Below are 144,179 nucleotides of genomic sequence, written 5' to 3'. Positions count from 1 at the left end.
CTGTCGATGCGGTTTGCAGATTTTTGTTCTCCGGCGTATGTCCGAACGCTCATGCTGTTTTGCATGTGTTGAGTAGATACGTGACCAATGTGGTGCAATTCAAACTCCTAGGTTGTGAGTGTGAAGTAACTAGCAGTGCCTTTGAATGCTAAGATCATTTGACCTCCCTCTCCATCCCGTCACACAGTGGGGTCCTTCTGAAATGCGTCATCGTCTCCATCCATCCAGCCCGAGGGCGCATGCTGCTTTATCTTTATCCAAAATAATTGAGTCTTGGCGTTGCTGCTGTGCCATTAAAGTGCTATTCCAATGCACCGTTCTAAACCCAGTTGATTTATCTCGTCACGTCTTGTGTGTTTCTTCTCCAGAACAACCAGACCCTCCTACTGACCTGGAGCTGACAGACCAGAAGCCCAGGAGTGTCCAGCTCACCTGGATACCCGGAGACGAACACAACAGCCCTATTCACAGTATGTGTGTGCGTGTGTTCGTGTGTGTCTGTTAATGACCTTACTGGCCTACTCTCGGAAGCTCCCAGAAGCTCGAAGCTGACTGTATCTGTAACGGTTCTCTTTAGGTGAAGTAGAGGCGGACCAAAATGCAGCGTGGTGGTTACTCATGTTTTTAATAAAGACAGCTATACATGAATAGACTAAACAAAACAAGAAAAGTGAAAAACCTAAACAGTCCTATCTGGTGCAAACACAGAGACAGGAACAATCACCCACAAACACACAGTGAAACCCAGGCTACCTAAATATGGTTCCCAATCAGAGACAATGACTAACACCTGCCTCTGATTGAGAACCATATCAGGCCAGACATAGAAATAGACAAACAAGACATCCAACATAGAATGCCCACTCAGATCACACCCTGACCAACCAAAACATAGAAACATACAAAGCAAACTATGGTCAGGGTGTGACAGTATCGTTATTATCCTGAGAGTGTACTCTAGCTAGTTGAACTCAGTCTGTGTTTAATGAGGTTAGCACCACTCAGAGCACTTTCTAGTTATGTTTGCACAGCACTACCCCATGTCATATGTTTTCAACATTGGATTTCATGGGTTTTTAAAATGTGCAGGTTTGGGTATAGGGTCTTCCAGGATGTTCTCGTTAATTATCCGGTATATGAATGCGCTCAGAGAGCTTCGGCCTATTTGCATTTGATTGTTAACTCCGAAGACGGGAGTTGGCTGATAAATTCCAAATACAATCTAATGGTTGGAGTGTAAAATCATGGCTTGCATTCTCTGCAATCGCTCACCACTTTTCTACCCCCCCCCCCAGTGTTTGTGATCCAATACTCAGACTCTCTCCACCACCATGGCCACTGGCACAACCTGACTGTGGTTCCGGGCACCAAGACCACGGCCCACCTTAAGCTGTCTCCTTATGTCCACTACACCTTCCGAGTCCTGGCCCTCAATGCCGTGGGCCTCTCCAACCCCTCCTTGCCCTCCCGCGTATACAAGACCAACCCTTCAGGTACAGACTGTAGGATTTACTTGCTTAATGTGGTTGATTGCGCAATGTGTTGACTTACAGTATGTAGATTTGTGCATACTGTTGATTTGGCATTTTGTTTCGTCCCATTAGCTCCAGATGAGAACCCCAGTGGAGTTGATGGCTTTGGAACGGAACACGACAACCTTGTGATCTCGTGGAAGGTAAGCATCATTGTGTATGTAAGGGCGATGGATTCAGTCATCACAATTTGGTTAAACACTTTCTCTCATCCTATCTGCAGCCAATGTCAGGTCACCAGGCCAACGGACCAGGCCTGCAGTATAAGGTGATGTGGAGACAGAAGGACGTGGACAAGGAGTGGACGTCAGTGACCGTGGCTAACGTCTCCAAGTTCATGGTCTCTGGCACGCCCACCTTCACACCCTACGAGGTCCAGGTTCAAGCCATCAACGACTACGGGATTGGACCTGAGCCTGCTGTGGTCACCGGGCACTCCGGGGAGGACTGTGAGGAACACACAACTCAACTTTGCATTTTAGGGAGACACTACGGGCCAGTTTTTTGAACACAGATTAAGCCTAGGATAGTCCTGGACTAAAAGCATGCTCTAAATAGATTTTTTTGTATTGCAAATGATTTTTAGTACATGGCTAGGCTTGATCCTGGTCTTGAAAACCGACCCATACAGTACTTGTTTGCGAGACTTGCCAGACTAAAAGTTGTCGAAAGAGACAACAAGTATCTCTCCCTTTAACCTGTACCGTGACTAGTTACTGTAACTAGACCAGTGGGTTTAATGAAGTTTCTCCATCGGGTCCTGCTCCCTGAAAACTGTGTTCCACTCCCTCTAACCTCTGCTTCCACAGTGCCGATGCAGGCACCAGACAATGTCCAGGTCCTCGTGTTGAACAGCAGTCTGGCTGAGGTGCACTGGGAGCCGGTCCCTCCTAAGACAGTACGGGGACGTCTTAAGGGATACAAGGTACACACACACACGCACGCACACACGCATGCACGCATACACAGCTCTGTATCATTCCCCATTGAAAGTATCTCATTCTGTGTCCTACCAGGTGTACTACTGGCGTGAGCGGAGTCTCCACAAACACAACCCCCACCATGTGGAGCAGCAAGTCCTGACCTTCAGTGGGAACAAGAGCCATGGCATGCTCCCAGGCCTGCAGCCCTACAGCCTCTACCTGTTCAACGTCAGGGTTTTCAACAGCAAGGGGGAGGGCCCCGCCAGCTCCAACCAGCAGTTCGAGACCCCTGAGGGAGGTAGGAGGAGCCAACATTCTATTCGTATAGAGGGTATCATGTCAAGTCCAATTCAGCTAAGGTTGATGGGTCTGTTTTCATGCTTTTATGCCGCATACGAATTGCCATTTGGGGACAATCAGCGTGCGGCTGTTGACTGTGTGCCTGTCATGCTCTACAGTCCCTGGGCGGCCATCTTTCCTGAGGATCACCAACCCTAACCTGGACTCTCTCACTCTGGAGTGGGGCCCTCCCTACGACCGCAACGGACGCCTCACCGGCTACACCCTCAAATATCAGACCGGTGAGCTTACGTAGCAATACTCTTCTACTTGTGTTTTGGCTGTAGGAGGGTTGGGTCAGGGATAACATAGTAGGCATCGAGAGCTAGAGTTTCCGCCAGAGCTTCGACGGAGGGAGCACCTCTACAGCTTAGCAGTGTCTTAGCCAGGGAGTACCTTTTCTACTTGTAGTTTGTGGTCCAGTCTGCTGTTCAGTAGGCCCTCCTTTACATGTCTGGTTAGCACCGTATGTATTTGGTATTATTGCGAGGTGTATGTACCAAGGGGTTGAGCCTGTGATAGCTAGAAACTACATCGTTGAACAGACTGAGAACCACCCCGCAGCGCGATGGATAATCTGATGTCACTTCCATCCACCTCTCCACCCCCCCCACCTTTCGACCCGCATTATCTTGCTACACCTCTGCCCTTGCCCCCTCTTTCACCTTCCCATCCATCCATCCATCCACCTGCCCCTTCTCACTACACCTTTTCCCCCCCTTCCACCCATCTTGCTTACACCCCTGTCACATCCTCTTCCGCTCTTCCAGTCAATATCTCCGACGTCCTGGGTCCGGTGGAGGAGCTGGCCCTGCCAGCCAACGAGACCTCCGTCACGCTCCTTAACCTCAAGTACAGCACACGTTACAAGTTTTATTTCAATGCCAAAACAGGCCAGGGAGCAGGGCCTGTCGTTACAGAGGAAGCCGCAACGATCATGGACGAAGGTACGTGTTAACGCGTTGACGATGGTCACAACCTGAGCTGTAGTCAGTTTCTATCAATGCAAAACCCCATTCCTATGAGGGTTACCTGTCAACCATTTTGAATGCTTCAAGTCAACTCAGGAATGTCATCCCCCAACATCTAGATTGTGTTTTATACTTAAGCAATAAGGCCTGAGGGGGTGTGGTATAATGGCCAATATATCTAAGGGCTGTTCTTATGCACGATACAACGCGGCGTGCCTGGATACAGCCTTTAGCCGTGGTATATTGGCCATATACAGTACCACAAACCCCAAGGTTCCTTACTGCTATTATAAACTGGTTACCAACGTAATTAGGAGAGTGAAAATGTTTTGTCATACATACCGTATACGGCTTTCAGCCAATCAGCATCTGGGGCTTCGAACCGCCCAGTTTATAATTGTTTATAAAGCATGGTACTCTGTTTTGTACTGCAGGTCGTTTTTTTGTGGATGTACAAAATCATTTCACCGGTTAGCATGTGAAAATGTGTACAGAATCGTACCAAAGCATGATATCACCTCAGTGTAGTAGTTGTAATAACAATAGTGGATTGTGTCCCAGTTGCACTTTGTTAAACACAGTTGGCTCCTCCTCTACCCTTGTGCACCTTCTATACTGACATTAAAGCATGCTCAGTTGGACGTCTCAGAGACTCACTCACGGATACATCGAGGGACTTCAGGGGTCAGATCATCGGCCTCTGTGTCCTCTTTCTCCCCTTTTGTGTCCCTTTTCCCCTCTCAAAGTCCTAATGCGTCAGCCCTCTGTCGGTGTGGTTGTCAACGTGCACACCCCTTTACACTGATCTGGGCCTTCATTAACAAAGCATCTCTGAGAAGGAGGAAAATGAACATTCCACATGGGGAGATATTTGGGAAACTCATTGGGGTCACAAAATGTATAGATCGGTAGGTGCCACCGACAAGAGGGTGTTGACTAAAAAGAGGGAAGAGTACAAGATTGTGAATGTATACTTTCTGAATGTGTATGCATACAGCTGACGATCATCCTTGCTAATAAACACTTTAAACTTCCCTTTTGGTATCAATTCCTTATTGCAAAGAGGTTAAAATAGCATTTTTCCCCCCCTTTTTAACAAGACAAAACAACCCCCCTCCAAAAAAAATTTGGTCGCTGTCCCAATACTTTTGGAGCTCACTGTAGCTGGATAAAGACATTCAAATATGATGTGATGCATCTTTGGCTGCTGCAACACCTTTTGCCACACAACAGACTCAAGACTCCTCAGAGTCTGATTTACTAACTGCGTAATGGAGACTTTACCTCTCCCCCTGCAACTGCTGATCTATGTCTATTTCTATGTCCGGCTGGTGCTGCCTGTCCCGTGCATGACGTTGTGCGTGTTTGAACCTTGCTTCAAACTGACCCCCCCCCCCCCCCCCCCCCTCAAACATGCTGATTGTCTGTTTGCACTCCCACTGCATGCCAATGGGCCCGTGTAACCTCACCGCCGATCTTTGCCCGCGTGGTTTGTGTTGCCTCCCTCTGCCGGCGGCGTGCCTGTTGTGTGTCTTTGTCTGTGGTGTTGTGTGATGTTTCTTATTCCTCTCCATGTTGTTCCAGGGAACACCCAACCCTCACCTCCCGTAGCACGGTCTCCTCCGGCACACCTCCCATTCCACAAGGGTACAGCCGCTATAGACCTTGTCACATTCCCAGTCATGCTGTATAGTATATCTTATCATTGCTTCTCTTCTGATCGATGGTTCACAAGGGTCGATGTTATCATCCATATTGTATTATAGAATGTGTATTACAAATGTTTAGGCTTTAGCGTTTTCATTTGATTGAAAGGCTCATAAACAACAGTGCAACTGTAAAGGTTATTGATCGACCCTGAGAGTAATTGAAGTTGGAATGGAAAATCGAAATCTGTCTCGCTTTGTTTTGGATCTACAGACGTATGTTGCGATATGGACGGATGTCAATATTTGAATCACAAGCTATTATTCTGCTATCGGCGAGTGCATCATCTGAAGGTGAATAGACTCCTGATTTTGTTGAAGCTTCATTGCTGTCTTCTTCTCTTGTGCTCAGTGCATCCAGCGGCTCCGGCATTCGGGAACGTTAGCTCTTCAGTGGGAGAGGACGGAACGCTGATCAGTTGGGAATACTGGGGAGTGGAAAAAAACGTTTATGTAGAATATATAGTAGAGAACGATAACAGTAAGACATATCCCTCTATCACGTATACTTCAACGTATAGGTGGCAAGAGACTTCTACTCAATGACTGGCTGTTGCAGGTGTAAAAAAAAAAAAAAAAGATAAAAACTGATTTCTCTGATTGGATAATAAAAATATCCTCCGTGTGATTGGCCGGAATACAGAATATTGCTTTAAACAGTTGGCACAAACCTATTCAAATTGTTCATAGTCAAAAGCGGTATAGACAGTCTCAAATAATATTTAATGCTCAATGTCGATTGGACTCTTAATTAGCTTTAGTTGTTTTTATTGACCAGCAGTGAGGGTTTAAAAAACCCCACAGTGTGTGTAGTATGGCTCTCTCACACCTATACCTTGAAAACAATCAGAAAGTGAATTCGCATGATGTGTCATTCCTATCAAGTCAATCCCGATAATGTAGTTTCAGACGCTTTTCAGTTCCCTATTCAGAGTCACATTGTCACATTTAGTCTAGTAACCCAGTTCACTGAGACACATCCCACAAATGTTTGTAATCACCGTACTTCATTCGTAGAACACCATGAAATAACATAATACAAATGTACAGATGTAGTAATATCTAACATAGATGCCATATGTGATGCTATATACTGTATATTACTTCACCTCTGCCTATAGCATTTCAATAGATACACAAGTAAAAACCATCTCTGCATGAACACCAACAGCCCATTCCAACTTATCAGTGTACGGTGTACATATTAGGACATGAACACTTCTCGGATGGCTGCAATGGATGTCCTAATATGTACACCGTACATCTTTCGTCCTGCAACTCTCTAGGTGAAGAGGAGTGGCAGAAAGAGTATGTAAATGGCTCTCGGGTCTATGTGCTGAAGGGCTTAAAGGAGGGCCTGTCCTATAGGGTGCGAGTGGTCGCCAAGGGCCACAACGGCCAAGCGGTGCTCCACCAATCAGAAGAGCTTTTGGTGATGATTCCAGGTGAGGCAGCACGCGGTTGGCCGGTCGCCGCCCGGCCTCGCTTTGCCTCGCCCTGTGTTGTGTTGTAGAGAAACGTGTGTGTGTGTGTGCGGTAGCTTTGCTATTCTTCACCACCTCAAGAAACCTGTTTCGGTGCCTGTGGAATACAGCGTTGCTGATCAACAGTGTATCTGTTGTCGTAGTTTCTCTTTTGGAAACATACTGTAGGCATGTTCAGTAGAGTTTCCTGACCTGCATGATGTTGTCCTGTACGCATATTTGTGTTGAAGTTAGGAACACCGTCTTGTTTCTGGAGAGACGTGCAGTCAGACCGTCCTCATATCGACGACGGCTACCATTCACATGATATAGAAGATTGATGTGTAGCTGTCTTAATAATCCACCTAATTCTCTCTCCTGCTGTGGTTAACATTTGGTTTTTGTTTGTAATGTGTGTGTACTGTGTGTGTGTGTGTGGGGGAGGGGGGGGGATGCATGAGCAAGACTGAGAGGCAGAAAGAGAGGGAGAAGACGCAAATGTTGTTTGCGCCAGGCACTGTAGAAGTCAAGCTGTTAACCGTCTTCGATACGCTCTGCATTCATGTCCCTGTAACTTCCGCAGACGGGATGTTTAACATAACATCACTAACACACCACTTGTCTTTTGCAGTAGCACTATGTGACAATTTCCAAAACAATAAAATACTTACAACGAGTTCTTTGGAACCTATTTTCATACTATCATGTACTTCTGTCTCCTCCACAATCTCCTTTAGTAGCCTTGATGACAATAGAAGATGTCTGAAACACTTGGGAGTTAACAAAACTTTATTGTACATTAGATTTTCATTGTACTCCAGTGCAGGAACTCAACGTTACTTATATATTTCCTTTCTCAATTAAAGCAACAGGCCAGTCGTTAACAGTTTTCTGATATCCTCTTCCTTCCCTCTGTGCCTGACCAGCTATGGCAGCCCGACAGGTGGATATTGCAACTCAGGGCTGGTTCATTGGCCTGATGTGTGCCATCGCTCTCCTCATCCTCGTTCTCCTCATCATCTGCTTCATACAGAGAAACAAGGGAGGAAAATACCCAGGTGGGTACTTTTGGTTGGCGCATAAAACACGCACGCATACACACATGCAAACAAGCACACGCACGCACGTTGTCGCCTTCATATCCATCACCCATCTTAGGCCGTAGTAAATGACACATTTGATGAATCCCCCCCCCCTCCAGTGAAAGAAAAGGAGGACGCTCACACAGACCCAGAGTTCCAGCCCATGAAAGAGGATGACTGTACTTTCGGGGAATACAGGTGAGAAACATGACTCTCCTGGAGCCTGTTGGGGCCCCAATTCTTCCCTGCCCCAAGCCCCCCCCCGCCCCCCCAAACCACCCCACCAAGCCCTTGCTCCCTCCCCAGACCTGGTTCCTGTCAGCAAGGCAGGCGCTCTGGCCTCCCCATCCTAACAGCTGACCTCTACTTGCCGCGGGACTACCATCATTCTAACAGGGATTCTGGTTTTGCAGACGTTTGGAGCTACACTGTAAAGCACAAGCCTCTTCTTTATGGAAGAGGTTGGGTAAGGGGGACAGGGACAGGGAGGGATTCTTCTCCGCTTAGTGTGTCGGTGGCTTGGTGGCCAGATCAATATTGTAGTGTGTTTGACTGTGTTGCGTCATTCGATAAGCAGGATATACAGTATTATTCAGGTCTACGTTTTAGGGGTTTAGGTTTTTCGGGGACTTTTAAAAGCTTTCCCTAGAACAGTCAGGAATATTTTTGAAGAATAACTTTCAGTATTCCAAGCTGGCATGCATAGATACCTGCCCCACTAATGTCACATTTGTAACCAAATGAATACCTTGTAACAAATACATTGTGCATATAAATATACAGTAGCTTTTGTATTATGGAATATACGGACATACTTAATAAATTAATATTTGCATACATATGCATACTGTACAGGTATTACACTCATCCCAGTTGATATAAGCTCTGACTAACTGCAGTTAATCTAGTTATGCTTGCTATAGCGCCTTCTAACTGCTTTTCAGGCTGATTGCTTTTCCAACCATGCACGCAGATATTAAGAAAAATGAAGCACTTTACTTATTATGTGTAGCGTTTTGGAAACATTATTTTGTACCGGTCCAGCTTTTTTCCAATTTATATGACATTTTTTCTTTTTTTCTTCTTATATTTGATATTATTACTTTTTGTATCATGTGTTTTAAACATAAATGTGTTCTATAATATACATTCTATCTATGCTGTAACACATAAATACACTACACCGCCAAAAGTATGTGGACACCTGGAATGGTCTAGAATGTCATTGTATGCTGTAGTGTTAAGATTTCCCTTCGCTGGAACTAAAGGGGTCTAGCCCGAACCATCAAAAAACTGCCCCAGACCATTATCCCTCCTCCACCAACATTTTATACACCTGTCTACAACGGGTGTGGCTGAAATAGCCTCATCCACTCATTTGAAGGGCTGTCCACATACTTTACACAGTGTATATGGAATTATGGATATATAGTGTTGTGTGATGTGCATGGCGTGATGAAGACCGTATATAAAACTCGCTGTAGGCAATAATGTCTTGAATGAAATCATAGATATGTACAGTATAAGTCATCCAGTATGAAGCTATCGGCGTGTTGGAGTTAAAAGGCCATGTTGGAGTGAAAGATGTTATGTTTCAACAAGGCAAAAAGCTATTCTTGTCCTGTCCACATCAAAACTCTTATCTAGTTTACGATCGTAACACGAGAGACAATAAGCTACTGATGGGCCAAATCTGTCCATTCAAATAGCAAAATAATAGACAATATGACAGAGTGTATATTGTTGAAATAACAAGTATATATCACAAGGCTAAATGTGTAATATAGAGTGCCTTTGTGAAAGGAAATCAAATGTTCCACCCATGGGGCTTTATGTCAATAAATACTCATCTAACTCTACTAAGCTGTTCCGGGTTTGGCTGTAGGCGTGCATAAATCCTGTGCTGTAACTATGATGTAGCTGTTGACCTTGAACGCCAGTGTCTACCCTTACAAGGGAGAAATGTGATGTTGAAGAGAGATACATACTGCTATGCTATGTTTGGATGGATGTGTGGGTGCTGTATGCTTAGACCACAGAAGGGAACAGTGAAACCCACGTGAAAACACTGATGGGTTAGCAACCAGTGCAGGCTTGTCTCATCTGTGCATGCTGGTTGGGGGGGGGGGGGGGGGGGGGGGGGGGGGGGGGGGTTCGTGATTATCTCTCTCTGCCTGATCACTTCCTCTGCACTCTGTTTATGTGGGTCTCAGACAAGGTAATGAAGGGTACTGCAAGACTGGCATGAGAGGAGTGACGAAAGGGCTGCTATACTGTGATATCGTTCTGATAAACAGTACTTACTGCCACTTGGAGAAAAAGGCCTGCTGTAAAACCACCCCAGAGTTACACCACTGTCCTTGTCTGTGCTATAAACTGTCATTAACTGTCATAAAGCCTACATAGTTGTGTCATAACGTATCATCATCATTGGTGTCCAATGCAGTGCTTTCAGTCGTTAATCTGTAGTAAGATTGCATCCTGATGACATTGGATTTCTTGTCGAGTAATGTTTTATTAGCTGACATAACCTGTTATGACTGGCTATAACAGGTGTAATAAAAGTGTGATAGCATTATGAAGGCTTTATTGAAAGAGAGTCCACCTGCTATTCACTCTCATGAATCATCGGCTGACATTGATTTGAATGTTGACTAGACTAATGTTAATCCTCAAAGAAAGCTTTCTTTGCAGTTTCTTCATTTGTTTGCAAAAGTGTGATTATTTGTTATTTATGCTTTTGGGGGACGTTTGGCTGACAATTAATTTGCTTTTCATGTGATTGCTTATTACATCTTTGGATTTTCAGTTTGTCATCGCAACTTTTGTTGGGGAGAAACGTTTCTGTCTGGCAATACAGCAAATATGTATTATTGTCGACCTCGTGTCATGGCTTCAGGGGAAATAAGGGAATGGGTATGATTTTGCTTGTATTCCCCTGTTGCGTGATGAAAACCAACTACTCGCTCACATCATTCTTTTTAGACTTGGGGCTAGATTTGAAAAAAATGATGAAAAATGATACTGTTAACATCCACTGTCCAAATTTCAACCCAATTCAGGATATAAACAAACATTTTCATAAGCTGTGGAATAATACGTTTGAACTTTTTTTTTTCCTGGAATTAGACACATTTGAATACTTGGGTAATGGTAGTAAAATTAATTAGGAAATTACTGCAGTGCTCCATCTAAAAAAAAAAAAAAAGGCCATACACTAAAATCCTTGTTTACATCATTCTGTCATCATTTCACCTGCATGTCGTTTTCTCCTAGTGACACTGAGGACCATAAGCCGTTAAAAGGGAGCCGCACACCGTCTAACGGGACGGTGCACAGGGACAACAGTGACGACAGTTTAGTAGACTACGGCGGCGATGGTGGAGACGGCCAGTTCAACGAGGATGGGTCTTTTATTGGACAGTATAGCGGGAAGAGCTCCGCCAGGGACACTGCTGGGGGCCACGAAAGCTCAGAGGCCCCGTCCCCTGTTAATACCTCCGCTATGAACTCCTTTGTGTAGCCGGCTGGTTGATCAGTAGGTCAGCCAGGTGGAGGGATAGGCAGCCAGGCCAGTAGGCGGTGCTGCAGTAAACTGAACTCCTTTGTAGCCAGCTGGTTAAACAGCCAGGTCCATAGGTTTGTGTAGCCAGACATTTGGACATCCAAACCTGTAGGAGCTCTCCAGTGACTGTTCCCTTCGCCATCTTCACAGGGCTGTTCCTCACGTCACCTTGTGGCTTATTGTCATCCCATGCCCCGCCCATCCGCACACTACTGTCACAAACACATAGGAGACTTCTTAATTAAGAGACACATAACAGACACGTGTGAGACTCTCTACACTGGAGGATTGTACGTTATCATTTGGAAATCACTGAATTTGTGGAGGGATTGCGGAGACTGTTCCAACTCTTTTATTCTCTGTAGCCTGTTGACTTAGTAGCGACCACTGAAATGATGCACAAACACATATTAACACAAATGAGTCGATTATTACATGGAAGCTATTGTCTATTTATCTTTATCTTGCTATAGGGTACACATTTGAATTATTTGGGTTTGCCATATGGTTTTTCCGGTCAAAGCATTATCTTGATATTAGTGTGTGTGTTCGAGGTACTTTGTCCTTCAGGGCAACCGCAAAGAGGCATCAGTGTCTGTCGACATGGTGGTGAAACATGTTACTAAGTACATGAACATCATTCCATGTCTTTTTGCAAGACAGTTGCATCTACCGTGCAGGATGATGTCCAGTGAGCTCCTAAAAGTATTCTCCTGCCTGAATCTGTGATTCCGACTCCAAGCAGGCTCAATCAAGCTTGACTCAAGTTACATCAGTCGCTGCATCCACGCCCTCACCAGGGGATGCTGGTGCCACTTTAAATGGGGGAGGACAGGCTCGCCGTAATGGCTCAAATTAAATTAACGGGACGGTATCAAACACCAGCCTCCACTGGTGCTCACATGTCACCTTTGTTTTGATCACTGCAAATGCTGAAGTGCGGCATGCTGTCATGACATCATCATCATAACCTTTGACCTGCATGTGACCTTACTTCCTGTGGTTGCACATCCCATGACCTGACGGTGACTTTATGGCTCTTTCTGTGCGACCCAAAGTGCATGTACTGACATCCAACTATTTTCTTTCGCTTTTCTTTCAAAATGTTGCGTTTATTTGTGGTGCTGTGTGGCCTTCAGCAGTACGGTGCCTTTTAATACAGAACTCTGATTCAGTTCAGTCTAGATTAATTCACAAAGAGACCGTTTTACCCAGAGTTCAGTGAGTGGAATGCCCATAAAGCAATAGTCATACTCTGAGGATGATGGGTTCAGCTAGGAAGGATGAAAGGATGGAGGACTCCATAAATTAAGGAATAATTCATACAGTCATCTTTTGAAAAGCTTCAAAATGCTTCTCCCTCAGATAAGCGGCTTAGGGTTGCCATATTGGACACGGTCAAGGCTCTGTACATTTTTTCAAGGTTCGGGTCACCTACGAAGTGTTTGATCATATTTCTGCGCTGTGTGTGCGTGCGTGTTGAGGGGATAATATTCATGCGAGTCACTTATACTAACTACATTTGATGGCCTTTGGTGTGATAAGGGAAGGGATCGAGATGTTTATTTTAACTTGCATCAAGTTTTACGTTGTTGTTTTTTTTTGAATGAACATTATCTGTCGCATTTGTAAATATATACTCTAATTGACTGTACAGAAAACCACTGCAAGAGGAGCTTAAAATGGATAGTTCAGCCAAACATTTGATCAACTATCCCTTTTAAGAGCCTGGGAGGCAGAACTGTGCATGAGAAGGTTTTGACTGGCTAAGAGAGCTGTGTTCAATATAGACTACTTCTATAGAATAAATATAATTTTTTTTGTTACTATTTCTTTTTTTCTTTGCTGTGAACATTGTGCATTATTGTAACTAACAGGACAAGACGTTGCTCATGAGTTCACATTTGGATGGTTTCCATTTGTCCGCGATATCGTTGTGTTTTTCCCGAAATGTCCCTATTTTGTACTAAATGAAACCATTACAGTACTCTGGAAGCCTTGAGATGTAATGGACTTTGGAGTGTAAGAGAAGTACCCCTCGATGTACTGTGTCATTCTGGTTTGTGTTGCTTATATGAGCAGCACAAGGTCTGCCAAACTCTTCCACTTTGTGACCGTATTGAAAATGGTTTGGTGTTCTTATTCTAAAACAGTTTCAAGGTTTTTACTAACAATTTATTTGTATTTAAGTTTCTCCACGTAGTGAAATAACGAATTTCCAAGTAACTTGAAATATAATGAATTAATAAAGTATTATTATCTTCTTCGATGTCCATTCTATCCTTATTGTGAAACTTCATTCTGACTGTTCTAATATTCGTAATGTTCTAAATTAAACAGCAATGCAATGGAAGCCAATGGAGCTTTGCAAATTATATGATAAAAACAATCTCATGATAAAGATAAAGTAGGTGCTACACAATGGCTCCATAAATATTCTATTATATTACACTACGATAAAGTGTCAAAACGGCAGTATGTTTTGCTCCACAACAGACCAACTCGTTGGCAATGGGAATAAGCATCGACGAAGAGAACAAGGATTCCACACCTTCACAGAACTGGGAGATAAGGTGTGTGTGTGTGTGTGTGTGTGTGTTGGTGAGGGGTTCATGCTGAATCTCTCGCTCTGGATCTCTCATCACTTATTTTCCCACTGCGCTCTATGTATCGGGGGATGGAGGTGTGTGAGCGCCAAACCAGACTTTGATATGAGACGAATGCTAAACACTTTGGGGGTGCTTATTATACCTGGGATCTTTTTTGAGATGAGGGACTACACGAGGGAACCTGGGTGAAATGAAAGCACAAGTCAGTTTACAAGGCGCGTCAGGGCTAAGACACTCCCCGGCAGGAACAGGAACAGGTAGCAGTAGTCGCTCCAAAAACACACAGATCACAGGGTAGCACAGTGTGAGACAACACCATCCTATGCTGCGAGCCAAAGGATGCAGGCAACTTATGCAACGCAGTGAAAGTATTAAGTCAACCGTAGAGTCTGAAGTATGCTGCTAGCCTCACAGTAAACTGGAGACAGTAAACTGGAGACAGGAAGGGGGAGACCTAGTCAGTTGCACAACTGAATGGACTGAACCGAAATGTGTCTTCTGCGCTTAACCCAACCCCTCCGAATCAGAGAGATGCGGGGGGCTGAGAGAGAAAGAGAGAGACAGGGAGAGGAGAGGAAGGGGAGAGCGAGAGGAGAGGAAGGGGAGAGCAAGAGGGCAAAGAGGAGGAGAGCGAGAGGAGAGGAAGGGGAGAGCAAGAGGGCAAAGAGGAGGAGAGAGAGGGAGGAAGAGGGAGAGAAAGAGTCATACACAGACAGGGAGAGAGATCGTGTGAGGATGGAGACTGAGAGAGTCCTGATGAAACAGAACAGCTCAGCCATATTTGTTGGCGTTCACTTGTTGACCCTTGCGTTTCCACTATGGTCATGCACTGTATGTATGGGTGTAACTGGGAGCGAACACACAGACCATCTGGTGTGCCATCACACACATACACACACACAGTACACTACACTGGTGTCGGGAAGCAAGAACGTCTGGTGGGGGGCTCTTGGACCACTTCTCCGTTTGGCAAGGACACTTGGCCTGTTCACTTTGCCTTCTCTCTCTTTCTACTGCATGGTTAAATTCATTGGGAGTAATTATTTCACGGATGACTTCTCAGTAATTATAGCAGTTGATAGAACAGCTATTCAAATCTTCCTGGATGCACAGAGAGAGAACTAAATGGATGCTCTCAAACGGGAAACTTTCCTCACCAGCAATTGGACCAGCATGTATTATTTTGTGGATATAAATGAACAAAAACAATCATAACTTTAACCCAGAAAGGTGGCTATTGTCCTCTAATCCTTATACAGTATCGTACAGACGGTAATTGCCATTTGTGGACTCATCATTGCCATCTCATCACACAATATGTGGAAGACTGATTTGTATTCTAGCCTTTACTGCCACCTAGTGATTAAAAAGCAATCATACGGATGAGGAGATAACAAACAGGATCATTACCGTCTCAATGTGAAATAAAAGAATGACCCAGTGGAGGCTGCTGAGGGGAGAACAGCTCGTAATAATGTCCGGAACAGAGCAAATGGAATGGCATCAAACTCATGGAAACCATGTTTGTTTGATGTATTTGATAGCATTCCACTGATTCGGCTCCAGTCATTACCACAAGCCCGTCCTCCCCAATTAAAGTGCCACCAACCTCCTGGGACGAGCACGGAAGTGTACATCCAAATGAAACTATTATTTGATTTTGAAACGTTTTCAGATTTTCATAGGATGGATAATGTTATGCAAATAAAATCATGACATACTGAATGACCTTCTGGGAGCATCGAAGGTAAGTGATCTGACACGAACCAATGTCAATATATTTACAATATAACCAAATAATTGGACATTATTCTACCACATGGTCATGCACCACAACACAGTTCCCATATGCTGTTGTTTTCTTTTTGGTCCTCGATTACATGGGCTCCCTGGTAAGAGGCTTAGCTATTCATTTTCATGACAACAGAGTCATATTATCTGTGTGTTTATTGGTGATCATTACCACCGAAACAGCAGCTGCCCTCTTTAAACCTTTACAACCCTTCCCTCCATCCCTCTCCTTTCAGCCATCTCCCTTTCCCAATCCTCCAGCGTCGACTGCATCACCCCAACCTTCCCCCTACAAATCCCCCCCCCCCCTTTTCCCGTCCATCTCTTCCCTATCCTAATCCTTCCTCTCTTCTACCCCAACCCCATCCCTACATCTTCATTCCCTCCCCCATCCCCTGTCCCACCCCTACAACTCCTTCCTATCCCCAACTCCCCCTCTTTTCCTCCCCCCCTATCATCCCAATCCTCTGCGGACTGATCAGAGGTTCTGTGTCGACAGTATGTCTGCCATGACACCCATTAGCCATTCATTCCCGGCTGGTACTGCCTCCTCCCCGTCCATCCACCTGATTTACTGTTCCTGTTCAGATAAAAGCCTGTGGTATGCTCCATGTCAGGCTGTGCATTGCCTGCTTTTAACAGGAAGAAAAAGAGGAAGAATGAAGGGGAAAATATTCGGACAATCTGCCAATCTACGAGGTCAATGATCTACTAAAGGAGATGCTTGGAAAAAATACACGACATCTCTATTGCTATTACTGACTTTATTGTCCCCAAGGGGAAATTTTGTTGCAGTGCCAGGTACTGAATTTAAAGTGGCGTTTAAATACAAAACAAAATGGACAATACAACTTTCATAACAGTTACATACCAATACAAAAAATAATAATAATTATAATAAATAAATAGTGTTGCCTAGCCTCACGGAGTTGAAAGGAACATTAGCCCGAGCTATTTAGGAGGGATATCACACCTGACACAAATGATTGTCTCGTTCTGTTTTTCCTGCTGAGGGGTGCCCTATACCTGCGCCCAGAGGGGAGTAGTTCAAAGTCCAGGTACAGGGGATGGCTTGGGTCTAAAATGATTTTTGTGAGCCTTACAGAGGGCTCCAACCTTAAAGATCTCATCCAGGCCTGTCTGTTTGACTCCAAGTACCTTGCTTGCTGTGGTGATAATCCTTCTCATCATATTTCTCTGGCTGACAGTGGCATTGCAAAACCAACAAACAATACAAAAAGTTAAAATACTCGCAATAAAAGATTTGTAAAACAGAGCCAATATAGTACAGTCTACATTAAACGATCCCAGCTTTTTGAGAAAGTACAGTCTCTGTTGGCTCTTTTTGCCGATCAGGTCTGTACATTTACTCCACTGAAGCTTACTGTCCAAAAGGATACTCAGATATTTGTATTCCTCTATGATTTCTATATTCTGACCAAGTGAAGAATAAATAAACATAAATATGGGTAATATTTACAATGGTGTTTGCTCTTCACTGGTTGCCCTTTTCTTGTGGCAACAGGTCACAAAACTTGCTGCTGTGATGGCACACTGTGGTATTTCACCCAATAGATATGGGAGTTTAACTAAATTAGTTTAATTTTAAAAAATGATTTCACCTTTTTTTTTTCACCTACCAGGTAGGCCAGTTGAGAACAAGTTCTCATTTACAACTGCGACCTGGACAAGATAGAGCAAAGCAGTGCGACACAAACAACAACACAGAGTTACACATGGGATAAACAAACGTACAGTCAATAATACAATAGAAATGTATATGTACAGTGTGTGCAAATGTAGGGAGGTAAGGCAATAAATAGGCCATAGTGGCGAAACAATTACAATTCAGCAATTAAACACTGGAGTGATAGATGTGCAGGAGATGAATGTGCAAGTAGAGATACTGGGGTGCAAAGGAGCAAAAAAAAAATAAGAACATGAGGTAGTTGGGTGGGCTATTTACAGATGGGCTGTGTACAGGTGCAATGATTGGTAAACTGCTCTGACAGCTGATGCTTAAAGTTATTTAGGGAGATATGAGTCTCCAGCTTCAGTGATTTTTGCAATTCGCTCCAGTCATTGGCAGCAAAGAACTGTAAGGAAAGGCAGACAATGCAGGAGTTGGCTTTGGGGATGACCAGTGAAATATACCTGCTGGAGTCCGTGCTACATGTGGGTGCTCCTATGGTGACCAGTGAGCTGAGATAAGGCGGGGCTTTGCCTAGCAAAGACTTATAGATGACCTGGAGCCAGTGGGTTTGGTGATGAATATGAAGCGAGGGCCAGCCAATGAGAGCAAACAGGTCGCAGTGGTGGGTAGTGTATGGGGCTTTGGCAACAAAACGGATGGCACTGTGATAGACTACAGTCGTGGCCAAAAGTTTTGAGAATGACACAAATATACATTTTCTGCTGCCTCGGTGTCTTCAGATATTTTTGTCAGGTGTTACTACAGAATACTGAAGTATAAATACAAGCATTTCATAAATGTCAAAGGCTTTTATTGACAATTACATGAAGTTGATGCAAAGAGTTGATATTTGCAGTGTTGACCCTTCTTTTTCAAGACCTCTGCAATCAGCCCTGGCATGCTGTCAATTAACTTCTGGGCCACATCCTGACTGATGGCAGCTCATTCTTGCATAATCAATGCTGGGAGTTTTGTTTGTCCACCCGCCTCTTGAGGACTGACCACAAATTCTCAATGAGATGAAGGTCTGGGGAGATTCCTGGCCATGGACTCAAAATATCAATGTTTTGTTCCCCGAGCCACTTAGTTATCACTTTTGCCTTATGGCAAGGTGCTCCATCATGCTGGAAAAGGTATTATTCATCACCAAACTGTTCCTGGATGGTTGGGAGAAGTTGCTCTCGGAGGATGTGTTGGTACCATTATTTATTCATGGCTGTGTTTCTAAGGCAAACTTGTGAGTGAGCCCACTCCCTTGGCTGAGAAGCAAACCCACACATGAATGGTCTCAGGATACTGTTGGCATGACACAGGACTGATGGTAGCGCTCACCTTGTCTTCTCCGGACAAGCTTTTTTCCGCATGCCCCAAACAATCGGAAAGGGGATTCATCAGAGAAAATTACATTACCCCAGTCCTAAGCAGCCCAATCCTGTACCTTTTGCAGAATATCAGTCTGTCCCTGATGTTTTTCCTGGAGAGAAGTGGCTTCTTTGCTGCCCTTCTTGACACCAGGCCATCCCCAAAAGTCTTCGCCTCACTGTGCATGCAGATGCACTCACACCTGCCTGCTGCCATTCCTGAGCAAGCTCTGTACTGGTGGTGCCCCGATCCCGCAGCTGAATCAACTTTAGGAGATAGTCCTGGCGCTTGCTGGACTTTCTTGGACGCCCTGCAGCCTTCTTCACAACAATTGAACCGCTCTCCTTGAAGTTCTTGATGATCTGATAAATGGTTGATTTAGGTGCAATCTTACTGGCAGCAATATCCTTGCCTGTGAAGCCCTTTTTGTGCAAAGCAATGATGACGGCACGTGTTTCCTTGCAGGTAACCATGATTGACAGAGGAAGAACAATGATTCCAAACACCACCCTCCCTTTGAAGCTTCCAGTCTGTTATTCAAACTCAATCAGCATGACAGAGTGACCTGCAGCCTTGTCCTCGTCAACACTCACACCAGTGTTTACGAGAGAATCACTGACATGATGTCTTTTGTGGCATGGCTGAAATGCAGTGGAAATGTTTTTTGGGGGATTCAGTTCATTTGCATGGCAAAGAGGGACTTTGCAATTAATTGCAATTCATCTGATCACTCTTAATAACATTCTGGAGTATATGCAAATTGCCATCATACAAACTGAGGCAGCAGACTTTGTGAATAGTAATATTTGTGTCATTCTCAAAACTTTTGGCCACGACTGTACATCCAATTTGCCCAGTAGAGTGTTGGAGGCTATTTTGTAAAGGACATTGCCGAAGTCAAGGATCAGTAGGATAGTCAGTTTTACGAGGGTATGTTTGGCAGCATGAGGGAAGGAGGCTTTGTTGCGAAGTAGGAAGCCGATTCTAGATTTAATTTTGGATTGGAGATGCTTAATGTGAGTCTGGAAGGAGAGTTTACAATCTAACCAGACACCTAGGTATTTGTAGTTGTCCACATATTCTAAGTCAGAACCGTGCAGAGTAGTGATGCTAGACAGGCGGGCGGGTGTGGGCAGAGATCGGTTGAAGAGCATGCATTAAGGCTTGGACCCAGTGACTCCCCTCCTCTTCCTCTGGACATCGAGTGAGGTCCGGCGTACTCGGTCCTGGATTCGAGGCATCGGGCGAGGCGTCTCCTGTCCCTCATCGACTGCGAGGGGTACAGCCCAGAGGAGCGGTGAGGGGTTCCTGCGATGGGCATCCTGGACAATTCGCTGACCAGGGATTTTCACCGCCGGCGCACTGACCGACTCGCACTGCATCCCTGTGGTCGTCTCAGAGGCCGGTGACATCCTGCTCGGGGGAAGGAGAGGGGTACTGTCATGGATCCCTCCGGTACTGCTGCTCATTCTGTTCACCAGCTCCGGAGGTCTACGTCACCGGCCTTCTAGGCGACACTGAATTTGATTCATGACCACCAACCCCGGACTGTCTTGTCTCATTATCCACACCTGGTTCCCATTCCCCGATTAGTATGTGTATATATGTGCCTTCTATTCCGCATTGTCCTTGTTGATTATTTCCCCATGTCCGTTGGTCTTGTGAGTACAGTACCTGTGCTCTGTTGTATCGACTTTCGTGCTACTTGTTTTTGTACACTTACTGGTCTCGTCCCGTGTATTATTTATAGGTTTACACCTCGCTCTTTTGTTTGGGGTACATACCTGTGTTTTGGGACGAAGCCCAAAACAAACACGTGTATATATTATATATATATATATAATATATATTCATATATATATACACGTGTTTGTTTTGGGCTTCGTCCCCGTCGTTTTCATGACATAATTTTTTATGGGTGGAGAAATATAAACCCCTATTACGTATTCCTGCGCCTGTCTCCTATCATTATACAGCGTGACACTAGATCCTCAGCAAACAGTAGACATTTGACTTCAGATTCTAGTAGGGTGAGGCCGGGTGCTGCAGACTGTTCTAGTGCCCTCGCCAATTCGTTGATATATATATATGTTGTTGAGGGTGGATCTTAAAGCTGCATCCCTGTCTCACCCCATGGCCCTGTGGAAAGGTGCGTGTTTTTTTGCCAATTTTAACCGCACACTTTTTGTTCATGTACATGGATTTCCTTTTTTCCCTCAACACCACTTTCAATCAATTTGTATAGCCAAATTGAGTCAAAAGCTTTTTTGAAATCAACAAAGCATGAGAAGACTTTGCCTTTGTTTTGGTTTGTTTGTTTGTCAATTAGGTTGTGCAGGGTGAATACGTGGTCTGTCGTATGGTAATTTGGTAAAAAGACAATTTGACATTTGCTCAGTATATAGTTTTCACTGAGGAAATGTATGAGTTTGCTGTTAATGATAATGCAGAGGATTTTCCAAAGTTTGCTGTTGACGCATATCCCACAGTAGTTACTGGGGTCAAATTTGTCTCCACTTTTGTGGATTGAGGTGATCAGTCCCTGGTTCTAAATATTGGGGAAGATGCCAGAGCTAAGGAGGATGTTAAAGAGTTTAAGTATAGCCAATTGGAATTTATGGTCTGTGTATTTTATCAGTTCATTGAGGACAGCATCAACTCCACAGGCCTTTTTGGGTTGGAGGATTTGTATTTTGTCCTGTAGTTCATTCAATGTAATTGGAGAATCCAGTGTGTTTTGGAAGTCTTTAATAGTTGATTCTAAGGTTTGTATTTAATCATGTACAGTTGAAGTAGGAAGTTTACATACACTTAGGTTGGAGTCATTGAAACTTGTTTTTCAACCACTCCACACATTTCTTGTTAACAAACTATAGTTTTGGCAAGTCGGTTAGGACATCTACTTTGTGCATGACACAAGTACGTTTTCTAACAATTGTTTGCAGACATATTATTTCACTTAATATTCACTATCACAATTCCAGTGGGAAAGAAGTGTACATACTCTAAGTTGACTGTGCCTTTAAACAGCTTGGAAATGTTCAGATTAAGTCATGGCTTTAGAGGCTTCTGATAGGCTAATTGACATCATTTGAGTAAATTGGAGGTGTACCTGTGGATGTATATCAAGGCCTACCTTCAAACTCGATGCCTCTTTGCTTGACATTATGGGAAAATCAACAGAAATCAGCCAAGACCTCAGATAAAAATTGCAGACCTCCACAAGTCTGTTTCATCCTTGGGAGCAATTTCCAAATGCCTGAAGGTACCACGTTCATCTGTACAAACAATAGTACGCAAGTATAAACACCATGGGACCACACAGCCGTCATACCTCAGGAAGGACACACGTTCTGTCTCCTAGAGGTGAACGTACTTTGGTGCGAGAAGTGCAAATCAATCCCAGAACAACAGAAAAGGACCGTGTGAAGATTCTGGAGGAAACAGGTACAAAAGTATCTATATCCACAGTAAAACGAGTCCTATATTGACATAACCTGAAAGGCCGCTCAGCAAGGAAGAAGCCACTGTTCCAAAACTGCCATGAAAAAGCCAGACTACGGTTTGCAATTGCACATGGGGACAAAGATCGTGCTTTTTGGAGAAATGTCCTCTGGTCTGATGAAAAAAAAAAGCTTGTTCGCAAATGGATCTTCCAATTGCACAATGACCCCAAGCATACTTCCAAAGTTGTGGCAAAATGGCTTAACAAAGTCAAGGTATTGGAGTGGCCATCACAAAGCCCTGACCTCAATCCTATAGAATGTTTGTCGGCGGGTGAGATTAGGGAGGCCTACATACCTGACTCAGTTACACCAGCTCTGTCAGGAGGAATGGGACAAAATTTACCAAACTTATTGTGGGAAGCTTGTGGAAGGCTACCCGAAACATTTGACCCAAGTTGAACAATTTGAAGGCAATGCTAGCAAATAATAATTGAGAGTATGTAAACTTCTGACCCACTGGGAATGTGATGAAAGAAATGAATGCTAAAATAAATCATTCTCTCTACTATTATTCTGACATTTTACATTCTTAAAATAAAGTGGTGATCCTAACTGACCTAAAACAGGGAATTTTTACTAAACGTCAGGAATTGTGAAAAACCGAGTTTAAATGTATTTGGCTAAGGTGTACGTAAACTTCCGACTTCAACTGTATATGTTTTTGCTGTTTTTCTTTGTTTTAGAGCCAAAAAGATTGTGAATCTGTTGTGTTTTAACCATACGTCTCAGTTTTGGATAGATAACTGTTCATATTGTTGTTTGTTAAGTGTATTCCAATTTTCCCAGAAGTGGTTAGTCTATGGATTCTTCAATTACATTGTGCTGATTACTGACGTACTGTTCCTTCTTTTTCCGTTGTGTATTTCTGTATTGTTTTAGGCTCAAGTTCTCTGGGTCGCTATGTCTTAGGTTTTTGCATTCTTCATCAAACCATTTGTAATTGATGATCATTTTCAGGTTTTCTGTTTGACATTTTTAGATTTGATAGAGAAGCTGAGAGGTCAAATATACTGTTTAGGTTTTCTACTGCCAAGTTTACACCTTCACTATTACAGTGAAACGTTTTGTCCAGGAAGTTGTCCAAAAGGGATTGAATTTGTTGTTTTTTGGTAGGTTTCCACACTATTTTCCTTCCAACTGTCACGAACTTCGCCGAATGTGGTGCCTCTTCCTGTTCGGGTGGTGCTCGGCGGTCGTCGTCGCCGGCGATTCCCTTTCCGTTTGTTTCTGTTTATTGGGTAATTGGGTACACCTGTTTTGTGTTAGAGTTTGTTTGTAGGCTATTTAAGGGCACTAGGCCCGCTGGGTATTTGTGCGGGCTTGTTTTTTGTTACTCTGTTGGATGGTGTCTTTTTTCGTGTATGTATTCTCCGGACTATTTTGGTCCTGTTGTTTGGGCTGGTAAATTGTATGCGCCCTGTGTGTTGGCGTGACCGTTTTGATGCGCCGGAGAATAGATTTGACAATCTACTGAACCCTGCTCTCTGCGCCTGATTCCACCCACCACTCCTAGTTAATCGTAACACCATCTGTAGATTAATATTATTCAGTTCCTTTGGCTTTGATGCCTCATGATATACTGTAGTTTTGCTCTGTTCAAGAAGACTGGGAATTTGCTGGGATCTGATAGGGGTGTCAGTGGGCTGACTGTGAACGCTCTGAGAGACTCTGGGTTGAGGTCAGTGATAAAGTAGTCTACAGTACTACTGCCAAGAGATGAGCTATAGGTGTGCCTCTCTCTCCTTCTGTAGTGTGATCAAAGGTTGAGAGAGTGTCTGCTCCTGATGTGAAGAGTCTGGCCCTTTGTGTTCATATGTAAATGTGGCCTTTTCCACCACAGGCCTGAGAGACCGAGATGATAATTTTTTATGATTCCTCTGTGACATTTCCATATGGCTGACGAATGGTGAGCCAAGACACGCACATCTGTTAAGAGGCCAACCGTCTGACCCCTCAGAGTGTGTCCCCTTCTGCTGATCAACGATAGCATACCCAGAGTTTATTAAACTGAAATGGCACTACATGAAGGGGTAATTTCACTATTTTTTGTTGTTGTTGATATCCACCATTAATCAGCCTATTTTGCAAATACACCTTATAGTTATCCCACTGGCAAGCCTGTGTTTACTTCCTGGCAAAGTCTCAGGATCATGCAAAATGCTTTGAAATGCCCCTTTAATGTGATGGTTTCCCCCTGCATCGCTCTCTAATCGAAGGAGCTAATTCCTTGGGGGAGCTAGCTGATACAGTCAACAGAGGCTCTCACAACCCTAGGTCAGTGTACCACCAGTGTGTGTGTGTGTGTGTGTGTGTGTGTGTGTGTGTGCGCACCACTGGGTGGGTGTATACATGAAGTGAGAGTGCTTTTGTTCTAATAATCTGACACTAATGCCCTCTGTCTCCTCCCCTCCACCTGATATCCTTATGGCACCGTGGGGGATTGTATCCCCGTCCTCACCTCCCACCAACCTGAACACACACACGAGCGCACACACGTCCCATTTGGATTTCAGGGATGGAGATACCTTGGGTTGAGTCCCAAAGGGGATCAGTAGAGGGTTAAATCATGACATCCCCCTCTCCTCTTCAGACTCTTCACTCTTTTTCTCTCATACTTCTCCCTCCCCCTCTCTCTCTCTCTCACTGTCTCTCTCACTCTCTGTCTCTCTTTCTCGCACTCTCTCTGTCTCTCACTCTCTCTTTCTCTCTCTGTCTCTGCCTCTCCACTTTCTCTACCACATATGTGACAATTACCTATTCTCAGTTGGGTGGAAGCTGTTTATGAGTCACCCTGGAGATTGATAGAAGACAATGCCATTCATATCCTACTGTATGTACACTGCCATGTTTCTCAGATGAATGACAGTTATTCGAAAGATTGACATACAAATCTTGGATTACTGGTAGAAAAATATCCTTGAGGACATTATATTTTATACAATGTACACCGTACCTAGACATTTTTTGAGCATGTCATCATTGCTGATTTAAATGTTTTCGCTGTAGGCCTAAGCATAAGCATTGGTGCCAAAATATAATTGAGGGCCTTAAGTATATTGTATACATTCACAGCAATGCAATGCTTGTAGACATGTTTTGAGGATGTCATGTGGATTGGGATTGAACTTTTTTTTAATTACTAGTGACCTACTCTCTGTGAGCCTTGTTTGTCTCCGCTAATCTTGATAATAGCCCACATCTCTCTCATATCTCCAATCACTTAGACTGCTTCAGGCAACGTCGTTCTCACATTTGAAAATATATAATGATGCCTACACACTGGGCACATCCAGGTTGAATCAACGTCATTTCAATGAAATTGGAATAGACGTTGGAATAGACGTGGAATAAACGTTGAATTGATGTCTGTGCCCAGTGGTATGCTATTCCATATTAAAATAGGCTACAGACTTTTCCCATTGAAGTACTGACATCATCCAGGTAGAGTTCATGTTTAGGCAAAATGAAAACGATACCATCACACTGCAGAATATGTCATATAACACTTAGCTATGATCGATCCTCCTTTATGTTGTCAGATCTCTTCTGTTATGAACACATATTTTGGACTGGGTGGCTGCGCCTGTCGCCCAATGAAAGTTCCGTATAGCGCCCCCTATAGACATCCGTCCAATCGAAGAGGACAAGGGCAGAGACGCAGCTGCCTGTCAGTTTCTTCCCTGCTCCTAGTTCCTGAGCACCCGGCGATGATCCAGGCGTGAGTCGTGAATGTACACCGACGGACGGATCGTTCGCTATTGCAGGTAAGAAGATGACAACTTCAGCGATTCTATATACCCCCCCCCTAGAAAAGCTGTGTCTTTGCAGCACGGGGCAAAGCAAGGGGAATCCGTGTTGTTTACAATGATTGAGATGGGGACGAAGTGATGGAGCCTACCGCAATGCAGAATCGTGTACAATTTAGACAAGTTTGTGCATCTTGCATCCTCGCTCTGTTATTCCCGACTGCAAAACTGAGACTATACAGATGATCTTGAATGGATGCTGTTTGCACATTGACATGAAACGTTATTCTGGGTGACTTTGGTAGCATGCATTTTCCGTGCACGGACAGACAAGACAGTGCGCTTGCTCCATGGTCTTGAAGGGAGGAATAGTGGGATTGCATTTTTATCCACATTACGGATGATTAGCTACACACCTGTGTACGTTGTTAATGAATGACATTCATAAAACCTTAAACATATAAAATAGCCTAGCGGTGCTGCTTATCTATCCCTATTCGTTAGGATATTGTTATTATAGGCTAGGCAGCAGGATATTTAATGCTTCTCCTATTCTTTCCTAGTAATTGATTTAGAAACAGTCGGCGATTCACTGTAAACAGACCAATCCCTGCAAGATGAACATTGTATTTATTATGAATTATACGTAGCAGAAAATATAGGTCGCTGGGTTCACTGTAGCCGACTAGTTGGAGCCCCAACAGACGGCGATAGCATATCCCACCATCATCAGGAAATCACCTCAACCACTAGAATGTCAGCCAGGTTGTCAGCCAAGGTACCATGTCATGGGCGCGTCCTGCCTGGGTGTTCGCAGTATTTTTGCAACTGAAGACTACACTGACGGCCTAGTCTGTACTATAATAGATGAGGTATAAACGATTCAACATGACAGATGCAATGGACATGCTGGACTGTTGGCCAAGAGCCAATTCAACCCAATGTATTCAGTTTCATAAATCTGACATGAACTGTCAGAAGGATTTCATGGGAATGCTTGTCATTTTGATAGGAATCCTATAAACTGGACTGCTAATGTAATGCATCTTCTGTTGTCCCGTGCCCTGCAAAGTCTGACCAAATTCCGACTTGGTGTATGAGGAATGATAAGGCTCCTCCGGGCTCTTGCTGCTGTATACCATAACAGACCTGAGTTGAAGTAGTATTTATTGTCTCTCGATACTTCAGCTACTTGATTGAGCTTGCCTGGCACAATGGAACCAGTGTAATAGTTCCCGAAAGTAAGTTACTATGATGTCAGTAAATGTTTCCCTCGTTGCTTTGGAACAGTTTCAGCACAGTCAAAGCAGCCAGAGAAGCTATATGAGAAACACATTACATAACAGTCACTGTCCCTCCAAGACATGTCTGGCTCTGCCCAGGACCATCATGTGTCCTATCATGCATTTCAAATTTGCAGCCTCAGTGGAGTTGGAGCTGTCCTTGGGTTTGGGGAGTCCTCTGTCAGTGTTTTTGTGACACAACTGAACCCAGAGATAGGTCCAGAGAGGGCATCCTTTGAAAAATGCTCGCCAGCAGAAATGCCAGTAGCAAGGAAAAACACATTTTAAAATTTTTAACATTTGATTCTATCTGTGGCTTTATCATGGTGTCGGTAAACCTCTTGAGTAGAGGAGACCAAATGCATTGGCTACACCAGTGGTTCCCGTAACTTTTTATAGTCCCGTACCCCTTCAACCATTCATCCTCCAGCTGCGTACCCCCTCTAGCACCAGAGTCAGCGCACTCTCAGATGTATACAATACGTTTGTTAAACAAGAATGAGTGTCAGTTTTTGTCACAATTCCGCTCGTGGGAAGTGACAAGGAGCTCTTATAGGACCAGGGCACAAATAATAATATAATAATAATCAATACTTTTGCTCTTTATTTAACCATCTTACATATAAAACCTTATTTGTTCATGGAAAATTGTGAATAACTCATCACAGGTTAATGAGAAGGGTGTGCTTGAAAGGATACACACAACTCTGCAATGTTGGGTTGTATTGGAGAGAGCCTCAGTCTTAAATCATTTTCCACACACAGTCTGTGCCTGTATTTAGTTTTCATGCTAGTGAGGGTCGAGAATCCACTCTCACATTGGTACGTGGTTGCAAAGGGCATCAGTGTCTTAACAGCACGATCTGCCAAGGCAGGATACTCTGAGTGCAGCCCAATCCAGAAATCTGGCAGTGGCTCCTGATTAAATTACATTTTCACAGAACCACTTGTTGCAATTTCGATAATGCTCTCTTGTTCATATATCGGTAAGTGGACTGGAGGCAGGGCATGAAGGGATAACGAATCCAGTTGTTTGTGTCATCCGTTTCGGCAATGTACCTGCGTAATTGCACACCCAACTGACTCAGGTGCTTCGCTATATCACATTTGACATTGTCCGTACGCTTGAGTTAATTTGCACAGAAAAAAAATCATACAATGATGGAAAGAGCTGTGTGTTCTCCTTGTTAATTCAGACAGAGAAGAGCTCCAACTTCTTAATCATAGCCTCAATTTTATCCCGCACATTGAATATAGTTGCGGGGAGTCCCTGTAATTCTATATTCAGATCATTCAGGCGAGAAAAAACAGCACCCAGATAGGCCAGTTGTGTGAAAATTAAGGTCAGTAAAGAAACCGTTAAGTTCGTCTCTCAATAAAAAAAAAAGTGTCAATACTTTGCCCCTTGATAACCAGCGCACTTCTGTATGTTGTAAAGGCGTTACATTGTCACTGCCCATATCATTAGATAGTGCAGATAGTGCAGAAAATAAGTTCAGGGGCCTTCCTTTAACACGGTTAACCATTTTCACTCTAGTGTCCAAAACGTCTTTCAAGCTGTCAGGCATTCCCTTGGCAGCAAGTGCCTCTCGGTGGATGCTGCAGTGTACCCAAGTGGCGTCGGGAGCAACTGTTTGCACGCGCATTACCACTCCACTATGTCTCCCTGTCATACTTTTGCGCCGTCAGTACAGATAGCAACATGAGCAGCAGCTGCGTTTGGTTAGTGGAATTCCCGCGAGAGAGTAATGGTTAATGTGATTGGATGTTAATTATTTGACTGTGATACCTGTATTTGACATTGTGTCGTTATTTCGCTGAAGACTAGATGGTTGAATTTTATCTTTGGCAGTGAAATGAGGCTACTCAGACGAGTAAAAACTTCACTCAAATGTATAGCCCCGTTGGAAAATATCAATATCTGTTTGAAAATGTGAAAAAAAAGTACAATAAATGAAAATGACAAATAAAAAAAAAATATATATATATATATATATATAATTTTTTAAAATGTGAATGACATTTTTATTTGGTGTACCCCCGACGGCATGGAGCATACCCCTGGGGATACACATACCCCAGTTTGGGAATACCTGGGCTACACAATTGAGGTTGGGCCTGCTACATGGTCTTGTCTATTAATCTGTCTTCTTGCCTATTAGGCATTATGCCAACCTCACAATTGCAACATCATCAAAACATGAACCATATGTTTATTTTCAGACTGAGATACTTTGAGTGTTGCTCTTTTTTTGTTGGAGTACTTCAGGTCAGAAAGGTGGTCCTTTTTGTGTGATATTACTGAATTGGTACAGCTCCATAACAAATGGACTAACCCTCTTAGCCTTAAATAAGTGATTTAGAAAGCAGGGAAGTTGAAGTCATGGATGGCTGCCATTTGAGATTAAAGTCATTCAAAGGACTTTTTGTGAGATTTGATTTGTCCCAAGATATCCCTCCCCAAATCCAAGCTTTCCAAAGACCCTAGGGAGTCAAAGGATTAGCTGGTCAGAGAAAACTAATATAGTCGTTTTTTGAGATTTGGGTTTGATAATGAAGGTACTCTGGGTCTGGGACTCAGGTGCCGCTGTTTTCAAACCCCACTGATACTCTGTAATCTGAAGGTTAGCAATGTTAACAAGTACATGTAAAATCCCATAGAGAATGCTAACCAAATGCTAACGAGCGCATTGCATTTTGTACAGTTTTTGACCTAAACTGTATAAGTATACAAATAAACAACACCTTAATTGGGGCGAGTGGGCTTGTGGTAATGGCTGGAGCAGAATAAGTGAAATGGTATCAAATATGGTTTCCATATTTTTATGTAGCTATGCAAGTCAGTTATTAAGAACAAATTCTTATTTACAATGACGGCCTAGGAATAGTGGGTTAACTGCCTTGTTCAGGGGGAGAACGACCGATTTTTACCTTGTCAGCTTGGGGATTCGATCTAGCAACCTTCCGGTTACTGGCCATACGCCCTAAACCCTAGGATACCTGCCGCCATGTTTGATACCATTCCATTTGCTCCATTGCAGCCATTATTATGAACCATCTTCCCCTCAGCAGCCTCCACTGCTACTCCCAGTTTGCTGCATGCAAAACAATTATATTAGCCAGCAAGGTTCTTGATCCAAGAGGGGATTCTCTTCTAACCACTTAGCTAGATAGCTAACTAGCTACTAAATTAGCAAACCAAATGCACAACTGTGGAGCATTTAGCACATTTTAGACAGTTAACTTAATAGTTGTAAGATATCTAGCTGGCAAATATTTAGTTGTGAAGTCCATACTGTAACTAGATCACCTGGTGCATTCTGCACAACAGTGAGTGACTCACAAGGCTCTTGGTCTCTTGTCGCTCTGTGCTTGTAAACAAACACCACGTGACACTTGACTGGGGACTATCATAAGCTTCATAATAATGTGACAGGTGAAAGGAAGAACGCAATGTTCTTTATCTCCTAACGTAATGCACAAGATGATTGCTGGTATTTACTTAAAAAGTAGCTACAAATATTAAAATGAAATATTGTATTAACGGTATTGAAAAACCATCCCGTGTCTTTTTCCAAATACCCCAGCGTACGGTATATACTGTATACCGCCCAAGCCTAACACACACACACACACACACACACACAGACTCCCCCCCTCCCCCCGCACACGCACACACAGCTCTAAGCCTAAGTGCTGTAACGATGGGGCAAAAACCCTTTCCCCTTTCCTTATCCCGCTGGCAAACATGTGACACTCTTGTCTTGATGGTCTCTTCAGATTGCTCAGAAATTTCACCAAACCTCCATCAATAAAGAGAGGATCACTAATGGTACCGCTAGCTGGCTGGCTTTGTGAGAGAGACATGACGTCTTCTTCTCCCTCTTCTTCTGTTTGCTCGGAGACAGACCCCCCCCCCCCCCTCTGTTCAATCCAGAGGGGGGGAAAGGCCCTCAGTCCGTCCCTACTGCCTTCTCTGTGCTCTCTATCGTCTTTGTATGTGTTTAGTCCCCACTGCCATCTCTGTCTGTGCCGCAGGCCTGTCATTCTCTACGTCTGTGGGTTGTCCTTCTCGCTCATGTATCAGAAGGGTTGGTCCATTTAGTTCTTTGTTCGAACCCAGAGAGAGAGAGAGAAATAAAGGTTGTCAGTTAGTCCCCACTGCTATCTCTGTATGCGTATTGTCCCCACTGCCGATCTGTACTGTATGTTAGTGATGTGCGGGTTGACTCATGACCCGTAGTCCCCGTGGCTGTATCCGCAGGGCAGGGGGGTTAAGTATCATTAAATATTGTGTGGATGAAGGGGCAGATTGAATTAAGAGAAAACAAGACCTTAAAAAAGTCCATGAATGTATAATTCTTGTGCAATTTATATTTGTAGGATTCATGGAGGTTCATCTTTCATTATTTCAGGCTATCTGGCATTAGTGCGTAAGCCTATGGCCTAACTATATGCGTGCCAAATAGCCTACAGGCCAGTCTCCAAATGCTTTTTGGGAACGGGCAGAAAAGTTAATGGAGATCCTCAGAGGCAAAAATGACAATATCTGCCGTTTAAAGAGGATGACAGCAGTGTTATGTGTGATGATTGTGAGGCGCTATACAAATTCGACAGCCACGAGACGGGGACTTAAAATAGGCCTATGGCACGTCAAGGGGAATGTAGCCTAGTGTTCAGATGAGTTAAATGGACACTGAAATCTGGACACTGGACTGTAGGTTTAGAACCCCTCACATACTGTAGCTTTAGTATGAACTCCTGCAGAATTAAGCATTTTACGCAGTAAAATAATAAACCGAATGTAGGCTACATTTCGACTCAGGAACAGGAGTGGATAAATAGGATTTATTTCTTTCATTATCTTGAGAGAATGTAAATGTCTGTAGAGGTGCTGTCTTTATCAGCATCATAAAGCTGACAGTATTTTAATCGTATATATATTATGCATCCAAGTCGAACTGAAATCGAGTCAGTAACATGTTGGGCTTTCTGTTTTTCATTTTTTACAACCGGTCAACCTGATGCCATTTGAACATTTTGCACAGATAATGTTGCATCTTATCCCCGGTCCCTAAACGTCTTTGCTCAGTGAAAGAAGCAGAGGTGACAGAGAGAACTTGATCAACGTCAGAATGATTGTTTCAATCTAGTTGTCACTCTATCACATTACTATGTTGAGCAAGGGTTTGTTTAGTCTTCTATGGCAACATATAGGCTAATGACAGAAGAGAATCTGCATGTAGCCTATTTAATTATAGACAAGTTGACTAACAAATATTGTTCTATATTTGCAGGTTAGGGTGGGGGGCGGGCCTCATATCGTCACTTTATCACACACAGTCATGCGGGTTGCTGATGGGTTATTAGCAATTGCGGGTGGGTGCGGGTGAACAAACCGCTGACCCACACACCACTACTGTATGTGCTACAGGCTTGTCATTCTCTCTCTGTATGGGTCCTCCTCAACCCTGCTTTTCCTGTCGCCGCCCCCACAGGGAGGCCAAATGATGGTTTGCGGCTTTGAATCCAGATAACGTTTTCGGTGGCACTTCTGTGGGTGCCTACCTAGTGCCTACCTGTGTCCAATGATTTCAGCTGCTTTAGTTTGTTGCTAGGGCTTAGAAGGGCTAGTTATTATCTTTAAGGAATCACTTATTTTCAAGGCACTGAACTTGAAGAGGTGCATTTAGTGTGTGTTTTAGTGTTTGTGTGGATGCGTGACTTCCAGCCCTGCAGCCCATAATGTGTCCACACCATCTCTATTTTTAGTATGATAGGTAACGTAGCCATGCCGAGGAGTGGGACAATGATAGGTAACGTAGCTCTGCCGAGGAGTGGGACTATGATAGGTAATGTAACCCTGCAGAGGAGTGGGACTATGATAGGTAACGTAGCTCTGCCGAGGAGTGGGACTATGATAGGTAATGTAACCCTGCAGAGGAGTGGGACTATGATAGGTAATGTAACCCTGCATAGGAGTGGGACTATGATAGGTAATGTAACCCTGCAGAGGAGTGGGACTATGATAGGTAACGTAGCCCTGCAGAGTGGGACTATGATAGGTAATGTAGCCCTGCAGAGGAGTGGGAGTATGATAGGTAACGTAGCCCTGCAGAGTGGGACTATGATAGGTAACGTAGCCCTGCAGAGGAGTGAGAGTATGATAGGTAATGTAGCCCTGCAGAGGAGTGGGACTATGATAGGTAATGTAGCCCTGCAGAGGAGTGGGACTATGATAGGTAACGTAGCCCTGCAGAGGAGTGGGACTATGATAGGTAACATAGCCCTGCCGAGGAGTGGGACTATGATGGGTAACGTAGCCCTGCAGAGGAGTGGGACTATGATAGGTAATGTAACCCTGCAGAGGAGTGGGACTATGATAGGTAACGTAGCCCTGCAGAGGAGTGGAACTATGATAGGTAATGTAGCCCTGCAGATGAGTGGGACTATGATAGGTAACGTAACCCTGCAGAGGAGTGGAACTATGATAGGTAATGTAGCCCTGCAGAGGAGTGGGACTATGATAGATAATGTAGTCCTGCAGAGGAGTGGGACTATGATAGGTAACATATTCCCGCAGAGTGGGACTATGATAGGTAGTGTAGCCCTGCAGAGGAGTGGGACTATGATAGGTAACATAGCCCTGCAGAGTGGGACTATGATAGGTAACGTAGCCCTGCAGAGTGGGACTATGATAGGTAACATAGCCCTTCAGAGTGGGACTATGATAGGTATCATAGCCCTGCAGAGTGGGACTATGATAGGTAATGTAACCCTGCAGAGGAGTGGGACTATGATAGGTAATGTAGTTCTGCAGAGGAGTGGGACTATGATAGGTAATTTAACCCTGCTGAGGAGTGGGACTATGATAGGTAACATAGCCCTGCAGAATGGGACTATGATAGGTAACGTAGCCCTGCAGAGTGGGACTATGATAGGTAACGTAGCCCTGCAGAGAAGTGGAACAATGATAGGTAACATAGCCCTGCAGAGTGGGACTATGATAGGTAACGTAGCCCTGCAAAGGAGTGGGACTATGATATGTAACGCAGCCCTGCAGAGGAGTCGGACTATGATATGTAACGTAACCCAGCAGAGGAGTCGGACTATGATATGTAACGCAGCCCTGCAGAGGAGTCGGACAATGATATGTAACGTAGCCCTGCAAAGGAGTGGAACTATGATAGGTAACGTAGCCCTGCCGAAAAGTGGGACTATGATATGTAACGTAGCCCTGCAGAGGAGTTGGACTATGATATGTAACATAGCCCTGCAGAGTGGGACTATGATAGGTAATGTAACCCTGCAGAGGAGTGGGACTATGATAGGTAACGTAGCCCTGCAGAGTGGGACTATGATAGGTAATGTAACCCTGCAGAGGAGTGGGACTATGATAGGTAATGTAGTTCTGCAGAGGAGTGGGACTATGATAGGTAATGTAACCCTGCAGAGGAGTGGGACTATGATAGGTAATGTAACCCTGCAGAGGAGTGGGACTATGATAGGTAATTTAACCCTGCAGAGGAGTGGGACTATGATAGGTAACATAGCCTTGCAGAGTGGGACTATGATAGGTAACGTAGCCCTGCAGAGTGGGACTATGATAGGTAACGTAGCCCTGCAGAGAAGTGGAACAATGATAGGTAACATAGCCCTGCAGAGTGGGACTATGATAGGTAACGTAGCCCTGCAAAGGAGTGGGACTATGATAGGTAACGTAGCCCTGCAGAGGAGTGGGACTATGATAGGCAACATAGCCCTGCAGAGGAGTCGGACTATGATATGTAACGTAGCCCTGCAGAGGAGTCGGACTATGATATGTAACGTAGCCCTGCAAAGGAGTGGGACTATGATAGGTAACTTAGCCCTGCAGAGGAGTGGGACTATGATAGGTAACATAGCCCTGCAGAGGAGTCGGACTATGATATGTAACGTAGCCCTGCAGAGGAGTCGGACTATGATATGTAACGCAGCCCTGCAAAGGAGTGGGACTATGATAAGTAACGTAGCCCTGCAGAGGAGTAGGACTATGATAGGTAACATAGCCCTGCAGAGGAGTCGGACTATGATATGTAACGCAGCCCTGCAGAGGAGTCGGACTATGATATGTAAAGTTGTCCTGCAAAGGAGTGGGACTATGATAGGTAACGTAGCCCTGCAGAGTGGGACTATGATAGGTAATGTAACCCTGCAGAGTGGGACTGTGATAGGTAACATAGCCCTGCAGAGGAGTGGGACTATGATAGGTAATGTAACCCTGCAGAGTGGGACTGTGATAGGTAACATAGCCCTGCAGAGGAGTGGGACTATGATAGGTAATGTAACCCTGCAGAGGAGTGGGACTATGATAGGTAACATAGCCCTGCAGAGTGGGACTATGATAGGTAACATAGCCCTGCAGAGGAGTGGGACTATGATAGGTAACATAGACCTGCAGAGTGGGACTATGATAGGTAACATAGCCCTTCAGACTGGGACTATGATAGGTAACGTAACCCTGCAGAGGAGTGGGACTATGATAGGTAACGTAACCCTGCAGAGGAGTGGGACTATGATAGGTAACATAGCCCTGAGTGGGACATACAATTCTTCAGTCAGGAAAGTCGATCAGCTGTTTTTACGATATCAAAGTCCCATTGCAATTTATATTCTTCATTCTCAATATCACAAGGCGGTTTGAAAGTGATATTTGTCATTTACTTGTTAAAGACTGATGACTTCAGGGATAACAGTTTTTGGGTGAAAAGGCTTTATAATGGAATAATGCATCACAATCAGAATGCCTGAGGATGATTTGTTACAATGTCATGTGTCTTTTTGGCATTGAAGCTTGTAAAATGTGTGTGCGTGTGTGTGTGTGTGTGTGTGTGTGTGTGTGTGTGTGTGTGTGTGTGTGTGTGTGTGTGTGTGTGTGTGTGTGTGTGTGTGTGTGTGTGTGTGCGCGCGCGTGTTCCCCAGTCCTCATCAGTGTGATTCTGTTTGCTGATAAAGCGCTGAGACTTCCTCAGTCATATAGAGTTAGTCCCTTCAAGTTGTCTGTCTGCCAACAAGACGTCTCATTCTAAATCAGATTGCCGCCTTTCATTAAGATAATGTTCCATTAGACAAAGAGGACCTTTGGGAAATTGACTCCATATCTGCCTCCATTGTCGCTTCCGTAGGGTAATAAGATGACATTGGTAAATGTCAGATACGTCTGGTGCTGTATTTGCTGAATGTATTGGTACACTTAAAAAAATAAAAAAAAAGGGTTCCAAAAGGGTTCTTCGGCTGTCCTCATAGGATAACCATTTTTGGTTCCATGTAGAACCCGTTTTGGTTCCGGGTAAAACTATTTTGGGTTCCGTGTAGAACACTTTGTGCAAAGGGTTTTTACATGGAACCCAAAAGGGTTATATGTGGAACCAAAAGGGTTCTACCTGGAAACAAAAAGGCTTCTTCAAAGGGTACCCCTCTTTTAGGTTCTAGTTAGTACCTTTTTTTCTGAGAGGGTAGAGGTGTTGACTGTAACTGAGAAATGTGTTTGTCTAGTAGGCTTATATCACTCATAGTGATAGTGTACTTTATATATGGGTTTTGTAACTGGGTTAAATTTGACAGAGGATTGAACCTCTCTGATTCGTCTCTTGACTTCCTATGGAGGTATTTTTAGCTTTTACAATACAAAGTACATCTTTGGGGAGAAGTAGATCACACAGGGTCGCTGTCTCTCTGTGCGTGTCTCTCTCGCTGCGTCTCTCTCCCTCTCTGCGTGTCTCTCTCTTTGCATGTCTCTCTCTCTGCATGTCTCTCTCTCTCTGCATGTCTCTCTCTCTCTGCGTGTCTCTCTCTCTACGTGTCTCTCTCTGCGTCTCTCTGCGTCTCTCTCTCTGCGTGTCTCTCTCTCTCTCTCTGCGTGTCTCTCTCTGTGTCTCTGTCTCTCTCTCTGCGTGTCTCTCTCTGTGTCTCTGTCTCTCTCTCTGCGTGTCTCTCTCTGTGTCTCTGTCTCTCTCTCTGCGTGTCTCTCTCTGCGTCTCTCCCTGTGTCTCTGTCTCTCTCTCTACGTGTCTCTCTCTGCGTCTCTCTGCGTCTCTCTCTCTGCGTGTCTCTCTCTCTCTCTCTCTGCGTGTCTCTCTCTGTGTCTCTGTCTCTCTCTCTGCGTGTCTCTCTCTGTGTCTCTGTCTCTCTCTCTGCGTGTCTCTCTCTCTGCGTCTCTCTCTCTGCGTGTCTCTCTCTCTCTCTCTCTCTCTGCGTGTCTCTCTCTGTGTCTCTGTCTCTCTCTCTGCGTGTCTCTCTCTGTGTCTCTGTCTCTCTCTCTGCGTGTCTCTCTCTGCGTCTCTCCCTGTGTCTCTGTCTCTCTCTCAGTCAATAGTAGAAATGTAATAAATATAAAAAGCTAAACATGTAAAATGAAACTATAACTATCTTATAACTAAATAAATGTCATCTTCACCATTACATCAGTACTACAACTACCATCATCATTACTACTACTACTACCACCACCATCATCATTAAACTACTATCATTACCATCACCCAACTACCCACACCACTACTATTTGGAATGATAATCACAACAATAATAATAGTAATAACAATAATACTAATAATAAGTAAGTTAGTATTTACTATGCACATGTTATTATCCAGTATCCCTCAGGCTATGGCAGGCAAACACATATTTGGCTGCAAGAAGAGCCATTGCTCCTTCACCCATGAGTATTTTTAGTTTTTCCTCTGGGATTAATAAGTTAAATTTGGAATAAATGTAGTCATTTCTGTGAATAATGAATCTTTTGGTGAGGAATATTTATCACAGTAAAGGAGAAAGTGCATCTCTGTTTCTACCTCCCCTGTCGTACAGCTCCTCTTTGGGTAGCAATGTCTTTTTATGTCTACCAGTTTCTATTGCCAATTGGTGGTCATTCGGTCTGTACTTGGTAAGGATCTGTCTCTGCTTCGTATCTCTGACAGAGTAGAGATCATCAGCCAATTCATATTCTCTGTTTATGGCCAGATAGCAATTTAGTCGGTTTTTGGATTTTTTTTTTTTTTCTATTGTTGAAAATATGAGTTCTTTGATTGGTTCATGATTTTGTTTATTGGAAATATTTATTTTGAAGACCTACATGCATTAGTTAATGCCCTACATGCATTAGTTAATGCCCTACATACATTAGTTAATGCCCTACATGCATTAGTTAATGCCCTACATGCATTAGTTAATGCCCTACATGCATTAGTTAATGCCCTACATGCATTAGTTGGTGTATTTCTTTGGACTTGTATAATGCTTCGACAGAAATCAATTGGATGTTTGTCCCACATTTAAAAGTCCAGTTTATTGAGTGGCCCCCAAACCTCACTTCCGTAAAGAGCTATTGGTATGATTACACTGTCAAATTCTTGTTCCAAATTCGAATTTGGATGTTTATTTTGAATAACTTCCTTTTTATTGCGTACAATGCTCTGCAGGCTTTTTCTTTGAGTGCATTCACTGCCATACGAGTTTCCCGATGCAGATATCGTCAGACCAAGGTATGAGTAATTTTGTGTGTGTTCAATTATGGTGTTGTTCAGGGTGAATTTATATGAGTGTTTTTTGGGGGGGAAATCGTGATTTTCGTTTATTTTATTTTTTTTTACTGCCTGGGCCCAATTATGGCAATATTGCTATATAATGTTAAGGTTCTGTTGAAGACATTCTTTGGTTGGTGACAGAAGTATCAAATCATCAGCATATAGCAGGTATTTTACCTGCTGGGGCTGGAAAATGGTCCAAGATGTCTGCTAATTCATTGATATAAATGTTGAAAAGATTTGGACTCAAACTGTAGCCAGTTTTTAGATTTTTATTGCACATTTGTTTTCTGTGTGCGTACATTTTATTAAGTCATACACCTTACCACCAAGCCCACTTTGGATAATTTTATAGAATAGCCCTTCATGCTAAATTTAATCTTTTTTAAAGTCAGTAAAGCAAGCAAAGATTTTGCCCTTTTTTTGTTGGTAGATGTGTTTATTAATTAGTGTGTGTAGTATGGTCAGTAGTAGTACGATGGTTGGGGAGAAAGCCAATTTGACATTTACTTATTTCATTTTTTTCTTGAAGAAAGGTTTTAATTCTTGAATTCAAAATGTTACATAATTCCCCTGTAATTATTGGTGTCTTATTTGTCTCCGCTTTTGTGGACAGTGGAGATGAGCCCCTGGTTTCAGGAAAGCAGACAGAAGTTAATTCCATGTTGAACAATTTGAGCGCAGCATTTTGCTACTCAGGTGTGCTGTTTTTCAGCATTTCATTTCTGATTCTCTCTCTCTCTCTCTCTCACACTCACTCACTCACTCACTCACTCACTCACTCACTCACTCACTCACACATACATACAGTGCAGTGCCTTGCGAAAGTATTCGGCCCCCTTGAACTTTGTGACCTTTTGCCACATTTCAGGCTTCAAACATAAAGAAATAAAACTGTATTTTTTTGTGAAGAATCAACAACAAGTGGGACACAATCATGAAGTGGAACGACATTTATTGGATATTTCAAACTTTTTTAACAAATCAAAAACTGAAGAATTGGGCGTGCAAAATTATTCAGCCCCCTTAAGTTAATACTTTGTAGCGCCACCTTTTGCTGCGATTACAGCTGTAAGTCGCTTGGGGTATGTCTCTATCAGTTTTGCACATCGAGAGACTGACATTTTTTCCCATTCCTCCTTGTAAAACAGCTCGAGCTCAGTGAGGTTGGATGGAGAGCATTTGTGAACAGCAGTTTTCAGTTCTTTCCACAGATTCTCGATTGGATTCAGGTCTGGACTTTGACTTGGCCATTCTAACACCTGGATATGTTTATTTTTGAACCATTCCATTGTAGATTTTGCTTTATGTTTTGGATCATTGTCTTGTTGGAAGATAAATCTCCGTCCCAGTCTCAGGTCTTTTGCAGACTCCATCAGGTTTTCTTCCAGAATGGTCCTGCATTTGGCTCCATCCATCTTCCCATCAATTTTAACCATCTTCCCTGTCCCTGCTGAAGAAAAGCAGGCCCAAACCATGATGCTGCCACCACCATGTTTGACAGTGGGGATGGGGTGTTCAGGGTGATGAGCTGTGTTGCTTTTACGCCAAACATAACGTTTTGCATTGTTGCCAAAAAGTTCAATTTTGGTTTCATCTGACCAGAGCACCTTCTTCCACATGTTTGGTGTGTCTCCCAGGTGGCTTGTGGCAAACTTTAAACAACACTTTTTATGGATATCTTTAAGAAATGGCTTTCTTCTTGCCACTCTTCCATAAAGGCCAGATTTGTGCAATATACGACTGATTGTTGTCCTATGGACAGAGTCTCCCACCTCAGCTGTAGATCTCTGCAGTTCATCCAGAGTGATCATGGGCCTCTTGGCTGCATCTCTGATCAGTCTTCTCCTTGTATGAGCTGAAAGTTTAGAGGGACGGCCAGGTCTTGGTAGATTTGCAGTGGTCTGATACTCCTTCCATTTCAATATTATCGCTTGCACAGTGCTCCTTGGGATGTTTAAAGCTTGGGAAATCTTTTTGTATCCAAATCCGGCTTTAAACTTCTTCACAACAGTATCTCGGACCTGCCTGGTGTGTTCCTTGTTCTTCATGATGCTCTCTGCGCTTTTAACGGACCTCTGAGACTATCACAGTGCAGGTGCATTTATACGGAGACTTGATTACACACAGGTGGATTGTATTTATCATCATTAGTAATTTAGGTCAACATTGGATCATTCAGAGATCCTCACTGAACTTCTGGAGAAAGTTTGCTGCACTGAAAGTAAAGGGGCTGAATGATTTTGCACGCCCAATTTTTCAGTTTTTGATTTGTTAAAAAAGTTTGAAATATCCAATAAATGTCGTTCCACTTCATGATTGTGTCCCACTTGTTGTTGATTCTTCACAAAAAATACAGTTTTATATCTTTATGTTTGAAGCCTGAAATGTGGCAAAAGGTCGCAAAGTTCAAGGGGGCCGAATACTTTCGCAAGGCACTGTATATATACAGTGGGGCAAAAAAGTATTTAGTCAGCTACCAATTGTGCAAGTTCTCCCACTTAAAAAGATGAGAGAGGCCTGTAAAAAAAAAAAAATCCAGAAAATCACATTGTAGGATTTTTAATGAATTATTTGCAAATTATGGTGGAAAATAAGTATTTGGTCAATAACAAAAGTTTATCTCAATACTTTGTTATATACCCTTTGTTGGCAATGACAGAGGTCAAACCTTTTCTGTAAGTCTTCACAAGGTTTTCACACACTGTTGCTGGTATTTTGGCCCATTCCTCCATGCAGATCTCCTCTAGAGCAGTGATGTTTTGGGGCTGTTGCTGGGCATCACAGACTTTCAACTCCCTCCAGATATTCTATGGGATTGAGATCTGGAGACTGGCTAGGCCACTCCAGGACCTTGAAATGCTTCTTACGAAGCCACTCCTTCGTTGCCCGGGCAGTGTGTTTGGGATCATTGTCATGCTGAAAGACCCAGCCACATTTCATCTTCAATGCCCTTGCTGATAGAAGGAGGTTTTCACTCAAAATCTCACGATACATGGCCCCATTCATTATTTCCTTTACACGGATCAGTCGTCCTGGTCCCTTTGCAGAAGAACAGCCCCAGAGCATGATGTTTCCACCCCCATGCTTCACAGTAGGTATGGTGTTCTTTGGATGCAACTCAGCATTCTTTGTCCTCCAAACACGATGAGTTGAGCTTTTACTAAAAAGTTATATTTTGGTTTCATCTGACCATATGACATTCTCCCAATCTTCTTCTGGATCATCCAAATGCTCTCTAGCAAACTTCAGACGGGCCTGGACATGTACTGGCTTAAGCAGGTTGACATGTCTGGCACTGCAGGATTTGAGTCCTTGACGGCGTAGTGTGTTACTGATGGTAGGCTTTGTTACTTTGGTCCCAGCTCTCTGCAGGTCATTCACTAGGTCCCCCCGTGTGGTTCTGGGATTTTTGCTCACCGTTCTTGTGATCATTTTGACCCCACGGGGTTGGATCTTGCGTGGAGCCCCAGATCGAGGGAGATTATCAGTGGTCTTGTATGTCTTCCATTTCCTAATAATTGCTCCCACAGTTGATTTCTTCAAACCAAGCTGCTTACCTATTGCAGATTCAGTCTTCCCAGCCTGGTGCAGGTCTACAATTTGTTTCTAGTGTCCTTTGACAGCTCTTTGGTCTTGGCCATAGTGGAGTTTGGAGTGTGACTGTTTGAGGTTGTGGACAGGTGTCTTTTATACTGATAACAAGTTCAAACAGGTGCCATTAATACAGGTAACGAGTGGAGGACAGAGGAGCCTCTTAAAGAAGAAGTTACAGGTCTGTGAGAGACAGAAATCTTGCTTGTTTGTAGGTGACCAAATACTTATTTTCCACCATAATTTGCAAATAAATTCATTAAAATCCTACAATGTGATTTTCTGGATTTTCTTTTCTCATTTTGTCTGTCATAGTTGAAGTGTACCTATGATGAGAATTACAGACCTCTCTCATCTTTTTAAGTGGGAGAACTTGCAATTGCCCAACTGTATGTATGTATGTATATATATATAATATCAGGCTTGGCTCGACTATTTTCAATTTCCTTCCCTGACAATTTAAATACCAATTCTGTTCTAATAGCTCATTATATTTTGGTCACTATAGCCCGATGTTAAAGAGGTTATGCTCCATAACAAGGATAAGAAGGAATAGTGACTACTCTGATAAAGTAAACAGGGTCAAGCTTCTTTTTTTTGTGTCTAATTAGTTGGTCAAGTTTAAGTCTCCTAATGTGGATAATATGGACATGTTAATTAACATCGTGCTTAAAGTGTTAAAGTGCCAGTTTACCCATGTGTATTAGCTTAGCATTTGACGGAGCAGAAAGATCACGTTGCATTACACTCGCTGTGTGGGCTGTATTCTCACTGGGGAGGCTGGAACCATCTGTTTAGCTGGATATCATAGGCCTAGATTTAGTTCAATACATTGTCAAAACAGAATATAGTTGGAAAATGCACATTTAGGATATTTATATCAAAATGCACAAAATTCACAAAGAGTTACATAAATCCTGATGAGTAGTGGACCTCAAATAGTTTATGTTCTCATATATTGGCAGTCACAGTGTAACAAAAATGTTATTAACACAAGCAGATCTGTTGAATGTTGATTCCTGGTCGAAATATTATGCGGCTAACCAACCTAGGCAGAAATATGAACGATTACTTTTCTCACAGTCCAACATAGATTCCTCAGCTGATTAGTGGTTTGTAGGTTTGGATGGACAAATCCTTCTCTTTGGTATTGCCTTCTCTATTCAAACACTAGTCACATCCCACTGGGCACAGACAGACATCAGTTTTTGCCCAGTGGGATACCTCATCTCTGCTGTTGAGATATGATAATTGATCCAGCCACCCACCCGACACCAGAGCCAATATTTGACATTGTTTTCGAGCTTAGAATGGCTCCTGGTGTGTGATCCTACTCTGAAAGGCTTTGCGAATACAGGCCCTGATGTGTTCCTGTAATGTTCTAGCCTATTTAGATAAACCCTAATCCCTCTTTACCAATCTGTCCTCATTATCATGTACACATGCAAATTCAACAGTGCTTTCTATTCTCTTATTCGGAGATGGAACAGAGATACGCCCATTAAAATACTAAGTAATTAAATGAATAAAAATAAGTCAGTTTAATCTAGAGATATTTGGTTTTTGCATGGGCTTCGTCTTAGTTAAAACAAATCAAAGTGTATTTGTCACGTGCACCGAATACAACGGAGACCTTACAGTGAAATGCTTACTAACCAACAGCGCAATTAAAAAAAAAAGTATTAGGTGAACAATAGATAAGTAAAGAAATAAAAAACAAAAGTAAAAAGACAGTGAAAAATAACAGTAGCGAGGCTATATACAGGCACCGGTTAGTCAGGCTGATTAAGGTAGTATGTACATGTAGATAAGGTTAAAGTGACTATGCATATATGATAAACAGAGGAGCAGTAGCGTTAAAGAGGAGTTTGTGGGTGGTGGGTAGCAGGACACAATGCAGACAGTCCGGTTAGCCAATGTGCGGGGGCACCGGTTAGTCGGGCTAATTGGCTTAGGGGTTAAAGCTGTTGAGAAGCCTTTTGGTCCCAGACTTGGCGCTCCAGTACTGCTTGCCAGTACCGCTGGGCGGTAGGCTGGGCGGTAGGCTCATGTCACTGGGCAGCTCGCTGCTGTGCTTCCCTTTGTAGTCTGTAATAGTTTGCAAGCCCTGCCACATAAGACGAGCATTGGAGCCGGTGTAGTACGATTCAATCTTAGCCCTGTATTGGCGCTTTGCCTGTTTGATGGTTCATTGGAGGGCATAGCAGGATTTCTTATAAGCTTCCGGGTTAGAGTCCCACACCTTGAAAGCGGCAGCTCTACCCTTTAGCTCAGTGCGAATGTTGCCTGTAATCCATGGCTTCTGGTTGGGGTATGTACGTACAGTCACTGTGGGGACGACGTCCTCGATGCACGTATTGATAAAGCCAGTTAGTGATGTGGTGTACTCCTCAATACAATCAGAAGAATCCCTGAACATGTTCCAGTCTGTGATAGCAAAACAGTCCTGTAGTTTAGCATCGGCTTCATCTGACCACTTTTAATAGACCGGGTCACTGGTGCTTCCTGCTTTAATTTTTGCTTGTAAGCAGGTATCAGGAGGATAGAATTGTGGTCATATTTACCAAATGGAGGGTGAGGTAGAGATTTGTACGCATCTCTGTGTGTGGAGTACAGGTGATCTGGTTGCGCATTTAACATGTTGATAGAGATTAGGTAAAACTGATTTCAGTTTGTCGGCGCTCCTAGTGGTCTCCGGCCACTAGGAGTGCCGCCTCTGGGTGAGCAGTTTACTGTTTGCTCATTTCCTTATACAGCAGACTGACTGTGGTCTTAGTGCCAGCATCCATCTGTGGTGGAAAATAAACAGCCATGAAAAGTATAGATGAAAACTCTCTTGGCAGAAAGTGTGGTCTCCAGTTTATTATAAGATACTTTACTTCAGGTGAGAAAAATTCTAGAGACTTCCTTAGATTTCGTGCACCAGCTGTTGTTTACAAATATGCACAGACCGCCCCCCCCCCCCCCCCCCCCCCCCCTCGTCTTACTGTGCTGTTCTATCTAGCCGGTGCAGCGTATATCCTGCTAGCTAAATATCCATGTCATCATTCAGCCAAGATTCTGTGAAACATAAGATGTTACAGTTTTTGCAACAAGTCCCCCTCTACACATCCTACACTTTCTCCATCATTTTTTATCATCTAGCCTACCTATGTGTTTTTAGTCATTTTCGGTTGTGCAAATTGTCCAAGACCAGTGTTAGGAACGAGCTGTGCCTGTAAGGATAAGTGATGAATGCTCACAGGTGTGAGTGAGCGGCGAGGCAGTGGCAGATTGCAAAGCCGTGAGGCTGGACTGTACCGTCTTGGCTTTGCGGGACAACTTGCTTTTGTTTGAATCTTGAATCTGTGTTTGTTGAAGAGTAGGCATATTCGTAGTCTGGCCAACCAGTTTTCGTAACACCAGCCAAGGACAAAAGGCTTTATGGTAATGATATAGGTTTTTTCACCCTGCGTCTGGGTGATGGAAGACAGACGACAGGCCGGCCCTACTGCATATTAACTAGAGCAGGGGTGTCAAATGAATTTTGCCATGATGTTGGGCCATTAGGCCTGGCTTGGTGTCGGCGTTCCAATTCATCCCAATGGTGTTCGATCGGGTTGAGGGCAGGGCTCTGTGCAGGCCATTTCTGTATGGACCTCGCTTTGTGCACATTGGCATTATCGTGCTGAAACAGGAAAGGGCCTTCCCCAAACTGTTGCCACAAAGTCGTAAGCACAGCATCGTCTAGAATGTCATTGTATGCTGTAGCGTTAAGATTACCCTACACCAGAACGAAGGGGCCTAACCCGAAACATGAAAAACAGCCCCAGACCATTATTCCTCCTCATCAAACTTTACAGTTGGCACTATGCATTGGGGCAGGTGGCGTTCTCCTGGCAATCCGTCAAACCCAAATTTGTCCGTCAGACTGCAGGACGGTGGAGCGTGTACAGCTCACCGTCCAGTGGCGGTAAACTTTACAGCGCTGCAGCCGACGCTTGGCATTGCGCATGGTGATCTTCGGCTTATGTGCCGCTGCTCGGCCATGGAAACCCATTTCACGAAGCTCCCGACGAAACAGTTATTGTGCTGACGTTGCTTCCAGAGGCAGTTTGGAACTCGGTCGTGAGTGTTGCAACCGAGGACAGACAACTTTTTACGCGCTACGCACTTCAGCACTCAGTGGTCCCACTCTGTGTGCTTGTGGGGCCTACCACTTAGCAGCTGTTGCTCCTAGACGTTCCTACTTCACAATAGCAGCACTTCATTTCAAGGGGTGTCCACATATTTTTGGTCATATAGTGTATGTATACAAGCTCTGTTGTTGTGTGACCTCTTGCTTTTAGTAGGGGAGGGTCTGTGAGTTAGAAGCTGCAGTTGGAAGGCTAATACTAGGGCCAGCTAGTAGCCAGGGAGGAAAGGTGTGTGTGTGTGTGTGTGTGTGTGTGTGTGTGTGTGTGTGTGTGTGTGTGTGAGAGAGAGAGGGGGGGGGGGGAGAGAGAGAGAGAGAGTGAAAGATAAAGACCTCCAGAATGGAGCTTGGAGGGAATACAGACTACGGATGGACAGAGTAGTGCTCTTAGAGGAAGCTTCATTATACATTTAGAGTGTCCTGTTTTCGTTCTCTTAGATCGGACAGGTAAATCGTTTGTGGATCAATAGTTTACCTTCCGACTGGCTCCGGATGGAGTGAAGTGCATTTAAAACCCAGAAATCCCATTATCCCTGGCAAGGATGGGAAGCTTAGCACTAACACAGCTCACTCTCATGCAGGGAGATGGGCCACAGCTAGCAAACAGACCTGGGTTTAAATGCTATTCAAAATCTGTCAGATACTGTCAACGTTTTCTTTAGGATGCCGTCACGTATACTCCCTCTCTGGCCTCTAGGTCATCAGGCTGCTGATTATCCCGCACACCTGTCACCATCGTCTCGCGCACATGACACTCACCTGGACTCCATCACCTCCTTGATTATCTTCCCTATATCTGTCACTCCCCTTGGTTCTTTCCTCAGGTGTTATTGACTCTGTTTTCATGTCAGTGCGTTGTTTGTGTGTTTCGTGTTCCTTTTGTTTATTAAAATACTCACTCCCTGAACTTGCTTCCCGACTCTCAGCGCACTCGTCACAGCAGGCCTGGAGTGCCAGGTGGGCAGGGTTTGCACTTTTGGGACTTTTGTATTGATTGCATTGCAACAGACAAGCACATCCCACATTATTATCCCCATTATTCAATATACCTTGTTTGTTGTTCTACCATGGCAAAGTGCCCCCTCCATCTCAAGCCGGGCTTGTATGTTATTAGATTCCCCATCTTAACACAATTACCTACATAAATATCCAGTCATATTTTTATCATGTCCATTGTTTGGAAAGGTTTGGATCATTTGGAGCCGTGTTTATACACCCTGTTATTCTGAAAACTTTCAGCATTCAATCACATTGTTCTTCAATGTGAAGTTGTTGCTGTGCTCAGTGGAATCGATCCGAAGAAGGTCGGGATCACATTGTGTACTACAGGCTATTATTTATTACTGTCATTTTTAATGACAAGTCACGGCCAACACCGGGGTCGTTATTGATTTAACACTCATTTAGAATTCACTGTTGTTCCTTTAAATGAGTTCTGATGGTGATGGTGTACAAGAGCTTGGCTGAGAATAAACAGAGAGAGAGAGAGAGAGAGAGAGAGAGAGAGAGAGAGAGAGAGAGAGAGAGAGAGAGAGAGAGAGAGAGAGAGAGAGAGAGAGAGAGAGAGAGAGAGAGAGAGAGAGAGAGAGAGAGAGAGAGAGAGAGAGAGAGAGAGAGAGAGAGAGAGAGAGAGAGAGAGAGAGAGAGAGAGAGAGAGAGAGAGAGAGAGAGAGAGAGAGAGAGAGAGAGAGAGAGAGAGAGAGAGAGAGAGAGAGAGAGAGAGAGAGAGAGAGAGAGAGAGAGAGAGAGAGAGAGAGAGAGAGAGAGAGAGAGAGAGAGAGAGAGAGAGAGAGAGAGAGAGAGAGAGAGAGAGAGAGAGAGAGAAAGTGAGGGACTGAGTGAGCGAAAGAAGACGAGGGCTAAGGCGGAGAAGGTAATGACTAAGGCGGAGAAGACAACAAAAACTTGAGCTCTGACTCTTTCCTTCCCTCTTTCCCTTCGAACAGTGTAACCATAAAATAAACCACCCATCCAGCTCTTGCCCTGTGGCTGGTGTCCCAGTGCTGAAGGCCTGTGCTGGAGGCCTGTGCTGGAGGCCAGTGCTGAAGGCCTGTGCTGGAGGCCTGTGCTGGAGGCCTGTGCTGGAGGCCTGTGCTGGAGGCCAGTGCTGGAGGCCAGTGCTGGAGGCCAGTGCTGGAGGCCTGTGCTGGAGGCCTGTACTGTGCTGTGCTGTACTGCTTGCTGGTGCGTTTGTGAAATGCTTGTCTCTCTGCTGGCTGCTACTTGCTGTCCCTAGCTATGAGCCAGCACTGTGCTATGGGCCTATGCTGTACTGCATGGCGCGTTTGTGTCGTGCGGTTGTCGACCTACGGGTCTGTGCTTCTGTGTTTGTGTAGCGATTGTCTCACTGCTTGCTGCTACTTGGTGTCCCAGGCCCCCAGGCCCCTTGGCAGAACCAAGTCTTTGAAGAGACCATCGATGTGGGCTGCATTAGCATTCCATGTAGGCGAGCCGCCCAAAAACAGGTCGGGTTCCAGTTTCACACTACCTACCCTTAGAGTTTTCCATTGGATCCACCCAAAAGGGTCTCTTGCTGCATACAAAATGAGAAGAGATAAAAGGCCTTGTGTTAGCCCTCTCGACTAAATAGCACAGACATTTGTATGGATGTGGCACCTGGCTGCAATCAGGCCAGGTCAGAACAAAACAACAACACATTAGCTAGAGCAGGAATGGTCAGAAATATACAGTCAGGTCCATAAATATTTGGACATGACCAAGTTATTATTTTAGCCGTCTTCGACAGCATATTGGAGTTGAAATTAAATAAGGAATATGAGCTGAAAGTGCATCCATCGGGTGAACGGTGTAGGCATTACAGCACTTTTTATACGTGGTCCCCCCTTTTAAAATCGACCAAAAGTAATTGGACAATTGGCTGCTCAGCTGTTCAATGGCCAGGTGTGTGTTATTCCCTCATTAGTTCATTTACAAGTAAGCAGATAAAAGGTCTAGAGTTGATTTCAAGTGTTGCATTTGCATTTGTTACTGTTAACCCTCAATATGAAGTCCAAAGAGCTGTCACTGCCAGTGAAGCAAGACATCATTGGGCTGAAAAATCAAAACAAACCCATCAGAGAGATAGCAAAAACATTAGGTGTGGCCAAATCAACTATTTGGCACATTCTTAAAAAGACAGAACACACTGGTGAGCTCAGGAACACCAAAAGGCCCGGAAGACCACAGAAAATAACTTGACAGAACAATAACTTGACAGAAGAATTCTTTCCCTGGTGAAGAAAACCCCTTCACAACAGTTGGCCAGATCAAGAACACCCTACAGGAGGTATGCGTATCTGTGTCAAAGTCAACAGTCAAGAGAAGACTTCACCAGAGTAAATACAGACGTTTTACCACAAGATGTTAACCATTGGTAAGCCTCAAAAACAGGAAGAGCAGATTAGTTAGCCAAACAACATCTAAAAAAGCCTGTACAGTTCTGTTACAACATCATGTGGACAGATGAGAGACTGTCATGATCTGAAGCATACCACCTCATCTGTGAAGCATGGTGGAGGTAGTGTTATGGTGTGGTCATGTATGGCAGCCAATGGAACTGCTTCCCTTGTTTTTATTGATAATGTGACTGCTGACAAAAGCAGCAGGATGAATTTTGAAGTATTTAGGGCTATATTATCTGCTCAGATTCAGCCAAATGCTTCAAAACTCATTAAACGGCACTTCACAGTGCAGATGGACAATGACCTGAAGCATACTGCGAAAGCAACCCAATACTTTTTAAGGCAAAGTGGAATGTTCTGCAATGGCCAAGTCAATCACCTGACCCAAATTTAATTGAGCATGTATTTCATTTGCTGAAGGCAAAACGGTTGGCAAAATGCCCCAAGAACAAGCAGGAACTGAAGACAGCTTCAGTAAAGGCCTGGCAGAGCATCACCGGGGAATAAACCCAGCATCTGGTGATGTCTATGGGTTCCAGACTTCAGGCAGCCATTGACTGCAAAGGATTTGCAATCAAGTAATTAAACTCACAATTTAATTTATGATCATGTTAGTTTGTCCAATATCCTATATATAAAAATGGTTGTAATTATTTCACGATTCATACAATCATGTTGATAAAACCCCAAAATTAAAGATGAAAGTCTACACTTATAGCACATCTGGATTATTTCCTTTCAAATCCATTGTGTTAGCATACAGAGCCAAAATGATGCAAATTGTGTCACTGTCCAAATACTTATTGACCTGACTGTACATACTGTATCTCAACTTACTGTTGAGAGTCAGAATAGTAGAATACACAAGGTGCAATTTCAAAATTTGGTTGTGTATCAGCAGTTTTTCTCTTGTTATGTGACTCAATTAGCTGATGTTAGCAAAAATGTTTTAGATTGGTAAATAAGTCTAGCCAGCAATCTAAACCAGGGGAGGGGGTGGCATTGACTTTGTTAGTCACTCTCACTCAGATATCATATTAAAAACTGCAAACATTTCTGCTGCCACCACCATGCTTCACTGTGGGGATGGTGTTCTCGAGGTGATGAGAGGTGTTGGGTTTGCGCCAGACATAGCGTTTTCCTTGATTGCCAAAAAGCTACATTTTTAGTCTGACCAGAGTACCTTCTTCCATATGTTTGGGGAGTCTCCCACATGCCTTTTTTGCGAACACCAAACATGTTTGCTTATTTTTTTCTTTAAGCAATGGCTTTTTTCTGGCCACTCTTCATTTAAACCCAGTTCTGCAGAGTGTATGGCTTAAGGTGGTCCTTTGGACTGATACTCCAATCTCCACTCTGGAGCTTTGCAGCTCCTTCAGGGTTAACTTTGGTCTCATTGTTGCCTCTCTGATTAATGCCCTCCTTGCCTGGTCCATGAGTTTCGGTGGGCAGCCCTCTCTTGGCAGGTTTGTTGTGGTGCCATATTCTTTCAATTTTTTTATAATGGTTTTAATGGCGCACCATGGGATGTTCAAAGTTTCAGATATTTTTTTATAACCCAACCCTGATCTGTACTTCTCCACAATGTTGTCCCTGACCTGATTGGAGAGCTCCTTGGTCTTCATGGTGCTGCTTGCTTAGTGGTGTTGCAGACTGTTGCAGACTATATACTGAGATCATGTGACAATTAAATAAAGTCCACCTGTTTGTCCACCTAATTGTGTGATTTCTGAAGGTAATTGGTTGCACCACTTTTCAATTTAATTATTTTTTTACTTTTTTAAATTTGTTGAATTTCACTTCACCTATTTGGACTATTTTTTGTATGTCCATTACATGAAATCCACATAAAAATATATTTAAATGAATGGTTGTAATGCAACAAAATAGGAAAATGCTGAAGGGGCTGGATACTTTTGCAAGGCACTGTATGGTTGTTTTATGAAAATCTGGGAATATTTGGCCAAGGAAACCTTTCTGGTTGGTCTCAGTGAATGTAAAGCAGTTAGGAAGGGAGACCTTTTAAAACGGAATTGAGTGAAGTAGCAACACATATGTTAAATGACCAACTAATGAGCATGGAGATCTTCACAAGTTTGATAAACCTCATACACTACCATTCAAAAGTTTGGGTTCACTTAGACATTTCCTTGTTTTCCTTGAAAACATACATGAAATGAGTTGCAAAAGGAATAGGAAATATAGTGAAGATGTAGACAAAGCTATAAATAATTATTTTTAATTGACATAATAATTGTGCCCTTCAAACTTTGCTTTCGTCCATTTGCAGTAATTACAGCTTTGCAGACCTTTGGCATTCTAGTTGTCAATTTGTTGAGGTAATCTGAAGATATTTCACCCCATGCTTCCTGAAGCACCTCCCACAAGTTGGATTGGCTTGATGGGCACTTCTTGCGTACCATATGGTCAAGCTGCTCCCAGAACAGCTCAATAGGGTTGAGATCCGGTGACTGTGCTGGCCACTCTATTATAGACAGAATACCAGCTGACTGCGTATTCCTTAATTAAATAGTTCTTGCATAGTTTGGAGCTGTGCTTTGGGTCATTGTCCTGTTGTAGGAGGAAATTGTCTCCAATTAAGTGCCGTCCAGAGGGTATGGCATGGTGTTGCAAAATGGAGTGAAAGCCTTCCTTCTTCAATATCTCTTTTACCGTGTACAAATCTCCCACTTTACCACCACCAACGCACCCCAAACCATCACATTGCCTCCACCATGCTTGACAGATGGTGTCAAGCACTCCTCCAGCATATTTTCATTTTTTCTGCGTCTCACAAATGTTCTTCTTTGTGATCCAAACACCTCAAACTTAGATTTGTCTGTCCATAACACTCTGTCCAGTGTCTGTGTTCTTTTGCCCATCTTATATTTTATTTTTATTGGCCTGTCTGAGATATGGCTTTTTCTTTGCAACTCTGCCTAGAAGGCCAGCATCCCGGTGTTACCTCTTCACTGTTGACGTTGAGACTGGTGTTTTGTGGGTACTATTTAATTAAGCTGCCAGTTGAGGACTTGTGAGGGGTCTGTTTCTCAATCTAGACACTCTAATGTACTTGTCCTCTTGCTCAGTTGTGCAAGTGGGGCCTCCCACTCCTCTTTCTATTCTGGTTAGAGGCAGTTTGCGCTGTTCTGTGAAGAGAGTACACAGCGTTGTACAAGATCTTCAGTTTCTTGGCAATTTCCCGCATGGAATAGACTGACAAGTTTCAGAAGAAAGTGTCTGTTTCTAGCCATTTTGAGCATGTAATCGAACCCACAAATGCTGATGCTCCAGATACTCAACCAGTCTAAAGAAGGACAGTTTTACGTAACGTAACGTCATGATTTGTTGTCAAGGATGCTTATCAAATCAAATGTATTTACATCAGTTGATATCTCAAAGTGCTGTACAGAAACCCAGCCTAAAACCCCAAACAGCAAGCAATACAGGTGTAGAAGCACGGTGGCTAGGAAAAACTCCCTAAAAAGGCCAAACCCTAGGAAGAAACCTAGACAGGAACCAGACTATGAGGGATGGCCAGTCCTCTTCTGGCTGTGCCGGGTGGAGATTATAACAGAACATGGACAAGATGTTCAAATGTTCATAAATCACCAGCATGGTCAAATAATAATAATCACAGTAGTTGTCGAGGGTGCAGCAAGTCAGCACCTCAGGACTAAATGTCAGTTGGCTTTTCATAGCTGATCATTGACAGTATCTCTACCGCTCCTGCTGTCTCTAGAGAGTTGAAAACAGCAGGTCTGGGACAGCTGGCACGTCCGGTGAACAGGTCAGGGTTCCATAGCCGCAGGCAGAACAGTTGAAACTGGAGCAGCAGCACAGCCAGGTGGACTGGGGACAGCAAGGAGTCCTCATGCCAGGTAGTCCTGAAGCATGGTCCTAGGGCTCAGGTCCTCCGAGAGAGAGAAAGAAAGAGAGAAAGAGGGAATTAGAGAGAGCATACTTAAATTCACACAGGACACTGGATAAGACAGGAGAAGTACTCCAGATATACAGTGCCTTGCGAAAGTATTCGGCCCCCTTGAACTTTGCGACCTTTTGTCACATTTCAGGCTTCAAACATAAAGATATAAACTGTATTTTTTTGTGAAGAATCAACAACAAGTGGGACACAATCATGAAGTGGAACGACATTTATTGGATATTTCAAACTTTTTTAACAAATCAAAAACTGAAAAATTGGGCGTGCAAAATTATTCAGCCCCTTTACTTTCAGTGCAGCAAACTCTCTCCAGAAGTTCAGTGAGGATCTCTGAATGATCCAATGTTGACCTAAATGACTAATGATGATAAATACAATCCACCTGTGTGTAATCAAGTCTCCGTATAAATGCACCTGCCCTGTGATAGTCTCAGAGGTCCGTTAAAAGCGCAGAGAGCATCATGAAGAACAAGGAACACACCAGGCAGGTCCGAGATACTGTTGTGAAGAAGTTTAAAGCCGGATTTGGATACAAAAAGATTTCCCAAGATTTAAACATCCCAAGGAGCACTGTGCAAGCGATAATATTGAAATGGAAGGAGTATCAGACCACTGCAAATCTACCAAGACCTCTTCTTTGAGTATTTCGTGGGTGATTGTTCCTGTCTCTGTGTTTGTTGCACCAGTTAGGGCTGTTTCGGTTTTTCATGTTTCTTGTTTTGTAAATTGTTTGTATTTTTCATCTTTCATTAAAGATGTATAAAGATAACCACGCTGCATTTTGGTCCTCCTCTCTTTCACCAGAAGAAAACCGTAACAGCAATCATCTAATCCAACTATCAACTGTCAATTTACAAATACGATTGCAGCTGATCAGAGAAGCACAACAGTAAATAGCTAACACACCAAAGAGGTTTAGAAACTCTGCGGTTACACCGCAAGTCAGATGGCTCGTTACCGGAAAATGGTGCATGTTGAAAATAATAACCAGGTAACGTTAGCTAGCTACGTTGGCTATTTTCTCCTCTGATATCTTAGCACCATGTTTATCTAGACAGCTAGCTAGCATAGGAACTAATATAGCTAGCTAGCTAACACTACAGATGAAAGGGTTAGATATTGTAATCTTTGCTAACAGGTCACATAGCAATCTGCTTAGATAGCTAGCTTGCGTATTGCTTGTACATGTCCAGGGCCGGGTACGTCAACACAAGCCTTATTATTAGTGAATTAAATTCAACTAATATTTGCAACAGGAGTTCGATTTTGGTCACTGTGTCAATTCATCCATTTCTCAATACTGTACCTTTCTGTTGGAGAATGAGCTAGCTTGCTGCTGCTGATTTTCCCAGCTATGCATTCCTCGGCATTGTGCAGTGCTCGTGGCTCAGGCGGTGAGCGGCGGCTGACATAGCAGCAGTTTTTCTACATAGAGGGACTATCGGCAAAGCTGATAGAGAAGGGCCGATAGACTAGAAAAGGCCAATATCGGCCCGATATATCGGCTCAAACGATTATTGGTCATTCTCTATCCTAGATCGTGAGCCACTGCAGCCCCTCATGATTAGTTGAGGTCAAAGTTTCCCATCCCTGAGCTAGAGTGATGCTTTCACATCTGGGCCAGGACTGGTCGGCTGTCTGACGTAATCTTTCCCCATCATTGTGTAATGCTATAGCACACCCTCACATATCGCTATTGATAAGACGACAGTACCTGAATGTTCCTGCCGCATCTGAGAGAGAAAAAAAGGGGGAAGAAAGAGAGAAATAGAGATTTGCCATATCACCATACAGTTCATCTGTGCCACCCTCATCGTTCAAAGACCGTTCAACTGACGTTAATACGGTGCAGTGCTTCGTGCAGTGCTTCGAACAAATTTCCTTGCTTTAGTTTTACCGACCGAAAATAACTTCTGTTGAATTCTGCTAATTCATGCTGCTATTCATACTACAGCTCGTATTAATGGAAAATGTTCTTAGCAACGAACGTTGTCTGGATAGGAAGCAGCTAATATTACAGCCATGCGACATCAATTCACATCTGCTTTGATGAGCCCATTGTTTCATGGTTTTCTTTCTTTCTTTTCTAAGATGCAACGATTCTATAACGGTGAGTCAGACATAGTTCAGTTAAGTGAACTATCATGGTGACGTTGAGAGGATTGAGTTTTTGATTGAGTTCAAGTGTGTGTGTGTTTGTGTTTGTGTGAGTGCGTGTGTATGTACAGTGTGTGTGTGTGTGTGTGTGTGTGTTTGTGTGAGTGTGAGTATGTACAGTGTGTTTGTGTGTGTGCGTGTACAGTGTGTGTGTGAGTGTACAGTGTGTGTGTGTGTGTGTGTGTGTGTGTGCGTGTGCGTGCGTTTGTGCGACGCGGTGCCCTTTGCTCTGTCTGTCCTACTCACAGTATGGTCCCGCTGTGTGACTGTATGCAGCATGAGTGGAGCTGTGTGTGGGAGATAACAACCAGCAGGGTGGAGGGTTAGGATTCACCCGTCTCCCCCTTGTCTGCCTCACCTCACTGCGACCTCTCCTCCATTCACTGCCATTACACAGCTCTCATAGTCATTAATAACCAAGCCGGTCTGTGATACTGTTGCAGCTATGCATCACCATCCAGCACATTTTAGAGTGCTTTGGGAGGCGTCCAACAGTCTGCCTTCCCGTCACAAATTGTAATCAAAACAACATATTTTTCATCAACATGTATCAGTACTGTAGCCTACAGTATGCACTGACTCACTGTACTGTAAGTTGCTTTGGATACAAGCGTCTGTTGGTGGAATACATTTATATTATTAATACATTATTTTTTTCAGAGCGGGGTATGATGTGATGTTTCAGTCAGTTGGTCAGACACTGGATGGATTGATGTTGGTCTGCGATTCTGTGTTTTTTTGGGGGGAGACGTTTGTGTGTGTGTGTCTGTTTTTGTGGTTGTGTTTATGCTTATGCGTGTGTGTGTGTGTGTGTGCTGGAGACTATACCAGACTGTTGGTCTCCTCTGACATTATCTATTCATTTCCCAATGGTGCGTCTTTCTAATACCACAAAGCATCGGGGCAGTATCGGGACAGCATCGGGACAGCATTGGGACAGCATCGGGACAGCATTAGGACAGGAGAATAATCCTAATGGCAAAATGGGGACCTGTACTTTTTCATGTTATTGGATAGGATAGATAGAAAAAGAGGAAATAAGGGAGAGTGAGTGTGTTGAAACAGCAGTGGGATGGATTCAAACCCATGCTGCAGCTGTACACTACATGTGTTTCAACGGCAATGGCTTAGACAACTACACCCCCCTGCAGACCACAGGGACCTGCACTTTTGGCAAACAACTCGTCACATGGATTCTCTTTTAATAGGTTTTGATGTGTTTGGCATCGATAGATCTTGAATGATCAAATGTCCCCCCCCCCAAACAGATGTGAACTAAATGATTATTTCACAGAACAGTGCACAATGTCTCTCTACCTTCTAGTGATCTCTGTAACTGTGATTAACATGCCAAAACAGCATGACTTTCAGAAACTATGCAAAATAACTTGAACAGCTACCCTTCTTTGGGCACTCAACCGAAACCCCATCTATCTGTAGTGAAGCAGCATATTGTGCAACACATCCCGTACCCTACTTTAGCTTTGTTCTATTTAGCTGCAGGAATCAAGACGATGGTGAATGAACAAAGTGAGTGTGTGTCCCAAATGGCACCTTATTCCCTATATAGTGGACTACTTTTGACCAAATCCCCATGGGCCCTGGTCAAAAGTAGTGCACCCCAGTATACAGTGAATAGTGTGCCTTTTTGGATGCAGTCAGTGTACAGCCAGCATGTTTGGTTCATTTCAGGCTGCGTAGGTTTTATTTGAGAAATGAGTCCATACTGTTAGCTGCTCCACTTGCAGGAACTAAACTGTTGGACGATTATACTGTTATATAAATTTGTAATCAGGATGTTAAAAAAAATGTAATGTGGGAGTTTTCTTCAGTATGGTGAAAGGGAGCTATTTTTCACGTGTTATAATACCTGCGCTTAAGATATATATTTCACATCAGCTTTTCAAATGTACAAGTTTCCTGTAAATCTGCCATATGATGTAGGTGATCGATTTGAGATTACATCACCACGTATACACACTGTGTTGCTATTTAGTCTATTATTATCACGGTTCAGGGAAGACCCAGATGCAGGTGTCTAAATAACAAAAGTTAATTACTAGAACAGGGTGCAGGCAAAACGACAGGTCAAGGGTAGGCAGAGGTCAGTAATCCATATCAGTCCAGAAGGTACAGAACGGCAGGCAGTCTCACGGTCAGAGCAGGCAGAGGTCAATAACCCAGTGTGGTGGGACAAGGTACAGGATGGCAGGCAGGCTCAGGGCAGGCAGAATGGTCAAAACTGTGAAAAACTAGAAACCAGGAACTATAGAAAAGACAGGCTCAAAGGGAAAACCGCTGGTAGGCTTGATGAACAAAACAAACTGGCAACAGACAAACAGAGAACACAGGTATAAATACACAGGGGATAATGAGGGAAGATGGGAGACACCTGGTGGGGGGTGGAGACAATCACAAAGACAGGTGCAATAGATCAGGGTGTGACAATTATCACAGTACTTGTCTCTCTTAACATCTATCTTAAGACGTAATATTGCTGTGTGGGTCAGAACAGCGCTGTAGAGGGAGACAAGCAAATTCATGTTTTTTTATAGGCATGTGTTCTAACAAGACACCTGCTTAGTATGGGCGAGCCATGATACCGACACTGTGACTGGGCCAGAAACAGCCAGCGGATGGTGATTCAGGCCTCAGAGCCCTGGGCCCAGTCAGAGCTCATTGCTCATTGCCAGTCTGGACACACACAGTTTTTAAAGAGGGAGTTGCATTGAGGCGATGTGTCAGCAGTGGGAAGAAACAGCCCAAGAACAGGGCTCTGTCTCTTTTGCCTAAAGATATGCCCTCTCCTCATCTCCTTCTGTTAATCTGCACTGATTGGGAAAGACTTGACAATATGGTGGACACTCACCATGGAAATGTAATAGTCCGGTGGCCATTTGATTAGTTGTTCAGGACCTGTCACAAACTCATACAGTAGTCAATACAATCACAAGGCTGCCTTTGTCTTGTTCACTCAAAGACTTGAGGAGGAATACAGTCGCTCTTTCACCATTGTGTCCCAAAATAAAAAACTGTAACAAAAACCTCAGAAACAGAAACAGAAATGTCTTTCTGCCCCCCCCCCCAAAAAAAACTAGGATAAACAAAAAATCCACCAACTGGAAGCTCTTAGGAGGGCTACAAAGGAGCTTGTTTGTGCTTCACTCTTTGTTGTTGTTTATTTATTGGTGTGCTTTTGACCGTTTTTAAGGGTTTCTCCTTATTTATCCCCATTTGGGAATACCATTAACTGTAGGATTCATTAAGTTGGAGTTGGTTTAATTTATAGGTAGAGGTTTAAATGTAGATTGAACTTTAGAATATCTACTGTTTGGGAGAAGGCCAGCCAGTGTGTGTGTGTGTGTACGCACATGTGTGTACGTGTGTGTGTGTGTGCATGCATGTGTGTCTGTGTTTGTGTGTGTGCATGCATGTGTGTGTGTGTGTGTGTGTCTGCTCCCGGTCTGTCTGTGTGTGTTGTGTATTTATTCTGTGTGCACAGGACAGGAAATCAACAACAGGATATCACAAAGCAGACAGAGAGCAAGGTTACCATCAGATCCAGGCAACTGGATAAAACCAGACAGGTTTACAGCTTCTTAGGGATTATTACAGTTAACATAGTATGGATGCAAGACTATCATCGATCAATATTGTAAACTCAGTCATGCCTCTGCTATGCATCACATTTACAGTACAGAATTATAATGTAAACGTGAGTTATTGGTTGATTTATTGACTGGTTTATTGTAGTCTCACACTTCACAGAGGAGTGTTCATCTTATGCAGTCTATATATTATGGCTTACAGTATGTGTTTTTTACCCGATGCTGAATCTGTCAAGATTCTAGGCTTTCTAATGGAAAGGGCCACTCTACTGCAGGGATAGAGTGGCTCTCCTCTTTAGCTGACAAGCATTTACTGCTCACACTTAATGCACACACACACACACATTCAAGTTGCTGCGTCTCCCAGCCTGACAAAGCACAAGAAACAAAGGCAATTTAGGAAGCGTTCGATGCGGGTAGATAAGTGTTAGGCCTGGGTCGAACTGAGGAAATGTACAGATAGGATTTCAGTCATTTTGAGCTACAGTCCTGTGTCTCTTCTATGGCCTGGTGCTCCGAGTGCCTTTCTCACCTGCTGGCATTCTCAAGTAGAGTTATTCTGATCAGAAGGCTAAAATGAAGAGGAGGTCAGAGGAGAGATGTTGCTTTTTTTGTAAGAGATGAGGGAAAATGTTTTGCTTGAGTTTTTTTTTCTTGACCTGTATATATGTCAGTGTAGGTTGCCTTCTCTTCAGTTTTCTCTCCCTCAGTTTGTGTGGCTGTGTGTGTTCGGCACACTTGTGGTCCTGCATGTGTGTGTGTGTGTGTCCATGCCTGTGTGTGTGTGTGTTTCCCAGATCTGTTCTTATAATGTGGAGCAGTAGAAGGAACAAACGGGTCCTGGGTCCAGGCTCTGACCTTGTTTGCTAATTAAGTGTCCAACCTATTTTTCCACTCGAGGAAAAACGCTCATATCTTAGAGATCGCCAGAAGGCCCTAAGAGCCGCTCTTTGCTCAATCCTCTCAGCCTGACGGTGTGTGTGTGTGTGTGTGTGTGTGTCTTCGTGTGTACTCATATCAACGGGCTAAGTATATATGACCATATGAATGTTATTCCACAGACACCAATCCTCTAAACACTTTCGCTATTCCATATCACAGTGCACTGCCCACACAGGCTCTCCTCGTTGTTTTAGTTTCTCTTTAGCCGTATATTTCCAGTCGTCCCGTTGCATTTCTTGGTCAGCTTTACGTTATTCACTGAGCGTGAACATTGCCCTATTTAACCACCGCTTCCCAGGCTTCTCAGGACTGCGGTTAACCATACACAACGAGGCCCAGTGTTTTTCTAAATACCTCTTCTCCTGTACACCCTAGAAAAGGTATCAAGGTGGGGGGAAGAAAAAAAACCTGAACAGTCTATTCTTTCCTGCGATTTTATGGTACATTGACCAAGCTTTTACTTAAGCCATTGTGCTTATTCCTGCGCGTTTCCCCCCACAGAAATTGAGCACTATTGTTATGGGTAGGCTTTGACACAGATCAGTCAGTCTAATGACAACCCTGACCTATATTTGGGGACCTCAGTCAAAGGAGAGGCAGAGAGGCCACCACACAGTGTAGATGCCCTCTGTAATGACCTCAGAGTAGCACATACAGGATATGACACAGGCAACAGAGAGTTCAGGGCCAGTGGGAAGGAAACCAATGATGTTGTATACTGTACGTCCTCCGTTGCAGCTCTCCAGCTCTACCAGGGTAACCGGGCTTAGTAAGAGGGATATCATCCTGGCCACACAGTCAGAGGTGTCTGTGTGAAGCCTCTGGGGTGTGTGTGTGTGTATGTGTGTGAGTGAGGGAGGTGGGACGGATGGTTCAATGTGTGCGTGTAGTGTCTGGTGAGGTGGGATGAGATGATAGAGGGCTTGCAGAGGATGGAGGATGGTAGGGAGCTGACTGGATGCCTCTCTCTGTGTCCGTGTATGTCTGTGTGTCTGTTTTGTGTATGTTTGTGCTGCAGTACAACACCAGCCTGCAGGTTTGTGGCCTGTGCTCTGCAGAAGGGGTCTCAATACTGCTATGCCGCACCGGAGAAGGGATGTGTCTGTAGTGGGTGTGTGTATGTGTCAGGGTTGTGCTCAATTCAGAACTGAATATGCCTCATAAATTCCAATTCAATTATTGAATTTGATAGAGAATAGGATACAGAATTACAATTGGAATTTGAATGAAAGGAAATATCATTTAATTTAGTCAAATTCAATTAAATTCAAATGCCTCTTCTATTCCATATTAAGTGTAGTCTATACAAATTTACGTCTTGTACATAAAACATCAATTACTGAAAAATACTGTCTTCTGGCAGTTTTCCGCATATATTTTCACATGCAAATGAGTTTTGTGGCAAACCGTTGCGGCAAATTTGCTGCGACTACTGATCGTCTGGCAGACAAAACGGTTTGCAAATTTGCTGCAAACTCAGTATGAATGTGCAAATGAGATCCGTTTTGTTGGTTAGTGTACATCAACCAGATCACATATACCTTTAAATGAACTTGCTTCTCACGGAGAAAGCTAAACATAAATGTAGTAAATATCCTAAACAACATGTATTCAATGTCTTAACAGATAGAAATAAAACTAATACAAATTGAAATCATCAGCATGCTAAAGAATAGAGCAAACACTGGCTATTTCCCAAATAAATAGATTATTTTATATTTTTATGTAGCTACAACATTTACATGAGAGAAATGTGTACACTATGGGGATGTTTAAATGGGCAACTACAGAATTTACATTTGCAATTTACAATTACAATTTACAATTACAATTTACAAGTGATAACTGAGCAGTAGCTTTCAACCAATGGAAATTGAAAAGATAGTTAACAACATTTAAATAATAAAAAGAACCAACAACGAAATCAAACCCATTTCAGAACAATAGCCTTTTTGAGTGAACTTTGGAGATGGTGGCCCAGTGGAAGTCCTTCAGCCAAATCTTGTTGAATGCAAAAAATAAAATGAGGATACTGAAAACAATTACTGAGAACATTTTCTATTTTGGCGTGTTAAAAGTAGACTCATTAGCTAATGGGTGGGTTTGGCTTTGGAAAAAAGGGGTCAACTGTTACAAAGTTGCCTTGATTCTGCTATGCTTCTTACTGGATCTGGCACACTATATATTTTTCAGCAAGGAAACAATGTTTCTGCCTTGTATAAATGCTATAAACAAATGATTCAGCTAGCATCAACAGGGACTTAGGCCTACTAAATCTAAATGTGTGGTCAACTGTTCCTAGAGAGCCACAGTATACAGAATTGATTCAAATGAATCGGCTAATTATGATATTAAATCTAGACTGGGGACTTCATAATTAAAAGACAGCTGTCTACTAGTTGTATTTTATCCCTGGCTTGGGTGGAAGAAAAGCAACACAACATTGAGTTATTGACTTCATATTATTTTTCCAGAATTAATTATTATTAACGTACATCTCAAAGCCATGCACGCAAGAATCCTTGACCTGGTGCACACACATTTCTCTGTCCTCAGTTGGATTGGAGGCGTTGATCTGTATTTTTGCCTTGTAACTGATTGCTTCTAGAAAGAGAGAAGGAACAACACATGATCAAGATGAGCTAGCTACTACTTTAAAGCAATTCAATATTGAATTGTTACAAATAATGAATGTATGGGCTACATTTATGAGAATAATACATGCATTTGCTTACCTTCTCAATCTTGAAGAAGATACACTAATTTGTCACTCAAACAATGTGTTATGAGTGAGTGCACCAATGTCTCTTCCAACGCCACAGGTAAATACTGTTGCTACAGGTTTGCCTCAGATTCACCACGAGTGGCAAACATTTGCAAACTTCTGGCAACATTTTCTGGCACACTATTTAGTTTGCAGCAAATTTGCCACAATTTTAGGGTAGTTTCCTGCAACAAATTCATTTTTTGTAAAGGATCAAACATGTCATTATAATACATGTATATAAAATATTTTCAGGACAAACTCTTGAAATGAATGATAAAAAACCCCAACTGTTATTATATTTCATGAATCACTTACAGTGGGGGGAAAAAAGTATTTAGTCAGCCACCAATTGTGCAAGTTCTCCCACTTGAAAAGATGAGAGAGGCCTGTAATTTTCATCATAGATACACTTCAACTATGACAGACAAAATGAGGGAAAATCACATTGTAGGATTTTTAATGAATTTATCTGCAAATTATGGTGGAAAATAGCCTGAACTCGAACCTAGAATCTCTAGTGGAATCACTAGCACTGCGCCACACTGCATTAAATTCTACTTCCTGTCACTCAAATAAAAAATTCTACATCCTGTGGGGTGTGGCCAATTAAATTTGGATTTCAACGCAGGAGTTGAATGGGAGTCAATTCCAAAATTCTGAATTGAGCACAACCCTTGTGTGTCGGTCTTTGTTTCTCTGTAGTGGCAGTGTGTGTGTGTGTGTGTGTGTGTGTGTGTGTGTGTGTGTGTGTGTGTGTGTGTGTAACGAGGGGGGGATAGCACACAGTCTGTGTCTCAGTGTTTTTTCTTCTTCCCTCCCTCTGCGTGTGTGTATTTATGTAAGATCATTTGTACATTATGTTTGCTCTTGAGCTATTGATTCAACACTTAATTTATTTGGGGAATGCCTCCTTAAATATGTTTCAGTTAGTGTTTTGTCTTATTTTCTTAGTCTGTTTTATTAAAATGGTCATATATATATATAATTCATATATATACAGTGGGGAGAACAAGTATTTGATACACTGCTGATTTTGCAGGTTTTCCTACTTACAAAGCATGTAGAGGTCTGTAATATTTATCATAGGTACACTTCAACTGTGAGAGACGGAATCTAAAACAAAAATCCAGAAAATCACATTTTTAAGTAATTTATTTGCATTTTATTGCATGACATAAGTATTTGATACATCGGAGAAGCAGAACTTAATATTTGGTACAGAAATCTTTGTTTGCAAGTACAGAGATCATACGTTTCCTGCAGTTCTTGACCAGGTTTGCACACACTGCAGCAGGGATTTTGGCCCACTCCTCCATACAGACCTTCTCCAGATCCTTCAAGTTTCGGGGCTGTCGCTGGGCAATACGGACTTTCAGCTCCCTCCAAAGATTTTCTATTGGGTTCCGGTCTGGAGACTGGCTAGGCCACTCCAGGACCTTGAGATGCTTCTTACGGAGCCACTCCTAAGTTGCCCTGGCTGTGTGTTTCGGGTCGTTGTCATGCTGAAAGACCCAGCCATGACCCATTTTCAATGCTCTTACTGAGGGCAGGAGGTTGTTGGCCAAGATTTTGCGATACATGGCCCCATCCTCCCTTCAATACGGTGCAGTTGTCTTGTCCCCTTTGCAGAAAAGCATCCCAAAAGAATGATGTTTCCACCTCCATGCTTCACGGTTGGGATGGTGTTCTTGGGGTTGTACTCATCCTTCTTCTTACTCCAAACACGGCGAGTGGAGTTTAGACCAAAAAGCTATATTTTTGTCTTATCAGACCACATTGCCTTCTCCCATTCCTCCTCTGGATCATCCAGATGGTCATTGGCAAACTTCAGACGGGCCTGGACATGCGCTGGCTTGAGCAGGGGAATCTTGCGTGCGCTGCAGGATTTTAATCCATGACGGCGTAGTGTGTTACTAATGGTTTTCTTTGAGACTGTGGTCCCAGCTCTCTTCAGGTCATTGACCAGGTCCTGCCGTGTAGTTCTGGGCTGATCCCTCACCTTCCTCATGATCATTGATGCCCCACGAGGTGAGATCTTGCATGGAGCCCCAGACCTAGGGTGATTGACCGTCATCTTGACCTTCTTCCATTTTCTAAAAATTGCGCCAACAGTTGTTGCCTTCTCACCAAGCTGCTTGCCTATTGTCCTGTAGCCCATCCCAGCCTTGTGCAGGTCTACAATTTATCCCTGATGTCCTTACACAGCTCTCTGGTCTTAGCCATTGTGGAGAGGTTGGAGTCTGTTTGATTGAGTGTGTGGACAGGTGTCTTTTATACAGGTAACGAGTTCAAACAGGTGCAGTTAATACAGGTAATGAGTGGAGAACAGGAGGGCTTCTTAAAGAAAAACTAACAGGTCTGTGAGAGCTGGAATTCTTACTGGTTGGTAGGTGATCAAATACTTATGTCATGCAATAAAATGCAAATAAATTACTTAAAAATAATACAATATGATTTTCTGGATTTTTGTTTTAGATTCCGTCTCTCACAGTTGAAGTGTACCTCTGATAAAAATTACAGACCTCTACATGCTTTGTAAGTAGGAAAACCTGCAAAATCGTCAGTGTATCAAATACTTGTTCTCCCCACTGTATATATATATATGAATAAGTATTATTCATGTACGATAAAGTAAATGCATCGTCCTATGTGCCCAGTAGTCCAGTATACCCTACTTTGCTTTAGGGGTGCATCCTTGTTCATTATCATATGTAGGTTATGTGTAGTCTGCCTTACAGTGTATATGCACCCACTGTATATACAGTGCATAGAATACAGAGCCATAGAGGGGTGATGTGTTTTCAATCCAGGTTTAAAACGTCACCTGTAGAGAGAATTTTGCAACTCCTGAGGGTCCGAATGCGCTGCCACAGTATCACCATATGGGTTACATCCAAAATGGCACCCTATTCCCTATTGAGTGCACTACTTTTGACCAAGGGCCCAAAGTAGTGCACTACGGTGGTCTTGCGGGTTTGAATCCGGCCCAGTGCTATTTCAGCACACTCTCCTCTACAAAATGATGGAGTTGATCGTGGACTTCAGGAGACAGCATCAAGTTCCTCTGCGTGCACGTCACTGACAATTTGAAGTGGTCCACCCACACAGGCAGCGTGGTGAAGAATGAACAACAGCGCCTCAACCTCAGGAGGCTGAAGAAATTAAGACCCTCGCAAACTTTTACAGATGCACCATTGAGAGCATCCTGTCCGGCTGTATCACCGCCTTGTAGGGCAACTGCACCGTCCTCAACCACAGGGCTCTCCAGAGGGTGGTGCGGTCTGCCGCATTGCATCTCTGCCTGCCTTCCACGACATCTACAGCATCCGGTGTCACAGGAAGGCCCCAAAAGTGATCAAGGACCTCAGCCACGGCCTGTTCCCCCCGCCAGCATCCAGAAGGTGAGGTCAGTACAGATGAGCCAAAGCTGGGACCGAGAGACTGATTAACAGCTTCTATCTCGAGGCCATCAGACTGTTAAATAGTCACCACTAGCCGGTCTCCGCCCTGTTATTCAACCCTGCACCTTAGAGGCTGCTTCCTATGCTCACAGACATAGAACGCTGGTCACTTTAATAATGTTGTCATACTGTTTTACCCACTTCATACAGTATGTACAGTATTGTTACTGTAATTTAATTATACCAATATGTTTTCATTAATTTAATTCCCTTAATCTATTTTATGAGAATTTGTAAGATTCTTATTTGCATAAAATAGACGGAGACCAGTCTTATCAATAAAATGTAACTGAATTTATTCTCGGAGCGCGCTGCCACGTTACCACGAGCAACAGTTTATATACAATAATATGACGTAATTTCATTGCTTCTAGAATGAATCCCCTCCTCCCGACCTAGAATCAAGTGAGTTTAAAAATTCATTCCAACTCACTAACACACTCACAGGTCACACAACCTAACTGAATTAACTTTAGACCCCTCACCATTATCAATCACCACTTAGGAATGCACTCACTGCCTTATCTAAAACACCCCAGAGCTCAGTTTCGTTGTTTCAACCATAGGTTAACTACCTTATCTGCTTACTTAATCCACAACCCATTCATTTCTGCCTAGTTGGAATGGTGTTCATTAACTTTAATTACTCCTTGTCCGTGTCACACAATCCCTTCTTATGAACTCATATTGTTAATCAGATATAATAAAACATAAGTTAAAGTATAAGTTTACTTAATTACAGTTCCATTTAAAATGAGAATATTGTTCAGTCATTTAACCTTTCTGATCTCCCCATCCCGGATCCGGGTTCGTGAATACAGACTCAAGCTCATTACCATAACGCAACGTTAACTATTCATGAAAATCGCAAATGAAATGAAATAAATATGCTAGCTCTCAAGCTTAGCCTTTTGTTAACAACACTGTCATCTCAGATTTTCAAAATATGCTTCTCAACCATTGCAAAACAATCATTTGTGTAACAGTATTGATGGCTAACGTAGCATTTAGCATTAGCATTCAGCTGGCAACATTTACACAAAAAAACAGAAAAGCATTCAAAAAAATCATTTACCTTTGAAGAACTTCAGATGTTTTCATTGAGGAGACTCTCAGATAGCAAATGTTCAGTTTTTCCTGAAAGATTATTTGTTTAGGACAAATCGCCCCGTTTTCTGCGTCACGTTTAGCTATGAAAAAACCCCTGTATCCAGGATTGTGTAAATCTATCAGCAAGCTCATTAGCATAACACAACGTTAACTATTTATGAAAATCGCAAATGAAATGAAATAAATATGCCATCTCTCAAGCTTAGCCTTTTGTAAACAACACTGTCATCTCAGATTTTCAAAATATGCTTCTCAACCATAGGAAAACAATCATTTGTGTAAAAGTAGCTAGCTAGAGTTAGCATTTCGCGTTAGCATTTAGCGTTAGCATTAGCGTTAGCATCCAGCACGCAACATTAACAAAAACATAAAAGCCTTCAAATAAAATCATTTACCTTTGAAGAACTTCTGATGTTTTCAATGAGGATACTCTCAGTTAGATAGCAGATGCTCAGTTTTTCCAAAAAGATTCCTTGTGTATTAGAAATAGCTCCGTTTTATACATCACATTTGGCTACCAAAAAAAATCCATAAATTCAGTCCTCAAAACGCAAACTTTTTTCCAAATTAACTCCATAATATCGACTGAAAACATGGCAAACGTTGTTTAGAATCAATCCTCAAGGTGTTTTTCACATATCTCTTCATTGATACATCGTTCTTGGAAACATGCTTTCTCTCCTGAATCCCAGGAGAAAATGCCTGCACCTGAAGATTACGCACAAATTTAGACAAAGGACACCGGGCGGACCTCTGGAAAATGTAGTCTCTTATGGCCAATCTTCCAATGATATGCCTACAAATACGTCACAATGCTGCTAAGACCTTGGGCGAACGACAGAAAGTGTAGGCTCATTCCTTGCGCAAACACAGCCATATAAGGAGAGAATGGAAAACAGAGCTTCAGAAATTCTGCTAATTCCTGGGTGATGCATCATCTTGGTTTCGCCTGTAGAATGAGTTCTGGGGCACTTACAGACAAAATCTTTGCAGATTCTGAAACTTCAGAGTGTTTTCTTTCCAAAACTGTCAAGAATATGCATAGTCGAGCATCTTTTCGTGACAAAATATCGCGCTTAAAACGGGAACGTTTTTTATCCAAAAATGAAATAGCGCCCCTAGAGCTCTAAGAGGTTTTAATCATAATATTTCTAACAAGTATATACTGTATTCTAGTCAAGGCCTATCCTATTTAACTATAGCTGTACATATACTATTCTTCAGATATACTACATATTCTATCTACATACATAATGTCTATACATCCCATCATATACAGTATATTACCATGTTATGTACTTGTTTCTAATTGGCTTGAAGGGCATTCTAGAGTGTGTATTATTTCCCTATAATGCACGGTATGTCAGTACGGTAGAATTCAATGGCTTTAGTTCCTTGTTACGTGCCGTGCTCTATACTCCAGACTCCGATATTGCGCGTCCTAATATTTTTTTCTATATTTCTTCATTCCAATCTTTTACTTCTTTAGATTTGTGTGTATTGTTGTGTATTGTCAGATATTACTGCACTGTTGGCGCTAGGAACACAATCATCTCGCTACACCCGCTAAATATGTGTATGCGACCAATACAACTGGATTTGATTTAATTTAATTTCACCTCTGTAAACATACAACAAGTAGTGCACTATATATGGAATAGGGTGCCATTTGGGACTCAGACATTATGTGTCGTACTGTAGTGACCTTTTATAATGAGTTTGTATGCGTGAATAAAGTGCTGTTATTTGATTAGCCATGAGTGAATAGCAGCAGGCAGGGAAATGGTTCTCACTTGTGTCCCTTGGGTTAGGCCCATTTTCTATTCTCTTTCTGCCCCTTGAAAAATTCATGAGAAAGCACCCATGTGTAAAAGAGGAATAGGGAACTTGTTTGGTTACTACAGTAGGTCACATTAATGTTCAAGGACACACTTCATTTCAAATCAACAAAAATGTACTGTGAATATTATTACCCATTCACTGTTGACGGTGATGATAAGCCTTTGAGGTACGACCCTGAATATGTTAATCTGGATTTCAGACGTTTCCTTCTGTATAATAGGTCAGGTTTATTTTGTTTTTTTTAATATTATTCAGAATATTATGAATGGGTGTTTTTTTCTCTCCTTCCATGCAGAAACTAATCCAATTATAACCTCTAGCTTTTGAATAGTTTTTAAAAATAATGCATAGACAGCACTTTGGTAGAAGGGATGAAAGTCTGTGTTTGCACACCACCTTACTTCACTGACACCAGATGAACCCTGGTTCAACCTCTGAGACAGACAGGGAGAATATTCCTCTACGATTTGGCTGATTTAGATCATCCTGGCGGGTTCTGTGTTGATTCGGATGGATTTGGCTGATTTAGCTCATCCTGGCGGGTTCTGTGTTGATTCGGATGGATTTGGCTGATTTAGCTCATCCTGGCAGGTTCTGTGTTTGTTCGGATGGATTTGGCTGATTTAGCTCATCCTGGCGGGTTCTGTGTTGGTTCGGATGGATTTGGCTGATTTAGCTCATCCTGGCGGGTTCTGTGTTGGTTCGGATGGATTTGGCTGATTTAGCTCATCCTGGCGGGTTCTGTGTTGGTTCGGATGGATTTGGCTGATTTAGCTCATCCTGGCGGGTTCTGTGTTGGTTCGGATGGATTTGGCTTAAGCCCTGTACCATAATAACCACATTGTTGTTTACTGATTGTTGTTGTTATTCTCTGGGAGTGCGACAATGCCCGTATAATGATGGGGGTCATGGGGTATACGGCTAGGATTGGCTGTGTGGTAGTATTGTTGTACTTGTATGATAGCAGACAGACGGCACTCTTAAAAAGAAAGCGCTATCTCGAGCCATATAGGGTTCTTCGGCTGTCCCAATAAGAGAATCCTGTGGAGATCCCTTTTTGGTTCCGCCAAAAGAGTTACCCAATGGGGACAGCCGAAGTAGCCTTTTGGATCCCTTTTTTTCTAAGGGTGTTGTTACGCCAAAAGAGGCTAATACATATTTTGTATTGACATTGGTGTAGCTGGCGCCAGACTCTCACCAACTAAGCCACACAGGGCTGATGTACACGTATGGCACCAGACAGACTGTTTAGGAAGCAAAAGAGGCAGCTTTGAGCCCTACAGAGCCCAGTGGTCAAAGCTTGGCAATCATGGGTAGTTTTCCTGCTTTTGGCTTAGGCTCAATTCAAGCCTCTCTTGTCTGAGAGCTGAGGCCCAGCGTTTTATTATTAACAGCAACACAATTATCCAGGTTTCAATTTAAAAAATGAACTACCTGCATGTATACACTCTGATTAATTGACCTGATTGTCTTAAATACATAGGGGTGGCAGGTAGCCTAGTGGTTAGAGCATTGGGCCAGTAACCTAAATGTTGCCAGATCAAATCCCTGAGCTGACAAGGTAAAAATCTGTAATTCTGCCCCTGAACAAGGCAGTTAACCCACTGTTCCTAGGCTGTCATTGTAAATAAGAATTTGTTCTTAACTGGTTAAATTAAAAAAAACGTTTTTTGTTTAAATACAGCCTATGTCCGCTCCCCTGTGGAAATACAATTAGCAAAATACAAAAATCACCCTAAAGAAATCTGCATCTGGGGTGGAAGGTGGCCGAGCTACAGCGGTGTTTGTTAAATCATGAGACATCCCGAAAATCTGTCTCTAACCAGAATAGAAAGAGTGGGAGGCCCCGGTGTACAACTGAGCAAGAGGACAAGTTCATTACAGTGTCTAGTTTGAGAAACAGAGGCCTCACAAGTCCTCAATTGGCAGCTTCATTCAATAGTACCCGCCAAACACCAGTCTCAAAGTCAACAGTGAAGAGGCAACTGGTGATGCTGGCCTTCTAGGCAGAGTTGCAAAGAAAAAGCCATCAACCCGGGGTCGCCTCTTCACTGTTGACTTTAAGACTGGTGTTTTGGGGTTACTTTTTGATGAAGCTGCCAGTTGAGGACTCGTGAGGCATCTGTTTCTCAAACTAGACACTAATGTACTTGTCCTATTGCTCAGTTGTGCACCGGGGCTTCCCACTACTCTTTCTATTCTGGTTAGAGCCAACTTGCACTGTTCTGTAAAGGGAGTAGTACACAGCATTGTACGAGATCTTCAGTTTCACATGGAATAGCCTTAATTTCTCAGAACAAGAGTAGACTGATGAGTTTCAGAAGAAAGTACTTTGTTTCTGGCCATTTTGAGCCTGTAATCTAACCCGCAAATGCTGATGCTCCAGATACTCAACCAGTCTAAAGAAGGCCAGTTGTATTGCTTCTTTAAATAGCACGGCAATTTTCAGCTGTGTTAACATAATTGCAAAAGGGTTTTCTAATGATCAATTAGCCTTTCAAAATGTTAACCTGGGATTAGCTAACACAACGTGCCATTGGAACACAGGAGTGATGGTTGCTGATAATGGACCTATGTAGATATTCCATAAAAAATCTGCCATTTACAGCTACAATAATCATTCACAATATTAACAATGTCTACACTGTATTTCTTATCAATGTAATGTTATTTAAATTGGACATAAAGGTAGCCTTTCTTTCAAAAACAAGGACATTTCTTAGGGACCCCAAACTTTTGAACAGTTATTTATATATATATATATATATATATATATATATATATATATATATATATATTAATATGGATACATAATAATAATCCTGATCTTTCTTGTATTTCTCAGATATAGGAAAGACACTTTAAAACACTTTAAAACAAACTTCCTTTAGATTTTTTTTGACTGTCTTTCCATGTATGAATGTGTTATTTCAGTGTGTTTCTATGGGCTAATAGTAAGGCCAAATATATCAAACATTTTATCAAATTGTATTTGTATATATATTTTTTTATACCTAAAGGGGTCCTGAAATGCTAAATCTAATTGCTAAATGATCCTTGGTATGACCATCTTAAAACAATTCTATATGTTACCTTAGTATAACCCCCCCCCCCCAGTTTAGACTCTTAAGGATTAATGGATGGAGGCAAGTGTTTGGGGCAATGTGGTTCCTGACCTGATAGTAACTTGACTTTATAGTTATATTTAGATATCCCCAGTATGCTTCCCCTTCACGTACAGACACACACGCGCACATACACACTGCGCCACCCCCAAGTGGTATAACAGTCAAGTCAGTTCAATCTGGTTGGATTTGGTTAGTCTACTTTAGAAAGAGAGATTGAAGAGGAAAACACAATCAAGTGTAAGTACAGTACTCTGTTGAAGAGACGGAACGTGGCTGTGTGGGCCCCAATAACCTCCATGTTGTAATCCCCTCTGGAGAATCCGAAGCCCCTATGTTCTGTGTTGTACCTTGTGGTTTGGAGCTCCCATCTTGTCCAGTAGTCTTACCAACAACCTCCAGGTGAGACACATGAGAATGTAGAATGTTAGGCTCAGCATTTTCTGGGCATCTAAAATGAGGCTAAGGCAGCTTCCATACAAAATATACTGTCAATGTTGTACATTGTACTGTAGCTAGCTGTGTTCATGGCTACATAACTTGATGCTCTTGTGGTCAGATGAGTGGGGTTGATAGAGAACATCGGACTCTTGGTTTCCCATTCAGTGTTTTCTCATGATCCTCTTGTATTCCTATCAGTGTTTATGGGTGTGTGTTTGCGTGTGTGTGTGTGTGTATGTGTGTGTTTGCGTGTGTGTGTGTATGTTTGTGCATGTGCGTGCCCCTGTGTGTGCATTTGTGTGTGGACTACAGGGAGGAAATGTGTTCAGTGGAAAGACGATAGTGCTGAGTCAGAAGACTGGAGTCAATCATATAGAGGAGAACTACCTCAGAGCTGTGTATGTGCATGTCCTGGTGTGTGTTTGTGCATGTGGGTGTGTGTGTGTGCATGTGTGGGTGTGTGTGTGTGCGTGCATGTGTGCATGTGGGGGTGTGTGTGCGTGCATGTCTGGGTGTGTGTTTGTGTGTGCGTGCGTGTGTGTGCGCAGCATAAACTACACACAACACAAACTCTATGCTCAGCTACTATGGTACTACAGTGTGTAATGGCCACTAATGGAAACCTTAGCTAAATAACATGAGTGTTTACTATGTAGTCTCAGGGAACGCCTTTGACTCTCTCCTTGACCTCATTAGCTTTTCAAGTATGATATTTGGTGAACTAAATAAATATTTGGTGAACTATATTAGATATCCGTTGGTGGCTTTGACTGATGCACTTTTACTGAGTTCCATTTTCCTGTTCCCAAGGGAGACCAGTGAGATGGTTACTGGTTACTCATGTTTTTTTTGTGTGGGGGGGGGGGGGGGGGGGGGGGGGGGGGGGGGGGGGTGGACGACTAATGACAATGCTGTGGTTAATTGGCATACTTATGCAATGCAACATGAATGACAAGCAATGATGTTTCTCTTCTCCCTCCAAACCATTGCAGGATAGTCTGTGTCACTGCGGTTCCTTCCTGACATGTTTTAAGGCTACTGGAATGAGCTTAGATCAATTAAGGTCCATTTCCTCTTCTCACGGTGTTGGCATGGTCGGCAGGGCATAAATTGCCCAGTAAGATGGATGATGTGTGTTCGTGTGTGTGTGTGTGTGTGTGTGTGTGGTTGTTCAGTTAAGATGGATGCATATGGGACACACAGACAGAGAGAAACAACAAAGTTTTCTGCATGATTACGCCGCCCATGAAATCCTATAAATCCAATCAATCCCAAGCCCCGCTTGTGTTTCTCTGCTCTCTTTCTATGTGTGTGTGTGTGTGTGTGCATGTATCGTCTCAGAACACACGGAAAGTTCTTATCTTTAGACTGATTGCACTATTTATCACCATGGCAGGGTAATCTGGTAAAGTGTTACATCTAAAAGATGAATTGCTATGAGTAATGCATTCAGTACTGTAGTAATGCAAGTCTCGCTTGCCAGACTCATGGCACTCCAGACAAGGCGGCTATGTCCAAAAGACAAAACCCCGTCCAATACAGTGCCTTGCGAAAGTATTCGGCCCCCTTGAACTTTGCGACCTTTTGCCACATTTCAGGCTTCAAACATAAAGATATAAAACTGTATTTTTTTGTGAAGAATCAACAACAAGTGGGACACAATCATGAAGTGGAACGACATTTATTGGATATTTAAAACTTTTATAACAAATCAAAAACTGAAAAATTGGGCGTGCAAAATTATTCAGCCCCTTTACTTTCAGTGCAGCAAACTCTCTCCAGAAGTTCAGTGAGGATCTCTGAATGATCCAATGTTGACCTAAATGACTAATGATGATAAATACAATCCACCTGTGTGTAATCAAGTCTCCGTATAAATGCACCTGCACTGTGATAGTCTCAGAGGTCCGTTAAAAGCGCAGAGAGCATCATGAAGAACAAGGAACACACCAGGCAGGTCCGAGATACTGTTGTGAAGAAGTTTAAAGCCGGATTTGGATACAAAAAGATTTCCCAAGCTTTAACCATCCCAAGGAGCACTGTGCAAGCGATAATATTGAAATGGAAGGAGTATCAGACCACTGCAAATCTACCAAGACCTGGCCGTCCCTCTAAACTTTCAGCTCATACAAGGAGAAGACTGATCAGAGATGCAGCCAAGAGGCCCATGATCACTCTGGATGAACTGCAGAGATCTACAGCTGAGGTGGGAGACTCTGTCCATAGGACAACAATCAGTCGTATATTGCACAAATCTGGCCTTTATGGAAGAGTGGCAAGAAGAAAGCCATTTCTTAAAGATATCCATAAAAAGTGTCGTTTAAAGTTTGCCACAAGCCACCTGGGAGACACACCAAACATGTGGAAGAAGGTGCTCTGGTCAGATGAAACCAAAATTGAACTTTTTGGCAACAATGCAAAACTTTATGTTTGGCGTAAAAGCAACACAGCTGAACACACCATCCCCACTGTCAAACATGGTGGTGGCAGCATCATGGTTTGGGCCTGCTTTTCTTCAGCAGGGACACGGAAGATGGTTAAAATTGATGGGAAGATGGATGGAGCCAAATACAGGACCATTCTGGAAGAAAACCTGATGGAGTCTGCAAAAGACCTGAGACTGGGACGGAGATTTGTCTTCCAACAAGACAATGATCCAAAACATAAAGCAAAATCTACAATGGAATGGTTCAAAAATAAACATATCCAGGTGTTAGAATGGCCAAGTCAAAGTCCAGACCTGAATCCAATCGAGAATCTGTGGAAAGAACTGAAAACTGCTGTTCACAAATGCTCTCCATCCAACCTCACTGAGCTCGAGCTGTTTTGCAAGGAGGAATGGGAAAAAAATTTCAGTCTCTCGATGTGCAAAACTGATAGAGACATACCCCAAGCGACTTACAGCTGTAATCGCAGCAAAAGGTGGCGCTACAAAGTATTAACTTAAGGGGGCTGAATAATTTTGCACGCCCAATTTTTCAGTTTTTGATTTGTTAAAAAAGTTTGAAATATCCAATAAATGTCGTTCCACTTCATGATTGTGTCCCACTTGTTGTTGATTCTTCACAAAAAAATACAGTTTTATATCTTCATGTTTGAAGCCTGAAATGTGGCAAAAGTTCGCAAAGTTCAAGGGGGCCGAATACTTTCGCAAGGCACTGTATCTACGTATCTATCGTCTTACAAATCCTTGCCGCTCTTGCCCAGCACTTTGCCGTAAATGGTGACTGGATTATGTCCCCAATGGAGAGCAAAGGCTACATCTAATTAGCTTGGTGTTTCCGGGCTACACCACCTTGTATTATTTTTCAATTGAAGTCCATCTTCATCTAATGTTTGTGAAATTAGAAACTTAATGGAGCTCATTCATGAATTAATAATCGAGCCAGCTTCACAGTTCCGTTTCCACTTTAAGTGTCGTGCCACTGAGAGTTGTAAAGAGCAACCCAGAATAGGAAGTTCCACTTGGGGCACACTCTCCCGAAAGATAACTGGTATGGGATGAAGGGAATACTTTACCCCTGAATAGGTTTGACAGACTATGTAGGCATTGAATTAGAACAACCCAGGGAGGAAGGCTTTGTCACGTTCGTCATAACGACGAGACCAGGGTGATAAGAATACATACTTCTTTTAATGGAGAATAAACACTGAACAATCTCTACAGAAACGCCCGTGACACTATGCGCCACCACGAGTACTGACAGGCAACTCCACATAGACAATAACCCATAAAACCAAAATGGATGATAAACGATAAACAGCTGTCTCTGATTGGGAACCAATTCAGGCCACCGTAGACCTACATTTACCTAGACAATACCAAAACCACATAGATATACAAAAAAATCCTAGACAAGCCAAAAACACATACCACCCTCGTCACACCCTGACCTAACCAAAATAATAAAGAAAACAAAGATAACTAAGGTCAGGGCGTGGCAGGCTTAATGGCAGTGCTTTAGTGACATACCCATATTCATTGAATCATCTTTCACATCCTCATGTTTCAAATCACATTTGATTTGTCACATGCAGATGTTATTGCGGGTTTTTGCGAAATGCTTCAGTGTGGTAAGGATGTTCACAAGGTGCTGAGTCTTGTTCTTCATGCAAAACAAGTTTTTATTTTATCATTCAAGTCTTAAACTCTTGGATTTATACTTGTACTCAAGTGTCATCTTCAGTCAAAACAATGTCCCCGTGGGCTTGTGTCACAGCGAGCATGATGATGATGAGGAGAAGGAGGAGGCAGAGGACAAATTGAAAAAGGTGCTTCTGCACTTGAGGTGCTGCCTCTCAAAGTCTCATGGTCTGGACCCCAGCGTGGGGTATGACTATAGAGAGAGAATGTGTATATCTCTCTGATAGTGAGTGAGACAGGAGGAGGGCTTAAGAGATTAGACCTTCCCCTGTCCGCTGTGTGTATGTGTGTGTGTGTGCGTATGCCTCTCCATCTGTGTGTGTGTAGCGTCAACCCCTCGGCGAATCTACTCTCTCTGCGCTGCGGGGAGGCGTCTTCAATGGCAGCGTATTTGCAGGATGCTACCGTCCTGCTCCTCTCCGTCAGGGAATTAGGCTTTACTCCTCCGCCTCTCCGACTGAGAGCTTCTCTCCTCTGCTTGCCTCCATCCATCCACTGCTGCGCTCATTTGTGAGACAGACAATGGAGAGAAGGATTTATAGGACAGTTGGCAGGAAAGGCCCGTTTGAGAGGATGGTAGCGACACGGGCTGCTAAGTAGGTTCGTTTTCTCACAAACAAGCAAGAAACCACATGCTGTATGCACACACACGCACAAGCACGCTCACATATGAACACACGCAGGCACACACGAACAAGCACGCTCACATATGAACACATACACACACACACACACACACACACACACAAACACACACACAGTCCTCCTTCAAAAAGGAAAGAGGTGGCTACAGCAGATGGTTTTCCACTCTTATTTTGTATCCTGGTTATTTTCAGGTCCAGGATAATGACTCCAATATGTTATTGTAGGTTATGGATATGGATATTCATCGCACCAATGAATGTAACCCCTCTGAAGGACTAAATATAATTAAGCAGAATGCTCGTGGCTTATTTTATTATTCTGTTAAACGGTTTTCTCTCTCTGTGGTTTAGGCAAAGTTAATCTGTGGCCTAATGTTGAATTCATTCCCTTTAATCCAATAATGTAATGAATGGGACTAGGCACTCGGAAGCCTCGACATAGATTCATCTGTTTATTGTTTGTCTCGGTTTAGCCGGCTAATGTAAATGGCATTGACGCCCTCTCTGCGATTCATTGCACAGTAATGTTCAATATTTTCATAACGTCACTTAAGGCCCCTCTTGGAAAAATTACGTATTTATTTTCTATTCTTTCTATTCTAGACATGCATGATGCATTAGACTACATTTTTGTAGTTTTGAAGTTCCTATTTCTTTACACTTTTTGTATTAGTCTTCAACATAACTCTTCCTGATCGTGGTCTGGGACTATGCACCTAAAGTATATCTGTCTGGAAGCACCGATCCATCTGTTGATGTGTCATTCTTAGCTACTGATTAGTTATGTTGGGTGAACCCGTAGTTACTGGTGAGTGTAGGGGTTAAGATGTCTATTGTGTTTTGGGCCTGATGCTTGTCACTGCTATCCTATACTATTCTATGGAGACCACTTAGCTGCTATCTTCTCAGACCAGAGGTGGCTTAACGTATTTGAGCTGTGTGCCTTTTTCCTCTGAGAGTTCAGTCCTCCTTTTGACATTTTGCCTTAAGCTCATTAACCATGTTTGGGTTTATAATGGCAATCTTTCCATACCTCAAGTCAATACCTCGATACAACACCTCGATACCCATGGGTTACTGATCTGGAGTGTCTGTTTAGTAAATAGTACAGAGGAGTGTGTTTATGTGTTTGTGTGTGGGCACATGCGTGTGTGCGTCCATGTGTGTGTGTCGTCCGTGTGTGTGCACATGCGGGTACATGTGTGTGTGACTACCGGATTGAAAGTTCATCCCAGTTCACATTACACTTATCAGTGATTAGCCCTGTGGAAGAAAATGTACCGCACAGCCATTTACCCCCAGTCCGACATTTAATAGACATGATTACAGAGTTAATTGTGAGTGGGGACCGTAAGAACCAAGAGAAAGGTCAAGTGAATAAAGAAGCAGTCTATTCTTATTTACAATAACATTTACTCCGAAATGGCACAATCAATTATTTGACACTAATCTCTATTGGGCACAAAATAATCTGAAACACAACAAAAACAAACAGCAAATGCATCCAAGTTTGTAGAGTCACAAGCTTTATGTAATCATTGCGTGCTAGGAATATGGGACCAAATATTAAACTTAAGTGAATAAGTGGATTTGTCCCAATACTTTTGGTTCACCCGATTTGGATTTTTAAAAAATACTCGCAAATTACAGCTGACAGTCTGCACTTTAACCTCATCGTCATTGTTTCATTTCAGTACAGAGCCAAAACAACAAAACATTTGTCTCAGTCCCAAGACTTTCGGAGCTCACTGTATGTGTGAGTGGGAACAGTAAGAACCGATGGGAGCATAATCAGTAGAGAAAGTTCAAGTGAACAAAGAACTGTGTCTCCATGGTGATGAGACAGTTAATATCATATACGAGATGAATCATGAATGGACCGTATATAGGTTTAAATTATTACCTCACTCCAGTCCAGCAACATCTTTAGCAGTGAAATTGGCTCATACATAAAATAATATATTATCACGTACCAGTTACTCAGATTCCTGGTTAGTGACATTTCAAGAACTTGAAAGGCTTGATATTCTATACTTCGAGTCATGACTTCACTGATAGGTAGATTGAGAAAATCAGATACTCTATTTTTCGAAACAGCATTGCTTTGTGTTGCCCTTAGAGGAGTCTACGTAATAGAAATAGAAATTCCAACACGCTGATATTCTTGACGCTTCCAAACAGAGGAGTCTACAGCCATGACTTAGGGCGAAGCTACTGTGGTGCTGACTGTAAGAGCATGCATAGGGCTACGGGATTTATGTATAGCCTAGGCTAGCATTAAGCTTGAATGCTTTGGCATGCGTTGAAGGAATGGTTGTGTGCTGGTGTTATTGATATACAGGTCAGCTGGTGTGTGTAGCCTTTGTGGCCCGAAAGGCATTATGTTGACTGGGAGAGCCGGATAAATAGCTTACATTATATTAGCGTGACAAGTGGAGACTGAAGAGAGTGAGTGACACAGAGAACGAAGCATGTCGGGGCTGTCTACGATGGGATTGCGTCACGATACTACGCCTTCTGTTTGGGGCATTATTTTCAGTAGCCTAGTCAGTGGGATGTGTACCATACTGTGCCACAGGCTAGTAATAGCCTACACTTGGTTTTATAAAGCAGCTGTTATGAATGTGCCAATGAAATCAGTAATCAATCCAGTTCTTGACAGTTGTGTGTATTAGGTTTATTACTTTATCTAGCATCATATTTCTTTGTCTTATCCGTCCTCTTACCAAACTACCACTGGAGCTACTGCAAAGTACTTTTGCATGGATTGCTACTAGCGTTAGCGCAATGACACGCTAGCTGTTCCCATAGACTTCCATTTATTGAGCCAACGTCTATCCATTTAAATGCGCGTCTCGGCAGAAATATTTCTTTAAATATAGTTACATTATTTGTTGCAGTGGTGGCAATCATTTATTTGAATGAATATAGGGTAAACAACGGAGAAGCTTCCCTATGCTACAGGATGGGAAGCCGGGTCGGGAAACAAGGGAAGCAATTTAAAGCCTCTAAGCAGTTGTGTGGATGCGGTTAGAAGTTATGTGGTTGAGGTTAGAAGTTGCCTTCACCCCTTACTGTATCAAGGCTGAATTGGAGTGATGTAGATTATGGAGGCCACATTTTTACCAGCTGTTGCTCATTTTATATTCACAAGTCAATTCTTTTTGATAATTAATTCATAGGGGAGGGCTATGACATGCAACAAAGACTGAGACCAGAATGGAGTACTACAACACGGTAGTAGTACTTTCTCTGACACATTTTTAAATGTGGATAGTTGAAAAGCAGTGATTCAACATCAACATGCTTTTGGCTGATGGTGTACACTACAGAAGGTACCTATTAGACAGAAAACGGCGGAATACACATTATTTCCACATAAACTTTTAACCTAAATCCAGTGACATATTGAATTAGAATTAAATAAATGATGAATCCTACTGACTTCTCAACCAAATGTAAATCAACACTAGTGGGGTAAACACTGTGGGGAATGATCGACAGACCCTTCCGACCAAAATAATTGAAGCATAATGTTCTTACACTCAGACTACTGGTTTGTAAGACTCTGCAGCCTCACAACCATGTTATTAGTATGCACAGCTTGACATCGTTTCTCTCCTTGCAATTCAGTCCAATCAATATACTGTATGTCTCCTTCTTTCCTTTTTTCTCGTTATACATTCTCTGCAGCATTTGGACAAAATGTTCTCAGAATGACCACACAATAATGTTCTGTATGATGATATACTGGCCATTCTCAACTTCCTCTCGTGTGTGAGGACCAACATACATTCTTGACAAACATGTACAATAGCAAATAGCAAGGGGACCACATTGAATACCCCACGTTTGTGGTCAGTTCATAAACAAAGAATGTCTCGCTATAAACTTTGACCCCAGTGGTCACTCACGCCCTTTCTGATTGAGACCCATCCTGTTTAAACCTCTTCTTGGCATCCTCTATCACAGGATTAGTTGAAATCTGATCCCTCTCTCTCTATCTCTCTCTATCTCTCTCTCTCTCTCTCTCCCTCTCTCTCATAGGGAAGAACATCTTGTTTGTGAAGTTTACAACTCATATATCCACCCCTACCCTCCCCCTCCTTGGCTTTGACTAGGCTGATAAGGGCTGATGTCCTCATAAACCATAAACACCCCACCTCCCACCCTCTATTATGTGGCTTAGAGTAGACCAAGCGGAGGAAAAAAGGGGGGTGGGGGGGGGTCGCTCTGCACCAGCGGATGCCCTGGGGTGGGGGGTGTGGGGTTCAATGGTGGGGGTGGGGAGTCTTGTTAAACCATAGCTAATGTTATTGGTTACTGGAGTGTGAAAGTAAAAAAATCTAAGAAGATCACCGAATCTGAATTGAAATCCTTGTGTTTTATACGGCATAAGGGATCCTTAAGTAATCTCAGGATTTCACACCAGAAAGTCACGATGAGAGACCCAGCCCGGATATCTGACCACATGCAGTAATGGTGTGTCTGTGCCCGTGCGTGAGTCTGATGATAATGTTCAAGGTGTGATTTATAGAGGATGAGAAAGTGCCTTGAGGCCTGGCTGTCGCGTCCCTGACCCTCTGGCTGGTGATTTAGTGTGATAAGTGAGTTTCCTTCATCAGGTGCATTCAGACTGTTACAATAGAGGAAATTGGAGCCTGAAGAGACCATATTACTACTGATTATTAGATTCACTACCCAGTCTGCTGCTCCTCTGCTGACTCTTTGATTCTAGCGCATACTGAGATACATACCCAAGGACACCTATCGTAGAAAAAAGAAAGCCAGGCGCCGGGCACTCAGGTGTCTGCTTAAATGTTGAAATGAATTTGAGGGACTAACAACTATTCAGGCTGTAATAGGTCTATGTGAGATATATATTTGATAGATCTATTCTAGAATCTGCCTCTGCATATCCTCTCCTAGGTGCACTTCTTAAATTCATTCATGATTCATAACTTAATAATGCTGTGAAAAATGAGGATCTTGTTTGCGGCATATGAGAGTCTCTGGGTTGTTGTGGGCCTGGAATTAATGACCTGGTGCTGGATCAAACTGTATTCATGAACTGTCTCAGAGTAGGAGTGAAACTGATCCTAGATCCTACTTTAAGACTATTAATACAGGCCTAGGTCCCCAACAACAATGGCGTTCCGGACTAAAATTAGAGTTTGCATGGTTTTTATCCACGGTCACAAAAGGCCCCTGCAAACACACAATTGCTCCCTTTCAAATGTGTTGCTAGGATACGAGCGCAGCAGAGACTAAATCCCCTCTGTGTTTCGTTTCTCCAGCTGCAAAGCTCAGACATTATGTTATGTTATGTGTGTGTTGGAACCAGTTCAGGGAACAGAACAGAAAAACGGAGAAAAATAAATAAATAAATCACATAAGTGATCTATACTGTTCCGGAACAGAACTGTCATTTTACAAGCATGGGAAACATTTCAGAGATTTAAAAAGGAACAGAAAGGAACTATATAAACCTTTAGTTTTTTGTTGTTGGTTCGAACCAGTTCAGAAAATGTGTTTTGTTGGTCAGAACAGTGGAACGGAACAAAAAAAATGATGATTCTGCTCAGAACGAAAGGATTCATTTTGGTTCCAACCCTTGCTGAAGATAGGTCATTAGCTCGGCATACAAATCGATTGTCTGATTAATTGTTTCTGATTTATGTTATTTATTAGTCGATTTTCAAGTGTCAGCATTTCAAGTGCCCGTTTGGTACTTTTAAAGTAGTCCTCTGAAAAGTGTGTATTTGATGCTTAGAAATCCGTATCTAATTCAACATTATTGATAACAATACAAATGCTTTTATTATCTGATGAACCAGCATGCAATCCATTGTTTTTAAACCCCTAATGGTGTTTCATGAATCCTGCCTAGTGCCTTGGGATGAGCATCATTACCTGAGCCTGTCTGTCGCTATGGCAGACGTCTCCAGGGAAACCAGGAAGATGCTGTTCTATTCTGCTGTTCCGCTGTCTGTAAGTAGTGCATTCTAGAGTGTTGCTGAAACAGCTGTTGCTTGTCATATTGTGTTTCCTTGGCGATGGGTTGATCATGTCACTGTACGCTCCAGGTAGTCTCTGACTCTGGGGGACACATAGTGACTGAGTGTTCAGCTAAAACAGCACTTAGGGAGGGTGGTTGCTAGTGACAACCATGGACCTGTCAATCATGGTGTTGTCGACCTGTTAGGGAAGACAGGGAGCTGGTCTCCTGCTGTGGTACCTAGAAGGCTGACATGATCAGTACTGTTGTTCAGGGCCAATGACATGAATAGTGGAAAGGATACTAGTACTGAATGTTCCAGAGTTGTCTTACTGGGCATGACTAGTGCTGTTCATTTGTAGGTTATGACATGTAGTCAATTGATTCACTCAAGCCCTTTGCCCTCAGAACAGCCTCAATTTGTCGGTGCCCAGACTCTACAAGGTGTCAAAAGTGTTCCACCGGGATGCTGGCCCATGTTGACTCCAATGCTTTAGTTGTGTCACGTTGTCTGGATGTCCTTTGGGTGGTGGACCATTTTTGATGCACACAGGAAACTGTTGAGCGTTGCCCATTCACCCTCTGAATGGCACACATACACAATCCATGTCTCAATTGTTGCAAGACTTAAAAATCCTTCTCCCCTTCATCGATGTTATGACCATATTATAACAGGTTATGTCTGCATATTATGACATGGTTATCACCTTGTCATAACGTGCTATGGTGCTGGGTGTCAAGTAAAGTGTTACCATATGTGACTCACCACCTGGATTCGGTCTTATGTAGCAACATTTGAATTTCTGTTTTTTACATTAGCTAAAAGTAGAGACTCAGAGCTACAAAATGGTATATCATACACTGCATTTGAGGAAACATTGAGAAAGTAATTCTGCTTTGAAAGTTGATCAACTTGTTAACTCACTTTTGAGAAAACCGTCTTTCAACATTTTGGTACTCCTATTGGAGAGCCCTTCTTTGTCTACACCTGTTCAGCGTTGTTCACACCCTCTTAGGCCTTAACCCCACCCATCTCTTTATAACCAGCTACTTCCAGACATCTAAGAGAGATAGAACAGCTCACTGAAAATTACTAACCCTATTGCTCTGTGGTTTTGCGTTCAGAGCACACACTGGACGCTCTGGCCAATAAGTAGGGTTGTTCCGAAAGCTCTGACTTTACAACTACAGTCAAGCACCCAAGCTAACTGGCTAACATTGGCTAGCGAACGTTACTTCCAGACGCATAATGAGGGCACACCCCACTCTGACCATTTTACTTTTTGCCTTTTTTTTTTCTCCCCAATTTCGTGGTATCCAATTGTTTAGTAGCTACTATCTTGTCTCATCGCTACAACTCCCGTACGGGCTCGGGAGAGACGAAGGTTGAAAGTCATGCGTCCTCCGATACACAACCCAACCAAGCCGCACTGCTTCTTAACGCAGCGCGCATCCAACCCGGAAGCCAGCCGCACCAATATGTCGGAAGAAACACCATGCACCTGGCTTGGGGTCATTGTCCATTTGGAAGACCCATTTGCGACCAAGCTTTAACTTCCTGACAGATGTCTTGAAATGTTGTTTCAATATGTCCACATAATTTTCCACCCTTATGATGCCATCTATTTTGTGAAGTGCACCAGTTCCTCCTGCAGCAAAGCACCCCTACAACATGATGCTGCCACCCCCGTGCTTCACGGTTGGGATGGTGTTCTTCAGCTTGCAAGAATCCCCCCCTTTTCCTCCAACCATAACGATGGTCATTATGGCCAAACAGTTCTATTTTTGTTTCATCAGATCACAGGACATTTCTCCAAAAAGTACGATCTTTATCCACATGTGCAGTTGCAAGCCGTGGTCTGGCTTTTTTTATGGCGGTTTTGGAGCAGTGGCTTCTTCCTTGCTGAGTGGCTTTTCAGGTTATGTCGATATAGGACTCGTTTTACTGTGGATACAGATACTTTTGTACCTGTTTCCTCCAGCATCTTCACAAGGTCTTTTGCTGTTGTTCTGGGACTGATTTGCACTTTTCACACCAAGGTACCAAGGTATCTCTTGGAGACAAAACGCTTCTACTTCCTGAGCGGTATGACGGCTGCATGGTCCCATGGTTTTTATACTTGCATACTATTTTTTGTACAGATGAATGTGGTACCTTCAGGCATTTGGAAATTGCTCCCAAGGATGAACCAGACTTGTGGTGGTCTGCAATTTTTCTATTTTCATTTTCCCATGATGTTAAGCAACGAGGCACTGAGTTTGAAGGTAGGCTTTGAAATACATCCACAGGTACACCTCCAATTGACTCAAATGATGCCAATTAGCATATCAGAAGCTTCTAAAGCCATGACATCATTTTCTGACATTTTCCAAGCTGTTTAAAGGCACAGTCAACTTAGTGTCTGTAAACTTCTGACCCACTGGAATTGGGATAAAGTGAGTAATAAGTGAAATAATCTGTCTGTAAACAATTTTTGGAAAAATTACTTGTGTCATGCACAAAGTAGATGTCCTGACCGACTTGACAAAACTATAGTTTGTTAACAAGAAATGTGTGGAGAGGTTGAAAACGAGTTTTAATGATTCCAAACCTCAGTGTTTGTAAACTTCCAACTTCAACTGTATATACTGAGATCATGTGACACTTAGATTGCACATAGGTGGACATTATTTAACTAATTATGTGACTTCTGAAGGTAATTGGTTGCACCAGATATTATTTAGGGGCTTCATAGCAAAGGGGTGAATACATATGCACGCACCACTTTTCCATTTTTATTTTTGTATATATTTTTTTTGAAACAAGTAATTTTTTTCATTTCACTTGACCAATTTGGACTATTTTGTTATATTAAATCCAAATAAAAATCGCAATTGAACAATTTTATTCGTATGTACAGATTACGTATAATATTTGATATTAAGACACATGAAAGTTCACATGTTCGAGAAGGCATTTCTGCCAAAACAAAAACGTTCAAACAGCTCTCATGTGAAGTCGTGACTTGCGACATATGCCTAGTTTCCTGAATCGGGTTCACATATTTGCTCTTATCTTGAAGTGTATTGGATTCACTGAAATAGCTCCTTCGCCTGATGCCAAAAAGGGGCAAGAGTATTAATCTTATTGCACGGTAATACTCCTTTAAACTGTTCCTTCATGTCCATGCTCAGTCGTTTTATTTTGACTTCCCCCTGATTGGCCAATGAGAATTTCACACTGCTGGGTTAAGCTGCTTAATCAGAGCAATGTCACTGCAAGTTTGAACTGCTCAGCTCTCACGGCAATTACCAAAAAATGATTGCCATCAGAATATCTATTATATTTAGGGGTTTAAGAAGTCCATTAAAAAAAATGGCTGCCAAAGTGTATTAATACCTCCTGGTCCGAACTGCTGTTGGTTAATCCTTCATTTAATGAGGTAAAGTAATGAAGAAAGTAATGGGCTACATGATGCAACGTTACTGTCTTATTTTAGTGGTGCAATGTGTTGTTCCATTATCCAGCAATTTTACATCTCTCCACTCTCTGTCTCTGTCTCCCTTGCAGGAAAAGCAGCCTGTCCTGCTAATGTTTCGTCATCAGCCGTGGTTCTAAGCATCACCTCAGGGGGTTCTACACAGAGCAACATGCTGCACCTCACTGTGCTCCTCCTTTTCCTCCTGTCCCTCACTTTCCCCTCCACGGGTGAGTTTCGTATGGTAATCACACTCTAGGGATTTTCACACTACTGAGTCGTACTGAGCCGAGCCAAACCAAGCGGTACTGCGCTGGCCTAGTTATGCAGTCACCGTAGTTGCTGGAACTTTACTGAAAATAAAAATATCAGCGCTAGCTAGCACAGGTTAGTCCGGGCCGGCACGGTAGTGTGAAAAAGGGTAACGATCTCATCTTCAGTTCAACTGCAGGAGAAATAGAATGCGTCTGTTCATTGAATTGCTACTTTTTGGGATGCAGCCAAGGTCTAGCAACTATCCACTGCATGTGCAGGCAGATAGAAGAGAGCAGGGCTGAAAATGACCTGTCTGTGTTGTGTAACCCCAGAAAACCCCTTCAGAAGTTTAGATTTCAATTCAGCTGAAACAAAGAATGTGTTGTTTGGACTCTGGCGTTCTCACTACTTCCCAACACATATCCTTCAAACAGATTGGGATAGTGGAGATTACGTTTGTTCATAGGAAGAGGTGTGTGAGTCATGCTTCGAATTCACCCGAAGGCAATGACAACAGGGTGTGTTTGTGTGTGCCTGGCCCAGCGCATCACATTGTGCTGTATGCCTGCCTGATCCGGCCTCCTCTGAAACACAACAACAGACCAGCATGCATAAATGGGTCATCCCTATGGCTAAGGGACATCGCTTTGACATAGCCGTTGAGAGCCAACAAGGAGGAAGTTAGCCTGATGATTAATTTAATGTCGTTGTTGTAGTTACGTAAACTACAACATAGTCAAGACCGTGGAGAAGGGGAGGGCTACTGTCTCTTTGGGCAGAGGTCTGATAATCGTTGTTGACCATAGAAGTAGAGTCACTAGAAGGGACAAAGTCCATCACAGAACATTGACTTGAATAGGAATGTCTGTTCTAGTAATTTCATTTTTTTGCTGTTGACAAGCTGATTCTCCACCCTACTAAGGCTCTTATTGGACAATGCCTCAGTACTGTATGTCTCATGTCATGTTACATGATGTGACATCCAACTCGAGCCTGAAATATCTTTGCACAAAGAAAATGCAGCATCATTCTCCAGTGTGCAGATTTCTATATTTCTTTCATCACATCAAACCCAAGCTGACCATGTTGAAGATGGGAGAGAGAAATCTCTCATCTCAGTGTGATTGTTTGCATGGCCCTAGTCTGTAGCCTTCAGTACACGTCTGCTGTCAATGCCCAATCACCGTGATTGTCACACATTCCATAATGCAACAAGAGACAGAAATGTATGGAGCAGTGTAAACTGCATTTTAAACTATGTAAAACAAAACAGAGACAGAAGACACTGGCAACAGCACAAATACAACAGCAAACAAACTGTGTGTGTGTGTGTGTGTGTGTGTGTGTGTGTGTGTGTGTGTGTGTGTGTGTGTGTGTGTGTGTGTGTGTGTGTGTGTGTGTGTGTGTGTGTGTGTGTGCAGGAATGTATGTGGAGTGTATAAAGTAAAACAACAAGCTTCCTTATATAAAGCAATGCAAACTAGTGATATCGGGTGAAAACTAGAAAAAGCTACAGTACAAGTCAAAAGTTTGGACACACCTACTCATTCAAGGGTTTTTCTTTATTTTTATTTTTTTCTACATTGTGGAATAATAGTGAAGACATCAAAACTATGAAATAACACATATGGAATCATGTAGTAACCAAAAAAGTGTTAAACAAATCAAAATATATTTTTAGATTCTTCAAAGTAGCCACCCATTGCCTTGAAGACAGCTTTGCACACTCTTGGCATTATCTCAATTCTGTTCATCTATTTGTCCTTTGAACTCCATAGTATTACCATAGTCCAACACAGAGAGAAAAGTACAACGAATCAACTATTTTCTGGCGGCAAAGGTAAACAAGCTTTGTGCCGGTAATAAAACCCAACACGCAGCTTGAGTTTCCTGACAAGGTTCAAATCAAATTGTATTTGTCACATGCGCCGAATACAGTGAAATGCTTTAAGAAGTTTCGAGTGGTGAAGCTCAACTTCTCATCCACCCAAACTCCCAAATATTTGTACATTATTACTTGCTCTATAGAATGTCCTTCCAAAGTAGTAATTCTATGGGTTTTTTGTGTGTTTATTATTGGAAAATACAGTGCATTTTGTTTTAGAGGAATTCAGAGCAAGCTTCAAATCGTACCGATTCTATTGATGTTAAAAGCTGTTTGAGCTTTTTCAGAAGCCAAAGTTAAACTGCTGACACTTGAATAGAGAACAGTGTCATCCGCATAAAAATGTACATCAGCTGTCTCAATGTCTCCCAATGTTGTTAATATAGATAATAAACAGCAGGGGACCTAAAATGTATCCTTGAGGCACACCCGAGCACAACTGTCTGACTTACAACCATCTGCCTTTGACAGGTAGTTCTCAAACCACTCCAGAGCATGACAAGTAATCCCAATACACTTCAATTTCTGCACCAAGACAGTATGGTCCACAGTGTTAAATGCTTTTGATAAGTCTATGAATACAGATAAACAATGCAGCTTATTATCCAGGGCACAGTGAATATCATTCAAAACCCTAAAAGTTGCTGTGACAGTGCTGTGGCTATACTTGAAAAATTATTGTGCACCACTCAAAATACTATTTTCCTGGAGGTGTGCCTTAAACTGCTTATTGACTAAGGACCTTTGCCAGAACAGACAATTTAGATATAGTTATTCAGTAGAGTGGGACCACCTCCTTTCAAAAGAGGTAGTACAAATGCTGATTTCCACAACTTGGGGATTTCATTACATTCTATGGTGAGGTTAAAGATGCATGTTAAAGGGGGAGCAATGATGTCTGCAGCTAATTGTAGTAGGCGGGGGCCTAGATCATCAGGGCCAGGGGATTTTTTAAAACATGAATTGCTCTCAGGGCTCTATGCACCTCTGAGACAGAATAGGGCGAGCATTTCACAGGGTGCTCATGTTAACCTTTTAACCCTATCAACTAATCCGCCTGCATCAAGAAAAACTGCCTGCATAAATTACCACCTGTGAGTCAACCAGCAGTTGTTTAAGGAGCTGTGCTTCTTGTTTACACTCTAAATCATTCACTACTTGCCAAATTTGGAAGGATTATTCAGATTATCAGCGGGAGAACTGAGGTAGTGGTCTGCTTTCAACTTTCGGGGTCATAGCCACACCCTGATTCTGAAGGCATTTAAAAGCCATCCAATCATCAGTTGAATCAGACCTTTTTGCTTTAGGTCATCTGAGAACCAAGGAATCTGCACTTACTTCTGTATTATTTGAATGGACATGCTTGTTGCGTACTTCCTGGAATGCTTTGTGGAAGTAAGAAAAGCTAATTCAACATCAGGGACGAATTCAACTCTATTCCAGGCAATATTCAAAACATAATGTAAAAAAAAACCTGAGTATCAAACTGCTTCCAGTTTCTTTTCATGATGATACACAGGAGGTAGTTTAGGAATGTTACCATCCTTTACACAAGCAGCAGCACAGTGATCACTTATATCAGTTACACCAGCAGCATTAAAACAATGTGGAGTGTTGGTTGAAGTAAGATCAATCAAAGAGGATTTCAGAGGACACTTTGCATTCAATCTTGTTACATTGTTAAGAATCTGAGTAAGATTATAGGTAAATGCATAGATTCTTGAGTTGGTCAGAGCTGGATGTCAACCAGTCTATGTTCAGGTCACCCATAAGCACAATTTCAGATTTGACATTGGCGTTGATGGTTACAATGTCTTTGTCAGCGCTAGATTGTCCGAGGCAGGTTTCAGAAAGCATAAATACATCTGGGTCTGCAGTTTTTATCCAGATATTCACAAGATCAATTATTGCAATACGATTTATGTGCCACTCTGACTTTTTAATTCAGATGGGGTAGAGCTGTCAGGACCTGGGTTAGATTGCACATTTCCTGACGGTAAAATATTTCGATTCACAAACAGTACTAGAACCATAGTCCAGAGCAGTGGTTCCCAAAATTGTATAGTCCCGTAACCCTTCAAACATTCAACCTCCAGCTGCGTACCCCCTCTTGCACCAGGGTCAGCGCACTCTCAAATGTAGTTTTTTTGCTATCCTTGTCAGCCTTCCACACACACACTACAGTATACGATACATTTATTAAACAGCTCGTGGGAAGTGACAAAGAGCTCTTATAGGACCTAATAATAATAATCAATAATTTTGCTCTTTATTTAGCCATCTTACATATAAAACTTTTTGTTCATCAATAATGGTGAATATCTCACCATAGGCTAATGAAAAGGGTGTGCTTGAAAGGATGCATATAACTGCAATGTTGGGTTGTATTGGAGAGAGTCTCAGTCTTAGACTCAGTCTCAGTCTTTCCACACACAGTCTGTGCCTGTATTTAGTTTTCATGCTAGTGAGGGCCGAGAATCCACTCTCACACAGGTATGTGGTTGCAAAGTGTCTTAACAGCGCGATTTGCCAAGCGCAGATACACTGACCGCAGCCCGATACAGAAATCTGGCAGTGGCTCCTGATTAAATGACATTTTCACAGAACCGCTTGTTGCAATTTCGATGAGGCTCTCTTGTTCAGATATCGGTAAGTGGACTGGAGGCAGGGCATGAAAGGGATAACGAATCCAGTTGTTTGTGTCATCTGTTTTGGCAAAGTACCTGCATAATTGTGCACCCAGCTCACCCAGGTGGTTCGCTATATCACATATGACATTGTCCCTAAGCTTGAGTTAATTTCATAGCCTCAATTTTGTCCCGCACATTGAATATAGTTGCGGAGAGCCCCTATAATCCTAGATTCAGATCATTCAGGCGAGAAAAAACATCACCCAGATAGGCCAGTCGTGTGAGAAACTCATAATGCATGCGATCAGACAAGTGAAAATGATGGCCAGTAAAGAGAACTTTAAGCTCATCTCACAATTTAAAAAAAACATGTCCCTTGATAATCAGCGCACTTCTGTGTGTTGTAAAAGCATTACATGGTCGCTGCCCATATCATTGCATAATGCGTAAAATACACGAGTTCAGGGGCCTTATTTTAACAAAGTTAACCATTTCCACTGTAGTGTCCAAAACATATTTCAAGCTGTCAGGCATTCCCTTGGCAGCAAGAGCCTCTCGGTGGATGCTGCAGTGTACTCAAGTGGTGTCGGGAGCAACTGCCTGCACGCGCATTACCACTCCACTATGTCTCCCTGTCATGGCTTTTGCACCATCAGTACAGATACCAACACATCCTGACCACCCAAGTCCATTTGGTGTCACAAAGCTGTCTAGTAATTTAAAAATATCCTCTCACGTTGTCCTGGTTTCCAGAAGAGGATGTCTTCCTTAATTGACCCCCCGTAAACGTAACGAACATATACCAGGAGCTGTGCCAGGTCCGCGACGTCTGTTGACTCATCCAGCTGTAACGCGTATAATTCACTGGCTTGTATGCGAAGCAGTAATTGTTTCAAAACATCTCCTGCCATGTCACTGATATGTCGTGAAACAGTTTTGTTTTATGAAGTCATTGTCTATATAGTTTTTTGGGCCTTTTCCCCCAGCAGTGTCCCAGCCATATCTGCGGCAGCAGGAAGAATTAAGTCCTCCACAATAGTATGGGGCTTGCCCTGACCTGAGATATCTCTGTTTTCTTTATATTTTGGTTATGTCAGGGTGTGACATGGGTGTGTACACTAGTTTTTGTATTGTCTAGGGTTTTTTGTATGTCTAGGGTTTTTGTAGATCTAGGTGATTGGTTCCCAATCAGAGGCAGCTGTTAATCGTTGTCTCTGATTGGGGATCATATTTAGGTAGCCATTTTCCCTTTGGTGTTTGTGGGATCTTGTTCTATGTTTAGTTGCTTGTCTGCACTATTCGTATAGCGTCACGCTTTGTTATTTTGTTGGTTTATTCTGTGTTCATTCTTTAAATAAAAAATAATGTATGCATATCACGCTGCGCCTTGGTCCTATCCTTATAACGAACGTGACACCTAGCCACTCAGTAGCTCACCATATCAGACGCTTCGAGCCCCTTCTTATTAATGGTATCTGTTGCTTTTATACATGTCTTACTACTCAAAAATTGTCTTTATTCTCGCTCATTAAACTCCCGTGGCTTATTTTTCAAATTGTCATGTTTAGTTTCTAAATGTCTGCGCAAGACTGAAATAGCATGAGATTAGCTACAGTATAGTCAGGCATTTTCCCGCAAGAGAGTAACGGTTAATGTGAATGGATGTTCATTATTTGACTAGGCTACCTGTATTTGACATTGTGTTATTTCGCTGAACGCTAGATGGTTTAATTTTATTTTTGGCAGTGAAACGAGGCTACTCAGGCAAGAAAAAAAACTCACCCAAATGTATAGCCCCGTTGGAATATATAAATGTACTGTTTGAGAATGTGAAGATTGTTTTAATTTCAAATGTGAATCACATTTTTATTTTTCGTACCCCCGATGGCATTGCGCGTACCCCTGGGGAAAACCTTGTCCAGAGGAACCAGAGTCTTTAACACAACATACTTTGTATACAAAAGTATGTGAACACCCCTTCAAATTGGTGAATTTGGCTATTTCAGCCACACCCGTTGCTGACACAGGTGTAAAATCGAGTGCCCAGCCATGCAATTGCCATAAACAAACATTAGTAGGAGAATGGCCTTACTGAAGAGCTCAGTGACTTTCAATGTGGCTCAGCCACGAAGTGGTAGGCCATACAAGCTCACAGACTGCCAAGTGCTGTTTTTCGGGAGCTTCATAAAATGGAAATGCGTTCTCTGGATTGATGAATCACCCTTCTCCATCTTGCAGTCTGACGGACGAATCTGGGTTTGGCAGATGCCAGGAGAACGCTACCTGCCTGAATGCATAGTGCCAACTGTAAAGTTTGGTGGATGAGGGATAATGGTCCGGGTTAGACCCCTTAGTTCCAGTGAAGGGAAATCTTAACGCTACAATTTACAATGACATTCTAGATGATTCTGCGCTTCCAACTTTGTGGCAACAGTTTGGGGAAGGCCCTTTCCTGTTTCAGCATGACAATGCCCCTGTGCACAAAGCGAGGTCCATACAGCAATGGTTTGTTGAGATCGGTGTGGAAGAACTTGACTGGCCTGCACAGAGCCCTGACCTCAATGCCAACAAATACCTCTGGGATTAATTGGAATGCCAACTTCGAGCCAGGTCTAATCGCCCAACATCAGTGCCCGACCTCATTAATGCTCTTGTGGCTGAATGGAAGCAAGTTCCCGCAGGAATGTTACAACATCTAGTGGAAAGCATTCCCAGAAGAGTGGAGGCTGTTATAAAAGGGGGGGAGGGGGGGGGGGGTCGACAACTCCATATTAATGCCCATGATTTTGGAATGAGACATTCAATGAGCAGGTGTCCACATACTTTTGGTCGTGTAGTGTATTTCAAAAGCTACATACAGTCCAGAGACATGGTTGGGGCATCAGGCCCTAAATGCATCATCCTCAGTGTAAGAGTCAAGGGTGGACAATAGCAACAGCAACATGTTCATTTACATCCTATCAATCAACATAAGAAATAACCATAGAAACTTTTCTAAGACTCAGATCTAAAATATTATGCCTTTGAGGTTGCATACTAATCACAAATATGCATAAGCTACAATAAAATAAGCTACAATGAGATAACAATAAAGTCCAAGTAATACCAATCTAAATGCATAGAAGTGCAGAGGCGTCATGCCCATAGGAGGCACCGGGGCTCAGATTTGTCCTATTTAATAAATGTATACACTATACACAGTAAATATATTTTTTACCAAGCAGTTTTACGAAGTAGGCTTTAGCTAGCCCAAATAGGTTCCCAAGCTCACCACCTCATAACTAGCTACCAAGGAGCCATTTTAGGCTATTACTCAAGTTAGAGTAGCTATCTTAGCTAGCATGCCAGCTGGCAAGGTTGGTAGACTTTAGAAAAGCAAGAAATAACCAAATGTATTGAATAATGCTCACATTCCTTTCAATCGTTTACCCCGATTTTAGCAGCGATGCAAAGAAGCATATTTTGTTTATTTAAAAAAAAAATCACCAGACAGGACGATACAGACAGCAGGAAAAGGTTGTTTCAGGTGTTTGAAAAATGCAAAATTGACCATCCATCTGCATTTACTTTGTAAGGTGTGAGTGTGTGCTGGAGCGGTGACCGAAGCTCGGGTGAGAATGGGCAAGTGGCAGGGTTGTGCCAGGTTGGGTAGTCGGGAGCGGACCGAAAGGTGGGGGACAAGCAGTGCAGCACGCCATGGGAGTAGCTTAGGTATCACACCCACTTGGGGAAGCTAGTGTCGGGAGGCTGGGTAGGAGAGGAGGCTTTTAACCAGACAGGTGCATGGTGGAGGAGCTTTCAGCAATGGCACTGGAGAGATTGTTATTCGTTTGCTTTCTCCAATCTGAAAAAAAAGATAGAGGATCTGTAATGGATTTTCTAAATGAACATGCTGACCTGCCTTGTCTCCCCCTCCCTCTTGACTCTCTTCCAGATGCATCTGTCTTCGGAGGGGAACCTGGTTTCTACGGAGGTAAGACTTGTTATGGATAATCTCAACAGAGTGTTTGTGTTTGTGTGTGTGTGTGTGTGTGTGTGTGTGTGTGTGTGTGTGTGTGCCTGCGTGCATGTGTTTCTTATCAGTTTGGAATAATGAGGAAATGTTGCAATGTCACCAAATCCAAGCAGAATCCAGAAACACACACAGCAATATGCAGATTTCTCAAATGGGATTTATCAGTAAGTAGCCTACTTAAAAATCTGACAAGAGTTACTAGAAACCATGTTCGGAGGGGATTTCTCCCCCAGCTGGTTATTAGCATGTGTACAGTGAGCACTACACACCAGATCACAAGGCATTTAGTGAATCTGTGAGTGAACTGATAAGTATCTATGTCAACAATTCATGTGAAAGACAGAACTGGAAGCGAAAGAGCAATTTAACACCTCAGACGTGATATGTGGCAGACATCCTTCTCACCAGACAGACTGACTGTTTAGTTTCTTCTCAGCTGCATCCATTCAGTAGTAACTATCACAAGGTTGTAATCTCTTGTGGACAGATGCGCTGTGTGGCTCAATAGGCTCTAATTACCTACCTGTGAATCAGTGGCGTCCAACAGTTTTTGGCGGGGGGGGGGGGGGTCTCCCCAAAGAAATCTAGCTAATATACTGTAGCTAATCTCATGCTATTTTACACATTTTGACATGACACTGAGAGAAAATGTTGCTGTTTCAAGCAAATTTTCTGCAATTCTACTCATATTACCATGGGGCAGAGAAAAACATGTGCAGTGTTATAGCTAATCCAATGCTATTCTACACATTTGTCAATGAGGCTGAGAGAATTCCCAATTTTAAAGGTAATTTCTTGCAATTCTACATATGGGACAGAGAGGAAAATGTGCAGCTACTGTATATAGCTAATTTTCATTCCATTCTACATGTTTTACAATGAGACAGTAATTAGTGTTTGTTTCTATCTCACAATTTTAACCATAACTGTTTATTAACCTCTCTGGGATATGTGGGACGCTAGCGCTGAAAATTCAAATAAATTACTATAAAAATCTAACTTTCATGAAATCACACATGTAAGATACCAAATTAAAGCTACACGTGTTGTGAATCCAGCCAACATGTCAGATTTCAAAAAGGCTTTTTGGCGAAAGCAAACAATGCTATTATCTAAGGATAGCACCTCCGTGAACAAAGAGAGAGAAGCATATTTCAACCCTGCAGGCGCGACACAAAACGCAGAAATAAAAATATAAATCATGCATTACCTTTGACGAGCTTCTTCTGTTGGCACTCCAATATGTCCCATAAACGTCACAAATTGTCCTTTTTGTTCGATTAATTCCGTCGATATATATCCAAAATGTCAATTTATTTGGCGCGTTTGATCCAGAAAAAGACCGGTTCCAACTTGCGCAACGCGACTACAAAATATCTCAAAAGTTACCTGTAAACTTTGCCAAAACATTTCAAACTACTTTTGTAATACAACTTTAGGTATTTTCTAAAGTAAATAATCGATAAAATGAAGACGGGATGATCTGTGTTCAATACAGGAAGGAAACAAACTGACGCTACCTTTCTGGTCATGCGCCTCTAACAAACAATACACTTGAAGTGACCCTCGTTTTGAACTTCTTCATTACACAAAGGAAAAACCTCAACCAATTTCTAAAGACTGGTGACATCCAGTGGAAGCGGTAGTAACTGCAAGAAGGTCCCTTAGAAATCTGGATTCCCAATGAAAACTCATTGAAAAGAGAGTGACCTCAAAAAAAAAAAATTGGAATGTTTTTTTCTCTGGGTTTCGCCTGCTACGTAAGTACTGTTATACTCATAGACATGATTCAAACAGTTTTAGAAACTTCGGAGTGTTTTCTATCCAAATCTACTAATACTATGCATATCTTATCTTCTGGGGATGAGTAGCAGGCAGTTGAATTTGGGCATGCATTTCATCCGGACGTGAAAATACTTCCCCCTGTCACCAAGAAGTTAACGTGTAAACAAATATATATTATTGATGGTTAAAGTAATTTGCCCATTGTTAAATGCATAATTAACAGTATTATTTGATGTGAACCTGTTTTTGCCATTGGGCCTGGATATCAGACTGCAGAGCTCTTTAATGCAGAGTTGTGTAAATGAGGTGGGAAGTTTTCAATTGGCTGACACCTATCACGTGATTTGTGCAGGCTAAAATATGGTGCGTTGGGATGCTATCGTAAACTTTTATGTTTGTAACAAGCATTGTAAGAAGCACTCGTTGTTACACCTCTGTAATTACAGACTGCAATTACCACCAGTTACATCTTGCTATTAGTGTAAATATGAATTATTACGATTAATTACAATACTTGTTACGGTGTAATTACACTGTAATAAGGCCCCCGTAACATTAAGTGTTACCTTGTTTTCTCCATGCTGGACGTATTCCCATTGCAAAACATTTTTGGTTGCTTACCCTACTGAAAATGACCTTGTAATTTAGCTCTCAGTCTGTCTGTTTATGGGCCGTGGCCTTAAAGCCTTGAGGCCCTGTGGAACGTCCTTCGTGATTCATTGAGGCCCTTCAAAGGCATCACAGGCAAGCTAGTCTCAAAGAGCATTTTGTTGGACACTTAACCCAAGTCCAGGAAGATTGAGAGAGTTGGAGAAAATTCTGATAGATTTTTGCTGTCCTCTGTATGGCCTGCAGTTGACTAGTTTCTCTGGTTTTAGACCTTTTGACGGTTTCCGGATGTTTTTAGACCATTCGAAGACATAGTTTACACTTCCCTCGACCACTAGATTAGAACATAGATGGGGATGGTCTATTTCAGCAAAATTTCATCACTGCAAGTTTGGCTGTACGGCATCGATATTAGGAAGGCATCAGTTGTCAGGCAACTCCAAGTCCGAGATATCAATCACATCGATATTAGGAAGGCATCAGTTGTCAGGCAACTCCAAGTCCGAGATATCAGTCACATCGATATTAGGAAGGCATCAGTTGTGAGGCAACTCCAAGTCCGAGATATCAATCACATCGATATTTGACCTGCAGTTGACTTGTCCTTCTTTGGGACGTTATTAGACAGCTCTTTTCCATTTTAAAACACACCATAGCCTGTGTGTCCCTCGTTCCACTAGATTAGAACACAGCTATGTTTGTTCCAGCAAACTTTCATCATTGACAGTTTTTTTTGTTTGGTCACTTCTGCAGCCAATAAGACATGAGAGTGTAGCTGGCAGGTGTCAAAAGAGGGACAGAACAAACTTTTGTAAGAGCTAACTAGGTTATTAGCATGATATATGCTTCCTACTGCATCTATCTTCAATGACCTGGAAAGATTTGTGTCCCTGCTTAATTTTTGGTATTCTGCGCTCTGACAAACTAGTACACAAACCATCAGTCCTTCCCTCCAGGATCCTCCAATGTATTTAAAAAAATAAAAACACTTGTAGCAAAAAAATACAATGGAAGTATGTCTGTCTCGTATAATGTAGCCCGCAAACAATGGAAGTATGTCAAGGCCATTATTGGGCCTCAGTACTCCCTAGTCCCCAGTTCTGGCCTTGCATCGACCCACAGGGTGGTGGTGGTTGAAACACTTTAGAACGTTATCGGCCTGTCAGCGTGGGTTAACAGACTGGCACTGGCCGAGGGTGCGTCCAAAATGGCACCCTCTTCCCTATATAGTGCACTACTTTTGACCAGGGCCCTGTAAAGGTTATAGGGTGCCATTTGGGACTCGGGCCTGGAAGTTCCCCTCTCATCGTTGTTGGCTGGGGAAGGACAGAGCCTAATGAAACGCTGTCTGGGGGGTCAAGGTTAACTTTTACCGCGTCTCTTCTGGGGATCCTTCCGCTGTAGCAGATGATGAGGATGCATGTTCCTCCACAACAACACACGTGATGATCTGGTTAAATGTCCTGACATTACGGCGATGATGAGGACCTTTAGGAAATGGTTTATTTGTCTGGCGTTATGTTGCCATGGGAGCGGCAACGAGTCTTGTAACAATACAGTGATCTAGATGTGTTATGCTATTATAGATGGAATGCGTGATGTTTTTGAAGGTTCCGAGAGTTCATCAGGTTCATCAATTTGTAATTGAGAAAATTCAAGTTAATTAAGCAGAGGTTGGCCACGAAGAAAGAGCATCTTACGTTATTGTAATGTATTTTAGATGTTCTGTAACAATAATACAAAAAAACGTTATTATTATTTTCTTCCTTTATGGAGAAAATAAAATGGGTGAATAACTAGAATTGACAGATTATGTGAAAATATGTTGGTTTCACGGCTTCTGTTTGGATAAAACGCATAGATAATGATACAGCTCTTTCTAGAAATAACACAAATGATGAACTGTTGAGCTATAGGAAGCGTTTCCATTGACTCTAGTCACGTTTGTTGTGCATTTGGAAGACGTAACACACACCAAGGTGACTCCTTGTCACAGAAAGATGGGAGGCCTCCTACTTATCTATAGACAAGGTCAGGGACCTGCAATGGTTAATTTACTGTGTGCTGTCATAGTGTACAGGGTATGCATAGATAGCATTATTTATATATTCCCCTCACCCACCACTATATTCCCTCACTAACCAACCAGTGACAGTCAGTGAAGGGTGAATTGAAATGATTTTGTGAGAAGGGGAACATGTCGTGACAATGCATGCAGGGTGCGTTGTTTATTCTCTCCTAGACATCATCTCTCACTCTCTCTCTCTTACTCTCTCTCCTCTCTCTCTCTCTCTCTCTCTCTCTGTTCACGGCCTCTCACGTTCTCTCTCTCATGGATGATAAGTGTTGTATCGACCGCGGGCGATCAAATTGGGTATGCTTTTGTGGATGTCACAGCAGGTGTGCAAGAATAAAGGGCCAGTCTGCCTTTGTAAGTGCGTCTGCGAATGTAGCAGCAGAGATGTGCAAGATTAAGGCCCCTGCATCTATGTAAACCCTAGGACACATTTATGTTATCTCCACTATGTGTCGTGTTGCGTGAATGCATGCAGAGCATGCTGCAGGATCTAGGGCCTACAGTAGACAGGTTTCCGTTGACCCCAAGTTTAATCAACAAAAGCAATGCTGCAAAAAAAATCATTACGAAATGTGTAATGGAAACAGCAGATATGGGATAGATGTAATAAAGATTGACAAAATTTGTATCCGTTCGACAGAGGTGTATTTTTATTGTGTTTAACTGTCTTTATTTGCGACAAATGATGATGCAAATTGTGTTTTTCGAATAAATGATTGCCAAATCATTTTGAACGCAATGGCATCACTTAGGCCTAATTATTATGCTCCACCCCACATTGAATTATAAATGCCTACTCCTTCAAAAATCCAAAACAACAATTTGCAGGACAAGGATTGTCCTGACTTTCAAGAATGCCTGAATTGCTTCACCTTGCTTTTCTGGTCGACCCGATTCGAGTTTCACCTTCTAATTAGTTCATATCTACAGTGCAAATTTCACCTTGGCTTGGTCCGTGGCGATACGATGGCACATGTGGAATTATTAGAGTATGGCAAATAGTAGTCAATTATTGTATTCTATCCATGTTTGCGCTCGCAGCCTACCTGAGACATGAAACAGAGAGGTGGCTAGGCATACAGGCTGTCACCAATTTACTAATGACCAATTTGCCTAAATGGAAACACTTCAACCTCTCGCTCTCTCTCTCTCGCTCTCGCTCTCTTGCTCTCTCTCGCTCTCTTGCTCTCTCTCGCTCTCTTGCTCTCTCTCGCTCTCTCTCTCTCTCGCTCTCTCTCTCTCTCGCTCGCTCTCTCTCTCGCTCTCTTGCTCTCTCTCTCGCTCCATATATATCTATCTACACATGCACCATACAGTATGACCATGCACATCTCTTGTACTGAATAGTATTCACATCTTAACGTATTCTTTGTGATGCAGTGATAGCCAGTGTGCTCTACAGTAACACTTTCACAGTGAGGATTTGGCTAGCAGCAAAGCTCTAGCCACATTTCACTCACAGACCTGGCATGGTGAACATACCCACAGAATGCTGCAGTAGGGATGCCTTCAGGATACAGCACATATGTTCACTGTCCCAATTGGACGACAACCAATTTCTTCATGTAATCAAACAAACAAACAGATAGACGCCCAGATAAACAACTGTCTGGGAGTTAACTACATGCTAGCTTGTAGCTTGACTAGTTATATGTCTGTATTATTCATTAATTACATTTACAAATGATATCACCATATGCCTAAATAGGTGCAACACTTATATATAGCTCACATATCCATTGTAAAATAAAATCATTATCGAGTTTCCCTACAGGCTGGGAGACAAAGGCATCTTGCACTGTCACAGTTCTCTACACTATTATAACGCTTAAATAACAATCCAAATTCCTGCTGGCTAAAATGTTGCCTAATATATATATATATATATATACCTACCTGATGAAGAATAGATGTGTCATTTCATTAGAGGCTCTGATGCCAAGAAGGGAAGTAAGAATGAAAGGAGGAAAAGAAAAGCTTCAGACGAGACCAGGATCCTGGATCAGGAGAGAGCAGGTTTGTGTTGGTACTGTTCCAGTATAGGCCAGACAGTGTTGTTGAGTCCTGTTGTCTGGTAATAATGTCCAGAGGAAAGGCTCTTCTCTTCACAGCCCAGGAGAGAATAGGGTGTGTGTGTGTGTCGGTGTGTTTGTCCATTGACTGCCGAGGACATGATTGCATACCCCGAAAAAGCTTTTACACCTCTTTAATGGAGTCACCCAGCCATTGCTACCACAGCCAAGTCATGCCAGAAGATGAGACAGAGAGGGGGATTAATACAGAGAGAGAAAGTGTCTGAGAGACGCACAGAATGAGAGGAGAGAGAGAGACGGAGAACAATATGGAAGTCTTTCGAGGGGGACTGTGAGAGGGAGAGAGAGGTCTACAAGAAGTAGGGAACAGAGAGATGAGAGAGATGGAGACCGAGAGAAACAGTCGGTGTTTGAGCCAGGGAAAGAGGGAGAAAGAAAGAGACGATTGATGTTTCTTCATTGAGAGAGCGATAGAGGCAGAACAGCGAGACGGTCGAGGGAGAGAGAGAGGCATCAAGAAGCAATGAGAACTAGTGAGAGAGGAGAGAGACCTTCATCTGAGAGGGGAAGGGAGAGAGAGCATTAATACAGATGTGAGAGCATCAAGGTCCCTGGTATCTGCAGGCTGTGGGCTTTATGGGGTCTGTTCAACACTCCTCTCTACCATCTGTCACTTCACATGGTACAGTCAAGAAGTGGTGAACACACACACACACACACACACACACACACACACACACACACACACACACACACACACACACACACACACACACACACACGACCTTACGATGACCAGCATTCCTTTCACTGGGCCAGACAGGCCTGTGTGTCCATTTCAACTCTCTTCCATACGGTCACTGCTCTTCTCCTCTTCTCCTCTCTTCTTCCCTGAACACTGTTTCTCACTTAACGTGCCTCCGTGCCCTATTTATGGCAGAGCATGTGTAATTCTCTCTCTCTCTCTCTCTCTCTCTCTCTCTCTCAAGCAGCAGTCATTCCAAATGGTTGGAACTAGGCCATCAAGCTATGACAGTGTCAAGCACTTACACATGGTCCTTGTGTTGGAGGGTGTGAGCGTCATTCCTGTCCATTGCAATTGTTTTCTTACATTTTCTGAAGTATCGGATAAAATCACATTTTCTGAAGTCCCAAGTCCTCTCGCTCTTGTTCTCATTCTCTGTCTCTCTCTCTCTCGCTCTCCCTCATTGTCTCTCTCGCTATATCTCTTTCACTGAGAATGAAGACTATAATATCAATAAGGCACCTCAGGGGTTTGTGGTATATGGCCAATATACCGCTGTTAAGTTATTATGCACGAAGCAACTCGGAGTGCCTGGATCCAGCCCTTAGCCGTGGTATATTGACCATATGCCACAAACCCTTGGTACCTTATTGCGATTATAAACTGGTTACCAACGTAATTAAAGTGGTAAACAATTCTTTTTTTTTTTGTCATATCCGTGGTCTACTGCCTGATATACCACAGCTTTCAGCTCAAACCACCCGGTCTTTTTTTTCTGTCAGGATATTGTGAGACTATGAACCCTTTGTCTTGGGTTTGTAAAGGTGACAGTTCGTGTGTAATTCTTATTTTCTAGGGGAATGAATTTTCAGGGAATCTTTTCAGAGGCATTGCTTTCCTATGTAGACAGATGAGATAAGTGCAGGGTGTGTGTGTGTGTGTGCGCGCGCGCAGAGGTCGCTCCTCAGTGACAGTGGCATAGAGGTGACAGATGTGCTCAGAGAGCGAGATCACACACAGACACACCTGAATGGACAGTCACGATCTGAGAGAATAATCAGCATCTCAGGAACATTTTGCCTCATTGGTTATTCATTGCCTTGTCTTGCATTGTGTCTCTGTCTTATTCATGGGAGCTCTGTGATGCGTGTGTTTTTTAATGACTAATTGGATCTAATTATCCAAGTGTGTGTGTGTGCGTGCGTGGCGCGTATGTTTTGATCGTGTGTGTGCGTGCGTTTGCACACGCACGAGATCTCGTTGTCAATGTGTGTCGACACCGGTTTAAAGGCAGGTCGAATGACGCAAGGCATTTCCATCAAAGAGATCTCTCTCTGTGTTTAGCCCGCCGACTGCTTGTCTTGTCAACTCTGAGGATGATGGGGGCATCTGAAAGGGTTTTGGGTGAAATGTTCGCTTCCAATTTAAGATTTGGTATTTGCTTCCGACAATAATTGAACCAATGGGAGATGGTTCTGCGTATAGTAGGTTAGCCACCTGACATCGGCAGATACTGCAGTACTAAGAAATACCAAGGGTGCGGGAGGAGCCAAGTTGCTGGGAGTAGAAAGATGTTACACCATGTTGTTCATGCACTGCAAGAATATGCAGTTAATCAATAAAAAATGTTTTCTTCGTGAGCGAAAATAAACTCAAATTCACATCACTCACTCACACGTCTAATCCCGAGACCTGTGCCTCAGTCGTTAGGCGCGAAAGAAACGGAACTGAAACAGACAGATGGACAGGATTGTTTCCGATCTGACCGACTAGTTCCTGATTCATTCGCCCTATTTGTCTGTGTGTGTGTGTCTCTTTCCTCTCAGACGATGCTACAGGTTACGGTCCGGTGTTTGAGGATCAGCCGGTCGAAACCATCTACCCCGAGGAGTCGCCTGAGGCCAAAATCACCATGAGCTGTCGAGCACGAGCCAACCCACCTGCCACATACCAGTAACATATGCTCTGCTCTCCTCTCTGCTCACCCCCTTAAATACCACACGCTGTGTGTGCTGTTTGTCGCCCCCCACCCCCCATCTCTCTGTCTCTCCCCAGCATGATGGCCAAGTCTGGGGGTCCTAATACATGCCTTTAAAGGACTTTAAAACATCCAGGCCTCATTCGCCATTGCAAATCTTGAAATGTGGAGAAATGCATTGTGATATGTATGTTTTAAAATGAACGTGGTCTTCTCCTTCTTCAGGTGGAGGTTGAACAGCCGGAGCATAGACCTGGATGGTGATAACCATTACACTCAGGTCGGGGGCGACCTGGTCATCTCTAACCCCATCAAGAACAAACACGTTGGGAACTACTCCTGTGTGGCCACCAACGACTACGGCACTGTGGTCAGCCGAGAGGCTGGCGTCCGGTTTGGATGTGAGTGGATGGGACACTGGGGGCGCGATCGGGTCCACTGTTCGTTTTGTTGCGTGACACATTATCATAGGCAGGAAGGACGGAGGGATGTTTTATGAACAGGGGCTACACTTTCATGCCTATGTTAGTAGAGCTGTGATAGTAGAGCTGATAGTAGAGCTGTAGAGCTGTGATAGGGCCTCGGGAGGGAGGCAGCAGCGCCACATCATAACAACTTTGGAAATTACATTTGAATGGTATAGAGTGTGGCACGAGCCGGAATCACTTCTGCCGAATCAATAGTTAGTTCCCTCCCTTTGAAATATGACAGCTGCAAATTGTAAGCCTGCTAGCTAAACTAATGCAGGTTCTGGTTTTAAAATGGCTTTGAGCTAGGAGGTTACAGGGTTTAAGGGTATAGGAGGATAAGTGTTATTACTTAAATGAGGTGAGGGAGAGCATCACAGTGGATTCTCCAGGCACGTTAATGAATCTGAACTCTCGGTCTTCCTCTTCCCCCCCCTCTCTCCTCCAGACCTGGACTTCTTCTCATCTGAGGAAAGAGAGGCGGTGCACGTGAAGGAGGGCCAGGGGGCAGTCCTGCTCTGCGCTCCCCCACCACACTACCCACGTGAGTGCTAGCTAGATTAACAGCTGCAGCTAATTCTCTGACGCTAGGCTATTTCTACAGCTTTTGCCTTAAGACATGTCTTCAAAATGTATCATTAAACGGTCATAAGATGTCTTGAAAAGTATCTATCTTCAAGTGTCTCAAGACGTCTTGACTTAATGTCTCAAGATGTGTCGAGACGTCTTAAGACAAAGTGTGATGGCTGGGGATGAATGCTAGGGTGCTAGGTTAACACTATGGTCTGTAGCATTGCACATATTACATGTGTCTCTATTCCAGTATTAAATCCAACAGTATGTTATGGCAATTAACCCAGATAGTCATAACAGTGAAAATCAATGAAAGTGTGCCCCCTGCTGGTGACTGGCAGTACTGCTTCATGAGGCTGCTTCTGTTCTGACACATTGTAGGCTATATCCTCACACTGTAGCCCTGAGCTGAGTTTTACCCTTATAGCCTCAGTGTAGGGATGTGTGAGGCAAAATAAGCTGTTTTGAATGCTTTTTAAAAATGTAATTTCATACAGTAGCTTTGTATTCTTCGTCAAAGGTACTTTACACTAATCTGTTCAGGTTTTAATATCTGTGTCGGGCATGTTTCTTGGCCCAATTTTGATCTCCTTTATTTGTATATTTCTTAATTATTGATCTTCGTTAAACAAACCTATTTGGTATCAACCAGGAGCTCCACTAGAGTTCTGCACAGCAGATATGCATAGTCATTCTTATGCAAATTATACACCAAAATCATTGTGTGAAATGACGGTAAACATACATGTATTTCAGCTGCTACTGAATTACAGTTCCTCAGTGATACTTGTCCTTTTCAACTCTTTTCATTAGCGTCATGATGACAGTTTGATATTAAAGCATCAAATGCTTTCGTTGTTATAGCTTTCATTTTAAAGTATCGTTTGGGTCAGCATGATAGTGTGGTTTGGGTCAGCATGATAGTGTGGTTTGGGTCAGCATGATAGTGTGGTTTGAAAATAGTGTAAGTATAAGAATAAAAGAGCCTTTCTCCTGGCTCGGCTCCATCTTGGCACTCCGCCGCTCCCCCACCTCCTCTGTCTTTGACTGACAGATTCAGGCTTGATCGCCAGGTTGAGGGTTGTGTATCTTTTCTCCACAGACGAGCTGTCATTCCGCTGGATTCTGAACGAGTTCCCTATCTTCATCACGCTGGATAAACGTCGCTTTGTCTCCCAGACTACAGGGAACCTCTACATCTCAAAGGTGGATTTCAGAATGTGTCTTCGACTGGACTGCAATGCCACCCTATCATTTCACCCTACCATACTTTTTTTTTTTTTTACACACCCTATCTGGTCAAAGGTAGTGCACTATCATGGGAATTAGGGTGCCATTTCTGACACAGCCTTTGAACTTTATTGAGCGACGCTCACAGTTTTATATAAACTGAAGAAAGGCTGAATTTACAGCATACAAATGTTCGTGTAAAAACACACGGTGACAAACATGGGCTACATAATACAGGATATAAGATCAAATGTGTTTTACCTGAATTGTTTACGTCTCTCACCAGGTGGATTTATCAGACAGTGGCAACTACTCCTGCTTCGTCTCCAGTGCCTCCATCGCCAAGAGCGTCTTCAGCAAGTTCATCCCCCTCGTCCCCCTGACTGAACGTTGGTTCCTGTTTTTCAGTTCCTTTTTTAACTGTCCTGTATGTTGAGGTAGAGGAATCTATTCAGCAAAGATTCCTGTCCCATCGTATCTAATAGTATGCACGCACCATGGCCTATAATAAAAGTTGTCGTTACCCTGGAGGATTTCCGTAATCACACAATTGCCCACTTTTTTTGGTTTGGAAGATATGAATCTGTTCAGTGCAGATGGACACCATATTACCCTACAGTATGTGAGATCATTATCAAGGTGTTAGATATCACACAATTGCCTACTGTTTGTAGTTTGCTTAGGGCAGTAGAGTTGGTCCAGCTTGTGACCAGCGAACCACATATGAACATTGTTAAAAAGAGGTCGGTAACAGGCGAGAACCCAGGCAGTCACCATCTCTGGAGTTGGAGTTTGAGATCACGGTTGAAGTGTTGAGAGAGAGCCTTGTGCCTGTGTTGTTTATGGTTGTGGGAAAGGCTTGATTAGAGAAATGATTGAGATAAAAGATGGAGAGGAGGCCTCGCTTTCCTCAAGGGTTCATAAATGATTACTTGTTGGTGATGTACTCTCAGTTGGTCCTGTTTGCCGAGTTTATTTTCACGTTACCTAGTACCAACCTAGCAGATTTAAAAACACAAACTAGCATGTTCTTAGCCTGGTCCCAGATATGTTTGTACTCTCTTGGCAACGCCTGTGGTCGTGTCCTATTTGGCGATTACATGCATGGCGATTACCCAAGGAGTTGTCTATAGCACAAACGTAATAGGGAGCATGGGAGCGTGTCGTGTTCTAGTTGAAAAGGTTGTAGGGGAGGACAGTTTACCCGGTAACACTTCATGGCTTTGTCATGCACATGTTTCATTATGACCACGTTACTACTACACAACACGGGCCTCTGGCTGTGTCATGGCCCATATTTAGCACTGTATTGGACACTCATCCTGAAGGGCAGACTGAGCTGGAAACTGTGTGTGTGTGTGTGTGTGTGTGTGTGTGTGCTACAGCATAGCTAACGTATCCTACCCGACACAACCGTTTACAAGAAAGCGCCTCCAACCGTATATTGTCCGTACACAGAGTTAACTAACACAACATCTTGTTGCTGGTCTAAGTTGTTCTGCCTCCTCGGGGGTTGTTATGAATAAACAGGTGACTCACATCCAGTTGTTTCTATTTCCTGTTTCTCCACCAACCAGGTCCAATCAGGAAATACCCCGCTGACATCAAAGTCAAGTTCCCAGACACTTACGCACTGGTGGGACAGAATGTCACAATGGAATGCTTCGCCCTGGGAAAGTAAGTATGGATAAAGCCAGTGCATTGCTACAAGTACATATATTAGAGCATCACTTATACTTGCTATCCTAGCTCAGACTTGAGAGTATGAAATAGTTTATTGTAATACAGCTGTATGTATAGATTCTAATGACAAGGCTATGGGATTATAGGTCTAAGCTCCTCTCCGTTGTTCTCACTTCTTATCCCTCACTCTCCACAGCCCCATCCCTCAGATCCGCTGGAAGAAGATGAACGGAGAGCTGCCGTCCAATCACGACGTCAGCATGGCGGGGGCCCACCTCCACCTGTACAACGTGCAGTATGAGGACGAGGGGACATACGAGTGTGAGGCCCTCAACTCCAAAGGAAAGGACTGGCACAGGGCACGCGTCTCTGTAGAAGGTGGGGCTACTAATAAGGTATATATTCCCCAGCTTGGTAGTAGCAAATTATTTGACTTGCAAATTGTTATGATTTAACACCTTTTCAGGCCTCAGTTGAGTTGTGCAGGTGGCCTGGTGATTAAGAGCGAGCAGTCGGGCCAACAACCAAAAGGTTGCTGGTTTGAATCCCTGAGTTGACTAGGTGAACGATCTGTTGATGTGCTCCTGTAAATTGCTCTGGATAAATGCACAATTCTCACATAGATCATGCATTGATGTTGAGCGTTGATCTCAAGATGGGATTTGGGCCTCACACTGTCTGTTTTCCTCATCTCACTCTGTTCCAGCATTCCCGGAGTGGACCGAGTCCATCAACAGTACAGAGAAGGACATCAGTAGTGACTACACCATGTCCTGTGTGGCTAGCGGCAAGCCCAAACCCCACGTACAGTGGCTCAAGAACAGCTATGCCGTAAGAGAACTTTCACATACCCTTTTCACACTGCTGAGCTGAGCCGAACAGAGCCAAGCAGAGCTGTGCTGAGCTGGTCTGGTTAATCACCCATCATAGTTGCTGGTACCGTAATGGAAAATACCATATGAAGACAAAACATCTGAGCCAGCACAGTGTGGTTGGGGTTGGCAATGTGAATCAGGCAATAGTACTAGGGCGACGCACAATTGGCCCAGCGTCATCCGGGTTTGGCCGAGGTAGGCCGTTATTGCAAATAAGAATTTGTTGACTTGCCTAGTTAAATAAAGGTTAAATAAAATATACAAATGTATATACTTTTAAATATTGCTCCATCAGCTATGGTGTATGCATAACCAGGCCTGCTCAGTACAGCTTGATTTGGTTTGGCTCGGTTGAGTTGTGTTAAAATTCCTGTAGTGTTCCAGCACTACCCTCTCAGCAGCCAAGCATCAGGGTGGCAACTGTTGTGACCGGGCCGCTAGCATGGGTACTCTGAATAGTCTGAACACAAGGCACAGTCAAGATTCAGGAGAAGGTACCTCTTGTTGTTTCTGAGGAGGTGCCAGCGTGGAGAGGAGGAGAAAGGAGAGGAGAGGAGAGGAGAGGAGAAGGGAGAATATGAGGAGGGAAGAGAGGCAAGCTGAGGGGTCTTGTGTAGCTCAGTTGGTAGAGCATGGCGCTTGCAACACCAGGGTTGTTGGTTCGTATTCCCACAGGGGACCAGTACAAAAAATGAATTTAATCACTAATGTAAGTGTCTGCTAAAATGCAACGAGGAGAGGGAAAAGTACTTGTTTCTGAGGGTGCCAGCCCAAAGAGGTTACATATCGAACGGTCCCAAACACCAACCCCTGTCAGGAGGGAAGGCAAGTGGGAGGATTCTGATGCCACTGGGATACTTCGTTATGTATTATTGACGGTTTCATTAAGTCAAATAAAGTAATTTTAATGCTAAAGGGATGCTATTTAATTCAACACTGCATCAATTGGCACACGCTATTCCTAGATTTCAAAAGCATTTTGATGTTTTCAACGTCAACGTTGAGATTTTCACAAAAGTGAAATCTAGATGTTGTCAGTAAAGCGTCACTATTATTTCCTGTGATGAAATCTAGATGTTGTCAGTAAAGCGTCACTATTATTTCCTGTGATGAAATCTAGATGTTGTCAGTAAAGCGTCACTATTATTTCCTGTGATGAAATCTCAACGTTGATGTTGAAACATCCAAGTGCTTTTATTGTAAAATGACATTTTAGGATATATTGAAATGCTGAAGGATATAATTGTGCCATATTTATTTATTCATTTTCTGCAGTACGATAAGCGTGATTTGAGGTTCAGTGCTCTGACGTTTAAGGACTCTGGGATGTACCAGTGTATAGCAGAGAATCGCCATGGAGTCATCTATGCTAACGCAGAGCTGCGAGTGATTGGTGAGTCAAAAGCTCAGAATCATTGTAATTGGCTCAGTCCAAAGATTAAAGGTCACCGCACTAGCTGACCAATTTGGACTGAAATTAAAACATGAAGTTGCCGTGTCAGTTTTCATCGAGGCTACGTTACACATATAAACAAATAACATAGTCCAATAAACCGACAGCATGCCCTTTTCAGCGGTGACTTGATCCAAAACACGTCCTAATTATGGTAATGTGGCATGAACAGAAGTCAATTGCTAACACACACACCCCCATGCTTCTCTCTGAGATTTTTTTCAACACTTTTTTTGTTTTAACAGAAACAGTTTAATTGAATAAACCCTAGTGTAATGACTCAAATATTTTTTCTCTGTGGCCCTATGCAGCGTGCGCCCCTACGTTTGAGCACAACCCTGTGAAGTGGAGGATTCTGGGAGCTAAGAACGGCAGAGTGGTCATAGAGTGTAAACCTAAAGCAGCTCCCAAACCCTCGTTCTCCTGGAGCAAGGGCACTGAACTGCTCTTCAACTCTACCAGGTCAGCATCTGGGGTTGGGCTAATCTGCCTTCACAAAGACCCACCACTCACCACAGGGACACTGGGGCTTCCTGTGCCATAATCACTCTGAAACAAACTACCCAAATCACTATAGCTGAATGATCTCTGTCTCTCTCAAACTACTGAAGTCACCATAGCCAAATAATCCCTGTCTCTCTAAAACTACACAAATCACTATAGCCGAATAATCTCTGTCTCTCTCAAACTACCAAAATCACTATACTTGAATAATCTCTGTCCCTCTAAAACTACCAAAGTCACCATAGCCAAATAATCTCTGTCTCGCTCAAACTACCCAAATCACTCTCAACCACCTACCACTAACTCACTACAGAGGAATTATTTAATAACAGAGATGTCCAACATGACTGCCTGCCTACCATGTAGGTTCTGGAGAGTTTTCCCTGTCCATGTGAATGAGTGCTGAATAGAATGTTGCCTTACAGGATTTGCTCTTGTCACATGTGTATTGCCCTTGTCTATGTATTTTGTACACTCTGAGGATTTTGTGATCATCAGTATCCGATCTCTTGCAATGAAGTAGCTGTATCTGTGTTTTGTAACACTCACATATTGTGTGTTATCATCAGGGTGTTAATCTGGGAGGATGGTAGTCTGGAAATTCTGAATGTGACCGAAGCAGACGAGGGGCGTTACACCTGCTTTGCTGAGAACAATCGGGGCAAGGCCAACAGCACAGGCTCCCTCTCCATCACAGGCAAGCTACAAACACACAATGCACGCACGCACGCGCGAGCACACACACACACACACACACACGAGCCTTGCACAATGGCAGTAGGTAGCACATGGGATATTATAGCGTGCATTTGTTTTGTAAGATTTCCCAATTACAAGCATGTACAGTATGTTGTGAGCTTCTGCTAACTGTACGGCGTGTCAATTATTATTGTTGAGTACATGTTATGGGAATTACACTGAACAAATATTTTAACGCAACATTGTTGGTCCCATGTTTCATGACCTGAAATAGAAGATCCCAGAAAAATGTTCCACATGCACAAAAAGCTCTCAAATGTTGTGCACAAATTTGTTTACATCCCTTATAGTCAGCATTTCTTCTTTGACAAAATGATCCGTCCACTTGACAGGTGTGGCATCAAGAAGCTGATTAAACAGCATGATCATTACACAGGTGCCCCTTGTGCCGGGGACAATAAAAGGCCACTCTAAAAAGTGCAGTCTTCTCACACAACACAATGCCACAGAGGCTCAAGTTGAGGGAGTGTTGAATTGACATGCTGACTGCAGGAATGTCCACCAGAGCTGTTGCCAGAGAATTGAATGTTCATTTCTCTACCATAAGACACCTCCAACATCGTTTTAGAGAATTTGGCAGTACGTCCAACCGGCCTCACAACCGCAGACCACATGTATGGCGTTGTGTGGGAGAGAGGTTTGCTGATGTCAGCGTTGTGAACAGAGTGCCCCATGGTGACAGTGGGGTTATGGTATGGGCAGGCATAAACTACGGACAACGAGCACAATTGCATTTTATCGATGGCAATTTGAATTCATAAAAATACTGTGACGAGATAATGAGGCCCACTTTTTTTTTTTAAGATATCTGTGACCAACAGATGCATCTGTAATCCCAGTCATGTGAAATCCATAGATTAGGGCCTAATGAATTTATTTCAATTGACTGATTTCCTTATATGAACTGTAACTCAGTAAAATCTTTGAAATTGTTGCATGTTGCGTTTATATTTTTGTTCAGTATATTATCATAAGGAATAGGGTGTCCACCAACTCTGTCCAGAGTGGACGAAAACACGCTTTGGTGATGAAATTTCACTTCCTGATATTATATAGTATTTTATCAATACAAATATGATTCTTCATGTTCTGAATCATTCAGTGGGGTCTTTCTCTAACATATAATTAACATTATATCTAAAAAGTCAGATTTCGTAACCTAATACATCCTATAATAAGCACCGAGCGGTGCCGCTTCTCACAGCGACTTTTGAGGATTTTCCGTGATGTGGGGGTCATCTGCAAAGTTGTTTCTGCGGGTCGCAAAAAGCTAAATTAACGTGACACGAGCTGAATTCAATGTGAAAGGCTTTGAGAATAAAAAGCTTGCAGTAACGCTCAGTGCTCTGTTGACATTTCACAGAGATACGCTTGTTTTTTTCTTCAGGGAGAGATCTCTGAAAAATAACAGGAATCTTGCATTAACGTGAAAAGCGTATGCTAATATGAAAGTACTACATGTCTCAAAATCGATATCTATCTGCTGACCTCCTTTGATTTAGTCACCCTAATCTTGGCCATCCTACGAGGGTAAAAACTCCAATAACATTTGAACGGCTCATGATAGAGACGTGAGGTTTGGATCATTGGTTTTCTTGGAGGAGTATCTACACAATTAACATTTCCCATTGGTCAAAATATGCGCCTCCCAGTTGGCGCAGTGTTCTAGGGCATTGTATCGCAGCGCTAGCTGTGCCACCAGAGACACTGGGTTCGCGCCCAGGCTCTGTCGCAGCTGGCCGCAACCGGGAGGTCCGTGGGGCGACGCACAATTGGCCTAGCGTTGTCCGGGTTAGGGAGGGTTTGGCCGGATATCCTTGTCTCATCGCGCACCAGTGACTCCTGTGGTGGGCTGGGCTGGGCGCAGTGCACGCTAACCAAGGTCGCCAGGTGCACGGTGTTTCCTCCGACACATTGGTGCGGCTGGCTTCCGGGTTGGATGCTGTGTTAAGAAGCAGTGCGGCTTGGTTGGGTTGTGTTTCGGAGGACGAATGGCTTTCGACCTTCATCTTTCCAGAGCCCTTACGGGAGTTGTAGCGATGAGACATATTGGTTAGTAATCCAAACCTCAGATACCCTAAAATGTAATTCAACTATAATATTTCATATGGAAAGAAGTATGTTCAATACGAAAACGATATTAGCAGGTGCGTGTCCTCTTCATCATGCGCGCATGCACGAATGTACAAGTCTGTGTCCCTGTAGTAAAACGCATATTTCTTGCTCGTTTTGGAAGAAGCAAGCCTGAAACCTTGAACAAAGACTACTGACACCCAGCGGAAGCCATAGGAATTGCATACTGGGAGCTAGATTTTATTATTTCCCTATACGTTCCATTGGAATGGCATGGGCCCTCAAAAAAAAAAAAATTCTGGCTGGTTTTTCTTATTTTTTCCTACCATCTATTGTGTTACATTCTCCTACATTATTTAAACATTTCTACAAACGTCAAAGTGTCTTCTTTCCAATGGTACCAATTATATGCATATCCTGGCTTCAGGGCCTGAGCAACAGGCAGTTTACTTTGGGCATATCAGTCAGGCTTAAAACCACCACATAAAGTTTGCAATACATTAAGAAGATTTAAAGAAGAGAGATTACTAGAAACTAACTAGGTTTCCCCTTTTATCTGTGTATTAGTTGTTAGAGTAGAAAACACGTGATTTTGTGCGACTCAAAATGGAACAAAATTCTGCAAAGATACAGGAAAAAAAGGAACTTGTGCATTTCAGGTAAAATCACAACCCAATGTTTATATCCCAGGACAAATGAGCTAAATTAATATAGTTGGTTCAGAGTTCGTTTTGATATTTCAACCTGCATGTCCTGATCACATCAACATGTCTGCGACGGAGCACGCGGGCGGTGTCGTCAGCATGTTAGATGTAGACCTGAAGAGTCCACTGTGACCCATATCTCACCCTTCACTGTCCTCTACTGGTCAGAAATGCTCACTACCACCTAACTCCACCCAGTTCACATCAATGCATTTTTACAGTGTCGGACAAATTGCATATATTTCCCTAAGGCTTGACTATTAAACTAAAGTGGAACTTTGGCGGATAATTGTACTGTAGAGTACATCCATTGCTGATCTTTCCACATTGTAGTCAGCACATTGTGGTCAGCGAAGCTCAGCACAATACTGCAAACTTGACTACTTACCCCTTTAATTTTCTTTTCCCCAGAGGCCACTAAGATCACCTTGGCTCCTTCCAACGCAGACGTGACGGTGGGGGAGAGTACCCACATGCAGTGTGCCGCGTCACATGACTCCACGCTGGACATCACATTCGTCTGGACCCTGGACGCCCACTCCATCGACTTCGACCGGGAGGGATCCCACTATGAACGCAACCTGGTAAGAGATTAGAAAGGCAGGCCAGAAAACATTGGGTTGACAGTTCAGATCCCGGGTATGGCTGAGATATTAAGTTAGTATTACTCTGGTGTAGCTGTGTAATACTCTGGTATAAATCGTATCTCTGTAACACTGTAACACCGCTGTACTGTAATACCCATTTAGCATCGAAAAGACCCATGAAAGACCCATGGACCGCTAACTGCTGGTGGCCTGTATCAGTTTAACTGCAGTTTCCTCATCAATGATGTGAGCCACTCTCTGTCCGTGCAGCCTTAGCAGTAAGCAGCAGCTAGCGATCCTCATCTGTCCTTCCACAGGAATGTCTCCATGTAACGATTGATGACCTTGCACAGCTGTGTACAAGGCTTATTTCCCCTCTCCTAAAATTACAGCAGGCTCCAGTTGAATTGTATTTGCCAATCAGAATCGTATGACTCATATTATAGTAACTAAGTTAATGTAATGCCGCCTTTATATTCTCAATGGGAGTATTTCATACACAGAAAATATGGCTGTCATTGTAAATGACTGACTCGCCTGGATAAAGGGTCAGTGACGTAAGGAGTGCTTCTTTGACCTTGGTTTGCTTCGTGCTGTGAGAGTGCAGTTCACATAACAAACTGTGAATGGCTACTGTAGATATTCTGCAGGCTTCTGTGGTCAAGTATTCTGTCTATTCCATTTTCCCGTTGAGAATACTAAAGAAGCACCATGTTATATTCGGCGAACAAGGCAGAAGGGCGATAGCCCTCTGGTACAGCTCCCTGTAGTTCTTCTGATTGGATGTTCAGATCTCTGTATCCCACCGAGTTTCTTCCAAAGCCTATGTAGTGACGGGAGTCTGGCAAGCGGGACTATATCCCTCAGGATTTGGAAAGTTGTAGCCTTGTAACAATAGATACCATGTTAATGGGTAATTGGAAGATGGGAAGGGGAATTTTTTTTGTCTAGCTGGAGCTCACGAGACATTTTACAACAGCCATAATATTTTAAAAAGATGGCCCACATGGACAAATAAAACTCAGAATAATATGCCTGTATCGTCGTGCTACAGAAATAAAACCCAGAATCCAATCAAATATCATTTTATTTGTCACATGCCGAATACAACAGGTGTAGGGGACCTTACCGTGAAATGCTTACTTACATGCCCTTAATCAACAATGTAGTTCAAGAAATATAATTGATAAAATATTTATTAAATAAACTACAGTTTCAAAAATCAAATAAATCAAAAAGTAACACAACAAATGTACATAACAATAACAATGGGGGGGTCAATGTAGATAGTCCGGGTGACCATTTGATTAGTTGTTCAGCAGTCTTATGGCTTGGGGTTAGAAGCTGTTAAGGAGCATGATGGTCCTAGATTTGGCGCTTGCCGTGCTGTAGCAGAGAGAACATTCTATGACTTGGGGTGACTGGAGTCTTTGAGCATTTTATGGGACTTTCTCTGACACGGGTCGTATATAGTTCCTGGATGTCAGGAAGCTTGGCCCCAGTGATGTACTGGGCCGTACGCACCACCCTCTAGCACCTTACGGTCAGATGCAGAGCAGTTGCCATACCAGGCGTTGATGCAACCGGTCAGCATGCTCTCGATGGTGCAGCTGTAGAACTTTTTGAGGATCTGGGGACCCATGCCAAATATTTTCAGTCTCCTGAGGGGGAAAAGGTATTGTCGTGCCCTCTTCACATCTGTCTTGGTGTATTTGGACCATGATAGTTTGTTGGTTATGTGGACACCAAGGAACTTGAAACTCTCGACCTGCTCCACTTCAGTGGTGTTCGGCCCTCCTTTTCCTGTAGTCCACGATCTGCTCGTTTGTCTTGCTCGCATTGAGGGAGAGGTTGTTGTCCTGGCACCACACTGGTGGGTCTCTGACCTCCTCCCTATTGGCTGTCTCATCGTTGTCGTGATCAGGGCTACCGCTGTTGTGTCGTCAGCAAACCTAATGATGGTGTTGGAGTCGTGCTTGGCCATGCAGTCGTGGGCGAACAGGGAGTACAGGAGGTGTCTAAGCACGCACCCCTGAGGGGCCCCAGTGTTGAGGATCAGCGTGGCAGATGGGTTGTTGACTACCGTCACCAACTGGGGGCGAGAGATGGAGTGAAGTGTTTGGTTTTGGTTCCTACTCTGTTGTGTTAGTGTACTATGATTAAACAATGTAGACAGATGGACTGAGGGGGACAAACTGTATCTGTCTGTACCCCAAACGTCACATCTCAGCCAGTGCCCCGTCACCATGAATAAATTACTACACAATGAGTTACTGTGGTTGGGCCCGTCAGGAAGTCCAGGATCCAGTTGCGGAGGGAGGTGTTTTGTCCCAGGGCCCTTAGCTTAGTGATGAGCTTTGTGGGCACTATGGTGTTGAACACTGAGCTGTATTTCTCTGGACGAATAATATACCTGTATTGTGATATATAAATAGAACCCAGAATAGTGTACCTGTATTGTGATATATAAATCAACCCAAAATAATACACCTGTATTGTGGTATATAAATAGAACCCAGAATAATATACCTGTATTGTGATATATACATAGAACCCAGAATAATATACCTGTATTGTGATATATAAATAGTGTAGCTAAGTGTCTGTTCTAACTGAAATGACTAGAACTAAGAGGTTGTGTGTCTGCACAGAATGAAATAGGCAATTATGTTACACTATTACTGGTATTATACTGTATCTCTGGATGTGTCCTGTTGTCCCTGTTCAGAATGGTGGTTCCAGTGGAGAGCTGCTCATTAAGAACACCCAGCTGAAGCATTCTGGACGTTACACCTGCACCGCCCAGACCCCTGTGGACAACGTCACCGCATCCGCCAATCTGGTAGTCAGAGGTACGTCACACACGCACGCGCGCACACACACACACACACACACACACACACACACACACACACACACACACACACACACACACACACACACACACACACACACACACACAGCACTAGAGTTGACAGGGTGGGAGGTACTTATAAGTGGGGTGCTAGACAGAGAGTGGGAGATGATTGACGCCACGTTTTCCCACTCTCTGTGGAACCTGTAGTTTGTCTCCATATCTGCTCTGTATATTAGTTCATTAAACAGATCTAAGTTCTACAAGGTAAGAGGGGCTGCCCTCTGAAAACAAAGTAAATGACAAATTGAATGACAAGCTACAGTAGCTGGCTTAAATAGCCCCTATAAACTGAGCTCTTAACACAGAGGGGGTGTCATAAGTTAGCCTGCAAAATGTGTATGTGTGACTGCATACAGTACGTGTGTGTGTGTGTGTGTGTGTGTGTGTGTGCGTGAGGGGTTGTAAATCTAGCCAGAGTTAGGAGACCATGGTTGTTTTATGGGCTGATTTGTCAACTCTGTGGCTCTTTCAGAGCAGTGGAAAAACCACTGTAGGAGGATATGCCTTTTGTCTTGGAGCCTGGCCAACCACTGGAGTGTAGGCACATGTCACAGTCTCACACCATGTCATTTATAAACACACTAGTTGAATTATCTGTGCTACCCTGCTGCATCTGAGAATGTTCCAGCCACCAAGGTCCTAGGCTTTTGGGTACAGTCAGATCTTCGATGGGACATGCAGGTCAACGCATCGTCCGAAAAAAAGTCTGAGGAGGTTTGGCAGTCCAAGACCTGAAAACTATCTATGAGACACACATACGTCCTGTGGTGGAAGTATGCTGTTGCCATGTGGCATTTCAACCTCACTGAGAAACAGAACCAGGCCTTAGAAAGAGTCCAGAGCTGGGCCGTCAAGATCATTCAAGTTTCTGGCTACACAACATACTCAGCGGCCTGCCAAAACCTACAGATGAAACCATTGCAGCAGACGAGTGGAGCTGTGCCTGAAATTTGCTCTCAAGCGGCAACGTTTGAGAGCAACACAGAAACACTACAGAAAAAGCCAAATATCCCCATTAGTTCGGCTTTTAAACTGACACGAGACGAGGGGTAGATAATCACGTTGAAATGTTCCTGCTTTTTATTATGTTTATGCTCTTCGTATCTTATGTAAGCTGAACTCAAATTCCATTTCCTTTACTGTAAACTGACAGAGTGCACCGTCGTGGCACATGCATGTATGTATTTGTGTAAATAAAACCTATCTATCCGGAAAGGGAAGGTCAGGCCTTTTATGTGGCCTCCTCAAAGAGCTTGGTAAATGAATGCTCCAGTGTTTGGGGTTCCTTTGGTATTCAAACAACGGAATCTCCTAAAGTATTTCCAAGGCATGACTTCTGCAATGCTGTATGCCCTAAAACAACCTTTCTCCCAGGTGGACAAAGGGGCTCTTTAGAACGGACTAAGAACTTTAGCAGAGGAGAGATCCTGTGTGTGATGATCCCCATCGTGCCCTGGTGGTGATGCTATAGAGCAGGCGCTGACAGATGGGAAGGTGATGTTCCCAGAATGCAGCGAAATAAAAAAAAACAAGGCAGAGACCCTGGCCTGCAGGTATGACCAATGGAGTGCCAAGAGGAAGGAGATGAAAGATGACCATGTGTCAATTCTGACAATGAGGAAGTAGATCTATTGAAGGACTTTACTGGGGAAATATCCCACAGCAGCTGTATCTTATTATTACCATCTTGTTATTATCGCTCTATGTGGTCACGTGCAGTGTCTGGATACATCTACATATCACAACAATGTATAATTGTTGTCGTTCAATGGCCGATTTAAAAACATGAGCTGGCGCACGCCCAGAAAAAAATAGTTTGTGTGGAGGTGCTGACTCACGGCGAATAAATGAAAAACTATCCAAACAAAGAAAGTTCAATGGGGGGAAAAACATTAAAAAGCAGCGCCTTTGAATTCTCTAATAGACTTTCCCCCATATGACAGTCATTTAAAAGAAATAAATGTCCTAGCTCTGAAGCTTATCATCCTGCACAGACCCTGGCCTGCATTGGGACGTGGAGTCAGAGCTTGCTCTATTCACCAGTCCGCTTCCACACAACTATACAACAAGCCTGAAAATGGACTTATTTGTGTAAAGGATGTTAGTTATACCTCCCTGTGAAACAACTGGGGGCTACTTCAGAGTGGAGGCAGAAGCTTAGCACACACACACACACACACACACGTACAATCCCCCCTAAATGAATAAACGTCCTATATGATTTGCTCAAAATGTGTTTTGAGTACAGCATACTGCCATCCACTTGGTATAAGTCTATAGTCAATCCCATTCCCAAATCTTTAACAAATGACCCGAGCGTGCCACTGAACTATAGAGGCATAAGTTTATTAATTACGGTTTATAAATGATATTCATCCATCCTCAACAAAAGGATAATTACATTTTTAGAGGACCAAAACATTCTGGTGGAAGAACAAAATGTTTTTTTTGTAAATCCAGAGCCTGTACAGATCATGTCTTCTCGGTCTGTACAATAATTAGAAATAGGTTGCATGAAGAGAAGCCTACTTTTGCATATTTCATTGATTTCCAGAAAGCTTTTGATTTTGTAAATAGGGATCTTTATCTTATAGTTTGTTAAAGACTGGGGTTGATGGGAAATGTTATCAAGCATCTCTTTACAAAGTACCAACTGATTGTGTGCGTGTTAATGAATATCGTACAGTTTGGTTTCCCACACCCTCGGGTAGTAGTTGAAGAACTAGTTTTAATGACGCCAACCTAAGTGTATGTAAACTTCCGACTTCATCTGTATGTGTATATATGCAGTGTGTACAGTTGAAGTCGGAGGTATACATACACTTAGGTTGGAGTCATTAAAACTAGTTTTTCAACCACTCCACCAGTTTCTTGTTCACAAACTATAGTTTTGGCAAGTCGGTTAGGGCATCTACTTTGTGCTTGACACAAGTAATTTTTCCAACAATTGTTTACAGACTGATTATTTCACTTATAATTCACTGTATCACAATTCCAGTGGGTCAGAAGTTTGCATTCACTAAGTTGACTGTGCCTTTAAACAGCTTGGAAAATTTCAGAAAAGGATGTCATGGCTTTAGAAGCTTCTGATAGGCTAATTGACATACTTTTTTGTCAATTGCATGTGTACCTGTGGATGTATTTCAAGGCCTACCTTCAAACTCAGTGCCTCTTTGCTTGACATCATGGGAAAATCAAAAGAAATCCAAAACCTCAGAAATACAATTGTAGACTTCCATAAGTCTGGTTCATCCTTGGGAGCAATTTCCAAACGCCTGAAGGTACCATGTTCATCTGTACAAACAATAGTACGCAAGTATAAACACCATGGGACCATGCAGCCGTCATACCACTCAGGAAGGAGGCGCTTTCTGTCTCCTTGAGATTAATGTACTTTGGTGTGAAAAGTGCAAATCAATCCCAGAACAACAGCAAAGGACCTTGTGAAGATGCTGGAGGAAACAGGTACAAAAGTATCTAAATCCACAGTAAAACGAGACCTATATTGACATAACCTGATAAGCCGCTCAGCAAGGAAGAAGCCACTGCTCTAAAACCGCCATAAAAATGGCAGACTACGGTTTGCAACTGCACATGGGGACAAAGATCGTACTTTTTGGAGAAATGTCCTCTGGTCTGATGAAACAAAAAGTGAACTGTTTGGCCATAATGACCATCGTCATTTTGGAGGAAAAGGGGGGAGACTTGCAAGCCGAAGAACACCATCCCAACCGTGAAGCACGGGGGTGGCAGCATCATGTTGTTGGGGTGCTTTGCACCAGGAGGGACTGGTGTACTTCACAAAATAGATGGCATCATGAGGAGGGAAATTATGGGGATATATTGAAGCAACATCAGTCAGGAAGTTAAAGCTTGGTCGCAAATGGGTCCAAGTGGACCATTTTTATTTAACTTGGCAAGTCAGTTGAGATCAAATTCTTATTTTCAGTGACAGCCTAGGAACAGTGGGGTAACTGCCTTGTTCAGGGGCAGAACAACAGATTTTTACCTTGTCAGCTCGGGGATTCAATCTTGCAACCTTTCGGTTTCTAGTCCAGTGCTCTAGGCTACCTGACGACCCCAAGTGTTCTTCCAAAGTTGTGGCAAAATGGCTTAAGGACAACAAAGTCAAGGTATTGGAGTGGCCATCAAAAAGCCCTGACCTCAGTCCTATAGAAAATGTGTGGGCAGAACTAAAAAAGTGTGTGCGAGCAAGGAGGCCTACAAACCTGACTCAGTTACACCAGCTCTGCCAGGAGGAATGGTCCAAAATTCACCCAATTTATTGTGGGAAGCTTGTGGAAGGCTACTCAAAACGTTTTACCCAAGTTAAAGAATTTAAAGGCAATGCTACTAAATACTAATTGAGTGTTTGTAAACTTCTGACCCACTGGGAATGTGATGAAAGAAATAAAAGCTGAAATAAATAATTCTCTCTACTATTAATCTGACATTTCACATTCTTAAAATATTGTGGTGATCCTAACTGACCTAAAAAAGGTAATTTTTACTAGGATTAAATGTCAGGTATTGTGAAAAACTGTTTAAATGTATTTGGCTAAGGTGTATGTAAACTTCCAACTTCAACTGTATGTATGTACTGTATATGTATGTACATTATTTTACTGCTCTAGGCATGTAATTATTGTTTGGATAACCTTATTTACTATTATGTATTGATTTATATTTTTATATATTTATTTATATATATATATATATATATTTTTTTTTTTTATTATATAAACATTTTTAATCTTTATGTGATGCACAATGCGGAGAATGCCAGAAGAATAATTATAATTTAATTACCATAGTGAATTATTGTAATGTTTGTTTATGTGTCAATTTAACCCTATAAGGGATGGGTTGCCAAATGGCGATTTGACACAAAAATAAAATGTAATTAATAAATGAATTAATTGATTATTCTACACACACACACACACACACACACACACACACACACACACACACACACACACACACACACATCTCTCCCTCTCTCTGTCACTCTACAGTCTAATCGCCTTAGTACTCAGGGTGGATTCTGTGACAGACATGAAGGTCCTGCTTGATTTCTGCGGCTGTCTGAGGCTGAGGCTGTGTGAAAGAGCGGGAGAGACTCACCCCAACAGTCTGGATTTTCTATTAGAGTCTTCTTCTTTCTCTCCTTCAGGAAGATGGAACTAGAGAAACAGTGGATTAAAAAAGTCTCTCGGTCCATAGGCTCAGTTAGTGAATGTCAATGGCCCTAAGCAAGGTATTAATCCTCAAGGCTAAGATTGATGCCAGTGGAATCACCTGTTTTGATGTTCATTCAGAATAGGTGTTGCAGTATAAGTACAACGTAGACTTAACAGGCAAGGAATCTTGCCAAGTCTATGCACCCATGAACAGAAGGGGAAAAGCATACGTTTCTTTTGTTTCACATTATACCTTACTATTCAGTATGGGCATGCACATTTGCATTATGTGTGCATGATACTATGACATTCTTTGTTCTGACCTAGTATTTTCTGTAGTAATAACCAATGATTATCTCTGTTTCTCCACCCAACTGCATGCTCCACCCCCTTCCCCCCTCCCTCCCTCTCCCCCCTCTCTTCCTCTCCGTCTCTCCAGGTCCGCCTGGGTCTCCAGGTGGGGTGCGCGTGGAGGAGATCAGGGATAAGAGTGTGCGTCTGATCTGGAGCCGAGGTACAGACAACCACAGCCCCATCTCTAAATACACTATCCAGTGCCGGGACTCGTTCTCTCAGGAGGACTGGCGAGACGCCACCACATGTAAGTCAAATAAATAAAGGACATACGGTACCAGTCAAAAGTTTGGACCTACTCATTCCGGGGTTTTTCTTTTTTTAAAATTATTTTCTACATTGTAGAATTATATTGAAGACCTCAAAACTATGAAATAACACATATAGAATCATGTAGTAATCAAAAAAGTGTTAAACAAATCCCAAAATATATGTTTGATTCTTCAAAGTAGCCACCTTTTACCTTGATGACAGTGCTGCATACTCTTGCCATTCTCTCAACCAGCTCATGAGGTAGTCATCTGGAATTACCTTTTATTAACAGGTGTGCCTTGTAAAAAGTTAATTTGTGGAATTTCTTTCCTTCTTAATGCGTTTGAGCCAATCAGTTGTGTTGTGACAAGGTAGGGGTGGTATACAGAAGATAGCCCTATTTGGTAAAATACCAAGTTTGCTCAAATAAGCAAAGATAAATGACAGTCAATCATTACTAAAAGACATGAAGGTTAGTCAATGCGGAAAATGTCTAGAACTTTGAAAGTTTCTTCAAGTGCAGTGGCAAAAACTATCAAGCGCTATGTTGAAACTGGCTCTCATGAGGACTGACACAGGAAAGGAAGACCAAGAATTACCTCTGCTGCAGAGGATAATTTCATTAGAGTTAACTACACCTCAGATTACAGTCCAAATAAATGCTTTACAGAGTTCAAGTAACAGACACATCTCAACATCAACTGTTCAGATGAGACTGCGTGAATCAGACCTTCATGGTCGATTTCTGCAAAGAAACCACTACTAAAGGACACCAATAATAAGAAGAGACTTGCTTGGGCCAAGAAACACGAGCAATGGACAATATACCGGTGGAAATCTGGGTTCAAATTTGAGATTTTTGGTTCCAACTGCCATGTCTTTGTGAGAGGCGAACGGATGATCACGGTGGGAACCACACAAGCGGAGAAGCATGGAGGAGGGGGTGTGATGGTGTGGGGGTGCTTTGCTGGTGACAGTGTCTGTGATTTATTTAGAATTTAAGGCACACTTAACCAGCATGGCCACCACAACATTCTGCAGCGATACACCATCCCATCTTGTTTTCACTTAGTGGGATTATCATTTGTTGTTCAACAGGACCATTACCCAACACACCTCCAGGCTGTGTTAGGGCTATTTGACCAAGAAGGAGAGTGATGGAGTGCTGCATCAGATGACCTGGCCTCCACAATCACCCGACCTCAACCCAATTGAGATGGTTTGGGATGAGTTGGACCGCAGAGTGAAGGAAAAACAGCGAACAAGTGTTCAACGTATGTGGGAACTCCTTCCAGACTGTAGGGAAAAGCATTCCAGGTGAAGCTGGTTGAGAGAATGTCAAGCGTTTGCAAAGCTGTCATCAAGGCAAAGGGTAGCTACTTCAAAGAATCTCAAATATAAAATATATTTGTTTAACACTTTTTTGGTTACTGCATGATTCCATATGTGTTATTTCATAGTTTTGATGTCTTAACTATTATTCTACAACGTAGAATATAGCAAAAATAAAGAGAAACCCTGGAATGTTTAGGTTTGTCCAAACTTTTGACTGGTACTGTACATCAAACTGTAGACTGGTCAAATATGTACCCTAAATGTGTAGGTCTGGTCTTGCAGTTTGTACTGCCGCTTTCAGAACCCATACTAGTGTCTCCTCTCCAACCTTTTTTTGTCTCTCTCCTACTGTCTATCAGTCCAATAAAATATAATGTTTTACTCCATGAACACCAAAATCTGGTCAAATAAACTAACACTGAAGCGGAGACTGCTGTGGTGCCACTCTGACTGGCTAAGTGCCAGATACGTACAGTGCTTTCGGGAAAGTATTCAGACCCCTTCACTTTTTCCACATTTTGTTACATTACAGCCTTCTAAATTGGATTAAATAAATAAAAAAATCAATCTACACCACAATACCCCATAATGACATAGCAAACCTGTTTTTTTTTTTTTTTTTTAGAAGTGCCAGTTATATTGCTATACATGGCGGAGCTCTTAAAGAAGCAAAACCTTCAGAGACCGAAACCAAAAAAGTTCTGGACGCATGGCATGTGTCCTCACAGGCACCGTTTCATAAGTCCTAGGTCAGCATTTATATCAAATGCAAAAAAAGATGAGCTCATTTACAGGACTACAAAGTCCTGTAAATGAGTGCTTTGGTCAGTAGCACCGAAGTAATACAACTTGTCTGAAAAAGACGTCCAAGTGCTGGCAGCATTTATACACACTCTGTTGTCATTGTTTATCTGACACTTCTCTGAGGTGAAACTATGTGTTTATGTATCTCTGTCTTCGGGTGCTTTTCAGTCTTTCAGTTTTTGTTACTCTTTAGTTTTTTTCTCCTCTTATGTTTGTTGTTTAGTAAATATTTACGTTTTTCTTTGTTTTTTTTCTTCTGCAATGTGAACATTTCCATGTCTGAAATGTGCTGTGTAAATAAAGCTTGATTTGATTTGTAGCCCCTCCAGATGTGGAAGGAAATGCAGAGTCGGCCACGGTGGTGGACTTGTTTCCCTGGACAGAGTATGAGTTCAGGGTGATAGCCACCAACACCCTGGGGACAGGAGACCCCAGCAGCCCCTCTCCCAAAGTCACTACGCTGGAGGCAGGTGAGTGGAACGGAGTTGGTACGGAACCGCCATCGCATCATGAGTAACCTTGCCTTAGATATGAAAACTTGTCTTGGCTACCAGAGCTAATGTCTAGGCCAGTGGTCACCAACCTTAACATGACTTAAAAACTGTAAGCCTATGCAACATTAACCTATTAAAAACAGTTGTGTTTTTTTGCAGTAGGCTATAGTCCCAATACACTATCACTATATATTGGCTATGCTTGAATTGCCCTGCCAATGTTGTTCTTCTCAGACCATTTAGAAATTATATTTAAAAATGTTGGGTATGCGATCACACTGGTAATTGTATTACTTGTGAGGCACAGCTGAGTGAGCATAATGATTTTCTATAATTCATTTTACTGGACTGATGGCCTGCATCTGATGGTCAGTTTAGGCTGGTAGCCTAGCGGGTAGCCCATTCCTGCAGTCAAACGACCGAGTGGCCTCATGGGTGGAATGTCATTCACATTTTTCATAATTTCATCATTAATAAACATGATTATTTTTTTAAATGCTGAAAATCCGGGGTTCGACGCCAAAAATCTTTGCTATATTTCAGTTTTCTGTGATGTATGTAAAGTGTAATATTGAATACATTTCAACCTGACACGGTACGTCCATGACCATGTGTGTCAGGTGCAAACTTTTGTTTCAAAGTAGATTATTTTAAAGACTACCAAGAAACACTCTGTGTGACCCTGATTTAGGCCACTGCAGTGAAAGGTTAAAAGCGGTGGGCCAGTAACGAGAGGTTGCTTGTTTAAATCCCAGAGCTGGCAAAGTGGAAAAATTGTCGGCTCTGCCCTTGAGCAAGGCAGTTAACCCCCAAACAACAACTGCTCCCCGGATGCCGATGACGTCGGTTAAAGGCAGCTCCCTCCGCACCTCTCTGGTTCTGAGAGGTTGGGTTAAATGCGGAAGACACATTACGTTTGAATGCATCCATTTGTGCAACTGACTTAGGTATCCCCTTTCCCCAGTCTGAGGAGAGGGAGGTAGAGAGAGGCTAGCGGTGAGGCTGCCTCTCACCTGACTCACTGTCCCTCTGCTCGCTCTCTGCTGAGAAAAGGGGACACAGTCTTCCAGCTGATGGCGAAACTCAAGTCGCACTGCATTGTTATCTACTACTACGGTGGGCAGGGTAGCCTAGTGGTTAGAGCATTGGACAAGTAACCGGAAGGTTGCGAGTTCAAATCCCCGAGCTGACAAGGTACAAATCTGTCGTTCTGCCCCTGAACCCACTGTTCCTAGGCCGTCATTGAAAATAAGAATTTGTTCTTAACTGACCTGCCTAGTTAAATAAAGGTATAAAATAAAAACGTCTGCCTCATGCACCAGTTCATGTTGTTACTCCTATGACCAGAGAAAGTGAAATATTCCTTGACACAAACCGCTAATAATACAGTAGCAACGCAAGCTTATCAAAACACTTTGCTATACTCATTCATGACTGCTGCGGTGCTGGTTGTAGTGCGTTTGAAAGTAGGGAGAACACGCATTTTATGGCTTGTAAAAGTGTTGAGAAAAGTGTGGACAGGTGCTGAATAACATCTTAGACATGAACCTACTCATAAAAACAGCCGTTCTTTGCTGTATTCGCCGAGTCTTTCTCTAGTCGCGGTTTTAAACGTTTTGAAATCTCACGGTCTCAACTTTGCTGTGCACGCACGGCTTCTTTTTACAGCCTACGGTACAAGGAAACTGTGCAGACAGACGGTGATCTGAGCTATCTGATTGGCCAGCGGTAGACCTATACGTTCACTTGATTTGCTCTCTAGGACTGCCGGGTCGGGTATGCAGAGTTCTACCTTCAGACACATGAAATAGTTCAGAATGGGAACTCTTTGCCTTCCCGGCACTAGAGCTTCTGAATCAAATGTACCTACTGCCAACTGCGATAAATAAATAAAATATGTATTTTTTAACATAAATATTTGGTGATCGACTATGAATGCCTTGGAGATCGACCAGTCGATCACTATCAACCTGTTGGTGACCACTGGCCTAGGCTTTAGCTCAGCGGGAGATCTGGTTTTGAACTGGAGATCTGGTTTTGAACCCCAGTCGGCCATTTAAGCTCAACATTGGAAAAAGTAGGCCTAGTGGAACCTTTCTAAAATAATAATATCTACTAGAAAACATCTCACGAAACCAAGACGCATGAGATAAGACTGAGCTTTAAGCAGAGCAGGAACGAGCTGTAGCCTTTCTACCCCCACAGTGTGGCATCGGTCCCATATGAACATTAATGCACTTGGCAGCATTAGTGACAGTGATATGGTATTTGCAAAGCCAATGCTGCGTCAGTACTGGTGCCAATGGAAGGGTACAGTATGTGTTGTTTGGCATTGTCCTGTGTGGACAATGGCCCCTATTCACAATGTGTCTCAGAGTAGCAGTTCTGATCTCGGATTTAGTTGGACCTTTTTAGATCATAATGAATATGATCAAATGGACAGGCTGGATCCTACTCTGATGGGCTTTGTGAATACTGCCCTGTGAATGTGAACTCAGATCTTGGCGTTTTGCTTTTAGTTCCTGTGGTGGCGCCCTCAGACATCGGCGGCGGCGGCGGGACCAGCAGGGAGCTGACCATAACTTGGACGGTAGGTCTAGCCAATACTTTTTCCAGGGTGACCTATGACCACGAACTCAACTTCCCTCCTAAATCTGATCTGACAACAGCCAGGAGCAAGCCAATGGAGACGAGCATTAGCAGAAGTTTTTGCACATGCAAAGTACATTTAGTTTTTGCCTTTCTTTTCCTCCTCTTTGCAAGGCAGTGCAAAACAGCTATGAAAGTACGGTGGCTATATTCATGTAGGAAGAGGGAAGAAAACACATCCCACCACAGCACATTCGTAACAGTGCGGTTTGACGGATAAACGCGGGTGTCCAGAAGTGCTTTTGTACCGGTCTCTCACTTGTTTACACTCACAACACGATCACCAGCAAATCTATCAGTGATAGGTATCAGGCATTAGCTAGCCTCCGTTTCTCTGCTGCCCCCTTTAGGAATTTGTCATTGCGCTCCTGGGCAAATTGCCTTTTCTTGCTAGAAGCCTGGCAGCATCAATCCTACAGCAGTTGGTCGATGTGATGAGGCTTGTGTTTAAAGGTTAACTGTGTGTGTTTAGAGGTTAGCGGTGTCTGATGCATGTACGTCACGCAGAACATATGGTCTGATGGTGCCTGAGCCAAGCTAGGAGATGAGGCATGGGGAGAGGGTGTTGGTCTAATAATAAGAGTGTCATAACTTTGGAATAAACACTCTGTCAGAAACACAGTCGTCATGTTTACTAGAATTAGTATTATATAAACATGCTTTAGAGTGACGATAACCCTTTTTATTTTGGGTCTGGCAATTGTCTTGTCACTCAGCGTAACGCTCTCTGCAAGGATGTCTTTTGTTTCTGTGGATATTTCTGTTATTCTCAGTCATTCAATTCTTGTTTCTATTCCATCTACCTCCAGCCAGTGCAGCCACAGTACTACTATGGACGTAACTTTGGCTACATCATCGCCTTTAAGCCCCGGGATGGCTACGAGTGGAGGAAGGTGACTGTGGCAGACCCCGGGGCTAAACACTACGTCCACAAAGACCCGTCCATCCTCGCCTCCACAGAGTTTGAGGTCAAAGTGAAGGCCTTCAACAGCAAAGGGGAAGGACCCTATAGTCTCATGGCTGTCATCTACTCTGCGCAGGACGGTAAGCACAGATCGAGGATCATCTTACTCCTAAACCCAAACCGCAAGCATCGGTGGGGAAAACAGAAAAACTGAACCCAGACTATTGCACTCTGTCCGCAGCATAGCGAGAGCAGGGCTCTTCAGAATGCCACACCTTCATATCAACTGTTTCAATCTGTCAGTGTCAATTATTTATCAGCACGGTGACTTTTTAATGGCGTGGGATATACTTCATAACTAATCCCAAAGATGAATGTGAAGAATTGTACCCTTAGAATGTGAACCCTCTCTACCCTCCCTCCATCTCTCCCTACCTCTCTCCCTCCCTCCATTCCCCGCCCTCATCAGAGTAGGATTATCGTGATCTTTGTGGCATGAACCAGAAAGCTAATTATTCACCCCAAGGATGCCAAGCATTTAGCCCACTTATTAACTTCAGCTGACAGACAATCAAGATAGCCACTACGGAGAGATGCTCAGTTGCGGTGGTAACGCTCGTTGGGAGTGCAAAAGAGGGGAGAAGCATTCAGTTAAGCTTGACGACGTGTGCGTGAAGGTTTCTTGGTGCGGTGCCCGCCGTGGGATTTAAACATCCAAAGAAGGTCAGCGCTCTGTCTTGGAGCGAACACTCTGAGAGTGTGCCTTGGGTCATAACTCAGAGGAAAGTTTCTGTCACTGAGCTTGTTCCAAGTAATGATTAATGGCTGTTAACAGATGCCTCCTTACCAAGACTGAGGGAGGTCTGCATGAACAGGTCAGACTTGGTGCCAACATGAAGTTGTAAAGTGAAAGAGAAACTATATTCATAGAAAATGGATAGTTACTGTAGATGGGTGTATGGAGGAAATACTTTTACAGGGTCTCTCTCTCTCTCTCTCTCTGTGTCTTATAGTGTCTTAAATTATATATCTGTGTGTGCCACCAGTGCCATCTAAAGCCCCGACTAGTGTGGGGGCCAGGGCGCTGTCCGCCACTGAGGCCATCGTGTGGTGGCTTCCTGTCACCCAGCACACTGTAGAAGGCTACCAGGTCAGTACTATGTGTCTTTGTCTATGAGGAGTAACATGACTGTTTGTCAGATAGAAGTAGAAGCGACCTGTCTGCACCAACCCAGAGTCCTCCAAACAATGGACTAACCCTGAGTCCTCCAAACAATGGACTAACCCTGAGTCCTCCAAACAATGGACTAACCCTGAGTCCTCCAAACAATGGACTAACCCTGAGTCCTCCAAACAATGGACTAAACCTGAGTCCTCCAAACAATGCACTAACCCTGAGTCCTCCAAACAATGGACTAACCCTGAGTCCTCCAAACAATGGACTAACCCTGAGTCCTCCAAACAATGGACTAACCCTGAGTCCTCCAAACAATGGACTAACCCTGAGTCCTCCAAACAATGGACTAACCCTGAGTCCTCCAAACAATGGACTAACCCAGAGTCCTCCAAACAATGGACTAACCCTGAGTCCTCCAAACAATGGACTAAACCTGAGTCCTCCAAACAATGGACTAAGCCTGAGTACTCCATTGTATTTGATCCAGCACAATCAGCTAGTAGTCATTACCATATTATTTTACCAGGAAGTATTTAGGCCTTAAAATATTTTATATACAGTATATTGAGTCTCTGTGATCGTCTCCTTCTTCTCCTGTCCAGGTGCGGTACTGGAGGAAGGCGGAGGACAGCGAGACGTCCAGTCAGAGGGTGGTGGTGTCCAGCAGAGAGAACCAGACCAGGCTGGATAACATGAGGCCAGACTCCCACTACCTCATAGAGGTCAAGGCCTACAATGCAGCCGGATACGGACCCCCCAGCCAACACTTACAGATCTACACCAAGAAAGCCCGTACGTATTTTTATCTCCGGGCTGGTTTCCTGGAAATAAATGAAGACTACTCTTAGACTAATCTGTGTCTGGGAGACTGATCCTCGGCTAAAGAATCGTCAGCATATTCTGAGTTATGAACCGGGGTGCAAAAGTGTAATCTCACTGATTCTGTGTTTGGTTGTCACCTGATCCTTACACTGTAGAACAATTCTTCTTCTGTTTTTCGCCAGCCCCAAGCCGGCCTCCTAAAATAATCAGTAAAAAGCTGAAAGGCACATCAGTGAATATCGCCTGGGAACATGTTGAGCCCTTGGCCAACGAGTCAACAATAGATGGCTACAAGGTGGGTACAGTTTTACAAATGCATGGAAGCTTGTAGTGTAGTTAAAAAAAGGCCTGTACTTCAGATTAACACATGAGCAATAGTCTCTCTCCAGCATCTGCCACATACGCACGAGACGTAACAGATTTCTTAAAGCTACAGCTTTCAAAACTCAACCAAGCTAGAAGGTCCACATTACTCGACACGACATACAGTGTACTCAAGTGCCTTTCTCATACACTGCAAAAAGTGAAATCTAAGCAAGCCTGAATATCCTATATTGAGTGATAATTCACTTTTTTACCAAGCTAAATGATTTAACGTCATTGGCAGATAATTTTGCTTATTGTAACTTAAAAAAAGGCTTATTACAAGTAAGGGTACCAAAGCCTCCCTCCCAGAGAATCTTAACACATACTGTGGTCGCTTTGAGGCAGACAATACCAAGCCATCCAGGAGGACTCTCGCTGTTCCGGACGACCAGGTGATTTTCACTCTCCGAGGCTGATGCGAGGAAAACTCTCAAAAGAGTAAAAACTCACAAAGCTGCCAGCCCAGACGGCATCCCTGGCCGCATCCTCAGAGTGTGTTCTGACCAGCTGGTGGGTGTCTTCTCGGACATATTCAACCTGCCCCAGGCCGTAGTGCCCACCTGCTATAAGGACAGCACCAATATACCAGTGCCAAAGAAAAACAAGGTGTCATGCCCAAAACCGCCCTGTCGCACTCACCCCGCTCATCATGAAGTGCTTCAAGGGCCTGGTCATGGCCCACGTTAAGGCCAGCACGCCAGGTACACTGGACACACTCCAATTTGCCTACCGCTCCAACAGATCCACGGTAGATGGCATTTCCATCACTATTCACACGGCCGTAACTCATCTGGACAAGAGGAACACCTATGTGAGCGTACTGATCATCGACTACAGTTTAGCATTCAACACTATTGTTCCCTCCAAGCTTGACCCTCTGCAGCATCAGGTTCGCTGACGAAACCACGGTGGTAGGCCTCATAACCAACCACGAAGAGTCGGCCTATAGAGAGGAGGTAAGCGGAATTGTGGTGCCAGGCCCGCAACCTCTCCCTCAACATCAGCGAAACAAATGAGTTAATTGTTGGCTTCAGGAAGCAGAGGAGGGAACATTCCCCGATCCACATCAATGGGACTGGAGTAGAGAGAGTGAGACGTTTTAAGTTCCTCGGCGTCCACATTACCGAGGACTTGACATGGACCAACAACACCACCACTCTTGTCAAGAGGGCGCAACAGTGTCTCTACTTCCTAAGGCTGCCAAATTAAGGCTGAAATTTGGCATGCCACCCCGGGGCCTCTCCTAATACTACCCGCTGCATCATTGAGAGCGTCCTGACCAGTTGCATCACGGCCTGGTATGGGGAATTGCTCCATCCACGACCAAACGGCCCTCCAATGGGTGAAGACTGTCCAGTACACCACCGGGACCATGTTCCCACCCATCCAGGACATCTATTTGAAACAGTGTGGAAGGCCGGCAGCATCCTTACTGTCGAGCAGACGGTATTGGAGTATGAGGTATGATGCCAACAGGCTCAGAGACCAACAGGCTCTATCTACAAGCCATCAGAGAGCTGGCCCCTCTAGACCAGCCACCTGCACTGACTCTCTGTACCTTAGCACACATGCACTCACTCATTCATACACTCACATAGATATACAGTGGCATGAAAAAGTATGTGAACCCTTGGTAATTACCTGGATTTCTTCATACATTTGTCATCAAATTTGATCTGATCTTGATCTAAGTCACAACAACAGACAAACACAGTGTGCTTAAACTAATAACACTCCTTATTGTATTTTTCTTGTCTATATTGAATACATAATTTAACCATTTACGGTGTAGGTTGGAACAAGTATGTGAACCCCTAGGCTAATGACTTCTCCAAAAGCTAATTGGAGTCAGGAGTCCGCTAACCTGGAGTCCAATTAATGAGACGAGATTGGAGATGTTGGTTAGAGATGCCCTGCCCTATAAAAAAAAACGATCACAAAATTTGAGTTTGCTATTCACAAGAAGCATTGCCTGATGTGAACCGTGTCTCAAACAAAAGAGATCTCAGAAGACCTAAGATTAAGAATTGTTGACTTGCATAAAGCTGGAAAGGGTTACAAATGTATCTATAAAAGCCTTGATATTCATCAGTCCACGGCCTGGACAGCTTGCTATCATCAACAGAAAAATGAATTTCCAAGTTCATCAAGACATTTTGCAGGGGATTGTAAGGCTCTCTGTCTGCCAATTGAAGCTCAACAAAAGTTGGGTGATGCAACAGGACAACGACCCAAAACACAGAAGTAATTCAACAACAGAACGGCTTCAACAGAAGAAAATACGCCTTCTGAAGTGGCTCAGTCAGAGTCCTGACCTCAAGCCGATTGAGATGCTGTGTCATGACCTCAAGAAAATGGTTCACACCAGACATCCCAAGAATATTGCTGAACTGAAACAATATTGTAAAGAGGAATGGTCCAACATTACACCTGATCGTGCAGATCTGATCCGCAACTACTGAAAATGTTTGGTTGAGGTTATTGCTGCCAAAGGATGCTCAACCAGTTATCAAATCATAGAGTTCACATACTTTTTCAATCCTGCACTGTGATTGTTTACACGGTGTGTTCAATAAATACATGAACAAGTATAAATGTTTGTGTGTTATTAGTTTAAGCAGACTTTTTTTTCTATTGTTGTGACCTAGATGAAGATCAAATCAAATTGTATGACCAATTAATGCAGAAATCCAGGTAATTCCAAAGGGTTCACATACTTTTTCTTGCCACTGTACACTCATACACGCACGCACGCACACGCACACACACACACACACACACACACACACACACACACACACATACATGGATGCTACACACATCACAAACTGCTGCTACAAGATTGCTAAATACTTCACAATTTAAAACACTTGCCCACCAATCCCCCTTCCCCAAAACACTTTTAAATATTGGGCTATAAATTGTGCCTTCCTGTATTACACTATAATGTTTATTCTATTCTACTGGGCAATTTACTTTATGTTTGTATTCTTATCTTTTATTATTTATTATTGTTGTTGTATTGTCGAGAAGGAACCTGCACGTAAGCATTTTGTTGGACAGTGTATACCATGTGTATCCCATACATACAAGACAATTAAGGGAATTATCAGTCAATATAAGATATTTAGGCTAGCTTATATTTCACTTTTTGCAGTGTAGTCACAGCTCCTTAGTATGAACATATATGAACTGATCTAATATTCTGTCTGTGTGTTGGTCTCCATACAGGTCCTGTACAGGCAGGCCAGCAAATCCACTGGGATGCTGTTTACCACTGGGAAGCGGTCCATAGACCTGCCCATGCACAAGGATGGGGACTACATAGTGGAGGTCAGGGCTCACAGCGAGGGAGGGGACGGGGCTGTGGCCCAAATACGCATCTCAGGTAACACATAAATCAAATATCAACGTAATACATTTACAAAAATGTATAAAGCCCCTTTTTAGAGGCAGAAATGAATATGACACAAAATGGAGGCTGATTGTGAGGAGGTGCTATAGATTAAGTAACACAGCGCCAACATAATAACACTTGAGTGAAGCACTGTAGTCCATCTGAAGTTGAATCCCATATTTGGTGCGGTGGGGAGATATCACCATCTTATCCAAGGCAGCTGGCCCTCCATTTGTCAAACCCCTTCCATTATAATCCCCCCCGGAGCTCCGATTCCCAGGAGTCTGTGTAATCAAGCTGTCAGGTTGGCCTGGCCTCCATGATAACAGCTACCCAGGAGGGGGTTTCCCTCTTCCTCTTCTCACAAGACCCCCTCTACCCCTTGATCCATCCACCCAGACTCTCAGCCAACCCTCCATCCTCCACCCCATCCACTCAGCCAGTCGTTCAGTCAGTCGGCCAGTCAATCTGAAGTCAGTGGGCCATCACCAGGCTTTTGTAATGGACTTTAGACTAAAGCCTTTCCACCCATCTTATACCTCTATAATAATATCCACTATGAAAATGTCAGTGACAGCTCCTGTCCATGGGCCCCCTGGTTGACTGTGACAAATGACTCTGGCTTTCGGTGGCCATCTTTAAAACTGAAATAATCCTGCTATTTTATGACGGCCCAAGGAATCAGCTGTAGGCTACACAATGCACCCATCTATACATACATTTGGAATCAGTTCACCAATGGCTTCTCTACTGGAGCGAGCCCTCATGAATGTAGCATGTGTGGATTGAAACAGAGGTGAGCTCTCTATGACAATAAATGTTGTGTCAGCCAGCCATAACCGTCAGCCAGTAATTTACAGTACATGTCATCCATCTCCAAATTGGATGTGGCATTCACATTTTGCCACTGAAAAAAAAAAAAAAACCTGACTGTCTTGCCGTACAAATTCTAGATCCAATCTTTGGCTTATTGAGAACATGTCACACCATATTACACAGGTGGTAGGGAGAGGGGACACTCAGAGGGGTACACAGCATGATATCATAAAACCACGAAGGAAAGTGGTCGAAACTTTTGTCGCCAATTAACAACATTGGAGCATAAATTGCAGTGTGCACTCACTCTTTTTACCATTTTCTAAGCATATGATTTGATATCCACTACCTGCTCAAACACATTGGATAGTGCGTATGAAATATTTTCCTATCGTGAAACCATACACAGGATCCCTAACAGAACAGACCAAATATACATGGCTTGGTTGATAGGTTAGAACGCTACCCAAACTGTAATTGAAACGTCACCATTGTGCCTCTGTCTGTCTCCCTCCAGGTGGAGGCATCATGGCTGCCAAGTCCCTCAGCTTGGCCTCCCTGCTTCTGGTGGCTCTGCTCTGCCTGATGGGCCTCTGAATGTAGCGCCATCTTTCTCTGTCTTCACTGTCCAGTCCAGTGAAGGAGACTCTGTGAAGTTGACGCCTATCTATGACAACTTTGGTTTCCACAACCTTTGGTTTCACCTTGCAGGCCAAAAAAAAACATATTCCCCGTTTCGAGGAATTAAGGCTCTGTTTGTGGGGAAAAAGACACAATACAAAATTTGGACAGAGAAGATATCTGGGATCTCTCTTATTTTAAACCTACATTATCGTTGAAGGAGGAGTGTCTAAAGGGGGTGTTTCAACTTTTTCAATATGCCTTATATGTGAACGGTTACACTTATCTTTCACAATGCCATGACTGGCTCTTGACTGGGTGAGGTGTTAGTGCATAGGTACTGCACCAAGATGGCAGGTAACTGTTTAAAAAAAATATTGTGATTACAGGCCTTTCTTGTTCATTCATGAAGGTACAGTAGCTTCAAAGTGTGTGTTTCATTTGATGTATGGCATTATGGGCAATTGTTACAACATAGCATTCCATATATAGTGTATATATATATATATAAGCTTAGCAGGTAATATAGTTGTGAAGGATAAGTGTATGAGTTTCTGAAAATGTCTTTGTGTTTTATATGCATTTCAGTGACTTTTTCTTCCCCCTTTTTCTTTTCTTTTTTCAAGATGAATTACACCATCCCCTTTACAGAGATACAGTCAAATCAAATCTTGGTCCCCGGCATCCTACGATTTCTCTTATCGAACATCATCAGACAAAAGAGCAATTCATGTAATACTAATATAATATATGCAATGTATATGGTTCTGCTATCTTAATAAGTACATATAGCCAGTACATATAGCTTACTATTAACGCTGTAACTTCTTTGTTCAGAGAAACGTTGATTTTTATCTCACAGAAACATGCTTATTTCCAACTCGTAACGCTCTCGAAAACGAATGGACCCCGTTTACAAGTGTTTGCATGTAGCCATTGTTATCAGAAAGAGTTTCCTGACAAAACAAGAGAAACTTCTCAGCCAGAGTGATGCGAGCATTTTTAGCACATGCATATCTGTGTATGTAAAAGTTGAATGTATTGATGAACTGTGGGAACGAGAAATTAGCTTGAAAACATATCAGACCTGCAGTTTGTATATATCCATAAAAAGGATGCGGATTCATGATTTCGACTGGCTGAGAAAAGCTGCCTGCCTGTCTGTCTCATCCGGACTCCCGGCACGTTCATTGCTATGGGACAGCTGGAGATCGAATTTGAATATTGTAACAATGTTGCAAATACCTGAGGGACACACCGCAAGGTTTATACAAAAATCCGCTGTTGAAAACTAAATGTTAGTCTTAAAGAAATGTGAGATAATGTCTAGATGCTTTTTATAGTGGAGATCAAGTTTATAAATTGTGACCGACCGGCTTAAATCGGTCTCGTGCCGCAAAATTTGAAATTGTGTTTTTTTTTTTTTTACATTGGATAAAAGTGGAGACTCAGAGCTACAAAATGGTATTTCATACACTGCATTTGAGGAACAATGGGAAAGTAATTCTGCTTTGAAAGTTGATAAACTTATAAACTCACTTTTGAGAAAATTGCCTTTTGAATGTTTTGGTACCTACTGGAGTAGGGTGTCTACACCCATTCAGCATTGTTCACACCCTCTTAAAATGGGTGGGGCTAAACAATGAACCATAATCCCAATCCATAGAGTGCTAGCTAAAGTTATCCAAATAGGTTCAGTGTTAGCTAGTTAGCTTGCTAACATTAGGCTATAACTAGCAATGCGAAATGGCATTCTGATATAACATTAAAGTTACTACACACAGATCATAAGCATAATATTAGCTAGCGAGCCTGCCATCTAATGTCAGCTAGCTAGCTAACAGCAAGCTTTAGCTTGCAATGAAAACAACTTTCTGACAAAATTATAAACGTATAATATCTGAAACTGTAGCTAGACTCTTACCCATATACATGGACGAATGCTTCATGGCAGATTGCAACCCCGTTCATTAAATAAGACATCCTGTGTTGTTTCCATTTTGTTTGTATGCTTTTTTGCCAACGTTTACTGACATATTCAACCGCCGTTATTCTGCACTCTGGCACACTCAGACGAGTGCCCTGAAACAGTTGCTGCAGTGACGTTCTATTGAAATGGATACTTGCATAGTAGAGTCTTTTGTTAAGTGTTACTACACGATAAATAAAATAAAAAAGCAGCGTTAGATTGGATTACCTAGACATAATGACCAGCTCAAATAGACAGAAGCGTGCTATATGGCAGACCAATCCAAACTCATCTCTTGGCATGTCCAGCCCACTCATTATCTCAGCCAATCATGACTAGCGGGACGGTTGCTGTCTTTTTAACCAACTGTGCTCGTAATTTAACAATTTTATTCGCATAGAGCCTTGCAAAAGTACTTATCCCCCTTGGCGTTTTTCCTATTTTGCTGCATTACAACTTGTAATTTAAATGGATTTTTATTTCATAGTATTTATTAAACAGTCTAAATTGGTGAAGTGAAATGAAAAAAATGATATAAAATAAAAAATGGAAAAGTGGTGCATGCATATGTATTCACCCCTTTACCATGAAGCTCCTAAATAAGATCTGGTGCAACCAATGACCTTCAGAAGTCACATAATTAGTTAAAGAAAGTCCACCTGTGTGCAATCTAAGTGTCACATAATCCGCCACATGATCTCAGTATATATACACCTGTTCTGAAAGGCCCCAGAGTCTGCAACACCACTAAGCAAGTGGCACCATGAAGACCAAGGAGCTCTCCAAACAGGTCACGGACAATGTTGTGGAGAACTACAGATAAGGTTGAGTTGTAAAAAAATATCAGAAACTTTGAACATTCCACAGATCACCATTAAATGCATTATTAAAATGTTTTAAAGAATATGACACCACAACAAACCTGCCAAGAGAGGGCCACCCACCAAAACACACAGACCAGGCAAGGAGGGCATTAATCAGAGAGGCAATAAAGAGACCAAAGGTAACCCTGAAGGAGCTGCAAAGCTCCACAGCTGAGATTGGAGTATCTGTCCATATGACCACTTTAAGCCGTACACTCCACAGAACTGTGCTTTACAGAAGAGTGGCCAGAAAAAAAACATTGCTTAAAGAATGAAATAAGCAAACACATTTGGTGTTCGCCAAAGGGCATGTGGGAGACTCCCCAAACGTATGGAAGAAGGTACTCTGGTCAGATGAGTAAAACATTTAGCTTTTTGGCCATCAAGGAAAATGCTATGTCTGGCGCAAACCCAACACCTCTCATCAACCCAAGAACACCATCCACACAGTGAAGCATGGTGGTGGCAGCATCATGCTATGGGGATGTTTTTCATTGACAGGGACTGGGAAACTGGTCAGAATTGAAGGAATGATGGATTACACTAAATACAGGGAAATTCTTGAGGGAAAACTGTTTCAGTCTCCCAGAGATTTGAGCCTGGGACGGACGTTCACCTTCCAGCAGGACAATGGTCCTAAGCATACTGCTAAAGCAACACTTGAGTGGTTTAAGGGGAAACATTTAAAAGTCTTGGAATGGCCTTGTCAAAGCCTAGACCTCAATTCAATTGAGAATCTGTGGTATGACTTAAAGATTGCTGTACACCAGTGGAACCCATCCAACTCGAAGGAGCTGGAGCAGTTTTGCCTTGAAGAATGGGCAAAAATCCCAGTGGCTAGATGTGCCAAGCTTATAGAGACATACCCCAAGAGACTTGCAGCTGTAATTGCTGCAAAAGGTGGCTAATGCTAATAATTATGCATGCTCAAGTTTTCAGTTTTTTTGTCTTATTTCTTGTTTGTTTCACAATAAAAAATATTTTGTATCTTCAAAGTGTTGTGTAAATCAAATGATAAAAACCCCCGCAAAATCCATTTTATTTCCAGATTGTAAGGCAACAAAACAGGAAAAATGCCAGGGGGTGAATACTTTGGCAAGCCACTGTATTTACAGAAGGCATACAAGTTTGTTATTAAGGCACATGAAAGTTCACATGTTCCAGAATGAACAATGAACGCATTTTGATAAATAAAAAAGTTCAAACAGCTCTCCTGTGAAGTAGTCACCCTCGACATACGCCTAGTTGCCTGACTGGGCTGATAAAACAGTGGATTGCGCAGTCAGGTGGAACAGAGTAAATAGGCATTTTAACGTCATAGACTTAGCTGGTGGTAACTTGTTGAATAGACACCGGCTGAAATGCGGTTTTTAACCAATCAGCATTCAGGACTAGACCCACCGGTTGTATAACATGACATAAACAATGTGTGACAGTAGTGTATTTGGTTTGCTTGTCAGGACACCTAACTGTCCCGTGACCATCGCCTTGCCATAACATGTGTCCAGTGTTGTAAGCATGTACACTTGGAGGAACCATATCAACTAAACTGAGTTTGGAATCATAGAAATAGAAATATAGAATGGGTGTTTTCCCTTCTAAGGATTCTATTTATGTGGTTTGAATATCCCATGAAAGAGTACATTGAGCACAAAAAGGCTTTGTTTTGACTGTATCAGACCTTAGTGGTAGACTACATGCTGGTGCTTTGTAAAGAATGTTTTGCATTTGGTTTCATCTTTTTAATGTCTCATTTATTTCGTTTTTTTTTTATGTTTTATTTTTTATGTTTCAGCCCCTTTTTAATCAATGTCTGAAGTGTGAGTGTCACTATCAACAGTGACGCAGTGACTCTCGCTCAGTAAGTAAGCGTGCAATGTCTGTTTGAATCTTGAATGGCTATTTAAATTGTATTACACGTAACACAACCTGCCTAGCTCCTATAACAGTTATACTACTATTGTGTGTCATGGTCCATAAACTGGTGCAACTCAAGATAAATAACACAAACTTTCAATACCCGTATCATAGTCCTCCAAAGCTCATTCATTGGTCCTACTATGTTTGCGACATTCATTTGTCTTTTTTTATTAACAACATGAGAGTTATGATGTCATCCGAGATATATAGAGTATGCATTATCAATTGGTGTTGTTGTTCATCATTATGACCCGCCACTGGTTAAACAGTAGAGATGTATTACTGTTATTTCCCGCCAGAAGTATAAAAATGCAGATTTCTTTTTTTTTTTATTTCTCCCTGAATACATGTTCGGTGTGATACTAGCCATGCTTTTACTAGCTCTGGTCCAGGGTGTTCTAGCTCTGGTCCAGGGTGTTCAAGTGGCTTGCTACGCAAGGCTCAAGCAGCGCCCTGGACCAGAGCTATGCCT

The 144,179-nt window shown here is 42.9% G+C and overlaps 2 protein-coding genes across 17 annotated transcripts in view; both read left to right on the top strand.

The window, feature by feature from the left end:
- The window catches only part of LOC110524680 (neuronal cell adhesion molecule), a 114,406-nt gene extending 100,556 nt beyond the window's left edge, over positions 1–13,850 (top strand). For 9 of the 15 annotated variants that reach the window (XM_036979720.1, XM_036979701.1, XM_036979692.1 and 6 more), the window contains 14 exons: positions 369–470; positions 1,296–1,493; positions 1,605–1,675; positions 1,756–1,981; positions 2,342–2,457; positions 2,549–2,753; positions 2,914–3,036; positions 3,565–3,741; positions 5,350–5,412; positions 5,824–5,952; positions 6,758–6,916; positions 7,861–7,992; positions 8,136–8,214; positions 11,293–13,850. In XM_036979720.1, the coding sequence (XP_036835615.1) occupies positions 369–470; positions 1,296–1,493; positions 1,605–1,675; positions 1,756–1,981; positions 2,342–2,457; positions 2,549–2,753; positions 2,914–3,036; positions 3,565–3,741; positions 5,350–5,412; positions 5,824–5,952; positions 6,758–6,916; positions 7,861–7,992; positions 8,136–8,214; positions 11,293–11,539 (2,027 nt within the window). In that variant the 3' untranslated portion in view covers positions 11,540–13,850. The remainder of the gene's footprint in view (positions 1–368; positions 471–1,295; positions 1,494–1,604; positions 1,676–1,755; positions 1,982–2,341; positions 2,458–2,548; positions 2,754–2,913; positions 3,037–3,564; positions 3,742–5,349; positions 5,413–5,823; positions 5,953–6,757; positions 6,917–7,860; positions 7,993–8,135; positions 8,215–11,292) is intronic. The other 6 variants (XM_036979734.1, XM_036979726.1, XM_036979733.1 and 3 more) reach the window with 3 other exon arrangements.
- A 12,299-nt stretch (positions 13,851–26,149) lies between these two features.
- Positions 26,150–140,949, top strand: LOC110524655 (contactin-1a). Of its 2 annotated transcripts, none has more exons than XM_021604503.2 (25): positions 26,150–26,306; positions 88,037–88,174; positions 96,649–96,687; positions 105,805–105,931; positions 106,182–106,357; positions 106,872–106,967; positions 108,099–108,202; positions 108,513–108,615; positions 109,804–109,903; positions 110,106–110,287; positions 110,616–110,740; positions 112,060–112,177; positions 112,549–112,699; positions 113,311–113,438; positions 116,689–116,861; positions 119,593–119,716; positions 125,404–125,565; positions 128,030–128,179; positions 130,723–130,793; positions 131,662–131,896; positions 132,803–132,906; positions 133,536–133,725; positions 133,938–134,050; positions 137,353–137,509; positions 138,852–140,949. In XM_021604503.2, the coding sequence occupies exons 2-25, from the start codon at positions 88,117–88,119 to the stop codon at positions 138,929–138,931; spliced, it is 3,066 nt and encodes a 1,021-aa protein (XP_021460178.1). In that variant the 5' UTR covers positions 26,150–26,306; positions 88,037–88,116; the 3' UTR covers positions 138,932–140,949. The 2 variants fall into 2 exon arrangements, with proteins under 2 accessions (XP_021460178.1, XP_021460187.1); XM_021604512.2 differs by lacking the exon at positions 26,150–26,306 and adding an exon at positions 80,630–80,716.
- The last annotated feature ends 3,230 nt before the right edge of the window (positions 140,950–144,179 follow it).

Source organism: Oncorhynchus mykiss, chromosome 1 (genome assembly GCF_013265735.2).
Source record: "Oncorhynchus mykiss isolate Arlee chromosome 1, USDA_OmykA_1.1, whole genome shotgun sequence".
Lineage (NCBI taxonomy): Eukaryota > Metazoa > Chordata > Actinopteri > Salmoniformes > Salmonidae > Oncorhynchus > Oncorhynchus mykiss.
Note: the sequence above shows the minus strand (reverse complement) of the source record. Positions and strands in the feature narration are given on the sequence as shown.

What these genes read in the sequence shown, in the direction of transcription:
- LOC110524655 (XM_021604503.2), top strand. Translation starts at nt 88,117, where the DNA reads ATGCTGCACCTCACTGTGCTCCTCCTTTTCCTCCTGTCCCTCACTTTC. An exon ending in GGCACGCGTCTCTGTAGAAG is followed by an intron (nt 110,288 to 110,615) that starts GTGGGGCTACTA and finishes ACTCTGTTCCAG; the next exon opens with CATTCCCGGAGTGGACCGAG. An exon ending in GATCTACACCAAGAAAGCCC is followed by an intron (nt 133,726 to 133,937) that starts GTACGTATTTTT and finishes GTTTTTCGCCAG; the next exon opens with CCCCAAGCCGGCCTCCTAAA.